Below are 144,179 nucleotides of genomic sequence, written 5' to 3' on the forward strand. Positions count from 1 at the left end.
TCATTTCCCGCCTTTGCCGGGATTCTGAATAAATTGCATCTTGAATACCTCAACTGTATGGTATTAAATCACACATACCTATAGATACGGCACCTATTTTTCTAGCGTGACTCCTTGGCCACCCCATTCTGCCGTCCAGTTGTGAAGCGGTTTAGCGAGTCCTATAAATTGCGCCCGAATTTACATTTTTCATGAATTGCATAAGCGTTCACATGCCCTGTGGAACGGAAGGAATGCACATGGATTTGCAAGAGAAACCGATCCTGTGGTAGACTTTAAACACAGCACCACAGGACTTGTATTGATAAAAAGCATTGGTGCATACAAATCAAAATCTAGTGACGTGCAGTCGTGTTGCTCCTACTTGGGTAGCAGGCACAGCTCCCTGGCATTAGCAGCAGGCTGGCAGACGTGAGCGAGAGGGTCAAGGCTCGGCTGGTGCTTTGGCTTTTTCATTGCCAAGCATCAGCAAGTTGCCATGCCAGCGCCATACACTGCCCCTGCACTCCACCTTTCTCCTTTTTTTTACATTTACAGTACCAATGTTTTAGCAATTAGGTGGCATATTCCACCAAAAGCGTGTGTTTTCCTAACTGGAAGAGTCAGGAGAATGTAGCAGTGGATTGCTTTTCTGAATATTAATAGAAGGCATTATGATATATGTGCAAACATGTCCAGCACATACTTTTTTCCCAGTCATTGTTGCAAATTGTTTGGCATATTTGTGAGAAACCTCAGGGTGTACACCCAGTCAAACCTCGAGAGTCCTTTATTCCTGTGGCCAGGACACGGCCATCGCTGTTGGATCCAGTTCCTGGGGGTAGACCAGTCGGGGAGGATCACCCGAGTAGGGGAACTCAGGTTTGTGCTCGAAGGAATGCCCCAGGTGAAACACAGTTTTATCATGAGGAGGATGGTGAGGGGTGTGAAATCTCTGAAACTTTCATAAGCTATCCCTGCTCATCATTTCTTCCACCCATTAAATCTCCATCATTCAGAGGTGAAACCAACCACCCACTCCCCTCGGCTAAATACCCTGGGAACACGAACCCCGTCAGGATCAAACCCTCCCTCTCTCAGAGTCATTGTCTTCCCGCTTTCTATTCAACTACTCCCAGTCATTCCTCGTCCCTTCACTCTGACTGCTAACGTTTGCAGTCCCCAACTGGTGCAGATAGAATACTACGGCCCCCCCTTGTTTGTTTTGTGATCCCCACTATTCCTGTTTATCCCGCAATCCATATCAACCTTGTCCTTTTGAGTATCAATTTCAGAATGCCCAATCAAAAGTTACCAGTGATTACAATTCCCACACTTTCCAAAACCCACCCTTCTGAAATTACTCTGACACTTCAACCCTGTTTCTTTCCGACACAAACACTGTCTTTCCTCATGACAAATTACTAATGTTAAACCTGTATACCTGACATGCCCCAACCCGAGGGTCAGGAAAAGTCAGGCAATTGACTGGAACCACACACACCTGACGGCCCTTCCCTTTTCCCACAGGGATAAAAGGTGGAGCAGGAGATTACAGTATGAGCAAGGCGAGAATAGCAGACATCACAATATGATGTCTACCAAGCGGCAGTTCAAGCAAAGGAGAAACGCAGCAGGAAGCGAAAGGGTGGCAAGGCCGAAAGTTACCTTGCCCTTTTCGTCCAAGACCCGCAGAATCTTCGTGGAAGAGAGCCTTAAACTGCGAACAATAGCACAAGTGTCCTGCTGCAGATGTGATCGTACATGGGGCACGCTTATGCCGATAAACAGGAGTGCGGGAAGATCCCGTGCCCAGGGTATCAGCCTTAACTCCAGAGAAACTAAAGCAAAGCGGTTCATCAAAGCCGGTGAGTCGAGGGAAGAGCCGATAAGACCCAGGCTGTGTTGAGTAGGAATCGCCAAGTGGCAACTTTTGAAACCAAGCTGATGAACTTTGAATGAACTGTTAAACGTGTGAAGGGGAGACCATGTACAGAGGAAAAACGGCACCACGTGGATACTAATTCAAGAGACTTTGGTCGAGCCCCATATGAGAGAAACTATAAGTACATGAAGGCCGTAGGAGGGCCAGCGAAATAGGTCAAAGTGATCATACTAAGGGTCAATTAAAATCCCAGACCAATCAAAAGATTTTGATCTACAAGCACTCTGAAAGCAAGGGAAGTGAATTCTGCATAGTAAATAAGAAAAGAGACATGATTCCCACACACGTTTGAAACTAGCAGAAACTAAGAAGGGTCTGAGCCCAGACGAGGGAGACCCGGGGTGTCCTCTCCAAAAGTGAGTATAAGGCCAGGAGGTTGGTAGACCACAAGGATGGTCATTGTGTCCATGTGTGAGAGGGACAACTTGGCTACGAGTATGCCACAGTTACCAGCTTTTGGTGTTATGGTGTGTCTGATAGGGATGGTTTATTTGGCGATCAGGGCTACCCCTCCACCTCTCACAGACGGTCTTTCGGTTCTGACGATGACATAGATGGGGGGGTGGTGAGGGATGGAGCTGGTGCCAGATGCGGGCTGAAGCCCAGTTTCAAATATAGCAAGGAAGTCTAGATAGTGAGTGCTGATTAGGTCATTTATGTTAAGGGCATGTGCAGGTGTAGACCTGTTATTGTTCAGGGCACCTAAGAAGGGCGTGGGTGGAGGGTTCAATATGATGAGGCAGGGGGTGTCCTTTGACTTCGGTTGTTAAGAGCTGGTGCTGTGGCAGTGCTAGGTCGAGAGGGGTCATCCCCTGTAATGTTATGAGTCTGTGGCAACCAGGATTTTGGGTAAGAGAAGTTCATATTGGATCTTAGTGACATGTTGGTGTGGGAGCATTCTCCAAGTCGGCTATTCCTAGCCTGGCATGATAGCGGACATGAAAAGGGTTGAGATAGACTGGTTCTGGCTCGGAGCCTGCTGTTCCTTTGGTCAGCGCTAGTAGCTAAGAGGAGATAGCGAGCAACAGGAGCAGACTGCTGGGCTGCATGTGTCGTGGTGCTCCAATGAGCGTTTGATGCACATTCCAGCCAGGGATGAGGGTGTGGGTTAGTGGCGTAAGGAGTACTGCAATTAGGCGGTGCCACTCCGCTAGATTGGATCTGACTGGCTGTGAGAGAATATCACAGAAGGGGATGACCGAGTGGGTAGGTGGTATGTGCCGCTGCTTCTTCATACATGGAGGTAGACTTAGTGAGATGAGATAAGAGACACGTGGCATGGGTCAGTGTGTAAGGGACTCTGGGTTTCCATTCCAGGTGCCCTAGGCGCTGAAGAGGTCAATGGTGCTGGCACTCTGCATCCATTCTTGCGCGGCGCTCTAGGCAGCAAAGTGGTCGGAGGGGAAGACCAGCTGGTGGTCAGGACGCTCGTCACTCTAGGCGTCCCACAGGACGATGGTGCAAGCGCTGTGTGCGTGGCTGGGTGGGTGTTGTAGGTGGCTGGTTGTGACCTAGTTAGACAGTGGGAACGTCCCAAGTCTTGCTGATGGTTGGCACAGTAGGACCTAGCGGGGCAGTGACGAGAGGAGCAGCTTGCGCTGCAGGGTAACAGGTGGGCAGGAGTAAAAGGGAAGGGGATGGGTGGGCTATGTTGATGCTGCTGCACCAGCGAATAGAGCTACGGGTGACAGAAGCACGAGTGCCAACTACATTAGTGAGAAGAATCAGCTTACCTTCATGTCTGCAAGCAATGTCATGGCTATCTCCAGGGTGTGTATCTCGCGGCCCTTGCGGATTGCATCAGAGAGCTGCAGAGAGCTCATGTGGCCTTGTGCCTGGGCCTTTGGAATCAGCTGGCTACACCATCTGGCTTTGGGGGGAACTGGTTATTCGAGCATTTTACGGCCAATCAGCTTGCCGGGTCGTTCCTGAGGCAAGGCAGTGGATGTTGCTGTATCTCGCCGCGGCCATCTTTTCAGGGGCAACTTCTTCCTTTTGGAGATGAGCTTCTCCATACTTGGTGAGACGCTGGGGTCCCATGGTGGACTGATGCTGCAGGGAGCTCATATGGCCTTGTGTGGTTGTGTCTTCCAGGGTGCGGCAGTAATATAATTAACACAGCGCCATTCATGCAATCTGTCTAGATCCTCTACTTCTGCTGCAAAGTAGGGAGTTGGTACATGCACTTGGTCAGCATATTTACAACTGAGTTTTCAAACTTCAATGACCAAATTACTGGAGCCCATTAACATCAATGGGTACCGTTTGTTCCAAGAACTAGCCAAAATAGGCCTGAAATAATTGGGATACAAGCGACTCTTGATTCCGGATTGATAATATTAGACGAACGCAACGGTAACATTGCAGTACGGTATAGAATGCAGAAAGATTCTGTTATTAAATGTCTAAGCACTTTTTACAGTATCTAGTCAATTCATCCAAACCCATTCCATCTAATACAATTCCATGGAAATGTTTCCATCTAAAACATGTCCATCTAATGCATGTTTTTGGGGGGGTGAAGGGGTCATTTTTATTCAGGTACATTTCAAAGGGTAATAAAAAGGGGTTTGGGGGGACAACCCCGCACCAAAAAGAAATAAAAGGCGTTAGATGGACATTTTTTAGATGGAAACATTTCGATGGAATGGCATTAGATGGAATGGTTTTAGATGAAATTACCATAAACCGTTTTTACTAGGTGGCAGGTAACCCAAAACAAGACTTTTTGGGTGAAGATTTAAATGCACCCTGCTAAGATAATGAGATTAGCACCACTCATGACCATGTCTTTGGTACTTGTAACCTATTGCAAAAAGAAATCAAACAATCAGGGCAGACAGTGTATCACTTTCTCCAGAGAGTTCGATTGACAGTTGTAAATGGCCGAACCAGTTGAGACCAACCTGGCCAAGGCACCTGGAGATGTGGTAAAAAATGGGCAACCCTGGAATATGTATCTAGAGAAAATGCTATATTGGAACTAGTCTCTGAGCTAGTGGTTGTACTCAATGTAAATAGTGACCATGACATATTAAAACTTACAATGGCCTTACCCCTCAAGAGATCATTGCTAGCTGGCACAGGAGGTATATTATGCTATAATACTGGAGGCCAGATATATTGGTTTAAAGCTAATATTGATAAAATTACCTGCGAAATATACGATCCATACTACCTATGCAGAGTAACTTTTAGGTCATTTTGTGCTGATGAAATTGGGGATGGTTGCCCAGACTAGCAGCAAGGGCTGCGACATTTGGTGGACACCAGCAATTGGCAATTGGGAAAAAGCTTTAAAAACCTTTCGAAATTGTGATTCCTGAATCCAACCAGAAGATGTGGAGGGAGATTCTGAATTTAAAACCATAAGAAGTCCCTCTGTAGTGAGAGATAAACAAATAAGCCAAATAAAGATTGCATACAAAGCTTGGGTCAGAAACTGGAGATTCTCTCTCTAAAGAATGGAGAACGGCAAAAGGTGATCGGGGCTCTTTGTGGCAAAAATACTCGTACCATCTGGCCAAATGTCCAAAAAGAAAAAAACGCTGATTAACCCATTTGGTACGGAGATATGGACAAAGTTTGTGGAGCCAAAAATGGGACGCAATTATGCCCTCCCCCTTACCCCCAAGGTCTGAGCCTGCTCTGTGTGCATGCTGGCCCTTGGACATCAGCCCAGAACCCTGAAAGAACTAATCGTTCAACTTAAGAACTCGAGCGCACCAGGCAGAAATGGCTCGCAAACATAGTCCTAGAGAGGGATCCAGAAGGCTGAGCCCTTATATCAGGCACACTCTTTCATAGGGTATGTAGAGATCCGCAATCCCGCAAACTTGGCAGCAATCTATATTATAGCTATATATAAAAAACGGAGTAGATCCCTCCCTGAGAATTATACATTGCTGTCGATGTTAGATGTGGCCGGTAAAGTCTTTGCCACAGTGGTGTTGAAGGAGCTACAAGCCTGGGTAGAGAGGAAGAACATTTTGCCCTTCTGTCACATGGGCTTCTGCCCAGACTCATCTACGATACCTAATGTCAGAGTAATCGATCACCTTATTAAGAGAGTAATAACATAGGAAGGGCCTGGTCTTTATATCACGTACGTAGACTGTAGGGCGGACTTGGACCAAGTAAATTGGTCGCTGCTGTGGAGCAAAATGATGAATCTTGGATGCCCTGAGTGGCACCGCTCCATCGTTAAATCACTATATAGTAATACGACTGCTAGGGTACGCCTGTGCAATGAGTTGCATAAATAAACGGGGTCAAGCAAGGTTGTGTGCTGGCCCCCCTGCTATTCAATTTATATCTGCCGACTTGCCAGAGTGGCTATCAAATACTCCAAATTGTTCTCCTAAGATCGGGGCTACCAGAGCCTCTTGCCTATTATATGCTGATGACCTGGTAGTACTCGACTACACCTACATGGGAATGAAATCTGTGCTCCATAAACTATTTGGCTATGCTTCTCAAAAGCTCAAAACAGGCTATTGTGTAACATGGATAAGGCCAAGACCATATTAGTTACAACTAGGAAGACAAACAAAGCTGTGCTTATTACATCTTAGCGACCCATAGAATATGTAACTCGCTGCCCGTACTTGGAGGTCAGCACACTTGCCAACTACAGCTCTATGAAGCTGGCTAAACCTAGAAAAGCTAAACAGTTACCCTCTCTCTTTTACAGGAGGGAATTCTAAAGCTATACCATCAATGCTTTTGTCTCGCGATTCCATATGGACTAGAGGCGCTGAGTGTGAATAATGTAGTCTGGTTAAATCCCCTGTAAGATAGATTTCTGAGAACAATGCTAAATCCTGCCTACCACGATGGAGCATCTTAGGCTGGAACTGGGGCTGGTATTTCTGGGTGGTCAGGGCCAAAGGAAATGTGGTGAATTATATATAGACTCTAAAGCCAAGCCTAAGTGCCCACTTCTGAAAGTAATGGGTGCTGTTGGCGATGGAAAACCGACTTCCCTTCCCTCCACTCACCAGGTACTCGGTGCTCGCTCTCCCCCCTCCACTCCCCTGGTACTCCATGCTCACTATTCCCCTCACTCCACCCCCTGGCCCTCAGTGCTCGCTCTTCCCCTCCCCCATTCCCCAGGTACTCAGTGCTCGCTCTTCCCCTCCCCCATTCCCCAGGTACTCAGTGCTCACTCTTCCCCTCCCTCCACCCCCCTGGTACTCAGTGCTTGCTCTTCCCCTTACTCCACACCCCTGGTACTCAGTGCTTGCTCTTCCCCTCCCTCCACTCTCCTGGTTCTTGGTGCTCACTCTTCCCCTTCTCCCACTCCCATGGAACTCAGTGCTCCCTCATCCATGCCCTCCACTCCCCTGGTACTCAGTTCTCGCTCTTCCCCTCCCTCCACTCCCCTGGTACTCAGTGCTCACTCTTCCCCACCCCCATTCCCCTGGTACTCAGTGCTCACTCTTCCCCTCCCTCCACCCCCCTGGTACTCAGTGCTTGCTCTTCCCCTCCCTCCACTCCCCTGGTACTCAGTACTCTCTCTTCCCCTCCCTCCACTCCCCTGGTACTCAGTACTCACTCTTCCCCTCCCTCCACTCCCCTGGCGGGGTGCACAATCTCACACAGAAGAGCTGCTCGTTTTAGGAATTAAGATAGTGGGAGTTTGTGATAAATGAAATAAAGGTTAATAAGCGTTTATTCCCCCAGTGACACTTAAAACCCCCTTCGCCTCCCACTCCTGCTGAAGAGGTACTCCTACTTTTATGTGAGTTGTCCTGTCCCGGTTTTTTACTTTTAAATCGTGCAGTGTGGGGGATGGGGGAGGCATAGCTCTCAAACATTTGTGCTGCAAAGGCGGGTGAAATCACCGATTTTGTTTTTGGCGGGTGAGAGGCCCATTGGAATGAATGGGCCTGCAGGAGGCTTGGCGGGTGATTCAGCCCTTTACAAGGCGGGTGACACCCGCCAAAAGCGTGTGAGTTGAGAGCTATGGAGGGGTGCAGCTGCTGCCTGTTAAGCCCCCCTCCTCCCCAACCTCCCCACTTGGGACGGGACCTGCACATCCTCTCACACCTTTTCTGCACATTGTAAAAAATGTTAAAAAAAACCTTATGCAGAATCAGAATTCCTAACGCGTCCCTCTTCATGACCGAGTGTGCGCATGCGCACCATTCGGCTGCACCCCTGGACGCCCCCCGCCCCCACTAGGGCCCCCATTAGAACACAGGGGGCATTCAGCAGCAATGCATCGCACCCGCCCTGACCCCAGCACTGCTCGCTATGGGGACCCCGTCCCTCAGGCACAGAAGGTGGGGGACACTCGCCGACTACCAGAGCAGGAACGAAAACCCGGCCTGGATTCCCGCCACGCAATGCATGGTGTGGAGTGCACTGCATTCCCTCGTGTGAGCTTCAACAGCTGCACATGACTGCACTGCTCAGGTTAGCCGCACACTCACTCCGGTCATTATTACTCATTAATGCCTCATAACCGTCATGAGATGCATGAGAGCCCCGCGAAGGAGGGTGCCCGCACTAGAGGCTGGGGCCCACCCTAAATGCCATGTGGCACTGCGAGCTCCGGTGGCCGAGATCCAGGCCGGGTTTTCCTTCTCTCTCTGGCCGCATGTGGGGACGGGAGTTTCGGTCTCATTCCCTCTCCGAGTTGGTGAACTATTTGGGGGTTTCCTGTCTGCACAGACCCTGCTCGGCCGGATCCCACGGTGAGACCCCACGGGTTATCTTTATACATTCACTGCAGTTAAATGCTGTGGGTCTGAAGGGCCACTCCAGCTGTGGGTCTGAAGGGCCACTCCAGCTGTGGGTCTGAAGGGCCGCTCCAGCTGTGGGTCTGAAGGGCCACTCCAGCTGTGGGTCTGAAGGGCCGCTCCAGCTGTGCGTCTGAAGGGCCACTGCAGCTGTGGGTCTGAAGGGCCGCTCCAGCTGTGGGTCTGAAGGGCCACTGCAGCTGTGGATCTGAAGGGCCACTCCAGCTGTGGATCTGAAGGGCCGCTCCAGCTGTGGGTCTGAAGGGCCACTCCAGCTGTGGATCTGAAGGGCCACCGCAGCTGTGGATCTGAAGTGACTCTCCAGCTGTGGGTCTGAAGGGCCACTCCAGCTGTGGGTCCGAAGGGCCACTCCAGCTGTGGGTCCGAAGGGCCACTCCAGCTGTGGATCCGAAGGGCCACTCCAGCTGTGGGTCTGAAGGGCCGCTCCAGCTGTGCGTCTGAAGGGCCACTGCAGCTGTGGGTCTGAAGGGCCGCTCCAGCTGTGGGTCTGAAGGGCCACTGCAGCTGTGGATCTGAAGGGCCGCTCCAGCTGTGCGTCTGAAGGGCCACTGCAGCTGTGGGTCTGAAGGGCCGCTCCAGCTGTGGGTCTGAAGGGCCACTGCAGCTGTGGATCTGAAGGGCCACTCCAGCTGTGGATCTGAAGGGCCGCTCCAGCTGTGGGTCTGAAGGGCCACTCCAGCTGTGGATCTGAAGGGCCACCGCAGCTGTGGATCTGAAGTGACTCTCCAGCTGTGGGTCTGAAGGGCCACTCCAGCTGTGGGTCCGAAGGGCCACTCCAGCTGTGGGTCCGAAGGGCCACTCCAGCTGTGGATCTGAAGGGCCGCTCCAGCTGTGGGTCTGAAGGGCCACTCCAGCTGTGGGTCTGAAGGGCCACTCCAGCTGTGGATCTGAAGGGCCACCGCAGCTGTGGATCTGAAGTGACTCTCCAGCTGTGGGTCTGAAGGGCCACTCCAGCTGTGGGTCTGAAGGGCCACTCCAGCTGTGGGTCTGAAGGGCCCCTCCAGCTGTGGGTCTGAAGGGCCCCTCCAGCTGTGGGTCTGAAGGGCCACCGCAGCTGTGGATCTGAAGTGACTCTCCAGCTGTGGGTCTGAAGGGCCACTCCAGCTGTGGGTCTGAAGGGCCACTCCAGCTGTGGGTCTGAAGGGCCACTCCAGCTGTGGGTCTGAAGGGCCACCGCAGCTGTGGATCTGAAGTGACTCTCCAGCTGTGGGTCTGAAGGGCCACTCCAGCTGTGGGTCTGAAGGGTCACTCCAGCTGTGGGTCTGAAGAGCCCCTCCAGCTGTGGGTCTGAAGGGCCACTCCAGCTGTGGGTCCGAAGGGCCACTCCAGCTGTGGGTCCGAAGGGCCACTCCAGCTGTGGGTCTGAAGGGTCACTCCAGCTGTGGGTCTGAAGAGCCCCTCCAGCTGTGGGTCTGAAGGCCCTCTTTCACTGGCACTGTGTGTGTTGCTCTCTCTGTGCAGAAACACCATCACGGTGGCACTGCTGGGGGTCAAGGCACATCTTCACTCTGAGACAGGTGTGTGAAGGGAAGCCCCACTCAGCCTGCTTTGGAGTGAAGACCAGGCGCGCGCGCGCGTGCGTGCGTGCGTACACACCGTCACTCTAAGGCTGCTGTAGTGACATTTTCATGGTCTCCAGACGCTGTCGTGTCTCTGAGTTAAAGTGGGATGGCGGCATGCTTATTGAGGGAGAGAGGGCTAGGATGGATGCTCTGCACATCTGTCGATAGGTGCAGGAGCAACCAGCTTCTGTGCCTCTGAGTTTTGTGGGTGTGTTTTGTGCACTGGGCTTGTGTCTGTAAGGGTGGTGTCCGGTGCTTGGGTTAATGGGTTTGTTGGTTGCTTTGCTAGCCCTCTGGGCATGTGCTGTACGTTGGGTCCGTGGGTTGTTTAGGAGAGAGAAGAAATGGTTATAATTATTATAATTGGTTATTTATAACGCGCTTAATATCCAGAGGTTTCTAAGCGTGGACCTGGGGATCGAACCTGTGTTGCTTCCAAGGTGAGCGTGTTGCCCCTGAGCTATCATCCAATGATATTGTGGTTATTGGGTGATGTTTATTTGTAGTTCTGTTATGGTTTGTAGCAGCAGCCATTGTATGGGGTCGGCATTCATTCCGCTCGTGAGGATGGTCGTTGTATAGTTCTATATTTATCTTGAAGAGGTGAATAGCCAGGTTTGAAAGTTTGGGGGTCTTCTGTCGGGATCGAGTTCCATAGTTTGGCTTTCAGATGGGAGAAGGAGGTTCCTCAGAATTGTCTTTTCAAGTGGTGTCTGATCTTAGGTGTCTTCTCGGATGGCATTAGGTGATTTTTGTTGAGATGACTTTGGCTCCTCGTCCGAGTAGTGCTTTAGGGCAATGCAGAGGGCTTTGCAGTTGATGTGTTTCTTTACTGGAAGACAGTGTCGTCTTCCCAGAGCCGGTGTGATGTGTTCTCTTCTCCTTAGTCTCAGGTGTGAAGACGCACACAACGCAGGCTTGTTTTACCACAAGTGCTGCTGCGACTTCAGAAAATGATCACAACAATAAAGCAAGAAAATTAACTAAGTTTCCATCAAAAGCCGTTCTCCGGATTAGAAGGCAAGACCCTGAAATAAACCAGAATAAAGAACAAGTGACAAAAAAGTGGCAGATGAACAACTGTGTAAGGGTGCAATGTCATAAAAGTGTGAGGTAGAAGAAAAGTAGCAACGCAAAGAAACCTATGTTCAGTTGACAGCATTCCCAAAGGTCGTGACCCACAGTGTTTGTACCGCTTCTGAAAACGGGGCAATGTTCCTACTCCCAAAACTGCTGAGGCAATCCTGCTCCAGCTGGTATCTTCCTGCGACACCCGAGCATTAGCTTGCGTAGGGTGGCATAAGTCTTGAAGTCAGTGAGAGGTGGGTGATGCTAGGCCTTTGGAACGGTCAGCACAGAGTTTCCAAGCCCAGCGTAGTACTCTGTGTTGGCTGTTAGTACTATCCTGGTCCACTAATGGGTAGGCCACGACCTCCAGCCCCCGCCTTCTCATGAGAAGGTACTAGTTGGCCACAATCTCTAGTGCCACTTTTTACGGGAAGGTACTGGCTGGCCATAAACTCCAGTGCCCCTTCTCGTGGGAAGGTACAGGTAGGCCATGATCTCTAGTGCCTCTTCTCATGGGAAAGTACACGCAGGCCACAATCTCTAACGCCTCTACTCATGTGAAGGTACAGGTAGGCCATGATCCCTACTGCCCTTTCTCATTGGAAGGTACGGGTAGACCATGATCTCTAGCGCCTCTTCTCATAGGAATGTACAGGTAGGCCACCATCTCTAGCGCCTCATCTCATTGGAAGTTACAGGTAGGTCACAGTCTCTAGTATCCTTTCTCGTGGGGCGGTACGGGTAGGCCATGATCTCTAGCGCCTCTTCATATTGGAAGGTATGGGTAGGCCATGATCTCTAGTGCCCCTTCTCAATGGAAGGTACGGGCAGGCCACGATCTCTAGTGCCCCTTCTCATGGGAAGGTACAGGTAGGCCACCATCTCTAGCACCCCCCCCTTCCCCCTGCTCGTGTCCCATAGTTGTGGCAAACTTGTTTTTTTCCCCCTCGCAGGATTCTCAAACTTAGGTAGCATTTGTACCTAATACGCACTCACTGTCTAAATGTGGTAAACTTGGTTTTTCCCCCTCGCAGGATTCTCAAACCTAGGTGGCATTTGTACCTAATACGCACTCACTGTCTAAATGTGGTAAACTTGGTTTTTTCCCCCTCGCAGGATTCTCAAACTTGGGTGGCATTTTGACCTAATACGCACTCACTGTCTAAATGTGGTAAACCTGGGCTTGCCGCTCACTTCCTGCCTTCGTGCTCTTGCTTCGTCTGTCCCCCCTCCCCCTTTCCCCCTACTCCATGGTGCTCTTTATCTCGCCTATCTTCTCTAACTGCTTCTCTATTGACTATCCTGCTCTCCTCACTAAATCTGGTAGGAAAAAGTTTAAAAAGGACATCCTGGTCTCCAACCCAGGCCTCCCTATCGCTGACACCTACACTAGTGCCTGCTCCAAGGAAACTCTTACTGACATCCTCTTTTTCGTGCCCTCGCCTGACCTATGGACCCTTCATATGGTCTCCGTGCTCTCTCCTTTTTCCTCTTCTCCCATTAATGGTGGCACCCGTTGGGATGTCCTCTTGGCCTCCTTCCTCTCCTCTAAGGCCATCATTAATGTCTACGCTAATGGGACTGTCCTGGTCCAAGGCCCTCAGGCCAACCTTCACCTCTTTGATAGACGCTTGCCACGCCTCATCAACTTCCTTTCCTCTCCTGCTGTCCCCCCTCATCTGTCCTCGGCTACCTTGCCTCTACCCTCCCTCCCTGCCCCCTCTCGTGCTCCTTCTTCACCTCCCTCTTCTACACCTCCGCAGGGCGTACCTCTGATCTGTACCCCTCCCCGGAAATCCTTCAAGGATGGCAACCTTCTCCACATTGCCACACTCAACGCTCGCTCTGCCATCAGGCATTCCTCTGATATCTGTCACCTTCTTGAGGAACTGGACCTTGACGTCCTCGGTCTTACTGAGACATGGTTCACGGCCAGCTCTGTCACCAGCTTTGACACACTCCTACCTGATGGCTACAAGATCCTCTCCTTGCCCAGACCCAACCGTGCAGGGGGGGGGGTAGCCCTTATCTTCCCTGAGTGGATTCCTGCCACTGTCACTCCTACGCAGACCTACTCCTCTTTTGAATGTCTTGTCTGCCGACTCTCTCTCTCTCCTAGCCATTCCCTTACCGTGGCTACTATCTATCGGCCACCTGGACAACTTTCCTCCTTCCTCTCTGAGTGGGCTGACCTCTCCTCCTCACTCCTGTCCTCTACCACTCAACTCCTCTTTCTTGGTGACTTCAACATCCACCTAGATGCCTCCTGTCCCCCCACTGGACTCGTTTGTGACCTCTGCGACTCTCTCTCACTCTCTATTCTCCCGTCTGGGCCTACTCATTCTGCAGGGCACACTCTTGATGCTCTGATCTCTTCTGACCTTCCCCTCTCTGTCCCTCTCTCCACTCCTCTCTCCTGGAGTGATCACTTTCTCCTATCCACCCACCTTACCCTCCCTACCCCACAGGCAAAGCCACCCTCATCATTGCCACCCACCTTCTCGGTCATCTGACCCATGAAGCGCGTGTCAGTTGCGGCTTTCGCTGCCACCTTCTCGCCCCCCTTCCCCCTTCGGCTGACTCCCACCCTGACACAGCTCTCTCCACTCTTCACTCTGCTATATCTGATACTCTTGATATCCTTGCCCCCGTCATGAGAATCCGCCTGAAGCCCAAAGCCAAATGTAACTCCTGGTATGATTCGGATCTCGTCACCCTAAAACGCAAGTGCAGGGTGGCAGAGAGGAAATGGCGTGCTTCATGTTCATCCTCTGACAAACTGGCCTGCCGCCTGCTCCAAAGGCAATACCGTCTCTCTGTTCTCACCAAGAAGAGAGCCCTTATCCAAGCCCGCATCTCTGCGGCATCGAACAACTCGGCTGAACTCTTTAAAATCTGCAAGGAGCTTGCCAACCCTGCTGCAGTCTCTACCTCTCCTGTCCCCTCCCAGGCCCTCTGCACTGCACTGGCCTCCCACTTCATCTCTAAAACTCAGGACATCCTGTCCTCACTCTCCTCCTATCACCTCCCCCCCTCTCTTCCCTGCTCTTCCTCTGGCCCTTCTGCAGCCCCCCCTCCTCCCTCCTTCTCTGCCTTTCCCCTTTTTTCTGCTGACGAGGTTTCCAGACAAGTCCGATCTATGAAAGTCTCGTCCAAACAGATTCACCCCTGTTCCTCCAAAACTATCAAGGACCACATCGACTCCCTGGCTCCTGCCCTGGCTGACTTTTGCAACCACTCCTTCGCCTCTGGAGTCTTCCCATCCCTCCTCAAGCACTCCCTTGTGCACCCTCTCCTTAAGAAACCCTCTGCCGACCCCTCCTGTCCGGCTAACTATCGCCCAATCTCCATCACTCCCTTCCTGGGCAAGCTCCTGGAGAAACTGGCCATCTCCCAGCTTAACCTCCATGCTGAAGCTGTTGATAGTCTCCATGACCATCAATCTGGCTTCAGAGCGGCCAGAAGCACGGAAACTGCTCTCCTGAACATCCGTGAGGACCTGCTCTTGAACCTCGACTCCAACACTCCGTGTGTTCTCATTCTGCTCGATCTCTCTTCTGCCTTTGACACTGTCAACCATGCCATCCTGCTCAACCGTCTCCGTGATAACCTGGGTATCACTGGTCAGGCTCTGGCGTGGCTGACCTCTTTCCTTTCCAATCGACCCTCCCAGGTCCAACTTGGGTCCTTCCTCTCTGACATCTTTTTCTCCACCTTTGGCGTTCCCCAGGGATCTAATCTCTCTCCCTGGCTGTTCAACCAGTATCTGGCACTCCTTGCCCACCGCATCGCCGCCCTCTGCCCCAACTTTCAGTGCTATGCGGACGATACCCAGCTCATTTTCAGGCTACCCTCGGCCTCCTCCTCTCCCTCCCTCATCTCTGACTGTCTGTCTGCTATCCAGGAATGGTGTGCTGCCAATGACCTCTGCCTTAATGCTAGTAAGACTGAGATCCTACTCATCGGCACACCCACTCCCTCCTTCCCTGCAGCTCTCTGGCCGGCCTCTCTTGGCCCTCTTCCTGCTCCTACCTGCAAGGCAAAAAACCTCGGGGTCATCTTCGACTCCACACTCTCCTTCTCTCCTCATATATCTGACGTCTCTAAGAAGTCACATTACCAGCTGCACCTCCTCAGAGGTATTCTTCCCTTCCTCTCCTTCCCCCAGAAGCTCACTGTCTCCCGAGCCCTGGTTCTCTCGAAGCTGGACTACTGTAACAGCCTCTATCTTAATCTGCCTGCCTCCACTCTCCGCCCTCTGCAACTCATCCAGAACAGAACTGCGAGACTTGTCCTTGGCCTCAAGCCCAGGGACCGTATCTCTCCAGGACTGAAATCTCTACACTGGCTCCCAGTGGCTGCGAAGATTAAGTTCAAAACCCTCTGCATTGTCCACAAGGCCTTCTGGGGCCTGGGGCCTAAATACCTTCAACTCTCTCTTCCTAAATATCTTCCTTCCCGAGCCCTACGCTCATCGGTCTCCAACTCCCTCAGGGTCAGCCTCTTCTCGAAGCAACGAGCTGGGGGTAGATCTCTCTCCACGGCAGGGGCCTCCCTCTGGAACAGCCTTCCTGCCTCCCTGAAACTTGAGGAGAACCATCTCCGGTTCCGGAAGCACCTCAAAACCTTCCTCTTCACTTCTGCTTTCTCTCTCCCTCTCCCCTGCTAAATTCTTCACCAAAACCGCACTGATTCTGCAACTGGGCCACTCGCACCAACCTCGGTCCTGGGCCCAGTCACTCTTCACTTGCACTGCCTCCCTGGCAACCCCTGCACTGCGGGACTGTCTCTGTATCACTACAGCCCCCCCCCAGCACTTGTCTGCACTTACCTTGCACTTGCCACCAGCTGGCCCTATTTATTTACTATTTTATTCTATTCTACTATTTGTACTGCACTCCCCCCCTCCCCCTTCCCCTTGCACTTTTTCCCTTCCCCCTACCCCTGCACTTGGGCGGTCTGAATGACACCTGGCCTAGTAGGATCGTTGTCTGTCTTCCCCTTGTTCCCCCCCTCCCTGCCTCGTCGCGCCTTGAAACACTTGTGTATAGGCGCGTTACAAATGCCATATCATATCATATCATATCATATCATACCCCTTCGCATTAGAATGCTAGGTTAGACCACAATCTCTAGCGCCCCTTCTCATGGGAAGGTACGGGTAGGCCATGATCTCTAGCGCCTCTTCTCATGGGAAGGTATAGGTAGGCCACAATCTCTAGTGCCTCTTCTCATGGGAAGGCACGGGTAAGCCACAATCTCTAGCGCTCCTTCTCATGGGAAGGTACGGGTAGGCAATGATCTCTAGTGCCTCTTCTCATGGGAAGGTACAGGCAGGCCACGATCTCTAGCGCCTCTTCTTATGGATAGGTACAGGTAGGCCATGATCTCTAGCGCCTCTTCTCATGGGAAGGTACTAGTTGGCCACGATCTCTAGTGCCTCTTCTCATGGGAAGGCACGGGTAAGCCACAATCTCGAGCGCTCCTTCTCATGGGAAGGTACGGGTAGGCAATGATCTCTAGTGCCTCTTCTCATGGGAAGGTACAGGCAGGCCACGATCTCTAGCGCCTCTTCTTATGGATAGGTACGGGTAGGCCATGATCCCTAGCGCCCTTCTCATGGTAAGGTATAGGTAGACCATGATCTCTAGCGCCCCTTCTCATGGGAAGGTATAGGTAGGCCATGATCTCTAGCGCCTCTTCTCATGGGAAGGTACTCTTTCTCACATTTTCTGTCCCACTCAAATTCCACTCCTCTCCTCAAAAGGGCTCTCAATCTAATTATGCCATCAGCATCATTTTCCACAAATCAATGATAAAATTCTATCGTCCCTAGAAACAATCTCAATTCAGCTTTATTTCTCGGAGGTTGCATCCTTTTTATACCATCTACCAAATCTCTTTTTGGTCTCAGGCCATCCTGAGATATCTCATGACCCAAATACTCTACCACTCGGGTAGAAAAAACACACTTTTCCCCTCGCAGTGTTATGCCATGATCCTTAAAGATCCTCAACACCGTCTCCACCCTCTTCTCCAATTCCTCCTCACTCCTCCCACATACAAGCACATCATCCTGAAAACACCAAACATCATTCACTCCCTTCAACAGCTTATCCATGACTTTTTGGAACACCGATGAGGCTGATATCAGTCCAAAGGGCATGCCGCGAAACTGGTAAATCCCTTCATAAGTGATGAAAGCTGTAAGTTTTCGAGATTCAACATCCAAATTAATTTGGTGATATGCACTTGCCATATCTAACTTAGCAAACAATTTCGCATTTCCAATCCGACTCAATAGTTCACCCATATTTGGAAGAGGATGTCGGTCAGCTATCACACACCTATTAAGTTCCCTCAAGTCTACACAAACCCTTAAATCACCATTAGACTTTTTTTACCACTACCACCGGGGAAATCCACTCTACAGCTTTAGCAGGTTCAATAATCCCCGCCTTCTCTAGTTTCCTCAGCTCCTCCCTTACCGCATCGCGCATGGTCACTGGCAAGGGTCTTAGTTTGGCACAAACAGGCCTGCTCCCATCTTTCAATACAATCTTGTGCACCATCCCTTTGAGACATCCCACACCTTTGTTAAAGACTTCCGGGTACTTCTCAATTAGACTGTTTTCACCAGTTCCTAAAGCGTTACCTATATTTAGCACTTGTTCTTTGCTATTTGGATCCAGTCTGATGCCTAATCCCCTTTGCTCCCTCTATCCAAGCAGGGTCTCTCCTTTCTTTGTAACGTAAATCTTATCACAAGTTGTCCTTCCTTTAAAACTGAAATGAGCGGTACAACATCCCAACAATTCTATTCTTCCCCCATTGTAGCCTCCAGGATTCTTGTCAGACGGGCCTAAATCTTCCATTCGACCACATACAATTTTCTCATACGTAGCCCGTGACATCAATGTGATTTTTGAACACGAATCTGCTAACATTTTCACTCGCTGTACATTCAACACAACCCAAGCAGATGGATGTTCACACTCATCCTCCTCAGTACACTCCACCATGTTCACTGTGACAATCATTCTCTGAATCTCCTCCTTCATCTGATGATCCTATATCACATTCCTCAACAAATATAGTCCCCTTTCCCCCACTAATACGGTAATTCTTACAACAATTTTATAAAATGCCCCCACTTTTTACATATATTGCAGTTGGCTCACCTCCCAGGGCATATGGGAGAGGCGGATAAATGGCGTGCACTTCCACACCTGAAGCATAATCGGTCATCCCTCTTTGGACCTTTCTGCCCACCATCTTTCTGGGTCACCTTACTACCCATCTGACTTTCCCCACCTTTACCCTGAATAACATCATTTCACTTCACATATTTATCTTTCTGTTTCCTTTTTTATCTTGGACCATCTTGTCACCCACTCTCAGCACCTCAGTTGCTTGGGAGGGCTTTGTATCTTTATTGGTTAATGTCGCCACACATTGTAGGGTATGTCCTATTCTCTTAGCAATACCTATGACTACCTCCAAACCAGGGTCATCTTTCAACCACACCTCCTCGCGGATCTTATCATTTGAGCAGTGCAACATAAATTGGTCCCTTTATATTAGTAGGGGTGTACCGAATAGTGAAATTACTATTCGGCCGAATACCGAATAGTTAGCAAAACTATTCGGCCGAAGCCGAATAGTGAGCCGAATAGTTGTTTTTTTAAATACATTGTCCAGCACATGAGAAATACTGCTTCGCAAGACAGTAAAGAGCATGTGAATGCGCGCATCATGGATGCACACAATCAGCTGCCCTTTTTCAACCCCATTTGAGCATTTGCACAACCAAAAGAGGCCCTAGAAATAATTTTTAAATTGGCCCCATATTACACATTTTCAGCAAGCCTAACCCTTTCCCTATGGGAAAATTTGGCCAATACTGCGATGCGCCGCAACGGAGGGGACATGGGAGAACATCACGGGACAATGGAGGGGGTGGGGGGACATTGCAGAACACCACGGGACAACAGAGGGGGTGGGGGGACATGGGAGAACATTGCGGGACAACGGAGGGGGTGGGTGGGGGCACCATAAAAATAAAAAATAAAAGCATTGCAAGGATCCTGCTAGGATCGGACTCCAAGTGGCTTGCTCTGTCCCACTATCTCTCTCCTGCTTATCCTTCTATCTTCAACCTCTTTTTCTCTCTCTCTCTTCCATCACTCTGTCTTCCTCTCTGCCTGTCTCTCTCGCCCTCTAGGTGCCTCTCTCTCTCTATCCATACCTCTGTCTCCCTCTCTCTCTCGCAATATTTTAATCTTTCACACTGTTTCCCTGTCTGTTTCTTCTTCTCTCACTCCTCCCTTTGTTTCCCTCTCTCTCCCTTTCTCTCTCTCTCCCGCTTTCTCTCCCTGTAGCTCTCTCTCTGTTTCTCTCTATCTGTACCTCACTTCCCCTCTCTCTCCTCCCTCTGCTTCTCTCTCTGTCTCTCGCTCTCCCGCTGTCTCTCACTCTCTGCCTATCTGTGCTTTACTCCATCCCCCCCTCCCCATCTCTCTCTATCTCTACCCCTCTTCCCCTGCCACTCGCTCTGCCCGGCCCCTCATGTACCCCCTTTGCAAGCGATGCCCTTCACAGCCTGTATTTCTCGTATTGCCTCCTGCCCACTAGGACGGTTTTACTGTGATGGTTTCAAAGGAAGACGTGCCCTGGGTGAGGGTACGCTTAGCCTTTGCTTTTATAATGCCAGCCTTTTGCTTTGTGTGCATGCCAGCTCATCTCTGCCCTTTGCCTAGCACCGTGCCAACCTTTGGAGCTTTAGTTGAAGGCTCCAAGCATCCCTGACACACATCACTTCCCAGAGCTAGACATGCTTCTATGCTGCTATTTGTTTGCTAAATCAAAGAAACAGGATAAGCCTCAAACTTTAAAATAGGACTACAACTTGGCAGTGACATTGGTAGCGTGGCGGGGCAGAGTTCTGCGATGTACTCTTGTGGGCAGTGACTACATATTCTAGAATGCTAATGCAGGTCGAAAGCTGTTTTCCCAAATGCAAGCCATGCCATTGTATTGCAAGTAAACGCAGTTCAAACTGTGCCAGTGCATTCTTCTTTCACCATGTTATTGGGGGGTGTGGGAGGGGGGGGTGCATGTACAGGCCCACTCTGAGAAGTAATCCAGAATTTCCTTTAAGGATCGCGAGATAGCCTAAATACACATATTTTAAAATAAAATGCTTTGAGTGCTATGCAGTAAATGAAGGCATTATTTCCCCATGAGCCGGCTAGTTGGCATGGGGAGGAAACTTTGCAGGCAAGCATGGATCCAGTGTTTGAAGCGCTAGGAGAAGAGCCACTGCACGTGGCAGGGTATTTGGGTCCTGGGATTGGGGGCATGGATCCAGTGTTTGAAGCGCTAGGGTGGTGTGAGAGAACTCTAGGAGAAGAGCCACTGCACGTGGCAGGGTATTTGGGTCCTGGGATTGGGCTGAAAGGGGTAAACAAATACCACTCAACTCGCAGGCATTTGCCGGCTGCAACCCATAAAGCAGGCCTCATACCTCTGCAAAGACTTGAATGGGTCCTCACAGCCACACAAAAAATACACGGTTTCAACCCCCCCTCTCCCCCTGCAGACACAAGGTATGAGTAAAAAGTATGCCGTACCCCTCTCCCCCCATTCCCCCCCTCCCGCAGGGCACCACAGCACATAGAATGGCACACAGACACGGAGAGCACGCTTTATCAGAAGAGCTGGACTCACAACACACGTATACATTTTTATAAATATACGAACAAAAGACTTACCTGATGCCGCCTCGATGTCCATCTTTCTTCTGGTCGTCTTCTTCTAGTCTCGGCCTCGGTGCAGGGTATTTTTCTTGTGCTGCTTGCAGCAGCCAGTAAGCTATCAGCTTAGTGGCTACTGCTGCTTTTCCCACTGTCCTACTTTCTAGGATTGGCTATCGTCTCTCACATTGAGAGACGATTGTCAATCATAGAAAGAGGACTTACAAAAAAAAAAAAAAGATTTTTTTTTTTTAACTTCGGCTTCAAGCAAGTATTCCAAGAACCTTCGGCCGAAGCCGAATAGCTGATTTTCAGCCGAAATTCGGCCGAATATTTACTCGAAGCCGAAGTTCGGTACAGCCCTACTTTATATGCTCATTCAGCCCCCCACCAGATTTGCAATTCAAGGACAGGTGTCTCAGCGCCGTGATGTACTCTTCCACGGTCTCCCCTTCATGTTGGAATCTCATTCCAAAGTGGTATCTCTCAAGCACAGTGCTTATCTTTGACTCAAAGTGTTTGTCTAGTTTGGTTAGCGCTGCGTCAAAATCATTCTCTCCACCTTCCATATCCAATTCTGCACAGTGTCTGGGAGCGTCTCATAGATCCTCTGTCCTTCATAGCCTAGGACATGCATAAACATTGACACCTTCCGTTCAGTGGATATCCCATTGCCACATGTAGCTTTCACATAGTGCAAAAATCCTCTCCTCCAGGGGCTCCACTTAATCCTGGGTGGGCCTGGGGTAGGCATGAACATTTGTGGGCCCGGAACCCCTGACAAAGCCATATCGGATGCAATGTGCACGAGAGAACTCTACATAAATGGGATCACCCCAATGCGGACCAGCACTTGAACATGAGTTCGTTTTCCAATTCACAGGTATCTTCCAGACTCAATGCCACACTTTGCAATACCAGGGGGAGTGTCTCCCTTCCCCTGGTATCTTCCAGACTCAATGCCACACTTTGCAATACCAGGGGGAGTGTCTCCCTTCCCCTGGTATCTTCCAGATTCAATGCCACACTTTGCAATACCAGGGGGAATGTCTCCCTTCCCCTGGTATCTTCCAGACTCAATGTGACAATTTGTAATACCAGGGGGAATGTCTCCCTTCCCCTGGTATCTTCTAAACTCAATGCCGCAATTTGTAATACCAGGTGAATGACCCCCTTTCCCTGGTATCTTCCAAACTCAATGTGACACTTTGTAATACCAGGGGGAATGTCTCTTCCAAACTCAATGCTGCACTTTGTAATACCAGGGGAATGACCCCCTTTCCCTGGTATCTTCTAAACTCAATGCCGCAATTTGTAATACCAGGTGAATGACCCCCTTTCCCTGGTATCTTCCAAACTCAATGTGACACTTTGTAATACCAGGGGGAATGTCTCTTCCACTGGTATCTTCCAAACTCAATGCTGCACTTTGTAATACCAGGGGAATGACCCCCTTTCCCTGGTATCTTCCAAACTCAATGTGACACTTTGTAATACCAGGGGGAATGTCTCTCTTCCACTGGTATCTTCCAAACTCAATGCTGCACTTTGTAATACCAGGGGAATGACCCCCTTTCCCTGGTATCTTCCAAACTCAATGTGACACTTTGTAATACCAGGGGGAATGTCTCTCATCCCCTGGTATCTTCCAAACTCAATGTGACACTTTGTAATACCAGGGGAAAGACCCCCTTTCCCTTGCCTTTTGATCCACTTCGGTAAACACTAGGGGTGTACCGAATAGTACATTTACTATTCGGCCGAAGCCAAATAGTTGTCGGACGTATTCGGCCGAAGCCGAATAGTGACCGAATAGTAGATTACTACTTGAAATGTGTCAAGGTATGCATAACAAGCCAAACAGTTGGCTTTGCCAATGCTTGTTTTAACAGGACTTCAGTGAAGGACATGCATAGTACTTATAAATAGTATGTTAAGCAAAAAGAGTACACATGTTGCGTTTTCACCCTATCTTGAAGCCTACAAATACCAGAATGCAATTCCAGGAAATTATAATAAATGGCTTGTAAGCTGTCTTTCAAGACCTAATCGTAACAAAAGAGAATGTGAAATGGTAACTTTTGCATTTTTTTATAGGAGGCATAGGCGGTCAAGTGGCACATTGGTGCAGAGCCTGCTGACGCAGGTTCGAATCCCGGCGGGGCCAAACTCGGCCTTTCATCCTTCCGAGGTCGATAAATGAGCACCACACCCCGTGGGTAATAATAAGCAGCGCTCAGATACCCAAGGGTTCCTAGCGCTATATAAATGCTAAATTATTATTATTATATGATGCCAATGAAAAATGACCTAAGAAACAAATGCATTTGGCACACCAAATGCGGACATCTGAATGCTATTGAAATAGTGCACATCTCTTTTTGGTCAACATATTTATGGCAACTAGTTTTTCTGTAATTGCTTTCAGTATCAAATGCACATTTTCAAACCCTTGTCCACAACACAGGTTCTTTATTGGATCATTACTTTAAAAAACGAGTGTGAATAAAGAGGTGACCACTGATGCACTGGGATCAGTGTCCTGCTTCCTCCTGCAGAGCCCCGTCAGGGCGAGGCCTCATTCATGATCAGTGTGCTGCTTCCTGCTGCTGCGTCCCATGAGGGCGAGGCCTCATTCATGATCAGTGTGCTGCTGCTTCCTCCCGCTGAGCCCCGTCAGGGCGAGGCCTCATTCATGATCAGTGTGCTGCTGCTTCCTCCATCACTATAAGCTTTCCTATCTTCCCTTCTGTGACCCCCGCTGCTAATGACGTAGCAGTGGTGATTGAAGAGTAGAGAAGAAAGCTCATGGCGCATTCATACATGTGTGTTGGCAATGGACTGCCGCTCCCCACCCCCCGCAACTTCTCTTTGGCATCCCACCAAGTAAAGAATCAAAGCTGCCCTGGACAGAGGCCTATTAACCCCACCTGTTATCTGCATTGATTTGCATTTAAAAGCATTCGCCGGGCTGTAAACTGAAGCATGCTTGAGCGACCCGTCCATTGATTCAGGGAGGCAGAGACTTTGGCGGCGCTCTCTCCAGTGGCCTGCAGTTTATGGGGGGCAGCAGTAGAAGTGATCACTGCCACTCATGATCTGCTCCAGCGAATTAGTCCAAGGCCAAAACTTGAATCCCACTGATTGCACTGCAATGTCCAAGGACACGAGTGGGAAGTTCACTTTCTGAACCAGCCCATGTCCTGCAGACTAATGGCGAGGGACCCCCACTTGGGTGTTGCTGACAGATTAAATGCCTAGAGCCGTGCTGCTGACCTGAACAGGCTACTCACGCCAAAAGAACAATAGTGGTTTTAACCATGTCTGCGATGATAATAGTTATTAACCCCACGCCCTCCCCTCGCCCCTCCCCCCCGTGGAAGGGTTGCACTTTACTACAACTCTGTTCTTTAAACTGACAACAAAAACAGGCCTTCAATGCTATGGCTCGACGTTAATAGCAGCGTCCTCGAAGAAAAACGTGCTGCTTCCTTTTAATCCAGCCATTAAAGACCTGCTAATAATAATGGCACCCGTGGCATATTTGAGGTAACAGAATGCGCATGTCAAGCAAGGGCAACCCACTTTCAGTCCAATGTTCCCAACTCCCGTCAGTTGTGCCCACGCTGCAGCGTAATTCACACCTAATGTGGCACTTTCCTTCGTTATTGGAGGCAGGTTATTCCATGCACAACAGATTTTATCTTCTGAAGTAAACAACCAAACTCTCCGACAGCGGACATCCTAAAACATGAATTCTGCGCACAAACACATCAAAGAAGCTGCACTTAAGTTTGCAGAGAAGAAAGCCCCCCTGCATGGGAGTAATGCTCTGCGCACCAGTGGATACTGTGCACCATCTACTCATCAGGATACGTCTCCCTTCTAATGTAATGGCGTCACCTGCTGTCCAGTAATAATAATGGCTCACACTTTCATGCAAGCATCAATGAGAATAATTCAAGCTTGCAGAGCAGGGTGCAACTTCGGCTTCAAGTAACATTCCAGGAAGTGTTCTGCTGAATGCCGAATAGCTGCTTTCAGCTGGAATTCGGCCAAACATTTACTCGAAGCCGACGTTCGGTACACCTCTAGTAAACACGGGTCCCAGACCTTTCCGTCCTTTCTTCATCTTCTTGCGGATAGACCTGGTTCACTAACTTGCCAGGTACTATGCGGTGACAGGTTATTCACGTGAATATGAGACCTCAACCTTTATTTAGCATGCCACCTGTAGTACCACTGAACTGCCACTTATCGATGGGGGCACTATAACCACATCCTAGTTCAACACCTTACCTATGTACCAAGCCTTCTTCTCATAAATATGTCCTTCGAGCTGTGACTCTAATCGCTAAGAACAAACTAATATAATGCATTCCGTTTCCAGCACCTGTAGGCGGCTCGGCTTTACACCATTAGTTACTGTCTGCGCAACGCTTTTCCCTGTCGCCAACGGCCATGGCTCTCTGAACTCACTCTGGGGGAAGGTGGACTATCGTCTAATTAAAAAACGAAAGCTTCCAAAATGCAGATCACGGCCTAACACTCTAGCCTACCGTGGCCTAATCAAAAATGGCAGAACTCTTGCTAACGTGGCCAACAGCCCCTATATTACAGAAGCCATATTTACCCTCCTTCATGTTTGTACTGCTGGGCACTTGTGTCACCTTCTCACCAGCTACAAAAAGCTTTTCTGAATGCAAAATAAACAATATATCCCTTTAACGTCACATAATTCAATGCTGGCTACACGCTCTTGCAACATCCTGGTTTCACCCCTAAATATACTAAGCAACATTGTTTCTGCTCCTCCTTTCACCATGTGATGCTCTCTGAAGTGTGTTAAAGTTAACTTCAAAAGACACGTGTGCAGAACTGCCAAACCAACATCAAAATGCTAAAACACTGCATGACCAGCTCTCCTCGCGGATAGATTTTATGCAGTCTGAACCTCTTTCCCCGGTTGGGACGTTGTACTTGCATCCAACATCTCCATGGAAAATCGAATCTGTGTGTTGTGGTCAGACCTCTTTGCTACCCCCTTTCACACACATTCTAGCACACAAGATCCCCCACACCTCCCACTTACGCCCCAGCTAGGCAAACCAAACACATTATGACACAGCCTTGGCACTACTCGCACAATCTCCCTTCATCCCACACGCACATCCGTAGTAAACAATTACGTTGTCATCACAACAAAATATCGCCATGGTTGAACAGCTTCCTCTTTTCTGTCAAGCGGGAAACAAGACGCCTGAAAAATGCTTAGTAAAACAACCCATTTCCTGAACCAGAACACCACTCGACCCTGCTGCACCAAATACAAAATAGCCATAGGCGATGCCAAAGCCACTCATTACCTCCAAGAACACCAATCTGCCATCAGTTGTGTACGAAAACTATTCAACTTTGTCAAATACCTCTCCAATGCTCCATCCATACCCTCCACTCTGCCATACACTGCAGTATGCAGCTCCCTCTTGGACTACTTCAACTCCAGAATACACTTCAGGCAAACTCTCCCCTCTGCCTATCAAGGGAGGGACAACCAATTCTCAGAGGTATTAGGCCTAAGTGCTGAGAGAAGCGAGAAGCTCCAAAGGGAACAGGGTCTCCTTTTAGAGCTGCTAGGGGATATTAAACAACTCAATAGTGATACTAATAATGGTCTCAGAGCCTCCATCCTCTCTTGATCGTGCTCTTCTCCTGACCTGCCCCACTCCTTGGAACTGTTACTTATAACTGGCCCGACTATAAGGACCAGTTGTTGCAGGGCTTTGGGGCATGACACAATTTTGAGAACTGCACTCCTGGGTGATGACAGTCTGGCAGAAAACTTGCGAATCTCGGCTGTCCTGCCTGCAGAATCCTGTAAATGTTGAGGCCAATGTGACTAGAAAGTGTTTTGGCCACCCTGCACTTCATCAATGAACTCAAACAGAGCTCATAATTGCTACCCATCTGGCGACGCCTTTACAGACAAAAGTAGCAGCCACTGCTACTAGCCAGGGGCTGGAAGACCCTTAAAGGGCGCTGGTCCAACTATCAAGCCTACGGATCCATCGACCACCATAGGCCACAAGGATCCACGACTGAAAAAAACGACGACAAAAATCACTGATCCCGCCATAAGGAGCTTTGCAATGGAGTCCAGAAACATTATAATAACTAATGTAGAGAAACTGTCTTATTTTGAATCAAGAGGGCCCTAAAGAATACAATCTTAGTCTGACGTAATATTCAAGTGGCCCCTAACTGTATCAGAACTTCAGATTTTAGAGTTATCTGGAGAATTCACATTGGGAACTGGTGTAATAAGGATAACACTGATTGCATTGTGGTGGGATGTGGACTGAGTACTTTACCTACGTTTCTAAATAGAATCACCAAATGTAACCATTTACCTCAGTCTTCAAAGTTGAACATTGCTTTGAACTGATTTATCTGATTAAGTTGTGTGTATTGTTCACTTTTTCAGGCACTTTATCCTGTTTTATTCTTGATATCACTAATGCTGCTTATGTTTAGCTTTTGTTCTATCTTATGTTTTGTGTGTCTTGTTGCGCCATCATGCCTACGGGTCAATTGTGCACAGTCTAAATAAATCAATGTAAATGAAATGTAAATACTCTCCCACTGCCCTGCTCCCAACCATTCAATTCACGGAACACCTTCCACCCACTCGACACAGGCACCCTTGTCACCCTTACTGCAAAAATTAAACCTGCATACTTTCTGGATGATGCATGTCCCCCTTAATCGCATCTAATTGCATCACCTATAAATCCCACCCCTCCTAAAAAATAAATCCCTCGACACTCCATGAAAACCTCTGCCCCAACACTAATCAGCCATAACGCGACTCTGCTACATGTACACGAACCCACAAGCAATCTGCTGAACCCCTTCCAATCTGGTTTTCAACCTGGACACAGCACGGAAACTGCTAGACATACTCGATGAACTCCACAACTTCACAGACCAAGGACACACCTCACTACGTGTACTCTTCTACCTCTCTGCAGTCTTCAGCACCATTGACCGCAACATTCTACTCTGCATCCTGTCCCACGGGAAGAAACTCTCAAGCACCAACCTCAACAGGTTGACCTCCTTCCTTACTGATAGGAAGCACTTCGTCTCCATGCCCCCCTTTTCCATCCGACTCCTCCTCGGTCAGGCACGTGGTCCTGCATTGCTCCTCTCTGCCTTCACTCCTCTTCATCCTACATGTTGAATCCCTTGGATAAAACCTAAACACAACTTTGATTTCCGCCAATATGCACGCGACACACAAATACACTTCCAGAAGTCATTCCACTCACATCTCCATGCCCTAAAAAGCTGTCTCTCCAGCATCACTACCAGAATGGCCACCAACTTCTTCAGGCTCAAACCTTCCAAAACAGAATACCTCCTCATCTCCAGTGCCAGACACAAACATTAAATCATGCCCTCGATCAAAGAACTTGCCATGGACAGTCCAGACATATCCCTCTCCACACCTATCCAGCCCCTTGGCTTTTCCACCGAGCACCACCTTTCCTACACACACTACTCAGCTGCTGTCACCAAAACATGCAACCTACAACTACACCTGCTACGAAAGATCAAGCTGGCCTATGGCAATGCTCTCTTCATTGGTCGCCCCAATAACATCCTTGCCCCCCTGCATGCCATACAAAAGGCAGCAGCCAGAGCTACTGAAATATTCACACATCCCCCCAGCTGTCGCCCATCCACACAGACTCCCTGTACATCAAAGAACTGCTTTCAAAGGACTGTCATTGTTTCACAAAACCCCATCTTACCTTCACAACAAACTCAAACCCATCAACCACACAAACGCCAGACAAGCCAGCCAACATCTTCTACACGTTCCACTCTGCAAACTAACATGCACATCCAAACACACTTACTCAGTGGGCACCCGGAGCATAGAACGCCCTACCTCTTCACATCCACAATGCCCCCTCCATCACCACTTTCAGAAAGAGCCTCCAAACATACCTGTTCCCCCAGTACATAACCCTGCCATTCTACCTCCACTGCTTCTACTTGCCTATCCTCCTCTTCCTATCCTGTCCTGAAAACATTGTGTAACTTCTGTTTTACCCCCCACCTTTTCAAACTCTGGACCCTGTAAGGTGCTCCAAGACCCTCTGCATAGAGCCAGCCCTGAACATGAATCACTACTATTCCGTGCATAATGACCACAGTTTGAAATACCCAATTGGCCAAAAAGACAACAGCACGAGCAACTAATTACCCCAAAATGTACTTGATAGAACGCTGCCGGTGCTTGTGGGCTATTGTCACTGTTGTGCCATGAATGACATTTTATGGGCTGGGTGTATGGACTGTGACAAGGGGGAGCCCCCCACTTGTGAGGCTAGGCAGATGCGCCCGCTCTGTAACATTTCCCTAGGGGTTGAGGCAAGTGAGACCTCACCAGGCGAGACTCCCTCTTTGGGGACAAGGACTCTCGCTCCCGTGAGGAACTCCATGATGGCTTATGTGGGAACTCCAGAAACTGAACACCTCAGGGAAGTTGTGAGGCTAGTTCGGTTTAACACTTTTTAGCCCTGGTGGTCTTTTGGTGCCAGTATGATGTCCAAGATATGGGGCCTCATTAAATGTTTGGCAGTATTCTGGTGGTAAACCCACTGGAATACCATGAAACAGAATTACCGTTAGCACCACTTGATTCAGAGGATTTAAAGCCTGATTACAAGTGGTGGCAGGCAGTGTAAAGCCCCATGTTTTGTAGTCTATAGGACAGGATGTGAATTTCGGCGGGATTACCACCGGCAGTAATATCCCAATATGACTTTTTCATTAAGGTGGCAGATTTTACTCCAAGCTTTTGCACCAAACCTGCAGAATGGTAGTGAGGTAATGTGGTGTTTACTAAATTAACGTCACGTTACCGCTGTTTTCTAATGCACCACTGTACTTGTTATAAGGCCCATTGTGCCAGCCCCCTGGGTAACAAGACTGTCCTTTGTGAATGTGGAAAAAATGCACAAGTGAGACCATTGTCCTGACACTAATCTGCCACAGCTGGATCCAGCAGTCACTGTTAGCTAGATGGCAAGTGGGAGTTCATTGCCTGACACTAATCTGCCACAGCTGGATCCAGCAGTCACTGTTTGCTAAATGGCAAGTGGGGGTCTACTGCCTGACACTAATATGCCACAGCTGGATCCAGCAGCCACTGTTTGCTAGATGGCAAGTGCGAGCCCATTGTCTGACACTAATCTGCCACAGCTGGATCCACCAGCCACTGGTTGCTAGATGGCAAGTGGGGGTCCATTGCCTTGCCACTAATCTGCCACAGCTGGATCCAGCAGCCACTGGTTGCTAGATGACAATTGGGGTTCATTGTCTTGACATGTGGGGTTCATTGTCTTGACACTAATCTGCCACAGCTGGATCCAGCAGCCACTGTTTGCTTGATGGCAAGTGGGCGTTCATTTTCTGACACTAATCTGCCACAGCTGGATCCAGCAGCCACTGATTGCTAGATGGCAAGTGGGGGTCCATTGTCTTGCCACTAATCTGCCACAGCTGGATCCTGCAGCCACTGATTGCTAGATGGCAAGTGGGGGTCCATTGTCTTGCCACTAATCTGTCACAGCTGGATCGGATCCAGCAGCCACTGGTTGCTAGATGGCAAGTGGGGTTCATTGTCTTGACACTAATCTGCCACAGCTGGATCCAGCAGCCACTGGTTGCTAGATGACAATTGGGGTTCATTGTCTTGACACTAATCTGCCACAGCTGGATCCAGCAGCCACTGGTTGCTAGATGGCAAGTGGGCGTTCATTTTCTGACACTAATCTGCCACAGCTGGATCCTGCAGCCACTGGTTGCTAGATGGCAAGTGGGAGTCCATTGTCTGACACTAATCTGACACAGCTGGATCCAGCAGCCACTGGTTGCTAGATGGCAAGTGGGGGTCCATTGTCTTGCCACTAATCTGTCACAGCTGGATCGGATCCAGCAGCCACTGGTTGCTAGATGGCAAGTGGGAGTCCATTGTCTGACACTAATCTGACACAGCTGGATCCAGCAGCCACTGGTTGCTAGATGGCAAGTGGGGGTCCATTGTCTTGCCACTAATCTGTCACAGCTGGATCGGATCCAGCAGCCACTGGTTGCTAGATGGCAAGTGGGAGTCCATTGTCTGACACTAATCTGCCACAGCTGGATCCAGCAGCCACTGGTTGCTAGATGGCAAGTGGGAGTCCATTGTCTGACACTAATCTGCCACAGCTGGATCCAGCAGCCACTGGTTGCTAGATGGCAAGTGGGGTTCATTGTCTTGACACTAATCTGCCTCAGCTGGATCCAGCAGCCATTGTTGGTGTTGCCGTTATTTCGGATCCCTACTGCCATACTGTGTTTGTCGGATTATACCTTGTACTCATGTGTTACCGTCACAATCTATCACAATGGTAGGGCCTAGGATTGCCTGCTGACTTCAGCAGACCTCTTACGCTCAACAGCCATTGTTCTAAATAGCTCACTTGTCTCATCTTGCCTGCGTACCTCCCCATGTCTAAGTACTCAGTTGGCAAATAGCCAACACATTTCGATACCAAATTAGTAGTACTAAGCCACTTTACGGCTCACTGCGTTATCCTAGTACCCTGTGTCTGCCCTCTATACACTGCATAGTACGTCTGATTATACCACTTGATGTACGAACCGTGCCTACAATTTTCATATTTGCCCTCCACTATACCTGCCTTGTGCATGTGAAGTTTTACTCTGTGAACTGTTCCTGACCATTATCTAGCACGGCGAGCATCACTATCTAATCTAACGTTTAGTAAGCATGCTGCATCACTCATGCTGACCTACGTCTGTGTTTTTGCATGCTGCATCACTCATGCTGACCTACGTCTGTGTTTTTGCATGCTGCATCACTCATGCTGACCTACGTCTGTGTTTTTGCTAGCGGCATGCTGCATCACTCATGTTGACCTACGTCTGTGTTTTTGCTAGCGGCATGCTGCATCACTCATGTTGACCTACGTCTGTGTTTTTGCTAGCGGCATGCTGCATCACTCATGCTGACCTACGTCTGTGTTTTTGCTAGCGGCATGCTGCATCACTCATGCTGACCTACGTCTGTGTTTTTGCTAGCGGCATGCTGCATCACTCATGCTGACCTACGTCTGTGTTTTTGCTAGCGGCATGCTGCATCACTCATGCTGACCTACGTCTGTGTTTTTGCTAGCGGCATGCTGCATCACTCATGCTGACCTACGTCTGTGTTTTTGCTAGCGGCATGCTGCATCACTCATGTTGACCTACGTCTGTGTTTTTGCTAGCGGCATGCTGCATCACTCATGTTGACCTACGCCTGTGTTTTTGCTAGCGGCATGCTGCATCACTCATGCTGACCTGCGTCTGTGTTTTTGCTAGCGGCATGCTGCATCACTCATGCTGACCTACGTCTGTGTTTTTGCTAGCGGCATGCTGCATCACTCATGCTGACCTACGTCTGTGTTTTTGCTAGCGGCATGCTGCATCACTCATGTTGACCTACGTCTGTGTTTTTGCATGCTGCATCACTCATGTTGACCTACGTCTGTGTTTTTGCTAGCGGCATGCTGCATCACTCATGTTGACCTACGTCTGTGTTTTTGCTAGCGGCATGCTGCATCACTCATGCTGACCTACGTCTGTGTTTTTGCTAGCGGCATGCTGCATCACTCATGCTGACCTACGTCTGTGTTTTTGCTAGCGGCATGCTGCATCACTCATGTTGACCTACGTCTGTGTTTTTGCTAGCGGCATGCTGCATCACTCATGTTGACCTACGTCTGTGTTTTTGCTAGCGGCATGCTGCATCACTCATGTTGACCTACGCCTGTGTTTTTGCTAGCGGCATGCTGCATCACTCATGCTGACCTGCGTCTGTGTTTTTGCTAGCGGCATGCTGTATCACTCATGCTGACCTACGTCTGTGTTTTTGCTAGCGGCATGCTGCATCACTCATGCTGACCTACGTCTGTGTTTTTGCTAGCGGCATGCTGCATCACTCATGTTGACCTACGTCTGTGTTTTTGCATGCTGCATCACTCATGTTGACCTACGTCTGTGTTTTTGCTAGCGGCATGCTGCATCACTCATGTTGACCTACGTCTGTGTTTTTGCATGCTGCATCACTCATGTTGACCTACGTCTGTGTTTTTGCTAGCGGCATGCTGCATCACTCATGTTGACCTACGTCTGTGTTTTTGCTAGCGGCATGCTGCATCACTCATGTTGATCTACATCTGTGTTTTTGCTAGCGGCATGCTGCATCACTCATGTTGACCTACGTCTGTGTTTTTGCTAGCGGCATGCTGCATCACTCATGTTGACCTACGTCTGTGTTTTTGCTAGCGGCATGCTGCATCACTCATGTTGACCTACGTCTGTGTTTTTGCATGCTGCATCACTCATGTTGACCTACGTCTGTGTTTTTGCTAGCGGCATGCTGCATCACTCATGCTGACCTACGTCTGTTTTTGCTAGCGGCATGCTGCATCACTCATGTTGACCTACGTCTGTGTTTTTGCTAGCGGCATGCTGCATCACTCATGTTGACCTACGTCTGTGTTTTTGCTAGCGGCATGCTGCATCACTCATGCTGACCTATGTCTGTGTTTTTGCTAGCAGCATGCTGCATCACTCATGTTGACCTACGTCTGTGTTTTTGCTAGGGGCATGCTGCATCACTCATGCTGACCTACGTCTGTGTTTTTGCTAGCGGCATGCTGCATCACTCATGCTGACCTACGTCTGTGTTTTTGCTAGCGGCATGCTGCATCACTCATGTTGACCTACGTCTGTGTTTTTGCTAGCGGCATGCTGCATCACTCATGTTGACCTACGTCTGTGTTTTTGCATGCTGCATCACTCATGTTGACCTACATCTGTGTTTTTGCTAGCGGCATGCTGCATCACTCATGTTGACCTACATCTGTGTTTTTGCTAGCGACATGCTGCATCACTCATGTTGACCTACGTCTGTGTTTTTGCTAGCGGCATGCTGCATCACTCATGCTGACCTACGTCTGTGTTTTTGCTAGCGGCATGCTGCATCACTCATGTTGACCTACGTCTGTGTTTTTGCTAGCGGCATGCTGCATCACTCATGTTGTCCTACGTCTGTGTTTTTGCTAGTGGCATGCTGCATCACTCATGTTGACCTACGTCTGTGTTTTTGCTAGCGGCATGCTGCATCACTCATGTTGACCTACGTCTGTGTTTTTGCTAGCGGCATGCTGCATCACTCATGTTGACCTACGTCTGTGTTTTTGCTAGCGGCATGCTGCATCACTCATGTTGACCTACGTCTGTGTTTTTGCTAGCGGCATGCTGCATCACTCATGTTGATCTACGTCTGTGTTTTTGCTAGCGGCATGCTGCATCACTCATGTTGACCTACGTCTGTGTTTTTGCTAGCGGCATGCTGCATCACTCATGCTGACCTACGTCTGTGTTTTTGCTAGCGGCATGCTGCATCACTCATGTTGACCTACGTCTGTGTTTTTGCTAGCGGCATGCTGCATCACTCATGTTGACCTACGTCTGTGTTTTTGCATGCTGCATCACTCATGTTGACCTACATCTGTGTTTTTGCTAGCGGCATGCTGCATCACTCATGCTGACCTACGTCTGTGTTTTTGCTAGCGGCATGCTGCATCACTCATGCTGACCTACGTCTGTGTTTTTGCTAGCGGCATGCTGCATCACTCATGCTGACCTACGTCTGTGTTTTTGCTAGCGGCATGCTGCATCACTCATGCTGACCTACGTCTGTGTTTTTGCTAGCGGCATGCTGCATCACTCATGCTGACCTACGTCTGTGTTTTTGCTAGCGGCATGCTGCATCACTCATGCTGACCTACGTCTGTGTTTTTGCTAGCGGCATGCTGCATCACTCATGCTGACCTACGTCTGTGTTTTTTCTAGCGGCATGCTGCATCACTCATGCTGACCTACGTCTGTGTTTTTGCTAGCGGCATGCTGCATCACTCATGCTGACCTACGTCTGTGTTTTTGCTAGCGGCATGCTGCATCACTCATGCTGACCTACGTCTGTGTTTTTGCTAGCGGCATGCTGCATCACTCATGCTGACCTACGTCTGTGTTTTTGCTAGCGGCATGCTGCATCACTCATGTTGACCTACGTCTGTGTTTTTGCTAGCGGCATGCTGCATCACTCATGTTGTCCTACGTCTGTGTTTTTGCTAGCGGCATGCTGCATCACTCATGTTGACCTACGTCTGTGTTTTTGCTAGCGGCATGCTGCATCACTCATGTTGACCTACGTCTGTGTTTTTGCTAGCGGCATGCTGCATCACTCATGTTGTCCTACGTCTGTGTTTTTGCTAGCGGCATGCTGCATCACTCATGTTGACCTACGTCTGTGTTTTTGCTAGCGGCATGCTGCATCACTCATGTTGACCTACGTCTGTGTTTTTGCATGCTGCATCACTCATGCTGACCTACATCTGTGTTTTTGCTAGCGACATGCTGCATCACTCATGTTGACCTACATCTGTGTTTTTGCTAGCGGCATGCTGCATCACTCATGCTGACCTACGTCTGTGTTTTTGCTAGCGGCATGCTGCATCACTCATGTTGACCTACGTCTGTGTTTTTGCTAGCGGCATGCTGCATCACTCATGTTGTCCTACGTCTGTGTTTTTGCTAGCGGCATGCTGCATCACTCATGTTGACCTACGTCTGTGTTTTTGCTAGCGGCATGCTGCATCACTCATGTTGACCTACGTCTGTGTTTTTGCTAGCGGCATGCTGCATCACTCATGTTGACCTACGTCTGTGTTTTTGCTAGCGGCATGCTGCATCACTCATGTTGATCTACATCTGTGTTTTTGCTAGCGGCATGCTGCATCACTCATGTTGACCTACGTCTGTGTTTTTGCTAGCGGCATGCTGCATCACTCATGCTGACCTACGTCTGTGTTTTTGCTAGCGGCATGCTGCATCACTCATGTTGACCTACGTCTGTGTTTTTGCTAGCGGCATGCTGCATCACTCATGTTGACCTACGTCTGTGTTTTTGCATGCTGCATCACTCATGTTGACCTACGTCTGTGTTTTTGCTAGCGGCATGCTGCATCACTCATGCTGACCTACGTCTGTGTTTTTGCTAGCGGCATGCTGCATCACTCATGCTGACCTACGTCTGTGTTTTTGCTAGCGGCATGCTGCATCACTCATGCTGACCTACGTCTGTGTTTTTGCTAGCGGCATGCTGCATCACTCATGCTGACCTACGTCTGTGTTTTTGCTAGCGGCATGCTGCATCACTCATGCTGACCTACGTCTGTGTTTTTTCTAGCGGCATGCTGCATCACTCATGCTGACCTACGTCTGTGTTTTTGCTAGCGGCATGCTGCATCACTCATGCTGACCTACGTCTGTGTTTTTGCTAGCGGCATGCTGCATCACTCATGCTGACCTACGTCTGTGTTTTTGCTAGCGGCATGCTGCATCACTCATGCTGACCTACGCCTGTGTTTTTGCTAGCGGCATGCTGCATCACTCATGCTGACCTACGTCTGTGTTTTTGCTAGCGGCATGCTGCATCACTCATGCTGACCTACGTCTGTGTTTTTGCTAGCGGCATGCTGCATCACTCATGTTGACCTACGTCTGTGTTTTTGCTAGCGGCATGCTGCATCACTCATGCTGACCTACGTCTGTGTTTTTGCTAGCGGCATGCTGCATCACTCATGTTGACCTACGTCTGTGTTTTTGCTAGCGGCATGCTGCATCACTCATGTTGACCTACGTCTGTGTTTTTGCTAGCGGCATGCTGCATCACTCATGTTGACCTACGTCTGTGTTTTTGCTAGCGGCATGCTGCATCACTCATGTTGACCTACGTCTGTGTTTTTGCTAGCGGCATGCTGCATCACTCATGCTGACCTACGTCTGTGTTTTTGCTAGCGGCATGCTGCATCACTCATGCTGACCTACGTCTGTGTTTTTGCTAGCGGCATGCTGCATCACTCATGCTGACCTACGTCTGTGTTTTTGCTAGCGCCATGCTGCATCACTCATGCTGACCTACGTCTGTGTTTTTGCTAGCGGCATGCTGCATCACTCATGCTGACCTACGTCTGTGTTTTTGCTAGCGGCATGCTGCATCACTCATGCTGACCTACGTCTGTGTTTTTGCTAGCGGCATGCTGCATCACTCATGTTGACCTACGTCTGTGTTTTTGCTAGCGGCATGCTGCATCACTCATGTTGACCTACGTCTGTGTTTTTGCTAGCGGCATGCTGCATCACTCATGTTGACCTACGTCTGTGTTTTTGCTAGCGGCATGCTGCATCACTCATGTTGACCTACGTCTGTGTTTTTGCTAGCGGCATGCTGCATCACTCATGTTGACCTACGTTTGTGTTTTTGCTAGCGGCATGCTGCATCACTCATGTTGACCTACGTCTGTGTTTTTGCTAGCGGCATGCTGCATCACTCATGTTGACCTACGTCTGTGTTTTTGCTAGCGGCATGCTGCATCACTCATGTTGACCTACGTCTGTGTTTTTGCTAGCGGCATGCTGCATCACTCATGTTGACCTACGTCTGTGTTTTTGCTAGCGGCATGCTGCATCACTCATGTTGACCTACGTCTGTGTTTTTGCTAGCGGCATGCTGCATCACTCATGTTGACCTACGTCTGTGTTTTTGCTAGCGGCATGCTGCATCACTCATGCTGACCTACTTCTGTTTTATTACTTGTGGCATGTTGTATCCCTAATATTGACCCATTTCCATGTTTTTGCATGTGGATGCTACTCACTACCTTAGCCAGCCCCAATATCTGTTCAGTATCCTGAGCACATGTACCTCGGAAGGTTAGTATTTTAAAACATTCTGCTTTTGCCTTCAACTCAGGCCCTTCTCTGGCACTATGTATGCCACTGGCCAGTTGATGATACCATTACTGTGTTCCTTAAGAGTTATAGGATTACAAACTATAGTATTAGACGCTAACCTCCTTGACCAGCAGTACCTAACTATAGCAAACAAAACCTGCCCACTTATGAAACCTAAACCTAACCACCTCCTAACCCTCTCTGTTTACAAATGGACTGTGTTCCTACCGACACAGATATACCTTGTCCTACGACAGTCAGAAACAACAGACTCTGTGCTAGACTATCTAGACTTCATGAACACGGTAGCCAAAACTAGTCGTCACATTACCTCGTATATCCTTAATAATAACATCAATGCTCAAAAGAATAACAACGCCATAATAACGAATCCGGACTCTAACATCAAAGTAATTCAGGACAAACCTCTTGCCGGTCTGACTGACACCAATACCCGTGCCGGAAAAAAAAACAATGCTACAATGACCAATCTTAATCCTAACTTTAAAATACGTCAGGACAAACCTCCTACCTATCTGACGAATGCCAATACCCCAAATATTAAAGGTGCATTCATTAATGCTAGATCATTGGCAGCGCATGCTACTCAGATAGCGGATCTGATCACGGTTTATAACCTTGACTTTCTAGCAGTAACAGAGTCATGGCTACATGCAGCTGCAGGCCCAGCCCTCCTTCTTGCAGTTCCCGACAATTACAACATCATAAGAGCTGACAGAACTGACGCTAGAGGCGGAGGCATAGCCATCATTGTAAAGTCCACTCTAGCCATGAGAATAGTCGCCTCAGTCGTCAAGTCTTGTGAACTTCTCACAGTTCAACGACCTACCTCTAACACCAGTACGCTAAATATCCACCTTATTTACAGACCCCCTGGATCGATTGGCTCCTTTGACGAGGACATCTCCATAATTTTATTCGATAACACTAAAGTCTCGCCCTAAATACCTTTACTTGGTGATCTTAACCTGGGCTTCAACGATCCCAGTGATCAACATGCTCTAGCAGTAGCTAATATGCTACTGAACATGGTTTCACCCAAGGAGAGGCTACCCATGACAAAGGTAGAACGCTAGATTGGGTGACAGACCTTCATTGTGCAGCAACTATCACCTCTATTACGCATAAACCTGGACAGACCACTTCCTCCTGTCCTTTACTCTTCCAGCTAACACCCCTACTACCAAGGCCAATCCACTAGCTCCTCCTCTCCTCACTCAAAATAAAAGAAATATCTGGGCAGACAAGATCTTACCATACATATTCCCTTCTCTTAATGCAATGTCAGAGTCTTCTGATCCAGGCACATTAGTAGATATGTACAATGCCTCTATGACTAAAGCCTTAGACGCAATTGCCCCTCTTAAATTGCGAAAAAGGAAACCAAGAGCTCACTTGAACTCCTGGTTCACGTCCCAGTTAAAATCCCTGAGAGCCGAAAAAAGGAAGTTGGAAGTCCTTTGGAGACATTTACCTACCGAGGAAAACAAAACGAACCTGAACAACTGCATTGCCCTTTACAAAAGAGAAATAATTTATTTTGTTTTGATGTGATATAGTTTTATAAACAAAACTTTACACATTAAGCAAAATACAATCGACTAAAATTCGCTGAATTTAACTTTCCATAGATGATGTATAAACATAAAACAATAATTAAAACAAGATAATAAAGCAATAAAACAACAAAGTAATAAGCGAAAAGGATGAATTAAATTAAAATAAAAGAAGAATAAATACTCAATCATATTTACATTTCATTTCTAATCACTTTCCTGTTAACATTTTGTTGTAGTTATTCAAACTTATTATTTTGTTCATAATCCTTCACTTATTTACTTTGTTTACAGTCCTTATATCAGTTCGGCCAAGTGATAATTCCAAATTCATAGTTTTATCTGCATCATTCCACACTCTAAAAAGACCCATTTGTAATCTAGGGTTAAGAGAATTAACACATTGGTGCCGAAATTCCATATCCAAAATACAATCCATACTATGCACATAATCACCATAGTTTCTTATGTAGCTGGTAATCATAATAGAACAGCCCGCAAGTATGTGTCTCGCTGTTTCAGGCTCAGCATGGTTTTTACACAGCCTGCAATACCCGTCTGCCTTGGGTATTAACCTCTCAGGCCCCATGGCCTCTAGGGTAGGTAGATGGTTAATGCATAGTAATCGTATGAATCGCCTGAGGTACTCTGATGAACATAAGTTCAGTGGGACATGTCTGGCTATTATAATGGTGCTCCTCCATACTTCTTCCTTGTCTCGGTTCCAAAGTGGTGTACATCAATGGAAGTGTGCACAACTCCCATTTGCCTTCTCCTCGTCCCAGTCTTAAAGTGAAATAACTGTGGGCCATTTTGTGTGTAAGAAAGTGGCAAAGACTGCCAATAGCCTACTTAGGCAGGGGGAAGGTAGGGTTCATCCTGATAAGGGAACATGGGGTATCATGTCTCACCCAGAGACATCCTCTCCCCACTCCCCAAGTTTCCAACACCCAAGTGATCATCCTCTGCATATCCACCCCCAGGGTCGGGTTCCAAGAGTGATAGCCTTTGCCTAGCCACCTGCAAAGTGGCTTCAAGGGGAGTAGAAGTGAGGATGCTCCCAGGTTCCTCACATACCCTCTCCCTATGCGGTTTGGGCCTCATTGTTTCACAGGGAAACCGGGAGAGAAAGTCAACGTTGCCCTGATCTCGACCCTTGCGGTGTTCAATGTGAAACAATATGGCTGAAGGTCCAGAAACCACTGCATAACTCTTGGATTGGACTCTTTTCTTTGACTAATCCACGCTAAAGGAGAATGGTCAGGGATTAGTCTAGACGTGCGGCCCAGCAGGTAGTACTTAAAATGGAATATAGCCCACTTAAGATGCTAGTGACTCAACCTCAATGTTACGCTCACCTGGTTCCCACGGGGGCGTCGACCGGAACTGGGCTGCTGTTGTTTCCACCAGCGTGACGTGTAGCGCCGAGATGACTGACTGGACTGGCCCGCTCAGCCTAGTTTGTCTGGCTCGCAAGAATATTCTTCTGCAAAGGAGAAGAGGAATTAACCACCCGTGGAATTGAGTGTCAACCCACCTTCCCCACTCCCGTTGTCTTCCCACAGATCACTCTTGATGTCCCCTCCTTAGTCTCACCTGATGGTTTGGAAGGATGAGCTCTCCATCCTGCGTCGACCGCAGGGGCGCGTTGATGACCAGTTACTTCACTGGCATAGAGGAATTGGTGAGTTTCAGTATTGACTCTAAAGTCCAATTGTTCATAAGAGTGCAAATGTCTGATCTTCACTCTGTCCGATTCCTTGCAGGTTGCCGATTAATCCACTCGAAGATTTCCAAATGGCAATTGGTAAGATTCAGGTAAGTCTATTGTGTTTTTCCCCTTAGGGGCCGGGGTACGGCGATGAAGCAGAGTTGACAGTGCCGACCCGAGATGAGGTGAGACCCCCGTGGTAAATCAGGTAAGTTTTGTGGGGGGTAACTGGTATTGTCTTTGCTTTCTCCCCTTAGGGGCCGGGGTACGGCAATGAAGCAGAGTTGACTGTGCCAACCCGAGATGAGGTGAGTACCTCCCGTGGTAAATCAGGTAAGTCCTTGGGGGTAGCTTGTATAGCCTTAGAGAGTCCCCTTGCTCACCTTGCTGTCTTTGTCTCCTTAGGTGTCGGAGGGCGGCCGCGAGATGGAGAGAGCGTGATGGAATGCTGAAGTACCGCCAAGCAGGTGAGTTCAGCGCGGCGCCGTAGGAATGCGAAGCGATGCTTCAAAGACTTCTGTCTTTCAGCTCCGTGGCGAAATGGATCAGGATTCAGGTAAGGATTAAAGTTAAAACTCCTGTTCTAACCTTTATCCTTCTTTTCTTCTTGTTTCAGGAGTCCCAGGACTGAAGCGGGCGTGGCTGAAGACTGGAGCTGCTGAAAACACGGTGAGCGTTACGCTGCAGCAAGCAGAATAACGCGAAGCACGTGTGGCTGTCCGGGCGTGGTTTAAATAGCCTTGGAAGAAGATCCAGGTAAGTATTCTTCCACAGCCCCACCCAAGTAACAAAATAGTCCCTTCAGTAAACTAGTCCCTCCTAAGCCTCATTTGGCTTGAGTCTTCATGCAGCATGGTCTGCCTCAGGTGAGTATGCAGCATGGTCTGCTTCAGGTAAGTTATCAATAATGAGCCTGGCGCCCATGGCGCCAGGACTGACTTTATATTTATGAGCCTGGCGCCATAGGCGCCAGGACTGCACCCAAACAGCCCCTAACTGGGGCTTTTGGGCATGCTCCAAGTGGCATGATGCCTGCTTCCGGGGCTGCTGGGCCTGGTCTGGTCTTCCGGGGGCAGGCATCATGACAGCACTCCCCCTCAAGGCCCCTCCTAAAGTCGTTCTCCCCCTTGGCCGTGGTTTGTCTGGAAATTCCCGATGGAACCTCTTCACTAAACGAGGTGCATGCACGTGGTCACTAGGTTCCCAAGACCTTTCCTGCGGACCATAACCTTTCCAGTCAATTAGGTAAAAGAGTTTTGATCTCACTCTTTTTGAGTCCAAAATATTCTTGACTTCGAACTCGGGCTCCCCGTCTAGGAGGATAGGTTCAGGTGGAGTGGTTAGCCTAGTTCCTGGTTGCACTGGCTTCAAAAGAGACACGTGGAAGACGGGATGGATTCGCATATGAGCAGGTAGGTCCAACTTGACGGCCACTGGATTAATAATTGCTTTGACAGAAAAAGGTCCCAAATACCTGGGGTTAAAGGTCTGAGTCCCCTTGAGTGGTAAGTGCTTAGTGGCTAACCATACTTGGTCCCCTATTTGGTAATGAGGAGCTTCACTTCTGTGCTGCTCTGCAGCCTTTTTGTATTTTTCCTTAGCCTTTTGCAAATGGATGGTTGCTTATTTAAAGGCTTGTGTAATAACAGCGTGGAGATGGTCCACTGCGGGCATCTCTAAATGCTGGGGTGAGTCCAAATCCGAGGTTCGAGGATGGTGCCCATAAATGGTAAAAAAAGGACTTTGTCCAGTTCCTGAGTGTACAGAATTATTGTACGCATACTCTGCGATCCCCAAAATGTCTTTCCAATTCCCCTCAGATTGATGTAGCATACAACGGAGGTACTGTTCAAGAGTCTGGTTGGTCCTCTCCGTTTGACCGTCGGTCTGAGGGTGGTGACTGGTCAAAAGCCTAACATCAATTTGTGCCAGTTGGCAGCATTTCCTCCAAAAATGTGAAATGAATTGACTGCCCCGATCTGAAATTAACACTGAAGGAAAGCCTTGCAGGCGGACAACATTTTCAAGGAATTACTTGGCCAGGATTGAAGCTGAAGGTATCCCTTTTAAAGTGAGCCATTTTAGAAAAAAAGATCTACAATAACTAGAATGGTATTGTAACCTTGGTACGGGGGTGAATCCGTGATAAAGTCTAATGACAAGGTATGCCAAGGGGTAGGTGGTATGTCTAATGGTTGCAATAAACCAGCAGGTTTTTTCTTTTGCCCTTTATTTTGTGCGCAAATGCCACAAGACATGACAAATGACTTGACATCCTTTCGCCAGGTGGGCCACCAAAATTGCTTCCTACTTTTAGCTTTGTTTTTGCAATACCCGGATGCCCTTCTATTAAGGTGTCATGGTAATGGGAAATGACAAGTTCCTGTAGTTCTTTTTGCGGTAAAAATAGCCGGCCTTGGTAATAAGGTAAATCATCGATGACAGAGTACTCTGGACCTTTCTTTGCCCAGTCCTGTAGGGCAACGGAATCAAAGAGTTGGTGGATCTTGTTTTGAATGTCCTCCAGTGTCTGTATGGATGTCAGGCCAAGGATTCTCTGTTCCGGAATTATGGGTACGGGTTCTAAAGTTATTTCTGCTTCTCCCATTCCAATCCAGGACAAGGCGTCTGCTTTACCATTCTTACAACCTGGTCAATAGGTTATTACAAAATCAAACTCGGCGAAGAACAATGCCCAACGGAGTTGACGCGAAGATTGGGCTTTGGCTGTCTTTAGGTATTGTAAGTTGCGGTGATTGGTGATGACCGTGATGGTATGTCTGGCACCCAGTAGATAGTGCCGCCAAGCCTTGAAGGCGGACTTGATGGCCAGCAGCTCCTTGTCGGTTATGGCATAGTTTAATTCGGGGGCTGAAAATTTTCTTGACAAAAACGCCACTGGGTGAAGCTGGTTAGTTTCGGGATCCTTTTGGGAAAGGACTGCTCCCATGGCTGAACTGGATGCATCTGTTTCCACTATGTAGGGAAGCTCGGGGCGCGTGTGTCTTAATATGGGAGCAGATGTGAATTTAGCTTTTAACTCTTGGAAGGCGTTCTCGGCTTCCTCTGTCCACACAAAGCGTTTGTTTTTTCGCAATAGCGTTGTAATGGGATGTACAATGTGCGAGAAGTCCGGGATAAACCTGCGGTACAAATTGGCAAAGCCAAGCATGCTTTGAACTCCTTTGATTGAACTTGGCGAAGGCCAATTAAGAATGGCATCCACTTTTCGTGTATCCATCCGGATTCCTCTCGGGGTCAGAATAAATCCAAGGAATTCCACTTCCCTAGTGTGGAAGATGCACTTTTCCAGTTTAGCATATAATTTATGCTGGCGTAACTTCTCTAGGACTGCTCGGACGTGTTTTACATGCTCAGATTCTGATAAAGAGTATACTAAGATGTCGTCGATGTAAACGACCACACAAACGTCGATAAGCTCTCGGAGGACATCGTTCATAAAGAACTGGAAGGCTGCTGGTGCATCGCATAGTCCGAAGGGCATCACCTGGTGCTCAAATAGTCTGTACTTAGTGCGAAAAGCAGTCTTCCATTCGTCACCCTCTTTGACACGTACCAGATGATATGCCCCCCGAAGGTCTAGTTTTGTGTATATACAAGCGTCCATCACCTGGTCTAGTAGTTCTAGGATCAAAGGCAGTGGGTATCGATTCTTGATGGTTATCTGATTCAGTGCGCGGTAGTCTATACATGTTCTAAGGTCGCCTTCCTTTTTCGGTACGAAGAACAAAGCTGAAGATGCAGGGGACTTGGACGGGCGAATGAAGCCATTAGCAAGGTACTGGTCTAGGTACTGGCGCAAATGTAGATTTTCGGGTTCCGTAAGGGCATAGATTCTGCTGCAAGGTGGTTGTGCTCCAGGTACAAGATCTATTTGACAATCATACGAACTGTGAGGTGGTAAGGTGTTTGCCTGTTCCTTTTGGAAGACATCCTGAAAGTCTTGGTATTCAACAGGTAATTGTATGGCTACTGGAATTACTGGGGCCAGGACTGAGTTTTGAGTTTTCCTTGGGTAGCAAGTGTGAGCACATTCTGGGAAGGTTAGTCTCTTCTCTCGCCAATCAATACAGGGATTATGTTTTTCCAACCAAGGTATCCCCAGTATCAGCTGAAACTGTGGGGCCTTGATTAAGTCAAACATCATAGCCTCTCGATGCCCATCTTGACTCAGCAATGTCATCTCTGCAGTGGAATAAGTTACGGGTCCAGAGGCAATTTCCGTTCCATCTACAGTGGTGACAACATCGGCCGTGGTCTTGTGGGTGAGAGATAGATTCATCCTGGTAGCCAAGTCCCAGTCCAAGTAATTTCCTATGGCTCCACTGTCTACGTACGCCTTTACCGCGTGCATGCGTGATGGCTGCTCTGGATCTACAAGGACCATGGGTATGGTGAAATGCAAGGTCAGAGTGTCCTTCTTTAAGCTCGGCAAGCAGACCTCTACGCTTGCCGGGTGTGGTCATTTCCCGAGTCAGATTTCACATGGTTTTCGTCTGCTGCTCCTATAACTTTCTTGGGTGGTTTTACAGGGCAGTTCTGAAGAAAATGACCAGTAGTTCCACAATATAAACATAATTGCAGTTGCCGTCTTCTATCTCTTTCCTTCTGGGTTAAGGGTCCTTTAACCCCCCCGATTTGCATAGGTTCTGAGACATCTACTCCCTTGGAGCTTACGTGGGTTTTAACCAACACCCTGTTCTCAAACTTGGTTCGGTCAGCCTTCCTGGTTTGAAGTCTGTGATCGAGCTGGACCACTAGATCTATATATTCAGCACAGCCTTGAGGCGGGTTCACGATTTGGGCCATAATGTGATTCGCTTGGCTTCAGGCCATTCGGTTTCCACTACTAATCTATTGAAAGTTGCAATGTAAGATAAAAGATCCTGGTTACCTTGACGTAGGGATAAAAGTTTGTTGTCCAAAGCCTGTCCTCGGGAGTGTCGGGCGAATAGTCTTTCCATGCTTGTTCGAAAACCCTGGAAGTCTCGAAGAATCGGGTCATCCTGGTTAACTAGTGGAATGGACCAATCCGCCGCACTGCCGCGAGATATGGCAGTACAAAGGCTACCTTGGCCTGATCGTTTGGGAAAGCTCCAGGTCTATATAAAAAGTGCAAGCGGCATTGATTCATGAATGTTGCAAACCCTTTTGGGTCTCCGGCAAAGCGTTCAGGCGGAGCCAAAGGAACGGCTCCAGGTAAATTTATCTGCACCGGGTTACTCGATGGTACAGGAGCTGGACTTGCCCCAAGTCCTGGTAGAGGTGTTTGTCCAGCCTGGCTCTGTAATAGTTGTCTGGCCAACTCATCACTTTGTTCTTTTGACACTATCAGTTCCCTCCTGAGGGCATTGGTTTCTTGGCGGGCGGAATGCACTTCGGCCCTTAATTCCCCTAATAATTGGGCCAACTGATCAGTTTCCGAGGTCTCCATGACGCCCAGGTGGGTATTTGTGGGTAGGCTTTGCGTTCTGTTACGCTCACCTGGTTCCCACGGGGGCGTCGACCGCAACTGGGCCGCTGTTGTTTCCACCAGCATGACGTGTAGCGCCGAGATGACTGATTGGACTGGCCCGCTCAGCCTAGTTTGTCTGGCTCGCAAGAATATTCTTCTGCAAAGGAGAAGAGGAATTAACCACCCGTGGAATTGAGTGTCAACCCACCTTCCCCACTCCCGTTGTCTTACCACAGATCACTCTTGATGTCCCCTCCTTAGTCTCACCTGGTGGTTTGGAAGGATGAGCTCTCCATCCTGCGTCGACCGCAGGGGCGCGTTGATGACCAGTTACTTCACTGGCGTAGAGGAATTGGTGAGTTTCAGTATTGACTCTAAAGTCCAATTGTTCATAAGAGTTCAAATGTCTGATCTTCACTCTGTCCGATTCCTTGCAGGTTGCCGATTAATCCACTCGAAGATTTCCAAATGGCAATTGGTAAGATTGAGGTAAGTCTATTGTGGTTTTCCCCTTAGGGGCCGGGGTACGGCGATGAAGCAGAGTTGACTGTGCCGACCCGAGATGAGGTGAGACCCCCGTGGTAAATCAGGTAAGTTTTGTGGGGGGTAACTGGTATTGTCTTTGCTTTCTCCCCTTAGGGGCCGGGGTACGGCGATGAAGCAGAGTTGACTGTGCCGACCCGAGATGAGGTGAGTACCTCCCGTGGTAAATCAGGTAAGTCCTTGGGGGTAGCTTGTATAGCCTTAGAGAGTCCCCTTGCTCACCTTGCTGTCTTTGTCTCCTTAGGTGTCGGAGGGTGGCCGCGAGATGGAGAGAGTGTGATGGAATGCTGAAGTACCGCCAAGCAGGTGAGTTCAGCGCGGCGCCGTAGGAATGCGAAGCAATGCTTCAAAGACTTCTGTCTTTCAGCTCCGTGGCGAAATGGATCAGGATTCAGGTAAGGATTAAAGTTAAAACTCCTGTTCTAAACTTTTATCCTTCTTTTCTTCTTGTTTCAGGAGTCCCAGGACTGAAGCGGGCGTGGCTGAAGACTGGAGCTGCTGAAAACACGGTGAGCGTTACGCTGCAGCAAGCAGAATAACGCGAAGCATGTGTGGCTTTCCGGGCGTGGTTTAAATAGCCTTGGAAGAAGATCCAGGTAAGTATTCTTCCACAGCCCCACCCAAGTAACAAAATAGTCCCTTCAGTAAAATAGTCCCTCCTAAGCCTCATTTGGCTTGAGTCTTCATGCAGCATGGTCTGCCTCAGGTGAGTATGCAGCATGGTCTGCTTCAGGTAAGTTATCAATAATGAGCCTGGCGCCCATGGCGCCAGGACTGACTTTATCTTTATGAGCCTGGCGCCATAGGCGCCAGGACTGCACCCAAACAGCCCCTAACTGGGGCTTTTGGGCATGCTCCAATGCTTTCCGGGGCTGCTGGGCCTGGTCTGGTCTTCCGGGGGCAGGCATCATGACACTCAATAACTGAGTAGTTCTTCTCCCTGGCCTGGGAAACCGCTTCCTACTGATATATAATATCAGGTGTTCTAGTCCTTCATGATTTTGGGAAAGGACGGCTCTCAATCCCAGTAAAGAAGCATCTGTCTGTAAAATACATTCCTTGGGGAAATTGGCTACCTTCCAAATGGGGCTCTGGTACAGGGTTTGTTTTAGTGAGGTGTAACAAAGCTCATCCTCTTCATCCCATCTGATCTTTTGGGGCTCTGCGTTCTTGAGGTTGTTTGTGAGGCGTGCAGTTTTACTGGAAATGTTTGGAATAAAGCGGTGGTAATAGCCAACTAACTCCAAAAAGGCTATAAGATCTTTTTTGGTTTTTGGTGTGGAGTTATCAAGAACAGCCATAACCTTTTCCTACTGAAGTTGTACAGTGCCGTTACCTATAGAAAACCCTAGGTATTTGACTGTGGATTGAGCCAACTTGCAGTTTCTGGGGTTAGCTGTTAGGACTGCTTTTATTAATACTGGAATGACTGAGTAAAGATGATACAGGTGGTCTTCCCCAGTTTTACTGTGAATCACAATATTGTCTATATAGGCTCTGCAAAAGTCTGCATAGGGTTGTAGAATTGTATCCATACATCTCTGGAATGTTGAGGGAGCCCCATGTAGACCGAATGGTAATAATTTCAATTGAAACAGACCTATGGGAGTTTCAAAGGCAGTTTTCTCTTTGTCAGGCCCGTATACTGGATCTTGCCAATAGTCTTTCGTGAGGTCTATAGTGGAGTGATCTTGCAGAGTGTTTGCAGCGTGTGGCAAGGAAGTCACTGGTGATCCCCGTTTTGCAGAAGGATCTGAAAGTCTGTTTGCCCTTTGTACAGCAGCTGCAGTATTCTTAAACTCCCGCACCGATGCAGAGCGTCACCAAGTGTTTGCAGAGTGTTCGCAGAGGAGTGAGCACTCAAGAGTAACTGTGAGTCGGAGTTCCATGGAACCAGAATCGGACCAAAGATGCATTCAACGGATCGGAAGACAGGTACGTTTAAACCCCAAGACCTGTGTCTTAGAACAATATCCTGCGTTATCCGGCAGCTCAAGGGCAGTTTTAATGAATCCCATCACACGCATAAATAATACCCCCGCCCCCCAGTATCCCTATAGAACACACAGACTTGCCATTGGATGTTGGTAACAAAGAGGATCTGCTATGTGCTGGCGGAGAAACCACCTGGGCTCGCTCTGGGAGAAGCCTGACTCCCGGAGGCTGCTGCAAGTTGAAGCAACCTCGTCGCAATTGAGGCCCGGACTAACTGAGGAAGAGAGGGCAAATGAGCACAGGGACCAGTTTCGTAATAATGACACAGGAACTCGACCCCCATTGGAATTAATAGGGAAGAATCTGACACGCAAGACTCGCTACGAAACACAGAAACAAAATTGCAGATGGAGAACGCAAATCCTGAAAATGTAATGAAGCCCCCGAGATTCAAACTAAGGGGGTGCAAAGAGCAGAAAAAAGTCCAGACACCAAATGAAACCTTTCTCCAGGCCAGTCTGAGCCGGCCCTGACAATGTAGCTACTAATTGCCTCCACGCTGTCAGTGTCTCAGCTTCTTCCTCTCCCCTTTATGAACTGCCTCCCCCTGTTTCCTCATCAGCCCATTTCAGGAGGTCGTGCCACCAGATTTCCACCCTGGGTCCACTACTTGCTTTCCGACTCATAGCAATTCTGCGCTTCGCCAATATATAAGCCAAGTCCTTGAGTTTGCTCACATGTTTCAGCTTATGCGGCCTGGGGAACCCCTCCACCATACATGCCCACAAAAACACCACATCCAACCTAATTTCCTTCTGGGTAAATCGGAGTGCCACCTCCCTCCAGAACCTCTTTATTTTCAGGCACACCCAGAACATGTGTACCAGTCCCGCATTCTCCTCCCCACACTTGGGACATGTTTGTGTTCGAGCATTCTTAACCTTGCTACCTTCTACGGGGTCATTTACGCTCTGTGGGTGATATATAGCTGTATTTGTTGCAACCACGCATTCCTGGACACTTTTTTGTGGTATCCTTTCACCCTCACCCACAGCCCATCACTCATGGATTCCCCTGCTTCCTCTTCCCAATCTTGTCTTAGTTGGACCACCTCCTTTCCTACCCTTGACATCAGCAGTTCATAGATCCGGGAGACCTCATGGCCCCCCTGCGACACGTCATAAAATGTTTCCACAACCATGTTGGGCTGGTTTCCCAGCTCTATTTCCGACCAGTTGTCTTTTATCAACCACAACAATCTAATGTAGGTGATGTACTGTCCCCGGTGTAATCCAGTGTCTTCCACCAGTGTGTCAAACTTGACCGCCTTCCCATCCTGCCATGCATCTCACAGTGTTGCTATACCACTAGGTTTCCAGTGCTTCTGGACTCCATTCAGTGCCGCTAGCGGCGTCTGTGGGGAACACGGGTGCGGGTTTTCCATAGCCCGTCACGCCCGTTGCCATCTTTTCCATCCCATTTAGGCAACCATATCCATTTTTTCAGGAAAAACGGGACACATTCAGCTCTCAACAACCTGGACTCCGACGTGGAGCCTTCCGATAACCACCTTGCCACATATTGTAGTTGGCTGGCCAGGTAATACATCTCGAAGTTGGGCAATTTAATGCCCCTTGGGCATACGTATTTTGAAATTTCCACAACACTATTCTATTCCTAGTATTGTGCCATATGAACCACCTGCATATACCCTGAATTTTAGTAAAGAATCGCCTGGGAATCATATATGGTATATTCGCAAAGTAGTTTAGTAGCCTAGGCAGTACCACCATCTTTAGCAGTGCAGATCTCCCCATCATGGTCAAGGGGAGCTTAGCCCAAAACCTCATGCTGTTTTCAATGTTTATGTTCCCCCTCTACACTATGTTATACATCGATCCCCAGATATCTAAAGGTCTTAGTCTCCCATTGTATTTGTAATACTGGCAATTCCTCCCACGGTAACCCTTTATATATTCCCTGGGGAAATATGCATGAAATCTTGGAGTTCACTTTTCGGTTTGTTCTACTATGTGGTGGAGCCTTCTAAGATTATTGGTTATGTTCCTCCCCGGCACATGCCCCGTTTGGCCAGGGTGTATGAGTTGTTTGATTACCGGTCTCAGCCTATTTGCCAGCACTGCCGTGTGTATGTTGCTATCTTGGTTCAGCATGGATAGCGGTTTATATGATCTGCAGTCCGTGCTTGGTTTGTTAGGCTTCAGAAGTGGGATGATAATTGCCTCCCTCAGAGACTCTGGCAGTGCCCCCCTTTCCAGTGCCTCGTTAAGCATTGCTAGTAGCGGGGGGAGCAACTCAGCTTTGTACGTTTTGTAAAACTAGCTTGGGAGTCCATCCGCCCCTGGAGCCTTACTAGTGGGTAGAAGCTTGATCACTGCTTTCAGTTCCTCTAATGTGATGGGGACCTCCAAGTTCTGCCTCTCTTCTACGTCTAGTTTGGGAAGGCTGATGTCTTGTAATATTTCTACCACATCAATCTCCTCTCCATCTTTGACATCTGCATGCAATCGCTGGCAGAACTCTAAGAAGCAATTATTCACCCCTTCTTGGGTATCTAACAATTGTCCGTCCTCCCCCCTTACAGCTCTGATTACTTGTCTGGGTGACTCGTTCTTATACAACCAGACCAGCAACCTGCCCGGTTTGTCCCCCTCTGCGTGCTGTCTTTCAATTTACCTTTTGTAATTCAGGTTGCATAATCTCTCCCAATGCTCCCCGCACTCCTGCTGCAGTTGTCGTATGGTTACAGCATCTTCTGGGGCATGCCCTTCCTTGCGCATCACTATCTCTAGTTTCTCTTCCGCCTTGTGTAACTTCTGCGTTATTCCGGCTTGTAGGCATTTAGATTTGGATATTGCAGCCCCCCTCACCACTACCTTAAATGCCTCCCATAATGTGCCCGCCAAATCTACGCTCCCGGTGTTATTTTCAAAATATTCCACTGTTTCTTTTTTCAAATCCTCTCTAAACCCTGTATCTTTCAAGGCTTTGGCTCTAAGTGTCCACTAGTTCCCCGACCAGCTCAGGTGTTGCAAATATGTAGTCTAACCGAGTGTGCAGGTTTTGTGGGGCCGAATAGTGAGAATATTGTCTGTCCCTTGGGTGGTGCATTCTCCATACAGCTATCAGACGAAAGTCACTCAGAAGAGTCTTCAGGACTCTAGCTGCTGGGGTGGGTTGCGTCAACTTCTTATCGGATCTGTCAACCCCGGGATCCAGCGTGAAATTAAAATCCCCTCCGCATATGACTGCCTCCCATATATATGGGCTTATCTAGCAGTACAGGTTTCTGAAGTAAGTGGTAGTGTCTTGGTTCCGGGCATACGTGTTAATAATGTTCAGTTCTCTGTTTTCCACTAGCAATTTTATTAGCACCTTCCTCTCATCAGGCTCTATGGTGGTCTGTAACAGCTTAAAGGGAACATGCAGTGCTATCCACTTGATTACCTCCGGTGAGTCGAAAAAGAGGGTCTTATTTTTATAAAACACTTTCATCTTCGCGGGATACAGTAGCATGTATTTAAGGCCCGCCTCACGTAGTCTCCTCTTGATCACCACATAATTCAGGCGCTGTTTTTGCACCAGGAAGGTATAGTCCGGGTATGCTGTGATGGATGCCGACGACCTGCTTATCGTTCCTCCTTTACGGAAATGCTCCAGGACCTTCTCCCTGTCCTTATAGTTCAGAATCTTGGCGATGATTGGCCTTCGGGGGTGGGTCCTGGGGGTGGTTTCCTGATCTGAGCTCTATGCGCTCTCTCCACTGCAAACAAAGCTGATTTTCGACGTAGTTCGTCAGGTCCGATCCTTCCTCCCCTTCAGGAAGCCCCACCATGCGCATGTTGTTTCTTCGTGCACGCCCTCAGCCTCCTCAGCTCTGTTCTCTAAATTGCGCACTCGTTGCAGCAGTGTATGGATCTCATTTGTATTAGTAGCGCAAGAGCTTGTGTTGGCTCCCACCTCTTTCTCTAGGCTTCCTGGGCGCTCAGCTAGAGCCCGGACATCTTGTCTCAATAGATTAACATCCACGCTTACCATGTCAATTTTGAATTCGAGCAAGGTCCTCAATTCCTAGATGGCCGTGTCAATTTTGTGTCCTCAGGATACTTTTAGTTCAGTGATGGCATCCAGTATCTGCTGGTCATTGCAACCTGTTACACTTGCATCCTGTATGCTCTGACCTTTCGTTCTGGCCCCTCCTTTCAATGTTGGTGGCGATTTGGTGAGGTCCTCCATGGATGACTGTTTGCCCCTACCTTTGGGCAGCTTGGATACTATTTTCGTGTACGTCTGTTATTCCAGCCCCAATGCGCAGTCCGTCGGGCTCCTTGACCTCGCTCTGTGAGTCACAGTGTTCTCCTCACTCCCGTAGGCAGCCTCCGTGTGTGCCTTGCCTTACTTGTAGGTGCACCGCGCTTCAGAGGCGCAGTCTTCCGTACTTCACCCCATTATGTGCGGCCAATTTACGCCGGGCTCCTTCGGTCCTGCAAGTGCTCCCCTGTGGGAATGTGTCTCGTTCCGGGATCGTATGAGTACTCGAATGGGGCCGCGTAGTCCGTACCTTTGCAATATCCAGTCCGCCTTTTGTCCGCTGTGTGGATACTGTGGTCCGCTTCCCCTGTCTGCTTCCTAACGCCTTCTCCGCAGTGCTTCCAGCTCCGGGGCTTGTCTGTCCATTACCACGATACATATTCGCCACAATGTATCATCCAGTTCCTTCGCTCCTCTTCTCAGCTGCTCTCTCTCAGCAGACCGCCTCTCCACGTATAATTGTTCCCAGTGTAATATCACTAAGTCCCGGCCCTTTTGCTCTGTATTCCACAAGAGGTGGCGCACTGCTCCGGACCGTCACTGCCACAACGTTGCGTCCTCTTCTTTGTTCTAACTGGGTGCCATCTTGTATTTGATGTCCAGTGAATCTCGACAACTTCTATGCCCCAGAATGTGTTTGCCTTTGATGTTTCCGTGTCAGAGTATTCACCTCCGCATTCTGCCAGCATTCATGCAGCAGTGGCATCAGAGACACTTCTTCACAGCTGGCCTAGAGCACGCATTTCATTCAGAATCGTTATCGGACCGGCAGGAGCACCTCGAGATCACGTCTCAGTCCATGGCTGTGTAGCCACCCCCCCCCCCCCCCCCTTAATTCACATTCTTCTTGGCAGTCTTTATGGCTTTGCCACAACTTGAATCTCATACATTTCACGTCATGAGGTTTCCTCTATCTCATCCCTTTGCTTTAACTTCCTAAATGCTCACACCGCTTCACCACTTGCTTTGCTTTGTTGCCGTATTCAAAACATACTCAATGTATCCTGTAATTAATTTGTTATTCAAAATTGCTCTTTTCACCTTTCAAAAGTACTTCCTCTACTTTGTAAACATGTTAATCATATCTCTCAGTTTGGTATTCAATAAGGATTGTTGCACTCTTCAAAAGTATGTATTATACTTGGTAGCTTGTTCGCTATTCACTGTCATCTCATCTGACCTTCTGTAGCATGTGCAAAAAGACTCTGTTCGTTCAGCATTCAGATATGTCGGCCTCCCAGCCCCGGAGCACCCTCGCTGCACTCACCGGTAAGTGCCCGCTCATCCGGGCTTCTCGGTTCACTCCTCTTTGCTCCGCCTTTCCATGGGATCCCCATCGGGCAGCACTCGCTATTTCAGTTAGTTCACAGCCCCGCTCTTACACAGCCAAAACTGCCAAGAGCCTTTCTGGTTCTCCCAGTGGCTGGCAGTACCTTGTTGGCTTCAACGCCCCACAGCTCCCGCTTTGGGCAACGGGGAAGAGGAGTGGCAGGAGTCTTCACCCTCTCACGGCCAATCTTGGACCCAGCGTCTCCCTCGCACTCCTGCTTACCCCGGCTTTCCTCCAGCCTGCTCCGCTTCCTTGCACCTGTTAACAGGTTGCAAGTGTAAGTCCTTCACATCAATTGCCTGACCGTAGTTAAGCCTATTAGTGGGACATGGAAATAACAATTCCAGTAACACTGCGCCAGGGTTTCAATAATAGTATGCCAGATTGCATACATGTTGTTCCGAGATGGTTCAGCCTGACACGTGTTTCGAGCAAACCGTGCTCTTCTTCTGAGGCTGTTTCAACGTACATTAGCATTAGATGGGTTCATAATCCGTACATATTTTGAAAGAATGCACCAGAAAACAATCAGGGTACATCATATCGGCGGTTGAACAGAATATAAAATAAATGCAAAACAAACCATGTATAATTATTGGGTCCACAAGAGATTTGACAACATTATCAGAACAGAACAGCGTTATACAAACAATGAAATAGAAAGGACCAAAGGATCCGGATAATAAAGAAAGACAAAACAAGGAGGGAGAAATAAATAAAACAATCGTCCGTTCACACTTTGTAGGTTACTAATTGTGGAGTATATAGGAAATCTAGCCACACTCTCCTGGACCCTGCAGCCTTTTCTTTCACCTGGAGTCACATTGGTGCAAGCGCTGCGGACCCTATTGACTTTTTTGCCGTCAGTTCTTTTGCTTATTAGTGGGACATGCCTGGCTATTATAATGGTGCTCCTCTGTAGCCCTCTTGTCTCAGTACAAGAGTGGTGTACATCAATGGAAGTGTGCACAACTCCCAGTTGCCTTCTCCTCATCCAAGTCTTAAAGTGAGATAGCTGTGGGGCATTTGTGTGTAAGAAAGAGGCAAAGACTGACAATAGCCTACGAAGGCAGGGGGGAGGTAGGGTTCATCTTGATAAGGGACAGGGGGAATCCATGTCTCACTCAGAGACAGCCACTCCCCCAAGTTCCCGCCACCCAGATGATTCTCCCTCGCATATCCACCATTGGGGTCGGGATCCAAGAGCGAATGCCTTTCCCTGGCCACCAGGGAGGGACATTCAGAGGGATTCGAAGTGATGAGGCCCCCAGGTTCCTCATACTTACCCGTTAACCTCTTTGTCTACCAACTTTTAATGCCCCTAATTTCACTGTGCATCTTGCGCTTGGAGTTTCGAATGTTCTCCTGCTTCGCTTATTGATGACCAAATCGGGGGGGCCCATTCTGTGCGTGATCTGCCCAAGCCAGTCTTCGATCACGTTTGCGGAGCTTGCTCTAATCTTGATCCAGTCATCTTGGCCCTGCCTAAGAATAGTCGAGCAGGCCTTTTCTATATTAGTCTTGGACCAGCAAGAGACTGTTTCCCGACTGGTTGGGAATGAGATTTCTACATTTAGTGGCTCTAGACTAAGGTACTGTGTTACCAGCATATTAGTCTAAGGTGGCACTACTGGACCCACTGGAGCAAGTATATTTCCCTGCACAATTACTCAAGGTGCAGCCATTGAGTAAGACTAAGTCCCACTCCCTTAGGAACAGTAACCATTGCTTCCCCCGAGAGTTAGAGGTCTTAGGTGCCATTTCACTTCTCTCTGCAATGTTTCTGTATAATACGCACAGGGCTCTATCAGGACATTTTGTGTTTAAATCTCCACACACTACCACTGCATCGTTTACAAGCGAAGTTACCCAATGAGTAAGAATTAAATCAATGTATTCAAAGACCTCGTCTGATACCAGTTTGCCAGGACGATCCTGATATTGATAATGATAATGAACATTCGAATACCTGTAACCCCAGCTTTTGTGACAACCTCAATGGCCAATACTTTGCCCGTTAATTGCTTGGGTAGTATGAGAGTAGAATTCAGTTAATTGTTATCCCCTCACCCTTTCGTGGCTTTACTTTGGTACACATGGAAACCACTCATAAGACCTCCCGATGGGTGACCCGTCACTCCTTTCGTGGCTTTACTCTGGTACACATGGAAACCACTCATAAGACCTCCCGATGGGTGACTCGTCACTCCTTTCGTGGCTTTACTCTGGTACACATGGAAACCACTCATAAGACCTCCCGATGGGTGGCCCGTCACTCCTTTCGTGGCTTTACTCTGGTACACATGGCAACCACTCATAAGACCTCCCGATGGGTGACCCATCACTCCTTTCGTGGCTTTACTCTGGTACACATGGAAACCACTCATAAGACCACCCGATGGGTGACCCATCACTCCTTTCATGGCTTTACTCTGGTACACATGGAAACCATAAGATCTCCCGATGGGTGACCCGTCACTCCTTTCGTGGCTTTACTCTGGTACACATGGAAACCACTCATAAGACCTTCCGATGGGTGACCCATCACTCCTTTCATGGCTTTACTCTGGTACACATGGAAACCATAAGATCTCCCGATGGGTGACCCATCACTCCTTTCATGGCTTTAAGACCTCCTAATGGGTGACCCGTCACTTCATTCATTGCTTTTCTCTGGTACACACGGAAACCACTCATAAAACCTACAGATGGGTGACCCGTCACTCTTTTCGTGGCTTTCAGACTTCCCGATGGGTGACCTGTCACTCCTTTCGTGGCTTTAAGACCTCGGAATGGGTGACCCATCACTCCTTTCATGACTTTAAGACCTCCCAATAGGTGACCCGTCACTTCTTTCGTTGCTTTTCTCTGGTACACATGGAAACCACTCATAAGACCCCCCCCCTCAATGGGTGAGCCGTCACACCTTTTGTGACTTTACTCTGGTACACATGGAAACCACTCAGACCTCCCGATGGGTGACCCGTCACTCCTTTCGTGGCTTTAAGACTTCCCGATGGGTGACCTGTCACTCCTTTTGTGATTTTAAGACCTCCCAATAGGTGACCCGTCACTCCTTTCGTGGCTTTCCTCTGGTACACATGGAAACCACTCATAAGACCCCCCCCCCCTCAATGGGTGACCCGTCACACCTTTTGTGGCTTTACTTTGGTACACATGGAAACCACTCATAAGACCTCCCGATGGGTGACCGTCACTCCTTTTGTGGCTTTACTGTGGTGCACATGGAAACCACTCATAAGACCTCCCGATGGGTGACCCGTCACTCCTTTCGTGGCTTTACTCTGGTACACATGGAAACCACTCATAAAACCTCCCGATGGGTGACCCATCACTCCTTTTGTGGCTTTACTCTAGTACACATGGAAACCACTCATAAAACCTCCCGATGGGTGAACGTCACTCCTTTCGTGGCTTTACTCTGGTACACATGGAAACCACTCATAAAACCTCCCGATGGGTGACCCGTCACTCCTTTTGTGGCTTTACTCTGGTACACATGGAAACCACTCATAAGACCTCCCGATGGGTGACCCGTCACTCCTTTCGTGGCTTTACTCTGGTACACATGGAAACCACTCATAAGATCTCCCGATGGGTGACCCGTCACTCCTTTCGTGGCTTTACTCTAGTACACATGGAAACCACTCATAAAACCTCCCGATGGGTGAACGTCACTCCTTTCGTGGCTTTACTCTAGTACACATGGAAACCACTCATAAAACCTCCCGATGGGTGACCCGTCACTCCTTTCGTGGCTTTACTCTGGTACACATGGAAACCACTCATAAGACCTCCCGATGGGTGACCCGTCACTCCTTTCGTGGCTTTACTCTGGTACACATGGAAACCACTCATAAGACCTCCCGATGGGTGACCGGTCACTCCTTTCGTGGCTTTACTCTGGTACACATGGAAACCACTCATAAGACCTCCCGATGGGTGACCGGTCACTCCTTTCGTGGCTTTACTCTGGTACACATGGAAACCACTCATAAGACCTCCCGATGGGTGACCCGTCACTCCTTTTGTGGCTTTACTCTGGTACACATGGAAACCACTCATAAGACCTCCCGATGGGTGACCCGTCACTCCTTTCGTGGCTTTACTCTGGTACACATGGAAACCACTCATAAGACCTCCCGATGGGTGACCCGTCACTCCTTTCGTGGCTTTACTCTGGTACACATGGAAACCACTCATAAGACCTCCCGATGGGTGACCGGTCACTCCTTTCGTGGCTTTACTCTGGTACACATGGAAACCACTCATAAGACCTCCCGATGGATGACCGGTCACTCCTTTCGTGGCTTTACTCTGGTACACATGGAAACCACTCATAAGACCTCCCGATGGGTGACCGGTCACTCCTTTCGTGGCTTTACTCTGGTACACATGGAAACCACTCATAAGACCTCCCGATGGGTGACCCGTCACTCCTTTTGTGGCTTTACTGTGGTGCACATGGAAACCATCAAAGTTAATGGAGTGCAACAACCATGTCTCTTGCAGTGCAAATGTGTCATAACTCCACAATATTTCAAGAGACCCACCTTTGGAAAGATGGTGAGTAAACCCCCAGCTGTTCCAACAAACAATCTTACAATTTCAGTGGGCAGTGAACCCGCTACTGGCAATACACTCTTGAGGCATTGCCACCCTCGCACATCATCATACTTGCGGTGGGGGAGGGGAGAGTGGGTGCTCATACTTGGTTTTGATACTTCTTGATATTTTACGCTCTGTTGTCCTTTGCACTGAGGGCAACATAGAGAGGGATTGTCTTGTCTTGGATGTAGCCCAGAAACCTTAGTGATGCCGGATGTAAACGTATTGAGGATACAGTTTTAGGAAACTAGGAATACGAGAAATGTTCCCAAATTCTTCACTGTGTTTCTGCAAAGTAAAAAAAAAAAAAAATGACTTGAATTCAATGTTCTTAATGATGGAATTTTGTGAGGTAAATTCAGCCATTTTGAGCGATTAATACCTTTTTTTTTACTATTGGGTGTTAGTACCCCAATAGTGAATACTTTAGAATCGAGTTCCTCCAGGGGACTCTCGTTATCGGAAGCCTCTCCTCTGGCTCTTAAGGTACTGGATTTAAACCGCTTATGTTTTCGCCCTTGTCTCGAGGTGTCGTAACCTCAGGATCCTGTGTTATTTCGCAGAAGCGCTGCTGGTTACTGAGGTCCTCTAATACTGTTGCTGGCCCCCCTTCATTATCTTTCACCAGCCAACTGGTTAAAGTTCCCAAGTTGTGCGCCTCTCTTTCCTTACGTTTATTGCGTTTACACATGGAGCAGACCTAATCGTCGAGTTGGGGGGGGGGGGGGGCTTGAGGGGGGTTTGCTGTTTTTTCGGGCCTTGCTGGTTGTGATTGCTTGTTTTGCATCACCTTCACCTGTAGATGTTTAGCCTGCCACCTTTGCTTACGTGTTGGGTAATGTTGGCGAGCAGTAAAGTTTCCCTGCCTCCTGTGTGCCCACTAGATTCCATTCAGTGGGTGTCACATGACTTTAGGATTTGAACCCGCTCATTCTGAGTAAAGTGAAGGACCCCTCGGCTTGAGCTAGCCCTGGCTCTAGACTGGAGGAGCATTGGGCTCAGCTGTTCTGTCCTCTCGACTGGAGGGGCATTGGGCTCAGCTGTTCTGTCCTCTAGATTGGAGGGGCATTGGGCTCAGCTGTTCTGTCCTCTAGACTGGAGGGGCATTGGGCTCAGCTGTTCTGTCCTCTAGACTGGAGGGGCATTGGGCTCAGCTGTTCTGTCCTCTAGATTGGGCTCAGCTGTTATGTCCTCTAGACTGGAGGGGCATTGGGCTCAGCTGTTATGTCCTCTAGACTGGAGGGGCATTGGGCTCAGCTGTTCTGTCCTCTAGATTGGAGGGGCATTGGGCTCAGCTGTTATGTCCTCCAGACTGGAGGGGCATTGGGCTCAGCTGTTCTGTCCTCTAGCTTGGAGGGGCATTGGGCTCAGCTGTTATGTCCTCTAGACTGGATGGGCATTGGGTTCAGCTGTTCTGTCCTCTAGATTGGGCTCAGCTGTTCTGTCCTCTAGACTGGAGGGGCATTGGGCTCAGCTGTTATGTCCTCTAGACTGGAGGGGCGTTGGGCTCAGCTGTTATGTCCTCTAGACTGGAGGGGCATTGAGCTCAGCTGGTATGTCCTCTAGACTGGAGGGGCATTGGGCTCAGATGTTCTGTCCTCTAGCTTGGAGGGGCATTGGGCTCAGCTGTTATGTCCTCTAGACTGGAGGGGCATTGGGTTCAGCTGTTCTGTCCTCTAGATTGGGCTCAGCTGTTCTGTCCTCTAGACTGGAGGGGCATTGGGCTCAGCTGTTCTGTCCTCTAGACTGGAGGGGCATTGGGCTCAGCTGTTCTGTCCTCTAGACTGGAGGGGTATTGGGCTCAGCTGTTCTGTCCTCTAGACTGGAGGGGCATTGGGCTCAGCTGTTCCGTCCTCTAGACTGGAGGGGCATTGGGCTCAGCTGTTCTGTCCTCTAGACTGGAGGGGCATTGGGCTCAGCTGTTCTGTCCTCTAGACTGGAGGGGCATTGGGCTCAGCTGTTCTGTCCTCTAGATTGGGCTCAGCTGTTCTGTCCTCTAGACTGGAGGGGCATTGGGCTCAGATGTTCTGTCCTCTAGACTAGAGGGGCATTGGGCTCAGCTGTTATGTCCTCTAGACTGGAGGGGCATTGGGCTCAGCTGTTATGTCCTCTAGACTGGAGGGGCATTGGGCTCAGCTGTTCTGTCCTCTAGACTGGAGGGGCATTGGGATCAGATGTTCTGTCCTCTAGACTGGAGGGGCATTGGGCTCAGCTGTTCTGTCCTCTAGCTTTGAGGGGCATTGGGCCCAGCTGTTCTGTCCTCTAGACTTGTGGGGCATTGGGCTCAGCTGTTCTGTCCTGTAGACTGAAGGGGCATTGGGATCAGCTGTTCTGTCCTCTAGACTGGAGGGGCACTGGGCTCAGCTGTTCTGTCCTCTAGACTGGAGGGGCATTGGGCTCAGATGTTCTGTCCTCTAGACTAGAGGGGCATTGGGCTCAGCTGTTATGTCCTCTAGACTGGAGGGGCATTGGGCTCAGCTGTTCTGTCCTCTAGACTGGAGGGGCATTGGGCTCAGCTGTTCTGTCCTCTAGATTGGGCTCAGCTGTTCTGTCCTCTAGCTTGGAGGGGCATTGGTCTCAGCTGTTCTGTCCTCTAGACTGGTGGGGCATTGGGCTCAGCTGTTCTGTCCTGTAGACTGAAGGGGCATTGGGATCAGCTGTTCTGTCCTCTCGACTGGAGGGGCATTGGGCTCAGCTGTTCTGTCCTCTAGATTGGAGGGGCATTGGGCTCAGCTGTTCTGTCCTCTAGACTGGAGGGGCATTGGGCTCAGCTGTTCTGTCCTCTAGACTGGAGGGGCATTGGGCTCAGCTGTTCTGTCCTCTAGATTGGGCTCAGCTGTTATGTCCTCTAGACTGGAGGGGCATTGGGCTCAGCTGTTATGTCCTCTAGACTGGAGGGGCATTGGGCTCAGCTGTTCTGTCCTCTAGATTGGGCTCAGCTGTTATGTCCTCTAGACTGGAGGGGCATTGGGCTCAGCTGTTATGTCCTCCAGACTGGAGGGGCATTGGGCTCAGCTGTTCTGTCCTCTAGACTGGAGGGGCATTGGGCTCAGCTGTTCTGTCCTCTAGACTGGAGGGGCATTGGGCTCAGCTGTTCTGTCCTCTAGCTTGGAGGGGCATTGGGCTCAGCTGTTATGTCCTCTAGACTGGATGGGCATTGGGTTCAGCTGTTCTGTCCTCTAGATTGGGCTCAGCTGTTCTGTCCTCTAGACTGGAGGGGCATTGGGCTCAGCTGTTATGTCCTCTAGACTGGAGGGGCGTTGGGCTCAGCTGTTATGTCCTCTAGACTGGAGGGGCATTGGGCTCAGATGTTATGTCCTCTAGACTGGAGGGGCATTGGGCTCAGATGTTCTGTCCTCTAGCTTGGAGGGGCATTGGGCTCAGCTGTTATGTCCTCTAGACTGGAGGGGCATTGGGTTCAGCTGTTCTGTCCTCTAGATTGGGCCCAGCTGTTCTGTCCTCTAGACTGGAGGGGCATTGGGCTCAGCTGTTCTGTCCTCTAGACTGGAGGGGCATTGGGCTCAGCTGTTCTGTCCTCTAGACTGGAGGGGTATTGGGCTCAGCTGTTCCGTCCTCTAGACTGGAGGGGCATTGGGCTCAGCTGTTCTGTCCTCTAGACTGGAGGGGCATTGGGCTCAGCTGTTATGTCCTCTAGACTGGAGGGGCATTGGCCTCAGCTGTTCTGTCCTCTAGATTGGGCTCAGCTGTTCTGTCCTCTAGACTGGAGGGGCATTGGGCTCAGCTGTTATGTCCTCTAGACTGGAGGGGCATTGGGCTCAGATGTTCTGTCCTCTAGACTAGAGGGGCATTGGGCTCAGCTGTTATGTCCTCTAGACTGGAGGGGCATTGGGCTCAGCTGTTATGTCCTCTAGACTGGAGGGGCATTGGGCTCAGCTGTTCTGTCCTCTAGACTGGAGGGGCATTGGGATCAGCTGTTCTGTCCTCTAGACTGGTGGGGCATTGGGCTCAGCTGTTCTGTCCTGTAGACTGAAGGGGCATTGGGATCAGCTGTTCTGTCCTCTAGACTGGAGGGGCATTGGGCTCAGCTGTTCTGTCCTCTAGACTGGAGGGGCATTGGGCTCAGATGTTCTGTCCTCTAGACTGGAGGGCCATTGGGCTCAGCTGTTATGTCCTCTGGACTGGAGGGGCATTGGGCTCAGCTGTTCTGTCCTCTAGACTGGAGGGGCATTGGGCTCAGCTGTTCTGTCCTCTAGATTGGGCTCAGCTGTTCTGTCCTCTAGACTGGAGGGGCATTGGGTTCAGCTGTTATGTCCTCTAGACTGGAGGGGCATTGGGCTCAGCTGTTATGTCCTCTAGTCTGCAGGGGCATTGGGCTCAGCTGTTCTGTCCTCTAGATTGGGCTCAGCTGTTATGTCCTCTAGACTGGAGGGGCATTGGGCTCAGCTGTTATGTCCTCTAGACTGGAGGGCCATTGGGCTCAGCTGTTCTGTCCTCTAGACTGGAGGGGCATTGGGCTCAGCTGTTATGTCCTCTAGACTGGAGGGGCATTGGGCTCAGCTGTTAAGTCCTCTAGACTGGAGGGGCATTGGGCTCAGATGTTCTGTCCTCTAGCTGGGAGGGGCATTGGGCTCAGCTGTTATGTCCTCTAGACTGGAGGGGCATTGGGTTCAGCTGTTCTGTACTGTAGACTGGAGGGGCATTGGGCTCAGCTGTTCTGTCCTCTAGACTGGAGGGGTATTGGGCTCAGCTGTTCCGTCCTCTAGACTGGAGGGGCATTGGGCTCAGCTCTTATGTCCTCTAGACTGGAGGGCCATTGGGCTCAGCTGTTCTGTCCTCTAGACTGGAGGGGCATTGGGCTCAGCTGTTATGTCCTCTAGACTGGAGGGGCATTGGGCTCAGCTGTTAAGTCCTCTAGACTGGAGGGGCATTGGGCTCAGCTGTTATGTCCTCTAGACTGGAGGGGCATTGGGCTCAGCTGTTATGTCCTCTAGACTGGAGGGGCATTGGGCTCAGATGTTCTGTCCTCTAGCTGGGAGGGGCATTGGGCTCAGCTGTTATGTCCTCTAGACTGGAGGGGCATTGGGTTCAGCTGTTCTGTACTGTAGACTGGAGGGGCATTGGCCTCAGCTGTTCTGTCCTCTAGATTGGGCACAGCTGTTCTGTCCTCTAGACTGGAGGGGCATTGGGCTCAGCTGTTATGTCCTCTAGACTGGAGGGGCATTGGGCTCAGATGTTCTGTCCTCTAGATTGGGCACAGCTGTTCTGTCCTCTAGACTGGAGGGGCATTGTGCTCAGCTGTTATGTCCTCTAGACTGGAGGGGCATTGGGCTCAGATGTTCTGTCCTCTAGACTGGAGGGGCATTGGGCTCAGATGCTATGTCCTCCTGATTAGATTTATGGAACAGGTTGGGGCTGGTGGAAGTCTTTGTGGACTGGCCATTGGTCATTGGTTCATTAGTTCCCTGTGCTTGGAATTGTGGGTAAAGACTCATTGGCCTCTGTGGGTTTAGAACTTATTTGAGTGCAATTTTTTAAAGCCTAACACATCTCAAGCAGAGAGTTAATAGCAATATCATTTAGTGAGTTGCTAATGCACACATTTCGGTTGATCTCACCCGAGACCCGCTCTGCCCCACACCCTGGCACGCTTTCCGCTGTTTCTGCATGGAAGAAGCGGGTGATTTTCCCGTGGGATTTCGGTTTAAGGGGGAGGAGCCTAACTCGGAATCCTCGGTTGTAAACGAGTGCCTGGTTGTCGCCATCTCGGAACCATTTCTTCTTTTATTACCGGACCTGAAGCCATAAGGCTTTACCTTTGGTAGGTTATGTGTTTTTTGTCTGTTAGTGACTTTCCCTGGCATTATGGTGAAAGTCCTTGTTTTAGCATCTACCCTCGGGTCTGCTGCAGAATGTTCTGCCACACTCTAAACATGTTGAAATGTGTTTTGCATCTGGCATCATTAGGGCATCTTGGCTGCAGTTTACACATAACAGCAAAAAAGGACATGGCTTGTTTTATATTGGTCATATTCATTGTTGTACGTTTGAAGACTCAGAAGGATTTATATCAAAGATGACATTTATCTGTTAAACTTTTAAACTGCTCCGGTTCTTTCCTACATGTTACATCATTATAGATATAGAGGGGAAATACAGCTTATCGTTACAGATATAGAGGGGAAATACAGCCTATTACAGATAAAGAGGAGATATACAGTTTATCACAGATATAGAGGAGATATACAGCTCAACATTAGATATATAGAGGAGAAGGAGATATACAGCTTATCATTACAGATATAGAGGGGAAATACAGCTTATTACAGATATAGAGGAGATCTACAGCTTGTTGCAGATAAAGAGGGGAAATACAGCTTATGACAGATATAGAGGGGAAATACAGCCTATCACAGATATAGAGGAGATATACAGCTTATCGTTACAGATATAGAGGGGAAATACAGCTTATTAAGGATATAGAGGAGATCTACAGTTTATTGCAGATAAAAGGGGAAATACAGCTTATCACAGATATAGAGGGGAAATACAGCCTATTACAGATATTAGAGGAGATATACAGCTTATCGTTACAGATATAGAGGGGAAATACAGCTTATTAAGGATATAGAGGAGATCTACAGTTTATTGCAGATAAAAGGGGAAATACAGCTTATCACAGATATAGAGGGGAAATACAGCCTATTACAGATATTAGAGGAGATATACAGCTTATCGTTACAGATATAGAGGGCAAATACAGCTTATCATAGATATAGAGGGGAGATACAGCCCATTACAGATATAGAGGAGATATACAGCTTATTACATATATTGAGGGGAAATATAGCTTATTACATATTTAAAGGGGAAACACAGTTTATCACAGATTTAGAGGAGACATACAGCTTATCATTACAGATGTAGAAGGGAAATAAGCTTATTACATTTCTCATTAGACAAAGCTAAGACAAACACAAATGAAGACATCCCAAAGTATCTCATGCTTCCAGTTTAAACCTGCATTTCCCATAATGTGGAGGAACTATAGGAAAGGGAAGAGGAATTAAGAGACAAGAACGACTAAAGGAATACATTTTTATTTTATTGTTTAAAGCACGGACATAGCTGGATAGCAGTGGAGCGCTATACAGTGTGGGTAGAAAGCATTGGGCTGGCATCTTTTAACAGTAGTGTGAGTTGAGGTCTGTATGAGGGTATGCGCGTACCTTGGAATTAGTCCTTGTTCAGGTGCTGTTGTGTTGTGAAATCCATGGTTTGAGAGATTTGTGAAATTGGCGAATATGGGGGAATTCCGAGCCGACACCGGGATCGAGTTCCAGAAGATGGGTGCATGGCAAGAGAAGGATTGTTTGCAGGTCATCTGTCTGTGGACGCATTGCGATTTGCTGCATGCCGAGCGTGTGCCACATGAGACATGGATAAGATTGTACACAGTGGGAATGAAATACAAACATTAAGACATGAATAAAGGCTACACTATAACCAACTGCTGTACGCTCATAAAATATTTCTCCATATAGTCATATACAGGTCTACTTTGGCAAGTTATTTCCATATTCTATAAAGGACAGAGCAGCAAACTAATTCACTGAAAATAGCCCAGTGTGTTTGTGGCGAATGGGGACGCAGTTCACAGATCTACACTAGGCCTGTGACCACCACATCCTGCCTCCTAGAGCCGGGCTATACAGATGAAGCATCTGCTCTTCCGATAGGAGGCTAAACGCTCCAAAGTCTTCATTTTAATCTAATCTCTCTTTCATTTGGAGTATAAGGCCCCCTAACTCCCATGGAATGTTCATTCCAGTCCTTCGAACGGCATCCAAGGGTCCTCCCTGGCAGTTGACCGTCTAATCTTGTTCATGCTGCCATTGCTTCCTCTCTTTCATTGTCTCTATTGCTCTCTGGAATGCACGTTCTTATGTAATCTCACTGTACTCTTGATCTCTTTCTGCTTCAACCTTCATTTCCTCCTTCTCACTGAGACCTGGATCACTCCCTCTAACCATCTCCTCCTGCCTCCATCTGTTCTGCTCTTTCTAAACTCTCCCCTAGCCCTCGCCTCTGTGGAATCCTTTATCACTGCTCCTGGACTCTTTCATCTCCTCCTCCGTGTCATTCGTTTCGAATACAACTTCTGCTCTTTCTCTGAACTAATCCTGCTTTCCTTTCATGCCCTCTACAGACCACCTGGCCCACTTCTTATCCTTTACAATGATTACAATTCTCTCCCCCTTTTACTTCTCCCCATCTCGTCCTCTTTCTCCTTCTGAGCGACTTTACTCTTTATCACCCCTCTAGTCACTCTTCCTCACCTCTCTTCCCCTTTCTCTCTTCCAATCGCTTTAGTCAGATTCCCTCTCCCTTCACATACCTCCTCATCTTCACTTGATCTTGTGTTATCCTCTGTCTCCACTTCCCTCTGCGCTACCTTTCCTTTCATTCCAAGCTACTAAATCTCTGATTCCATTGCTTATCTTTTCCCGTCTAGATTATTGCTTCGCCCTCTGATTGGACTTCTTGTCTCTCAACGTACTCCCCTTTGCTCAGTTTGTAACTCTGCTATTCGTCTTCTGTTCTCCTTATACTCAGGCTCCTCTAGCGCCTCCTCTCATCTATCAATCGCTCTCCTGCATTTTGACTCCCATCTTCTCTTTCACTTTCTTTCTTTTGTATATAAATGTACTCATGGCTTTGCTCCATATTGTCTTTCCTCGTTAGTCACTCTTTATTCTCCTTCACTTGCTCCCCATTCCTAATGTTTGTACCTCCTATCTGGGCTCAGCCACCGTGAGCCCCTTCTTGCTTTCGCTCTTGGGCACATCTCGCCCTCAAGTACTGGACCTCTCTTCCACTATCCATTCATTCCTCTCCTTCCCTTCATCTCCTCCGGACCTTGCTAAAATCCCATTGCCTCTCACGTATTTCTAAAGACTCATTACTGAATGTATCTCTTCTTCTTCTGAATGTATCTCTTAGCATCTTACTAGTTCATCTTTTGCATCATTTCTGTGTTCCGTATTATGTTTAGTGCTTTGGGAAAGTGCTTCATAAATATCAACAAATTCTAAATACAATTATTTCATAGTGGACCCGACTTCTGGGTTTTGGTGGTTAGGGGTAACACCTGCATCGGATTTACCATCCCTTTTACCCGCCGGGCAGGAAAATGGGATGAGGTGCAAATTAAGCATCCAATGGTGCGCTCCTCAATGAGTAGGGGCCGCAAGGCGTAGGAAGACCAATGCACTCTGTCTGCCAATAAAACAAAAGCAACATGAGAGGGGCAATGCATCTTACTATCTGGAGATGAATGAACAGGTACGCCATGCTGCGCCATTCATGGGTTCATGTCCGCCTAACGTCAGTGTGCCTAGAAGCGCCCACTCCCCAGGCCTCTGAAAAGAAGAACACTTGCCTAAGATGTGCTCTGGGTTATAGCAGATTGATACTAATTGCCAGTTATCTAGTGACAGTCCTCACCACATCAGCTCTTGGTAAATGTTCCACACAGAGACGCAACACAGGGGGCTCCACGTCCACTAATGTCTTCATGCCAGTCATTTCAATGAAGGAGGCTAAAGGAAACCACCATTTCCCCTCTCAATGTAAGCACAGTACCACAAGGTCAGAGCAGATCATGGCAGAGAAGAGCAGATACCCTTCTTAACCTGGGGTAGGCAGCCTACTAGGGCATGGCTAGAGCCTGAGCTAGCCCAGAGGTGGAGAGTGGGTATTGAGGGTGACCACAGTCCCTGTCTCTCCGCAGCGTCGGGTGTGGTGTGAAAGCATTGGTATCACTGCCCCTTCCACGATGCTTACACTGAGCGGCGGGGGTCTTCTCTCTGCTCTGTGCCCAACTGCCGTCACCTGGTCACTACTGCAGAATAAGGCAGAGCAGGAAATGTCAGGATTCCACCCGCTTTCTCACATCCAGGTCCCATTCAAAGTGGCTTTTAGTTGCGGCAAAACCCAGTGATTTTCTGTGAGATACGAAGTGTCTGCCTCTTGTCCTGGAATGTCTGAGGGTGCAACCATTTGGCTTTAACACTTCATTGTCAAGAACAGGGGTGAAGATGATGGCTGTGGTGGTAATGATCTGATTACTTGCCATAATCTTCACTACTTCACTACTTCTAGACCCAATCTTCCTCTTCACAGTATTTACACCCACCTCTCCTACCTGGAAGAACAGATTGCCCCATACTTGCCTTCATACAGGGACTTTCCTGGGCGTTAGAGAGTCTTAAATGCCGGGTAACAGGGGCTGGGTGATCGGGGCAGGGGAATACAATGGAAAAAAATCCAATCATTTTTTGAGAATAGACTCCTAGAGGAAGGTGGTCACCTTGTATGTAAAGTCATGTGATATTGATTAGGAGAAGTGAAGAGTACTGGTAAGAAATCAGTGAACTGTTCTCTTGAGTTTACAATGACATGAAATCTTTGTTTCTTTTAACAGAGAGTCGAGCCATCACCGAAACCGCAGGTCTGGAAGTGAACATGAGATGATGAGATATGCAGCGGAATGAGAGACACGCGACAGAAGATGGGCAGTACCATTCTACAGAACCTTTAATGAAAGTGCCATCCTCTCGGGAGAGCCCAATGCCCAGCACATCTATGAGGAGCCATACCTAGTGGAAGGCATTTTCCTGCAGAGCTTCTGGAATGTTCTTCACTCACGTGTCCAGTCTATTCAAACACATAAGAGGAAAGCCTCTGGCCAAGCTTTGAAGCCTGCGTTTAGAGACTGGTCTCTGGTATTAAGCGCCGAATAAAATATTAATTAATCAGACATGGCTGAGAAACACTACACGTGCACAGAGTGCAAGAAAAGCTTCGGTAAATACACAGCTCTGATACGCCATCAGAGAATCCATACTGGAGAGAAGCCCTACAAGTGCACAGAGTGCAACAAAAGGTTCAGTCGGTCCTCAAGCCTGAGAAACCATCTCATGATCCACACTGGAGAGAGGCCCTACGAGTGCACAGAATGCAAGAGAAGCTTCCGTCTTTCCTCGGATCTGAGAATCCACCAGAGGACCCACACTGGGGAGAAGCCCTACAAGTGCACAGAGTGCAATAAAAGCTTCCGTCGTACCACAGCGCTGAGCAGCCATCAAAGGATTCATACTGGTGAGAAGCCCTATGAATGCACAGAGTGCAAGAAACGCTTCCGTCATTCCACAAACCTGAGCAGCCATCAAAGGACCCACACTGGGGGGAAATCCTATGACTGCACAGAGTGCACAAAAAGCTTCAGTAATTCCACAGCGCTGAGCCACCATCAAAGTATCCATACTGGGGTGAAGCCCTACAAGTGCACAGAGTGCAAGAAAAGCTTCAGTATATCCTCAAACCTGAGAAACCATCTCATGATTCACACTGGAGAGAAGCCCTACGAGTGCACAGAATGCAAAAAAAGCTTCAGTAATTCCTCAGCTCTGGTTCGCCATCAAAGGGTGCATACTGGGGAAAAGCCCTACAAGTGCACAGAGTGCAACAAAAGGTTCAGTCGGTCCTCACGCCTGATAATCCATCATAGAGTCCATACCGGAGAAAAGCCCTACGAGTGCACAGAGTGCACGAAAAGGTTCAGTGATTCCTCAGCTCTAAGAAGCCATCAGAGGATCCATACTGAGGATAAACCCTCCAAATGCACAGAGTGCAAGAAAAGCTTCAGTGACCCCTTAGAGCTGATAAGCCATCAGTGGATCCATACTGAGGAGAAACCCTACAAATGCACAGAGTGCAAGAAACGCTTCTGTAAATCCTCAAACTTGAGAAGCCATCTGATGATCCACACCGGTGAGAAGCCCTTCAAGTGCACCGAGTGCAAGAACAGCTTCAGTTGTTCCTCAAATCTGAGAATGCACCAGATGACACATACTGGGGTGAAGCCCTACAAGTGCACAGAGTGCAAGAAAAGCTTCAGTACTTCCTCAAACCTGAGAAACCATCTCATGATCCATACTGGAGAGAGGCCCTACGAGTGCACAGAATGCAAGAGAAGCTTCCGTCAGTCCTCGGATCTGAGAAGCCATCAGAGGACCCATACTGGGGAGAAGCCCTACAAGTGCACAGAGTGCAATAAAAGCTTCCGTCGTACTACAGCGTTGAGCAGCCATCAAAGGATCCATACTGGTGAGAAGCCCTATGAGTGCACAGAGTGCAAGAAACGCTTCCGTCATTCCACAAACCTGAGCAGCCATCAAAGGACCCACACTGAGGGGAAGTCCTATGACTGCACAGAGTGCACGAAAAGCTTCAGTAATTCCACAGCGCTGAGCCACCATCAAAGTATCCATACTGGGGTGAAGCCCTACAAGTGCACAGAGTGCAATAAAAGCTTCAGTACATCCTCAAACCTGAGAAACCATCTCCTCATGATCCATACTGGAGAGAAGCCCTACGAGTGCACAGAGTGCAAGAAAAGCTTCAGTAATTCCTCAGCTCTGGTTCGCCATCAGAGGGTGCATACTGGGGAAAAAACCCTACAAGTGCACAGAGTGCAACAAAAGGTTCAGTCGTTCCTCAGCTCTGAGAATCCACCAGAGGACCCACACTGGTGAGAATCCCTAAGAGTGCTCAGAGTGCAGGAAAAGCTACAGCGGCTCCTCAGCCCTGATCATGCATCAGAAGATCCATTTGTTTAAAAAGACTGGAGGCCAATTAGTGTTTGGGAGATCTTTGAAGACCCTACTGTTCCCATAGTTGCCACATGGAGAGATGTTGTGAATGCAATCCTGTCAGTGATTAGCGCTGAGAATCCCTTAGCCATCACTAATTGTACTACTAAATATAACACTCTGAAAAGAAAAGCACTGTACAGTTATGGAGAGACACACAAAATGGACTAAAAGAGATACAATCACAGCAACATTCACGTATCGGCAGCAGAAGATTTTATATATTTATTGTGTATTTATATTGCGCCTATAAACAATGTGTTTCTATCGCAAAACAATCGGGCAATTACATTTATTAGTTGAACTTTTAAAAGCACACCTCTCGACCTGCAATGTGTACACTGCACCCTGAGGTAGACGTGGACAGGATACCTATCCACATAGAATGCACACCTCTCGACCTGCAATGTGTACACTGCACCCTGGGGTAGACGTGGACAGGATACCTATCCACATAGAATGCACACCCGTCTACCTGCAATGTGTACACTGCACCCTGGGGTAGACGTGGAAAAGCTACATATCCATATAGAATGCACACCGGTCTACCTGCAATGTGTACACGGTGCCCTGGGGTAGACGTGAACAGGCTACATATCCATATAGAATGCACACCTGTCTACTTGCAATATGTACAATGCACCCTTGGGTAGACGTGGGCAGGACACATATCCATATAGAATGCACACCTGTCTACCTGCAATGTGTACACTGCACCCTGGGGTAGACGTGGACAGGATACCTATCCACATAGAATGCACACCCATCTACCTGCAATGTGTACACTGCACCCTGGGGTAGATGTGGACAAGCTACATATCCATATAGAATGCACACCCATCTACCTGCAATGTGTACACTGCACCCTGAGGTAGACGTGGACAGGCTACATATCCATATAGAATGCACACCGGTCTACCTGCAATGTGTACACGGTGCCCTGGGGTAGACGTGAACAGGCTACATATCCATATAGAATGCACACCCGTCTACCTGCAATATGTACAATGCACCGTGGGATAGATGTGGACAGGATACATATCCATATAGAATACACACCTGTCTATCTGTAATGTGTGCATTGCACCCTGGAGTAGACGTGGACCGAGGCTACATATTCATATAGCACACACACCGATCTAACTGCAGTGTGTACACTGCACCCTGGGATAGACGTGGACAGGCTACATATCCATATAGAATGCACACCTGTCTACCTGCAATGTGTACAATGCACCCTGGGATAGACGTGGACAGGCTACATATCTATATAGAATGCACACCTGTCTACCTGCAATGTGCACACTGCACCCTGGTGTAGATGTGGACAGGGTACTGTAAAGACTGGAGGGGGGTATTTTTACTTCTGCCCTCTATATGGTAGGGAAAAGGCACAAGGCACCCCAGCCAAGGCTAATGGACGAGCAAACAAGGCTTAAGCTTTCCGACTGTGTCCCACTGTCCCACTTGGATCGTGCAGCTTACTTGCAGATTCAAGACTACCTCGAATCCAACAATCTTCTGGGGTTAAGACAATTAGGCTTCCGTCCCAAACACGGCACTGAATCTGCCCTGATTGACCTGAAAACTCAGATGGAGACACTAAAGGACAATGGGAAGTTAGCGCTACTCCTTCTCCTTGACCTCTCCGCGGCATTCGATTTGGCCAACCACCAAATACTCTGCCAACATCTCAAATCGGCGGCCCATTTCTCTGATTCTGCCAATGCCTGGATCCATTCATTCCTGAGCAACAGATCCATGAGGGTATTTTCACCCACAGCATCAGCAGACCCCTCCCCTATTCACTGTGGCGTCCCTCAGGGCTCTTGTGTGTCCCCTACGCTGTACAACGTATTCACCAAGCCCCTCTTCGATGTGCTCGACTATCTGGGTGTCTCCTACACCAACTATGCAGACGACACCCAGATACTCATTCCCATCACTGGTGATTACTCAGCCGACACTAAAGCCTTAAATGATGTCTACCTGGTCATTCAGGCCTGGATGGCACATCACAAGCTTTGCCTTAATGACGAAAAGACCGAGCTCCTTCTACTAGAAACAAGCCATCGTATTAACAAACTAGACCAAACCTACAAGTCCTTCATCATTGACGGCAATGATATCATGGTCTCTAAAGACACTAAAACTTTAGGCATCTATCTGGACTCCACGCTCTCTCTGAACAAACAAACAAACGCAGTAAGGTCGGCATCAGCCTATACCTGCAAACCTATCACTGCCTGCAGACCCTTTCTAAACTCTCCTAATTGCATCACCCTCGCCAGAACACTCATTATGGCCAAAATTGACTACTGCAGTGCTCCCATATATGGGGACTAGTCAGTCCAGCCTCAATAAATTGCAAACTGTTCAAAATAATGCCATAAGGGCAGCCTTAAACATCCCGAGACGATCCCATATCTCCTCCGTCAGATCTGACCTACAATGGCTCCCGGTGAAACAAAGAATTGCACTGAAAACCCTGGCCTTGACTCACAAATGCCTGAACAACAATGCTCCACCCTACCTTTCCTCTCGCCTTACACTTCACACCTCCGCTCGACCTACTAGAGCAGCCCAAACTCACAGCCTAACCCTGCCTAGATTCAAACTCCAAAAAGCGGGTGGTGTGAGCTTCCCTGTTCTAGCCTCCAAACTTTGGAACACGCTGCCCACTTCCATCAGAACTGAACCATTGTTCCAAACTTTCAAGAACAATGCCAAATCTTGGCTGTTCTCTCACGACTTATGAAGCCCTTCACCCTGTGTTGCCTTCACGTGAAAATAGGTTATTTATATATACACTCTATAATGTACCTGTATCATAATTTGTAATGGTAGTCTTATGTTCTTTATGTATATTCGTGTAATTTTATTATGTATGACATGTTTATTTTAACCTGTCTTCAAGAGTATGCGCCCGGTTGCCCCTGGGCCTGGTTTGCGCTTTACAAATAAACTAAACTTCAAACTTCAAACTGTCACTCCACCATCACACAGAAGGCCGGTTCCATCGGTGTCAGTGGACACCAGCCCACTACGGGGCCTTTCTTTTCATATTTCCCTTGCTTTTTGATCAAGCTTGCTACAGAGCATATATTCACATGATGAATAAACGCACCTTGAATAATCAAGTGCCTACCTTTCCCACTTTTAGAGGCACCCAATCCAGTCCAGAAGAAGGCAGTAGAAGTGTTTTTTTCCTGCCGAAACATCTCCAGAATGTACCATCATTAATTGTATTCATCTTTTATTTGTTTAAAATTCAGAACTTCAACAAACCTTTTTTTATGAACAATGAAACAGTAAAAAATGCACATATCTCTTTCACAACATTAACATACAGTAAATACACGATTGATTAGCAATACATACACAATAAATACTCACAAAATTTGAACTGTACAACCCCACTATGACCCTAGCTCTAGACACTCTAGCACCACTTAAAATCCGAAAAAGCAAACCAAAGGCCTACCCTTGGTTTACCCATCAGTTAAAAGCTATGCACGCAGAAAAAAGAAAACGAGAAGTTTTATGGAGAAACATCCCTTCCAAAGATAATAAACTCAACCTGAGTGAAATGTCCAGCAAATACAAAGCTGAAATCATACGGAATAAAAGAGAAACGTACAACGACAGAATAAATAAAGCCAGTTCCAGGCTAAGGAACTCTTTGTCATCCTAAGGCAATTTGAATCTCCTATAACCCCTGAAGATCCTTGCATCAAGGATAAAGCCTAGTGTACAGACCTACAAAATGCTCTATCCAACAAAATTGTTATTCTCCAAAATAAAATTGCAGCCAAAAGACTCACTATTATCAAACCAGACTCACACCTTGAATCTGAACAACTCCACACAAATCACCCCCCTAAATTCAAATTTTCACAAGACTTGACTACTGAGGTGGAAAACATCATCGCATCACTCAAGCCTTCAAGATGCCAAGGCGATATCTGCCTGGCCCAAATAAATAAAGAAGAGACCTGGCTCCATTTATTACTAAACTAATAAATGCTTCATTTTGCATTTGCAAAGTCCCAACGAATTTAAAGGACGCCTGGGTCCTACCCCCGCTAAAAAAAGGCGTCATTAGACCCAACCATTCCAACCAAATACAGGCCTATTACAACTGTCCCATTCCTCCTCAAAATATTAGATAAGGCAGCATATCTGCAAATCCAGCACTATCTTGAGACCAATAATCTCCTAGGACTAAGACAATCGGGCTACAGACCACTCCATGTCACTGAGACGGCACCAATTGACTTGAAAATGCAAATTGACTCACTCAAGGACAAAAGGCAATACGCCTTACTCTTTCTACTAGACCTCTTGGCCAACCTCTGATCTGGTGGACCAGACCATCCTTTGCAAGCACCTGTCTTCTGCATCTAACTTCGCTCAAGAAGCCTCTAACTGGATTCAATCCTTTCTCAACAACAAGTCAATGAGGGTCTTCTCTCAGTCAGCAGCCGCTGACCCCTCCCCGATTACATGTGGAGTCCCTCAGGGCTCGTGCGTGTCGCCAACTATGTACAAATATATTCCCTAAACCACTATTTTACAAACTGGACCATCTGGGTATCATCTATACTAACTATGCAGATGATACCCAGATACTCTTACCCCTTTCTGAAGACTACGACTTACGACGAATAAAATATACCTAGTCATTCAGGTATGGATGGCGGCCCATGGCTTATGCCTGAATGACGACAAGACAGAAATCGTAATGCACATCATTCAGTATTGATGGTACTGTGTTAGGCAGAAACCTGTGCAGTTCCCTCTGGGACCACTGCAAAAGATTTAAGACTACAGGTGTTTGGCAGTACCACTTGGTAGCAGTCTGTACCACACAGATTCACTTGGTAGCTGTGGCTGAGCAGTCAGACTTCCCTCAAGAAGAGTTAGGCAGTATACAGAGTATTCACAATAGGTCAAAAGAACACAGTAGAACAAGCAAACACTGACCCAAGCTTGGTGTAAAAGAGATATAATTATTTATTTAAAACCACATCTAGTAAAACACACAGGCACTAATATTAAGCAGTTCAAAAACACGGTCACTAAAAGATATACACTCCCTTAAAAGAATATTAGACAAGTCTTAAGTAAAGCCCCACTTATTTTCAGACAGCGGTGAGTGCTTAACGCAGATGGCACTCTAATAATTTGTTTTAAAAGGGAGAGAAAGGCAGAGTATAAATTGAAACAGAACACTTTCATAAGAACACAGCAAGAGAGGAAGGCAGAGTCAAACCGTGAAGTTGTTCAGAAAGCCAGATCCACTTTAAGAGGATCAGAACGAAATGTGTCCAAGGTCACACGGTTAAAAAGTGCACGAAAGTCTCGAAAAGGTTCAGAAAGAGTTGGACCAAAAGAAAGGGACCAGTTAGATGGTCAAGGCGGCCAGCCCAGTCCAGAAGGTTAAGGGATTATTATTACCTTGTAGCAATCTTTAGAAAGGGAGGCCTGGCGGACACGGTACCTTAAAGTGGTGAGAATACTCCAGCGGGGGCAGTTGTTCCTGGCAGCGGATGCAAGTCGGTGCTTCGTCCGGGGGAAGAGAGGATCTCGTCGGGGAGGAAGACAGGAGTCCGTTGCACTGGCTGGGAAGAAACCAGCCGCGGAGTTCTCAGTTAAAAGGAGCGGTCCTTTTATTCGCGGTCCAGTGGTAAGTGGCTATCCGGTTGCCGGGGTGCTTGGCACGGGCAATTCGACCACAAGACGTCCTGGGATGCGAGGAAAAGAAGGTAAACTGGTTGTGCCCACCAGTCAGGGGAAGAAGACCCTCCAGCAGGGAGATCTTCTCTGTCGTCGGGAAGTGGTGAGTCGGTTGCGCAGGGCTCCACCGGTGGTGTCGTCATAGCAGGTCGGCTCAGCTTCTCCCTCGTCGGATTCTCAGGTCCTGTGGCGACTTCTGAAGTTCCAGTCCCCAAAGCCCTGCTTTTATGCAGCAGACCCCTATTCACTCAGCCTAGCTGTCAATCAAACATGCTAAGTGGTGAGCCGGCCGGCTCACCACATGGGCCAATCACACAAGAGTGCGACTTGAGTTACCAAGGTAACTCAGTCGAGGGTGCCTAAACCCCATCCCACACCCCATGTGGTACCCAGACAGAGTGGCACCACTTTTGGAGGCTTCTGTGGAGAAGCCCGCCAAAAGTGGAACAAAGGGCTCGACTTGGGTTGGAGTCACAGAAGAGAACACAAACGCCATTTTAGAATCGAGTCCTGGGAAAAAATACCAACCGGCGAATTCATATTAAATAAATAAACCGGCGGTATGTTCGAGGCTATGAGAATTAAATAATTAAAGTTGGTAGCCTCGAACAATGGGAAAATCCCATAGGGATATATTTGCGGTTCAATATAAAAAGTAGTATCCACTGCCACCAGCCAAAACTTGATCAGGGGGGACGGAGACGTGCCCCCTCGACTAACAGACCCCAGGGCAATCGAATTGCCCCAACCAGTACGTCCACAATATGATGGTTTGTACTGGTTTCTGTTCATAATTTGGGACTAGTAAAGCCAATGGTGACTTTACATGCCCTGGGAGACAGTAGTCAGTCCCAGGGTATGGAGTCTATGGTGGGGTGTCACTAGGACACTCCTGTGTCACTGCACAGAGGGTGCTGTGTAACACACATAGTAAAAACACATGAAACCCTATAGAGTAAAGGACCCCATAACCCATAAAACACATTAACAGTCAAAGGAACACCATACATCATGTCCAAGAGTGGGAGAAAAAGAGTCTCACTCTTGGCAGGAGAAAAAACGAACTCCAGAAATCCAGCAAAGCTGCTGGGGGACTCACTAGGTTAGGACATTCAGCCTAAACAGAGAATTCTCCCTAACATACTGCCATCAAAGTGGCCAAAGAAATCAAAACATTAGGTTTTTACTTAGACGCTACTCTGATCATGAGCTAGCAATTCAATGCCACGTCTTCTGCAACAGCGTACACATGTAAACTGATACAGGCTTGTAAACCCTACTTATCTACTTAGAGCTGCACTACTGCAACGCCCTCTATGCAGGTGACAGCAAACAGACCAACAACAATCTTCAAATGTTACAAAACAATGCTTTGAGAGCCGCTCTTAGCATTCAAAGAGAGAAATGAACACATCTCTGAGGCCAGAAGAGATACTAAATGGCTATCCATCAAGGATAGGATTCAAATTAAAACTAGTTTCCATCAGCCACAAATATTTAAACAACGCTGCCCCAAAGTACCTCCAAGAAAACATCATCAGAAAATCATCATCTCGCCCCACCAGGACGGCCCAATTCTGTTGTGTTGCATTGTAGTTCCCAGATTCAACCTGAAAAGAGCAGGTGGGAATAGCTTCCCCGTCCAAGCCGCCCAATATTGGAAAGCCCTCCCTTTTCACCTCCGAACAGACCAGACCTTCCTGAGCTTTAGGAAAAACACGAAAATGTGGCTACTCTCAAACGACATCTGAATGTAACCTCATCGTTCTGCTATCTCACTTTGTACTCTTGCAGTGCACCTTGTAATTTTCCTGCATTGTAAATAGTAATATTTGACTTGTAATTACCCTGTACTGTACTTTAACACAGCATACCCTAAACGCGCCCAGATACCTCCGGGTGCAGCACGTGTTATAAATAAATAAACAAGCAAACAAAGCAAATCCATACCAAAAGAAACTACACTCAAAAACCCATATACAAACTCTGGAATCATCGTCCTTCAAGTGCTAGTGCCTAAGGCTTAAGAATGTGCACTGTAAGGAAGGCATGGCATCAACAGCAAAAAAGACGCAAGTGACCATAGTTCAAGGGTGTTTATTGAACATCAACAATGGTATGATAAACGCCTATCTAACAGTAAATCTACAGATGGGAGCAAGCTTTGACCATCAAATAATAATAATGCAGTCCTAGTGGAGTCTAGGAAAGCAAAATGGCCTATACTAAAAAAAAAAACAATTGGCAAACCTTACCGCTAAATGCAAATGGTGTGGTGTAGTGTTCATGAAAAAGAACTGTTCACTAAATGATATGTCAGGATGTTCAGGCCGTTAGCCTCCCTTCCCCACGTTTTCAGCACAGGACAAGGTGGTTCACCCGATCAAAGCACACACTCTGACTTCTTCGGCACAAGGATACAGTTCCATTACCAGTATCGGGGCCTTCTGTGCCCAAGTCTCTTTACTTCAAAGTCTCTTTAGTTAGGGGGCCTGATGTACCAAAAATAAAGCAAAGTTCCTTTCCTCTTATACATACTCAATTCTTGTAATTCACTCAGGATCCCTCTCAGCTGGGCTCAGATCCCCCTTTTTACAATGTTCAGAGAATATTCTTTATTGGGTGCTCATGGTTCACCCAGGATCCCCCTCAGCTGGGCTCAGATCCTTCCTCTTACACAATTAGTCTCCCTCAGTCGGGCTTGGACCAATTTCAGTTCGCATTAAACCATCAAAGACTTTCGAATGTGCACAGGGTTTAGCTTGACCCGTTGCAGGGCCTCTTCAATTTCCCTTCTTACAGTTGCCAACCCGTTGGATACCTAACAGAGACCTTTGAATGAGCTCCCACGTGGCACTGGTCCACTCTGTCTGCAGTATCTTTCATGACTTCCAAAATTTCAGTCACTCCTCTGGTCTTCAATTATATTTGTGTCACTCGTTACATACTTTCTTCTGCCCCTTCATCATCAGATAGGGAACTACACACACTTGATGTTTCTAGGGTTTTATGTGCATTTTACAAAATCTGTGCCCACTATTTACAGTTGTACACTGTGTGCCTGGAACGTTCCTTTTATTCTGCATAGCGCAAGATGAACCAGGGATTGTGCCTCTATAATTGGGACTGCTTGACGTACTAACACCTTTGGAGCCCCTGACACGTACAGAATGAATGAACACACATAACTGCTTCCATTCACAGCGTTTCTCCCCACACCACTCATATCAGAGTACCATGAATTAGTGAACTCGGGGTGATGAATTTCCTCGATCACACCCAAACCCAGCCCTTGATACTTGCCATACTTTTGTCGTACCTCTCTTTTCATTCTTCTATACACATTCTCAAGGATTGCTGCTTTAGTAGTCCTGTCAAAAATACCATTATACCTTTCCATAGTGGCAAACAATCCCCTACTTATTGTAAACATCATGTTCTCTGCTTCGTTCACATATGTAACCTGCATATTGGAGTCATTAAATCAATTTCCATTATTGTTATTAGTGTTCACACTTGTACTGATATATGTAAATCCACTCGTATTAACATTTATATATATCGTTCCATTTGGATAATATACAATCTATTTCCTCCATTCCCCCTTTATAGGACCTCCCCCTATAATACCCTCCTCTAATACACCCCCAGTAGTACTAGCAATATCACACATAGTCCTCCAGCAATAACTGACCCACAATAGTAAACATAGGTCCATATTCTCTCATTCATGTTTCTACGTCTCGGGTCCTTACTTAACAAATTATTTACGTTAGTCGTGTCCATCTTCTTTCCTGAAATAGAGGCACAGACGCACACGAAAACTAAAAAGGGAAAGATGTACACTGTACAAAAAGGTAAAAGGGGCGAGAAAGGGCAAAGGAGAGAGAGAGAAACAAAAAGCGCTGCCAGAAAAACTGTGAAGCTAGCAGCTGAACTTTGGCCTGCCTCTCGGACGTGCCAACACACCTGTGTCTCCTCTAGACATGCCGATGAGATAATCTGGGTACGAGTACTGTTGCCCTATATTTTAAGACAACTGATGCACCACGGTGCTCTCTGGAGGTGCCCTACGAACATCAGAGAGGTCGTTCTAGTAGCATAATTCTTTAACTACAATACAGTACAAAACACCACCTTGTATGGTCCTGGGAACCGAGGATTGTTCCACCGGCACACAAAATTGCAAACGTAGATATAATCCCCCGACATCAGTGGTCCAGTTGTTATATGCTCAGTATCTGTTGTTTGTGCAGCATCGGGCGTATCTGTAGTCCCAATCCTGGGAGGTGCAATCTGTCGGGAGACGCATTTAATGGCCTGAGTTAGTGTTGTCAAATATTCCCTGAATTCCTCTCCTAACACTGCTGCAGTCCTGTCTGTATCAGAAACCCTTCTCACAGGGTTTATGGGGGTATGCATACTCAGGCCAGTAACTACCTTGTGAGGTGACGGATAATGATCTTTACTTGGCTGCGTGCGTAAACTAAAAAGGGCCAAGGGCGAACAGGGCACCCAGTTTTTCTTCAACGTGGCACACAATTTGGATAACTTGCTCTTAAGGTGGCCATTTATCCTCTCCACAATGCCATTGGCCTGTGAGTGATAAATAGAACACATCCAATGCTTAATGCCAAGTAGTGCTGGAACGTGTTGGAATAACACATTGAAGAAATGTGTGCCATTATCTGACCTCAAAACCTCACACACACCCAAGCACAGGAAAAATCCCTGCACTAGAAACCTTGCAGCATACTTGGCATCCGGATGTGCGGATGGCCCTGCTTCCACCTGCCTTGACAAGGGACAGACCACCACAATGAGGTACCGGGATCTATTACAATGCTCACCCATATCAGCATAGTCGTGTAATTCATGAAACAGCCCAGTAGGGCGGGGCAAGTTGCCCCATAATGTTTGTAGTGTCATCCCTGTACTAAAACATTGACATGCGCTCAATGTATGACCATTTCTGTAATGCTTTCCTGGATGTTTGGGGTGAATTAGTCCTCCTTTATGTCTGCTGCTATATGTTACTTCAAACTGTTCACGCTACTGCTAGCAATTCCTAGGGCATTACTATTTTCCCTGTGCTCTCCTGCCTACATAACAAATCTGTCCGAGATTGCTTACACCCTCTCCGTAACCACAACTCCTCCCTCTCAGGTGCCCTTCCTTGTAGTTCGATAATCTGGGAGATAGGCAATGCTGTGTAAGGCAAGGCACTGAATGCTCGTCTGTCGGTGGGGCAGTAACAATGTACTCAGTGGGCATTTCATTTGGCAGATACGCCACCATTTTGGCTGCAGTGTCAGTGGCTGCATTTCCCTTCGATATTTTGTCCGTCCCGTTAGTATGGGCAGCACATTTGATGACCACCACAACAGATGGCTGTGATAACGCTCCTATCAGCATGTCTTAACAGCACCGCATGCTGTACAGGCGATGCATCCACCCTTCAAAACCCCCTCCTCTTCTAGCGGGAGAGGCCAGCATGCACCGTTGTTGTAACGTATGCTGAGTCCGAATATGTTGTGACATGGCACCCTTGTGATGCTCTGTGCTTCGATGAGCACCACAAGTTCTTCCGATTGTGCAGAATAATGTGTAGGCAACCTTTTCATGACCACCATCTTGTACTCCCCTTCCTCAAGTCGTACCACTGCTGCCCCTGTCCGTCTCTGGCTATCCTCTTGATCAAATGTGGACAACCCGTCAACAAAAAGTACCTCACCTTCTGTCAATGCACAGTCCCTTGCTTTGGGAGTATCATCCTCCTCCCCCTCATATTTAGCACAATCGTGCGCTGTCAGGTTCCTCTGCAGTAGGCATATCTGTTAAAAAAGGTGGCAGGATTCACTGTCTTACACCCAACCACATGAATATGTGGTTTAGAGATTATAATCTCATAGGCCAACAACCTTTGCGTAGTCAAGGTAGATTTTGATCTTTCTAAAATAGCAAAGACATACAGTGTTACTGAACACCCCATTACGATCGTGAAACTTTTCTCTATGGCAAAGGCAGCAGCTGCTAATGCCTGTTCGCACGCAACCTGCCCTTGCATCACTGCATCCAGAGTGGCACTATAATATGCCAATGGCTTGTGGCCCATAGTGCTTTTTTGCATCAGCACTGCTGTCATAAGGTGACCATCAGAATGTGAAAACAAATAGAATCCCTGCGTATAATCTGGAGTGGCCAGTACAGGTGCCGAACTAGTTACCTCCTTTAAGTCATCAAACTGTCTTATCATTTCAGCCATCCACTGTAATTTGTGGTCCTTTGTCTTTTTCCGCTTCCAAACGGGCCTGTAGGAGTGGTCTTGTGTATGCCGCATGATCTAGAATCCAGGCCTTACAGCAGTTACACAGGCCCAGCAACTTCTGCATCTCTTTAACTGAGGTTGGTCTGGGAGTGGTGCATACATACGCTGCCCTGTCGGGTTGTATCTTCTTTCCATTCACCGATATATACTGCCCCAAATAGATCACTTCCTGCTGGCAATATTTTAATTCATCCTTATCAACCTTGTACCCCTTCCAGGCCTACAATTGTAGCAGTGCAATGGAGTTCCTCCGGCACTGTTGTTCACTGTCACTACACAATAGCAGATCGTCCACATACTGGATAATCATGCTAGTGTCGCATCTCATTTGCAGTGCTGGTCTTGGTGGAGGCATAGGGGGAGATTGTGTACTGTCGCCCTTGCCTCTCCCAAGATGGCGCCTGAAGCAACATGCATCTTTGCAGGGTTTCCCTGCTCTCAGAATGACTTCCTGACTCCGCCGACGCTGAATCCAGACCATGGTTATCATTATTTGTGGACAACAGAGCAGCGTGTCGCTACTCTCTCTGGAGACGCTTCGTTACTTCTTTCTTTACCTTTAGGAATCCAGTTCCTTTATTTCCGCTGGCTGCCCTCCCAGTTCACATCCCATCCTCTACCTTTACACAGAAAGACACAGTATATGCAGACGCATAATTGCGTTCACTCAGCATTTCTCTCTGTTCGCTTCAGTTCGTTTCACTTTCCTTTTCCTTCCAGCAGCATGGAAGGTCCCTCTCACGGTGCTCTGAGACCAATCTGAATGCTTGTCCCTGATGGCTTCCCAGAGCTTCAACTTATTCCTGATCAGGTGAAGCATACCTCCCTTCTCTCCTCCTCTCTTTCTCCATCACAACCCGTGGCTCACCTCACCCCATTCTCTTCCACAGTCGGGGAACAGAGATTTCAGAACACGGCTGTTCCACTTCCCGAACGCCTGCTGAAAGATACAAAGGTTACAGTTAGTTACCTTCAGCCCTTTCCACAAGAGTTAGTATACTACATACCTTCTTTCTTTTACTCCTTGCAGAAACATTCCACTCTGTTCACCTACGTGCAACCTCAGAATCTCCCAGATTCACCTAGAGAAGAAAAGCAACAACACAGACCGAAGCCTCCAGCCATCAGGGTTTTCTTTCCCTGAGCATCCTGTCCTTCAATCTACCGTCCTAGAGGACAGGGGGAACAGGGTGGTCAAGGGGATTTCTCACAGACACCAGTTGTGGTCTCTGGTTCAGGTCAGTGCCAGCCTCTTATTTCCATTTAATCATCTATCAATGTAAACCGATGATAGATAGCGACACCAGCACAGATGAGGCATATGGCACAGACATGGACAAGATGCAGCAGCTTGTGGCAGCCGTACAGTCCCTAACCTTAGAGGTGCAAGGTTTAAAACAAGAAAATGCTCCGGCAACAGGATTGGCCAAACCCCACAAGGATCCAAGCTTCCCCTGGGTCCTTTGCCAGGGGGCAAATTTGACGGAAACTGTCACAAGCTCAAGGAGTTTCTTGAAGTTTGCACAGTCCACTTCGCCTTTAAGGCTTCCTTCTTTCCAACAGGCAGAGATAAAGTAGGCCACATGATCTCTCATCTGACTGGAGCGGCTTTTGCCTGGGCCACTCCTTTGGTGACCACGAATAACCCCATTCTCGATTCCCATCCCGCATTTGTCAATAGCCTGAAAGCCATGTTTAGCCGGCAAGAGATCACTGTCTCTTCGCAGGAGCGTTTACTAGACTTTAAACAGGGTTCCCAAGATCTTTTGCCCTATATTACCCCGTTCAAACAAATGTTGGCTGAGACTGCGTGGCCTGATGACGCACTTATCACACTCTTCCGGAGAGGACTCGCAGAGGATTTGAAGGATGAGGTCTCATAAGTCCCTCGTCCAGGGATTCTGGCTGACATGGTCACTTTCACAATGCAGTTAAACTATCAGCTCCAGAAATGGATCAATGAGAGAAGGAAGGGAAGGTCGGCCAGGTATCGCCCTGACCCCTCTACCATCTCCCCTCGACCTTTGAGAAGTGCCCATGCAGCTAGGGGTAGACGAGGACCCCTCTCCACTGAGGAACATAATAGACGACAGACCCAGGGTTTGTGCATGTACTGCGGTTCCAAAGACCACCTAGTTAGGTAATGACCAGTGGCACCCCCAGGAGGCAGGGAAATGCAGAGGCCTGTTGTAGGGGGAACCGCGATGCGGGACAAAATCCAGGGTTCCCCAGGATCGATCCAATAATGCTGACACTATTGATACCCGATGCCCGATGATGGTCCTGTAGGTGACATTTCTTTTGAGTGATCGGCAATTACATAATGTCCATGCACTAGTAGACTGTGGTGCTGCTGGCAACTACATCGACTTCGTCACGCTCTGAACCACTTGTTATACAAAGTTGGACCTACGAGGGGCATATCATCTTATCTGAATCAGAGCTGGGGACGAATGGAAGATGCCGTTTCGCACCCCGTTCGGGCATTATGAGTATCGCGTAATGCCGTTTGGTTTGCCAAATGCCCCAGCTATCTTTCCGAGATTCATGGTCCACCTCTTTTCCGATGTGTTACACTTCGCAGTAATTTCTCTGGACGATATCCTGGTATTTTCCACTACAGAATCAGAACACATCTGACATGTTCAATTGGTGTTGTCCCATCTCCAGGAGAACCATCTTTACTGTAAGATAGAGAAGTGCGAATTCAATCAACTCCAAGTCACCTACTTGGGGTACATGTTGTCTGCCAAGGGCATCTCAATGGATCCAGCCAAGGTCAGTGCAGTCAGGGATTGACCTTCCCCGACCACAGTCAAAGAGATCCAGCGCTGTCTGGGTTTAGAAAACTTTTACAGGAAATTCATTCCGCACTTCTCTGCCTTAATTTTATTTTTTTATTGTTTACGGTTTAATAAAAAACCTTTACAAAAATGTTTCCCAGAGCTTCAACTTATTCCTGATCAGGTGAAGCATACCTCCCTTCTCTCCTCCTCTCTTTCTCCATCACAACCCGTGGCTCACCTCACCCCATTTTCTTCCACAGTCGGGGAACAGAGATTTCAGAACACGGCTGTTCCACTTCCCGAACGCCTGCTGAAAGATACAAAGGTTACAGTTAGTTACCTTCAGCCCTTTCCGCAAGCGTTAGTACACTACATAACTTCTTTCTTTTCTCCTTGCAGAAACATTCTCCTCTGTTCACCTACGTGCAACTTCAGAATCTCCCAGATTCACCTAGAGAAGAAAAGCAACAACACAGACCGAAGCCTCCAGCCATCAGGGTTTTCTTTCCCTGAGCATCCTGTCCTTCAAGCTACCGTCCTAGGGGACAGGAGGAACAGGGTGGTCAAGGGGATTTCTCACAGACACCAGTTGTGGTCTCTGGTTCAGGTCAGTGCCAGCCTCTTATTTCCATTTAATCATCTATCAATGTAAACCGATGATAGATAGCGACACCAGCACAGATGAGGCATATGGCACAGACATGGACAAGATGCAGCAGCTTGTGGCAGCCGTACAGTCCCTAACCTTAGAGGTGCAAGGTTTAAAACAAGACAATGCTCCGGCAACGGGATTGGCCAAACCCCACAAGGATCCAAGCTTCCCCTGGGTCCTTTGCCAGGGGGCAAATTTGACGGAAACTGTCACAAGCTCAATGAGTTTCTTGAAGCTTGCACGGTTCACTTCGCCTTTAAGGCTTCCTTCTTTCCAACAGGCAGAGATAAAGTAGGCAATAACCCCATTCTCGATTCCCATCCCGCATTTGTCAATAGCCTGAAAGCCAAGTTTAGCCGGCAAGAGATCACTGTCTCTTCGCAGGAGCGTTTACTAGACTTTAAACAGGGTTCCCAAGATCTTTTGGCATATATTACCCAGTTCAAACAAATGTCGGCTGAGACTGCGTGGCCTGATGACGGACTTATCACACTCTTCCGGAGAGGACTCGCAGAGGATTTGAAGGATGAGGTCTCATAAGTCCCTCGTCCAGGGATTCTGGCTGACATGATCACTTTCACAATGCAGTTAAACTATCAGCTCCAGAAAAGGATCAATGAGAGAAAGAAGGGAAGGTCGGCCAGGCATCGCCCTGACCCCTCTACCATCTCCCCTCGACCTTTGAGAAGTGCCCATGCAGCTAGGGTTAGCACGAGGACCCCTCTCCACTGAGGAACATAATAGACGACAGACCCTGGGTTTGTGCATGTACTGCGGTTCCAAAGACCACCTAGTTAGGGAATGACCAGTGGCAACCCCAGGAGGCAGGGAAATGCAGAAGCCTGCTGCAGGGGGAACCGCGATGTGGGACAAAATCCAGGGTTCCCCAGGATCGATCCAATAATGCTGACACTATTGATACCCCGATGCCCGATGGTGGTCTTGTAGGTTACATTTCTTTTGAGCGATCGGCAATTACATAATGTCCATGCACTAGTAGACTGTGGTGCTGCCGGCAACTACATCGACTTCGTCGCGCTCTGAAACACTTGTTATACCAAGTTGGACCTATGAGGGCATATCATCTTATCTGAATCAGAGCTGGGGACGAATGGAAGATGCCGTTTCGCACCCCGTTCGGGCATTATGAGTATCGCGTAATGCCGTTTGGTTTGCCCAATGCCCCGGCTATCTTTCCGAGATTCATGGTCCACCTCTTTTCCGATGTGTTGTTACACTTCGCAGTAATTTCTCTGGACGATATCCTGGTATTTTCCACTACAGAATCAGAACACATCTGACATGTTCAATTGGTGTTGTCCCATCTCCAGGAGAACCATCTTTACTGTAAGATAGAGAAGTGTGAATTCAATCAACCCCAAGTCACCTACTTGGGGTACATGTTGTCTGCCAAGGGCATCTCAATGGATCCAGCCAAGGTCCGTGCAGTCAGGGATTGACCTTCCCCGACCACAGTCAAAGAGATCCAGCGCTGTCTGGGTTTAGCAAACTTTTACAGGAAATTCATTCCGCACTTCTCTGCCTTGATTTTATTTTTTTATTGTTTACGGTTTAACAAAAAACCTTTAGAAAAATGTTTCCCAGAGCTTCAACTTATTCCTGATCAGGTGAAGCATACCTCCCTTCTCTCCTCCTCTCTTTCTCCATCACAACCCGTGGCTCACCTCACCCCATTTTCTTCCACAGTCAAGGAACAGAGATTTCAGAACACGGCTGTTCCACTTCCCGAACGCCTGCTGAAAGATACAAAGGTTACACTTAGTTACCTTCAGCCCTTTCCACAAGAGTTAGTACACTACATACCTTCTTTCTTTTCTCCTTGCAGAAAAATTCTCCTCTGTTCACCTACGTGCAACCTCAGAATCTCCCAGATTCACGGTTTAACAAAAAACCTTTTAAAAAATGTTTCCTTTATATAAAACGAAAACATTAAAAAAATGTCATAATTCAATTTATTTCAATTCATATAATTCTAAGATCACCTTATAAGATATTACAACAATTTAAAAAGAAGAAGAAAGGACATTAATATTCTTTCCCAAGTATCATCTCAACTTTGTCTCAGACCCAGGCTGATATTCTTACACTAGGCACACGTGATTACCGATACATATAACACAACCATGTTCTATACTTCAATACTTAAACTTCTGTATTGTAATCAAATTACTCCTTAGCAGGCTTTAAAATTCAAATTCATTTAACAATGTTAGAATAAAAATATCAAATAATCAAAAGGTAATTCATCATCAAGTTTCACTTTTGAGTTTTAGAAACCATAATTCCTATAGTTCCTGCCCTGAGATAGCAGTTCTCCTCCCCCATATTAGGGCAATAGTATTTCATCCATGTCCCCTTTTGTTTTACTGGTCAGGGCTTCATCAATGATGACCAGGAGTACAATTAACCTTAGCAGAAGCCGTTGGCTAGTCCCCCACATGCATCGCTCCCTTAAGGACTGTTTCCATGTGGTGGAATCTATATACAAAAATGAGCCAAATATGACCACCCGCTGAGATGCAAAAAATGGGCAAGTCATAGTCAGATGTTTAAGAGTTTCCAGCTCACTAGGGCGCCGATTCATGGAAGAAATGTTCGCCGGAAATCTCAGCGCAAGCTGGCGCAAGCGTGAAAAAGCAAGCGCACGAGCACGCATGTGATTCAAGGAAGGGCCTGCGTGTGTTTTCCCCAGGATGTGCACCAAACCCGTACGTGGCGCACACGGCATTGCAACATCCCGAACGCTGTGCGCGATGCGCACAGGGAAAGCGCACAACGTCGGCGCACACACCAAAAAGGGTGCAGGACACGGGGCGTAACACGCGGAATGGGGAACAACGCGTCAAAAAGAAGGCGTAACTGGGGAAGTACTGCAGGGAAATACATGGAACGCCCACACGCACGCGAACAACACGTATTCATGGAATCGAATACGGGAAACCCGCGCACGCCAAAAGAAGCGCATAGCCGTCAACACGTCCGCCATACGAAGGCAGGCGGAAGCGTCCCCGCACACAGTATAAAAGTGCGCACAAACTACAAACATGTATATCCAGCTACGATGAATGCCCCATTTGTCGCAGCACTGATCGTGGAACACCGCAGGAGGAGGAGAATAGCCAGGGTCCGCATTTATTTTCCCCGGACTAGCCTTTTTGGTATGCCTGACGACTAGGTCTATGGCAGGTATAGGTTTCCACCCTGTATCATCCTAGTCCTGGTCACTGAGTGGGAGGATGAACACACATCACCCACCTTGTGCTCCGAGGCACTGAGCCCCTTGGAAAAGGTGCTCAATGTCCTGCATATTTTGGCCACTGGGTCATTTCAGAGGACAACTGCCATAGTTGGGGGCGTCTCACAGGCCACGCAGTCACGCTGCCTACACCAGGTGTTGGCAATCATGACTGCGTGCCCCTCAGTCCGCAGGCACATATACATGCCCAGAACACCCGCAGAAAGGCAGGCCGTTGTCCTGGACTTTTACGGGGTGGCACACTTCCCCAAAGTGCTTGGTGCCATTGATTGCACCCATGTGGCTCTACGTCCACCTAGGGCCACTGAGCACATCTATCGCAATCGCAAGCACTGGCATTCCATCAACGTGCAGGTTGTATACGATGGCAACGGAATCATTACCTCTGTATATGCCAACTATCCAGGGTCCACCCATGATAGTTTCATATTCAGAATGTCACCCCTACACCGGGACCTGGAAGCTGGGCGGCATGGTAACACATGGTTCATTGGTGAGTACAAATGCCTGTGCACATGCATGCATGTCACACACAGACAAATAGACAAAGCCAACTAATGACAACCATCATCACCTCCCCAGGGGACAGTGCCTATCCTCTGAGCACCTACATGATGACGCCAATACGGAACCCCACCACACCACCCCAGGTAAGATACAACGCTGCCCATATTGCAACCAGGGGCATAGTGGAGCGCACATTCGGAGTGCTCAAGTCACGTTTCCGCTCCCTTGACCGCTCTGGCGGCCAGCTACTATATGCACCCCCAGTAGTGTGCAGGATCATTGTGGCAGCATGTGTCCTGCACAATGTTGCAACACTGCAGGATGTACCGGTGGACATGGTGGTGCCCCCACATCCCCAACCACAGGCACAGGCGCTGCCCATGGAGGTGAAAGGACACGTGGCGAGGCAGCCCAGACCCAGCTTGTGGCCACATTTTTCACCTAAACTCCCACCCCTGCGGAGTGCATACAGGCCTGGCACATACCAGGTGACACTCGATGATGACAAAGAGACAGTCAACTGTCACAACCTTACCACCCTGAGAATGTTGCCACGAAAGTGCTACATTGTGTGCATCGCTAGCTACTGAAACATAACCAATCCTGTGTGACCAAAAGGAACAGATGCAAGGTGTGTATCACCACCCCCCGCAAAACAGGCCATCACAATCCCTGGTATGTCACCCAAACCCTCCCAACCCACATCACCCTTTTCTGCCACACCATGACATGGCATGCAATAGCAAAAGGCCAACACATGACCAATAAGATACGAAGTGACATGTCATAAATGAAAACTGGCACAAGACAATGATGCCTGACATGGAATCAGATGGAATGACTGACCAAAAACCTTCCACACATACAAAGTCATACACAAATGGTTTCCACCAGTCGTAGCATGAACATAACACTGAATGCCTGTTCACATGCACATTGGGCAAGTCAAAATCCCTACTCCTGAACCCATGTGCTGTGTGTGTCTCCTGCTACACACTGCTCAGCACACAGCACAGTGAGCAGCCATTGTGTCGCAGATACACCTCGAGCATCACATGAAAAGGACTAATTAAATAAATAAACAATTGACGCATGTACAGGATCCTCAAATGGTCATAGATCATGCGCTGCACGGACACAGCGGGCCCAAGAATGAAATCTGTGTGCACATGTGGCCATGGAAGGGTGGTTGTACGTGTGGTGGATCATTGTGCAACTGTGTGTGTCATTAGGGACATGCACTCAATATATGTCTGTGACATTAAGTGACCCGCAGTGCCTGTACACATCACATGTGAACATTGGCCATGTGAACACCCCAGCATGGCAAACCACACCAATCCCCTGACACCTGAAAAGTAAAGACAACACAGGAACAGACATTGACCAGCACAACACATCATGTACATAGAACACCACAATTACAATGTCAGAGTGCCCAAAACACTCTAGCCCAAGCCAACTGTCCAACAACAAAAGGCCCTCCCTCATTTACACATCACCGTGACCTTCTGAACAACTGTCTCTGGGGCATGTAGCCTTCTTCCTTCAAGTTTACCTGGCTACAGGATCACCCTACCCCTTGGTCTCCATGTTCCAGCTTGCGTGTAAATAGGGTCCAGCTCCCTCAGAGGCCACCTTGACTGGTAAAAATACCAAATTGCAGAGAACTCCAAGGAGCCAAACCCACAAACCAGGGAAAAAGCCTGTAGGCAACCAAAAACCCTGGAAGAGTCTCCAGTAGATGACTAGAAGTAGCAGGAAATGTCAAAGCACATGTACAAGCACAATGATAGAACAACCAAGGTAGCACAGTTGAACATTGGTCCAACAGGATGGGTACCATTCACGGTACATAACATACAATGAGGATGCAACAACTGATGGGTAGTGTCACAGCTCCGGTGTCCAGGCGCAGGAGTGGCACGAACCAACCACCCCCTCCGTGGTCTGGGCGCCTGCAAGGTCAAACTTACACAGGCCTCTGAGACCCCGGCGGGGAAGGAGGGTCAGGGATATGTTGTTTGGACAGGCATTGGTAGGCAGGATAACCGGAAGGAGGGGCAGGAGAGGGGAGTCGGATTGGCAAGGGAAAGTAGTCAAAGTACTAAAAACTACAATTCACAATAACACATACTCAATCTGAGAAAACATGTTCATCATGCACATTGTACCAAATTAGTCAAATGCAAGCCAAAGAGAGACGTATCTCTGGGGTGAGTGCTGGCCTCCTGCCTGCGCACTCTCAGGTCTGGTAACAGGAGCAGTTCAATGCTGCAAAGAGAGCGTGAGTTACTAATCTGAATGTGTGTTAACAACACACACACACAACCCCATCCATGCCCCAAAGTAAGTGACTTCTCCACAAACAAACACCGCTGTCTGCTGCTTTTTACCCATACGTTAGCTTGGGCCCCTCATGGTTCATACACTGTCAATGCAGTAAGGCAGCCGCATGTGGGCACGCGGGAAATGGAATACCAATGAGTCAAGAATCACACATGATGCAATGGTCCCTGGGTGAGCTGCTACATGCGTATACGAGGTGCAACTTCAGTACAAGTTCGGTTCTGGCAGCCGCCGATTTCAATAGGTAGTGCAGGTGGCAATTTGCACATGCAAATGATATGCACTGCACACAAGTCTGTGCCTCGCTGGGTGTCCCTGTGCGCTTTATCAGTTTCTGTCTAGGAACGCTACTGCCCTAATAACTCTGCTTCAATGGAGCAGTGGGTACTCGAGGATATGTTCGATGGCCCCTGCGTGTGCCCCTGACAACTTGTAAAGCCACTTTGCATTTGGCCCTCAACGCATGTCAGCTGTACTGTGCACTTCTCCAACAATGCCTGGCAAAGCTCCCCAGAACTGGTGCTACTTAGCATGCATGTGCAAGTGGCCTGGTGGAAGGTTGGCTGCGGTGTGGGCCCTTGTGCTGCTCACCTTGCCTGGAGCTCCTGGAAACACATCTGCTTCTGTCGGACGTCTAAGCACAAGCCCAGTGCTTCTGCTTGCACACACATGCACACGTCTGCACCACCGAACGTGGCCAGTCATCAGGATTACTCGTCCCTGTGTCTGTTGGCAAAGGTAGTGTGGAGGCTCATTTCCCTGCAGAAAGTGCATAAAAGATATTAATAAGGCTTGAAAGTTCCCTGTGTGTGTGTCTTCATGCTGGTTGTCACTGGGCCCGGTTACAGCCCTACATCCAAACTCCTCCCACCATCAGTGTGACTTTGACAGGCCAAGGGTGCAGGCTACTGTCTTCAGCATGAAGGGCATCAAGCACATATACAGGCAAGAAAATAACATACATCACAATCCACATCAATTAATGGAGACATCAATCACATACTCACCCAAATTGATTACAGACATGGGGTGGATAAGACGCTACAGATCCCCACTAGGGGTGTTAACACAAGTAGTACAGCATCAGACAGGCCACAGTTATGACGAAAGTCCAAAGCCCTTGTGTAAATGGTTGTTACACCGAACCATCCTAGCAAGCCCATGGATAAGGGAAGCAGGAGTGGCCTATGTGAGTCAGGACCTCAAGCTGCAAACACATACACGAGACCAGCTTGAAGGGCCCAGCTGGAACAGACAGTGGATGCTTTCAAAAGCCACAAAGCACCACACGTCACATGAATGCACAATAGACAAACAATATTAAACTACATTAACTAATTAAACTAACAATGAACAACCTACATAACCTAATTAATATAACTATCAAATAGTCAATATTAACTAACTAAACTAAAATCAAAAATGGTACATACGACCCGGGGGGCACCCAGGAGGGGGGAGGCACAGGGTGCACCTCAACACCCACATGCGATGATGATGAGACAAAAAAAAACCTCCATGGGCTCAACGCCTGCACAGCCTGACCTATGTGGGAGATATCTCGTCGTCCGAGTCTGGCTCATCCTGAAAAGGAGGATGTGGCACAGGAGCCTGATCACACCTAACCGCAGCTTGCCCCTTGTCGGCAGCAAGTCTGCCGGACGGGTGAGCCTGGTTCTGTGTGGCGATGACCCGCAGGTCTGCATGCAGAACCTCCCGTGATACACGTGCTTCCTCTTGCAAGGTAACACGTGTAACACGGAGTTCTTCCTGTAAGGCCTGGCTGGACAACTGATGCACCTCCCGGCAAGCACGTAGCTCAGCCGAGATGGTACGCTCAAGCTACGCAAACCTCTCCTCTGCCCACTCCCTCTGGGTCATCATGAGCACACCCAGAGTGGATCTGAGGGAAGCATACTCAACCTCCATGGCCTCCATCACTCACTCCTGACGTATGGACCTGATGCACATCCAACTCGACATGGAGGTCAGAGTGGTCATCTGGGCTGGACTCATTGCCAGCCAAAGACAAGATGGACTGTAGCACATGTGGGTTCTCGTGGTCTACCACCCCACAACCCCCACTTGTGCCGGGTTGCTGTTGTGATAACAACCCTGTGCCTGGCATGACAACACCATCCTCTGGCTCCATTGCGTCATCATCTGAAAAGTGGAGAGAAAGAAAACATTAGTACACATGTTAGAAGCACATAGCACACACACACACATACACATCACACAGACAGCCAACACATGAAGCAGACATCTCGCGCACAAAAGAGAACCTGCCATGCATGCCAGGTCAATTTGACATTGCATCAGTGAGTAGTCATGTAGAAGGGTGTCTTACGGCCCAGAAGTAGGTCGATGCAGTGCAGAACATGTGTACGTTACTCACTATCTACATGTACAAGTACTTTGTGATGTGTATCAAAAAACGTGAAGGCAGTGCAAGGACAAGTTCAGGCATCACGTGCCATGTGCATGCAATGGGTTGCATGGTTACAAGCAAACCTCCCCCCACCCCCCCTTAGTGAAAATGCAGGGATGCCTTGCATGGTAGCAAAAGCGTGACCAGAGACCTGTGTATTGGCAGACAGTGTTGACTAGCATCAATTGCATCATCTGAGTCAAGTGACAATACAGCAGATGATGATGGGACAGTAAGCAGGACACATGATGAACCCTCAGTAGTACACCCATGTGTGCAGAAGCCACTACACCCGTTGGACAGAGTCAGTGGGCCTGAAACGGGGATGACTGTGCCCCACACAGACTGTGACACCCTAAACATATGTGTGATGCTGGATGGAGCCAAAGTGGGCATGGGATGGCTGAAGAAATGCCATGAAATGTAGCTCATCCTGGACAGGTACTACAATGATCATCCAGGCGAGGACACATAGGGGCATGCATGGAATGCACATGGAGCATGAATGGGCACTCATGTCCCAGAGGAGCATCTGCCATCTGCACAGTCCAAGTGAGACACCCTGCATGAAGGTCAGAGGATGTACCCCACTGCATGTGTCTGGCAGGTTGCCTGGTGGAAGTTAGCATGTACACATGAGGCTTGAACAGGCCATTGCAGTATGCCAAAATGATGCACACCAGTGCAATGTTGAAATTGGGGCGCAGGGGGGGTGGAGGGGCAAGGGGGCTTGCCTACGTGGAGTACCGCATACAGGCAGAGGACACATGCACGTCAGTCATGCAATGCCATAGTCCCAGTGCGGAGAGGAAAGACACCCCTGGCTACATGCAGAAGGGCCAGTGAGCTGGAACATGGACCGGAGGGGCACCTGGGTGACTAGCATGTGAGTAGGGTGCAAGCGTGGTGATGAGGACAGTCCCCGTCTGCTCTACATGTCCACCATCCTACACAGCATGCACGCATCAGTGAAGCATTGCATGACTAGCACATGAGAACCATATACACATAGCATGTATTGGCAGTCAAGCACAACACATCACACAGGCAAACCACACATGGGCAGGACATACACGCAACAACACTCACTGGATGGGGCATCAAAGTCCTGCATCTCTCCCACTTCTTCGACTGATTCTGCCAGTATGAACTCCGCAACGAGTGACTCGTGTGGAGTGAGGTCATCCTCCTCAGGTGGTGGCCCACTGCCAGTCACCAGAATCATGCTGTAATTAGAGGCACGCTTGGCCTTTGCGCTGCGTTTGAGGTCATCCCAACGCTTCTTGCACTCGGCAGCTGTGCGCACCTCATGGCCGAATGCACTCACATTATCAGCAACATGCCTTCCAGTGGGTATTCCGATGGGCAGCCGTAGTTTGACAATTCGGCCCCACTAGCATGTCACGTCTGTGTTCCCGCACGTAGTCCACAAGGGAGTCCAGTTCCTGCGCACTGAAAGGCTTCTTCCTTGACGTGCAGGAGGTCGTGGCTGTGTCTGGGGTCCCAGCCTGTGTGTCACGTCCCCGGTCCTGCCCTCCTCCCGTCACTCACCAGGCACCATTCATTTCCATACCCACCACCCACACCAACAGGGAAGACACGGCAGGCGGGATGTCCGAGGGGGCAGAACCACCTCTTTCCGCCCATTTCCGTGCTGGCGCTTGCCATGGCATCTCACACAAGCCCGACGGCTCCGGCATCGTCGACTCCAGCTCCCGCGCACGGGGGACTCTGATCGCGTCTCGCTCAGACAATCACATGACTGGTCACGGGATCGCCTGTAACCGACGCTGGCGTCCACATCGGACGAACACCAATCACTGATGGCGTACGTCCATCACGTGACGCTCCTGTGCAGTCACGTGCCCTGTCACGTGACCTACCTTTCCTACAAAAAGAGCTGAGAGGAAACACTCAGTGCTTCACAGCTGTTTCCACCAGAGACCTGTTCGGCATTACCCTCGTTCTTCTTGATAAACTTTGGAACTCGACCACGGACCGTTACTTGGACTTGTCTTGGATTGCCCTTTTGTTTCGACGCATCTACTGGACCCTTGGAACTCTTGACCCCTCTTTTCTGGCCCTGGAATTGCTCTGGATTACCCTTCTGTTTTGGCGAACTTCTACCCACGCAATTCCTGGCGATCACGTTTTGTCTCCTGAGTCATTTGGGGTTCACCACCTGGACCTTGGATGGACTTACTATCTGGTCACGCTCTGGCTACCGGTGTGAGTTGGAGGAAGTGCTGTACATCCCAGCCTGCTGTCGGTCTTCCCTTGTTGTCTATTCAGGTTTACTACCTGTCCTATCATCCCCAGGGTAAGCTTTGTCATTATTCCTTGTTTGCTTGCACTGCCATTTTTGTTCATATCATACCTGATCCTAACCTTTGCCTTACAGCACTCAGGGGTCCTTCCGGTGTTCCGGGTATCTGATTGACGACGCCACTCATCACCTGTGGCCTCAAAGATTGCTAGGGCAGTATTCTTTACCTGCTCGAGCGATACTTGGGGACGGAGGTAGTTTATAGCTGCACGACCATCAAGGCGAATCACCAAGGTCAGAACACTGTGTTGCAAGTGCAACCTTCCTCCTCTTGGGTGGTGGTGCGGACCCTGGCTGGCGAATGCCGCCCTGATCAGTATGGCCTGTGGCACCGGTGGATTGAACCAAGGGAGTGGCAGGTGGAAGGATGACCGAAGGCCTGACTTGCGTCGGTGGCTGCTGGGTGCCCTGGAATGGACCCTGCGCAGCAACATCCGCTGTGCCAGGGTCATTGACTGCGACTGTCCTGGTTGGTAGACTCACAACCGGGGTGTTGTTGGCTGCATCTGCCCCTGCACTTGCCAACACCCGGCTGGTCAGGCCAGCAGATGCCATTACTGCCCCAGGGACACCTGCCTCGGTCAGGGCAGCCCTGCGTGCATCTACGGTGTTCCTCCTGACCTGCTGGAAATCTTCCATGTACTCTTCAAGTGCCAACGCAGCCTGCGCTGGCAGACCCTGAGCCTGGTGGTGGTGTCCACAGCTGCACCTGCAGCTACCACTACCCTTGGGTCCATGGCAGTCGAAACGGACTGCCGGGTCACATGGGCGCCAGTGCCAGATGCATGAACTGCATCTCCCGGAGCCGCAGGGGGTGGTGGCATGACTGCACCAACACGTGGCACAACATCATCCTGAGCTGGCGCACCCCTGCCTCTTGCCCCTCTGCAGCTACCCTGGAGTCCCCCTACTCCCTGGTCACCCCGGCCACGTCCCTGACCACGCCTGCCACGAGGAGTATGCCCAGCTGAGGCGGCCCTCACTTTTCGTGGCCTCCCAACCATGGCACAGATGGAGTAGTGCCGGCACAGATGGAGTAGTGCCAAACGGAGGTGTACACGACAATTGTCCTGGGCAATTGGGGTGAAGGTGGTGGGATACAAGATGTTAAAAGCACCCCTGCACCTGCAAGGCTGTATGTGACCCCGGTGATGAAGTGACGGGTCACGCAACGCTCAGGCACCCCAAAACTGCAGTAAAACCGTGCACACAACCCCCGGTTGCCCATGTGTGTGGAATTAACCTCCTGCAGTACGCGGTGGCACCCAGGGACACGAAAAACACGTACGCGTGGGACATGCAGGCTACTATGACCTTGACAACGGGTACGTGATACACTGGGGCACCCGCAGTGGGAAAAATAGCATGCGCGACTCACCGTCAGACTAGCGTGATAATGAAAAACACGCATAGCCAATACCCCCGCCAAAAGAAGAGATACGTTCTTGATCTCCTGTGAAGTTGTGATGGTGCGCGAAACAACACGAAGTAGCAACACACACGTCGGTCTCCAAGAAAGGCACGTACAGCGAACTGCTGGCCCCGCTCACCTTTAACCCATGCTGAAGTAAATGCCTGTGCGCGTCACGTCACTTACGCGCTTAGGCCCTTTCCTCGGATTACACGCATTAACACGCGGACGTGCTGTTTTTTCACGTGCTGAATCACTATGCACCCGTCACGAGGGAAACGCCCCTGCACGTAACATCACAGACGCGCTTATGCGCTAAGGGCCTTTCCTCGAATTACACGCTGACGTGCAGTTTTTTTCACATGCCAAATCACTCCGTATCAAGCTGGCCACGCAACAACACACGGAAGACCATGCTCCTGCCCAGAAGGCCATTTTCATGCCTCCCACCTGCTGCTGCCTGCCTGTCTGCTGCCCACGTGCCCTGCTATTTGGTGCCTGCACGTCAGCCATCTGCAGGGGTCCAGTTGCTGTGTCCACCCCTGCTGGAACAGAAGACACCCGACTGGTATACTATCGCTCCACAGCCCAGCCCTAGGACCCAGTTGCCCATCCACACCTGCCTCGGGGGTCGCCATGTCTGGGCCAACACCATCTGAGACCACTGGCAACCCCCAGCCAGAGAGGCAGAGGGCTACCAGCTTCAGCGATAAGGAAGTTTGTATCCTGGTGGAGCTGGTTGGTACCGCGCTCGCACTAGGCCGATCGCATGTAAAACTCCCCGTGCACCCCTCAGAATACACGTACCCCGCTCGCACAAGGCCTATCACGTGTAAAATGTACCGCGCACCCCCAGAATACACGTGCCCCTCCCGCAGCAGCGGAAACGTGTGTAATACTACCCACGCAATCCTCAGAATACATGTACCCCGCTCGCACTAGGCCTATCACGTGTAATACGTCCCGCGCACCCCCAGAATACACGTACCCCTCCCGCGGCAGCAAAAACGCGTGTGAAACTCCCTGTGCAACCCTCAGAATACACGTACTCCGCTCGCACAAGGCCTATCACGTGTAATACGTACCGCGTACCCCCAGAATACACGTACCCCGCCAGCGGTAGCGGTAACGCGTGTAATACTACCCGCGCACCCCTCAGAATACACGTACCCCACTCCCACTGGGCCTATTGCGTGTAATACGTCCCGCGCACCCCCAGAATACATGTACCCCTCCCGCGGCAGCGAAAACACGTGTAAAACTCCTCTGCGCACCCCTCAGAATACACGTACCCCGCTCGCACAAGGCCTATCACGTGCGATAATTCACGCTCACCCCCCAAATACAGGCAAGCACCCCATCCACCCTGGGCATGCCCCACAGGCAGCCCACGCCACACGGGGTGATTTTTCTACGCTATTTACCTGGCGCGAAAGGGGTACGTGTATTCGGAGGAGTTTTACACGCCTTTTCGTGGTTGGGGGCTGTTTGCTGGTCCACTGGCCTTTGCGCCATGTACTGGATTTGTGCGCTGGTCATGGCGCACGAGGCGGGGTTGGGGGCGTAACTGGCGCTGCTGCAGGGTCGCTGCGCCACTCTGCGCCACGGCTGCTTATGGATGTTGAAATCCATGAATACGCTGTGTGTGCGCCACTTGTGCGCCGAATTCTATGAATTACCCCTAGATTGGGTACAGAAACGACATCTGCCAGATACGATGTCAGCCTCATTGTCACCCCAATATTGGAGTCTTTCATTGGTCATTAACTGATTCAGTTTGAAGCGTAAGTAGACCTTTCTAGCTACACAGCACGGAAAAATCTCGGAATAATGCGCTCGTTCACCCAATTTCCTTCTGAACTTGGCATACTCGTAAAATGCCTTGCTCTTACCAATTTTATCCAGCATGAGACTCCAGTAGAAGGTTTGGAATTTCCTTTTACAAGCTGGTATACCAAGGACTAGTTTGTCTTTTGCAATCATGGTATCATACACATTTTTTTCCATTTTGTATTTAAATCTCATGATTGATGACAATCGCCCCTCTTTTAGCAGCTCAGCCAAATCTACATATAGGGACTGTTTGGGTGGCATCAACATTTTAATATATCCATTCATCAAACGCCAGTGCCATTTAACCGACAACGGCAGGATACCCAGTTCATGACAGATCACAATGTTGGGGATAGACATCGCTACCCCGGGGACCTTCTTCCACAATATGCCCTGTACAAAGTCTAGGAACTCCTCCATATTAAATGTGCAGATGTCTAGAGTATACAAGATGAAGGGTTCTACCTTTAATAGGTAGAACTGTATTTATTCTATTTTTATTTTTGGATTTGTAGAGCGCACTGCAGCCCACAGGCATCGAGGTGCTATAAAGGCTACTTAAGAAGGCAAGCTTGTGGGTTACAATAAGCGGCCCAGGAAAAAAGTCTACAGACAGTTGCTTACAATGTTAGTTACAGAGTAGAGTATTCTACATCGCATGGTATGTGCCGTACAGTTCAGTGAAGTAGCATATGTAAAATAATGTGCATGGGGGACAGGCCCTATCAGACAAAGGCCCTCATTACGACCCTGGCGGAGATCGTGGTGCAAAATGCACCATGGAGCACGGCGGAAAGCTGCCGATACCGCCATGGGGGTTGGCGGATTTACCGCCCCATGCCGACCCTGGCGGGGCGGTAAATCCCCATTCCCCATTTTACCCTTCCCCATTCCCATTTTTGCCCCATAGGGTATAATGGGAGTGGGGAAGGCGTTAATTACGCCACCGTAAAATACGGTGGCGTAATTAACAACAAGGTCCCGTAGCGCCATGGATTTCTCCGCCTGGAAAAACCAGGCGGAAAACGGCTCCATGGCGCTACGGGAACTCGTAGTAGGGCGGACGGGTCCGCCGCGAATAGCGCTGGCATAAACCCACTCCGCCAGGGTCCTAATGAGGGCCAAAGAGTTTAGTTATTAAGGCCTTGCGGAAGGCAGCATGAGACTTGATTGATCTGATCTGGTCTGGGAGTTTGTTCCAGAGAGTGGCAGCCATTGTTGGGAAACTCGAGCCCCCAGCACGCACTCTATGTGTGTGAGGAACCATGATGCAATTGGCATAAGTGGACCTGGAAGGTCTGGATGCTGTTCGTCTGGCGATTCTTTGCACTAGATACCTAGGAGCGAGATCGTGAAGACATTTGTGGGTTAGGGCTAGTGTTTTGAAGACAACCCTTTCCTTGATAGGTAGCCAATGTACCTGCCTCCTGAGCGCTGAGATGTGTTCCCTCCGTGATATTTCTGTTGCGGCTCTTAAGGCGTTATTCTGGGCTATCTGGAGTTTAGCCAGGTTTCTATGGGAGGTACCAATGAAGAGGGCATTGCAGTAATCCAGTCTGGACCCGATGATGGCTCTGGCTATAGAAATGCAGTTCTGTTGGGTCAAGAATGGTCTGACAGCATTGATCAGCTTGGAGTGATACGCTGCAGAGGAAGCGATGGCTTTGACCTGCCTGACCATGGTCAGGCTTGGTTTGAGGTACACGCCCAATGTCTTAATCACTTGAGATACTGTGATGGGGATGTTGTCAATAATGAAGGTGTGATACTCCTTGTCGAGTTTGCTCAGTGTGAACGGAGATCCAATCAACAGGAGTTTGGTTTTTTCACTGTTTAGACAGAACAAATTGTCTGCCATCCAGGATTGAATGGTGGAGTAGATGAAGTTGAGGGGGTTGGTGTCAGCTAGATAATCCCCAGAGAGAGGTATGAGCACCTGGGTGTCATCAGCATAATTGGTATATGAGATGCCCATGGAATCCAGGATTCTGAACAGGGGTCTGGTGAAGAGGTTATAAAGGGTGGGGTCTATGCACGAGCCCTGTGGGACTCCACATTTAATAGGACTTGGGGTGGCATTAGAAGATTCCGAGAAGACCTTCATTACTCTCTCCTCAAGGAACGAGTTGATCCATTCACATGCCTTTGGAGAGAAGTTTGCCATGGAAGAGAGATGGTGGCACAAGGTTTTGTGCTCTACCAAGTCAAAGGCGGCAGAGAGGTCTAGGAGCAGAAGTGCAAGGCAACAATGAGAATTTACTGTAACGATGATAAATTATCTTCATTTGTGATGTCAATTGTTTCACTTTTATAGTATTAACCTCTTTCCACATGGCCACAGAATAATTGGATGCAAGCTGGTATCCCAAGTATCTTACTGATTGAACCTTAGGTATAACAACCTCATTAAGTGACCATGTGAATTTGGCTGTTGATCGTTTACCATCTGTAAATACGATAATGAAGGACTTTGCTGGATTGACCTGAAGATTGTTCCTAAAGGCATACCGCTGAAATGATAAAAGTTTGGCCTGCAGGACAAAGGGTGTGCGATCCATGAACAGTAATTCATCTGCGAAACCCAACCAGTTTATTGCTAACCGGCCCATCTTAACCGGAAATATGACTGCATCGCACCAGGCTGACTCTAGGTCCGCTAAATATAAATTGAAAAGAATAGTGGCCAGGTTGCATCCCGGCTTGAGGCCTATTTCAGTTGGTATCAAATCGGTCATGGCCCCCATCCTTTGTCAACCTGATCCTATAATTTGAGTTTTCGTGAAGAAGAGCAATCATAGCCACTAGATAACTCACCCAAAGCTCTCATTTTCTCCCATAGGACTGAACGTATGACCGTGCGAAATGCGGATGTAAGATCCAGTGCAGCCATATAGGTTGGACCGGTACGTGAAGTTTTGGTTTGTGCATACAGATGGCCCACAATGGTAGCATTTAGCGGACATCCCATATATTTGCGAAAGCCTATTTGGGATTATGGTAACATATCGAGTAGAACAATATAGTACTGGAGTGTCTCGAGTAACAGATGGGTAAAGATTTTGGCAGATGCATCCATCAGGGCTATGGGTCTGAAATTGTTAGGGTCATCCCAGCTCCTTTTTTTTATAAATAGGGATGATGATGGCGGCACACCAAGATGGGGGGATGACTCCTGAAAGATAAATGCTGTCATACTTGGTTTGTAGTATCTTGCCCCACAGTACTGGGTCAGCCTTTATCAAACACAGTGGAATCCCATCCGGTCCAGGTGCGCGGGAGCTCTTAATCGTCCGTATCGCCCCTATGATGTCATCTACCGACCACAGGGATTTTCTCAGGATCAGAGTTTGGAAATCACGAACAGGGGAACTAGAAAATCTGATTGGAAGAGAGTATTTGTTCTGTATGAATGTAACCCAGGAAGCAGCCGCAACCGCCGCTTCCGTCATAGGCGCACCTGGTTCAGCCATAGCTCTCAACATGGACCACACCTGTCTAGTATCATTATTTAATAGGTGGTGGAACATCCTCTGATTATCGCCCAACATCAGTTCATATTTCAACATCTTTGTCCTATTACGATACCCTTGATTAATTCTTTGTTTCAGCAGTTTATAGGTATTCCAATCAAGTTTCTCTGAACCCAAAGCTCGTAATTCTTTCCTTTTTGCTTTACGTTGGTTCACCACTGAGATGTTATAACAGTGGCGATGACTAGGCACTTCCTTTCTTTCTGTAAAAAGGCCAACTGCTTTATGTGTCCCAAGATTCTCATGTTATTTTGGCGTTCAGCCAGTAAATAACCTACTCCTGCTCGATCATCGGGGAAAAGGATCAAAGGGTCATCCCTTAGATCGGACACCAACCGCTGACATAGCTTGAAATCCCACCTTACTGACGTTGAGGGGCGTTCAGGTACCACTAGACTTAATGCAGGGTTACATGTAAAGCTCCTTATACATTCATTCAGGATTAGGTTCAAAGCTAAATGGTCATCCAGGGTGAGAGCACATGTGAGCATCCTGTCGATGTTACACAGGAGTGTGGTAGACACAAAAAAGTAATCAATCTGTGAGCAATATGACCCACGTGACCAAGTAGGAGCAAACAACCCCGTGTTCGAAGGAACTAATTGGATATCCCATGCAAGGAAGTAATCTACGCATCTCTTCCCATTGAGTCTTGAGGTCTCACTTACATGATAATATGGTGGACAAAGTACATCAACCACCTCCGTACAGGATGCATTAAAGTCTCCACCCACATTGACCTTAATGCCAGGATCATAGGAAAAGGCATCCTCAAGGATTTTGTCTAGTTGGTTGGATACTTCCAGATATGATGCAACCACTTTATTCCAATAAAGACATATAACTAGGATCTCCCTCAAGGAGTTGCCAAGGAAACTTATACGAACTGCTAAAATGGAGTACTCTGCTAAAACTAATACTGAAGATATTCTGCTGGCTTTGTCTATCAATACGGCTAGACCACCCGATGGGCGCCCCAATTCTCCCTTTATTGCAGGCTGAACATTGGTGTAAGGCGCTCTATAAATAAACAAATCAATCAATCAATCAACCAACATATGTGTGATAGCCTTCAACCTCAAATTGCCCCGGATGCATGGTTTCTTGAATTAAAATAATCTCTGCGCGAGACTCCTCGTTGAGGTGTGTGGTCCATGATCTGAAGTTATTCAGACCACATACGGTCCACGACATAAGAGTCACCCCCAGTCCCTCACTCTAATATTCTTCAGCTGGATTACGTACCTGAGTCTGGGAACCCCTTGGGCCAGCAAAAGTGGTGGCAAAGGTCATGAATTGCCTAAATAACTCTTCACTGAGTGGGGCAGAATCATTACCCAGTGCCCGCCCTGTGTAGTCTGGCCTAGGTGGAAAATGCTCCACAAAAGTGTTTGCTTGTACCTCTGTGGAGAATATGAATGGGGTTAGACCAAGCAACTCAAAGTCCCATCTTTGGGACCAAATCAGTTTCATGATGATATGTAAATGATACCCACATATCATCCGGGTGTGGTTATTGGAGGATAGGCGGACCCGATCGATGTCATTGGATCTAATAGTTCTCAGGGATGGTGTGGCCTGAAAGGCTTTTAGTATAGCTGATCGATTTAGGCTTCTATTCCCATTAAAAGGTGTCTTGCATTCCAGCCCATGATCGAAGGCATCTCTGAGGTCAAGATTGTACCTTCCTCCGTTTTACCAATTGTACTGCGAATCTCCGGCCTAACATTTCGGCCGGCAACACTCGGCACATTCGCCAGATCCTTTGGGGGAAGCATTGGTGGAACACATACGGACTCTCCACCCAGTGTCCTTGAAGGAATAGTGCAGGATTCTACATTCACTGCACTGTGGGAAGGTACTAGCTGCACTTTATCCTTCATCAACGGGTTAGCAGAGCTGGCACCACTCCCTCCTTTGATTGTATTAGAGGCTTTTTTTTATATGCAGGGCGGGATAGAAGTTCAAAAGATTCAATTGTTTGTGTTTGCCTAGATCTGGGGACACATTCTTTACGGGCCCCCCAGCAGCAGTGTCACAGCTCCCTGATAGATGTCGACTATTCCTAGGATTTTTCTTTTTAACATTCCCCTTGGGATCTGTCATGGAAGCTTTGAGCGGACCATCTAGATTCAATAACACCTTGGATTCTGGATCTAGTTGTTGTAGATCAATTGCCTCATCATAAATTGGTGAATTTACGGAGGTTTTGATAGAGGGGGTGGGTTTGTTATTTTGTTTTAAAAAATCATTCCCACCCTTTTTTGCAGCCGCACTAAGATTCTTCGCTTGATGGTACTTTCTTTTTTGGGCCCTTGCAGCCAATTTTCTTTGTTTTTTACTAAGAACAACATTGTGGCTTATCTCAGGTTCAATAATAGGCATCTCCGCAACAGGGTTCCCATTATGGACCTGTAGGTCAACATCCAGGTCTATTAGGTTTGTGAGGTCAGATGGACTATCAGTGGGATCATAACATGGCAATAGGCCCTCCTGACCCAGGTGACAGCTAGTACCCGGTGGTACATACACATCCTTTTTGTCAACCGGAACAGGTCTACATTCTTTTATTATCTGCTTTCACCGCTTGCATGACTTCAGAGGGAGTACAGTCACACTTGCTTTCCCCCTTCAAGTTATTCACTGCGGCCAGAGCAGCAAAAGACCTAATTTCCTCACCTACCATCCTTGGGTTGCCAGGTCCGATTGGTCTACTTTTTGTTTCTTTTTATCCGCTGTCATAGTAGCCACGGCATCGCATGCGAATAGAAAACCTTCAATCTTACTGATTTTAGATAACACCTCAACAAGTACACCCTTCAGTACGGCAAGTTCGCAATGGGTCTTGTCATGGCCCCTGTCCAGCAGATTCAGGAGTCTAGTCATCACCGGGAACTCTTTATCCAGGGAGTCTAGGTCCGAAATCTGGTGTTCAGTCGGCTTACCCAATTCGAAAAGCCGTGCCTCAGGATTTTGGGAGGATGCAAACATTGCTAATTCATGATCAGACAGCGATAGTGCTCCCATCTGAACCGGATTGGCTATCACATCAGATGTTGAGCTTGATTTTATATTGCCATAATCATTACTAGAATAGTCAACCTTGTAGTTTCCCATTACACCACACCTCTCCTCTCTTGAGTTTTTCTCCTCCATTTTACTAAAAATGTGGACATTCTCCTTTCCATATCTGCTTTGTGTCACCGGGGTAGAGGGACCCAGAGAAAACCTCATACGTTTCCCCAGCTCTGCCTCTATCACCGGGGCAATTATGGATACATCAGTAAACTTAGGTCTCAAAGGCACAATTTCCATATGGCTTAGTAGTTTCCCTGGGTCAGCTGGTACATCAATTACAGGCGGGAGACAGCTTCCTATCATATTATTACTCTTATTCATTTCAGTCAGCTTGTAAGTTTTAATTAGTACAGGAACTTCAATCGCCCCCTCCATGAGTTGCTCTTTCAGTGAACTAGCTGTAGACACACTTTCAGGGGCTTCAAAAACAGGCGGGACCTCCACGCACATCAAATGGGGCCCATCCTCACACACAGGAGACCCCGCTCTGAGGAGTGCCACCTGCGAACTTGAGCATAATGATATACAACCAGAGGCTTCAGAGTGAAGCGATGCTAGTTCTCCATGGCACTCCATCGGTGACTCATGGATTTTCCGGCCACTACGGCGGCCGTTCACCATTGTGCGGTTGGTCTCTCAGGGTCAGAACCTGAGCCAGTAAATTCAAACTTACCCACTAACGGCAAGAGCTCTTTTATGCTTCTCTAAAGTGGTTGTGCAATTAATGTTAGATTAGAATCTCAAGTAGAGACTTTACTGTGGGCATGTTATTAGGGTCGTTCAATCACAGAGCCTGATAGGAGAGAGAAAACGCCCCGTTCAAATGTACATCTTGGTTCGATAACAACCTCAGCCCACCCAGCCCCCAATAGCAATGCAACTAAACACTAGCAAAGCACAGACCCCTGTATTTATATTAAGTAGGGTCCATGCAAAGCATTGGTTTCGGGCGACCGGGTTTCGCCAACCTCGTGCTTCCTCTTTGCCAACGGGCTTGCGAGGTGCGAACGAGGTCCAACAAGATTTCTCTGATTTGAAGCCAGTACAACTTTACACTGTTTCTACAAAATACTTTCCTCATTCAGCAGCCCCCAGACTCTGCCTGCCAAGAAGCCTCCTATGCTGGACAACAAGACTAACAAATCCACCCCAACCTCCACCCTACCAGCCTAACAGCACAACAGTACTTTCAGAGTACTTCCGGGGTGCGTGTGTGGGTGCACACGCACCAAGTGCTAAGTAGGCTGGGAGGAGGGCGGTGCAGGAGACAAAAAGGGCAGAGTCCTAAGTCCGCACACAGATGAATCTAAAAAGAAGGAGACGAAGATAGTACGTGAGTTTAGACGTCAGCATAGTAACAACACCCTCCCACACACAAGCACCAGTCCAAGGCCCAAACCAAAGTCCCAGTTCAAGAGAAGCAAGACTATAGAGACTCTAAACACCAAATAGAAACGGTTTGGTATTACGTCTGTCTCTGATAATTACACTGGGTTTTGTGGTCCGGTGTTTCGCAGCAGACTGATTTCCTCTTGCGCATGGAGTGCAGTCACGATGGTAGTCGGCAACAGTCCTCAATGCTTGAAGCAGCAGCCAAATCCTTCGACGAACAGAGCCCACAGCACAACACTACTTTCAGAGTACTTCAGGGGTGCGCCTTTATTTTACCTCTCACCAAGCTTCTCAAGAAAGGAGTTCCTTTCCTATGGGATTCCCAAGTCCAACAATACTTCGATCCCCTCAAGCAATTGTTTTCCTCTGCCCCTATTTTGATCATTCTGGATCAAGGGAAGAAGTTTATCTTGGAAAGTAATGCCTCCCATCATGCCCTCGGAGCCATCCTTCTGCAATAAACGGACCGAGGAATGGAATGCTCCGTCGCCTACATGTCAAAAACCCTGTCATCATCAAAACTGAATTATTCCGTCCTGGAAAAAGAGCTTTTGGCATTTGAAAAGGCCTTCGAGGAATGGAGACTCTTGCTGTTAGGCTCCCAATTCCCAATTGAAGTGAGTACCAATCACCAGAATCTGAAAGCTTTACAATATGCCCAGACTAGAAATAGTCGACAGGCTAGATGGGCTCACTTTTTCTCTCCATATAACATCATATTCACATTTCTACCAGTAAGATGTAATCTCCGGGCCAATGCCTTGTCGAGGAAGGACACACTACCAACAGCTAGATTTCACTCGGAAAAGGTCTTCCCCAAGGCAGTATTTCTACATGTGGTAATGTATTTTGTGCAGAAAATCAGGCTGGTTTCTAAGGAACATGAAGACGAATGTCTACATATCGCCCAGAAACATGAATTACTTTCAGAAAGAGGATACTACTTTCGGGGTAACCAAGTGTTTCTCCCAACCGTTGCCATTCAAGAGGAAGTCCTTCAGAAGTGCTACGATTCTCAAGTGGCCGTACACCGAGGCATAGCCAATACCACTGAATTGGTTCAGAGGCATTTCTGGTGGCCTACGCGGACTACTGATATCCAAGATTACGGGTCATCCTGCTCCATCTGTCTCCAATCTAAGATATCCAGATAATTTCCTCTAGGATCCCTGGTCAAGGTGCCTTTGGCAGTCAAGCCCTGGCAGATAATCTCTACCAATTTCATTGTCGACTTACCCCCATCGCGGGGTTCTACAGTTATTACAAAACTTGCTTATTTTGTACCCCTACCGGGAGTTCCTACAACGTGGCGCATGGTTCGGATCTTCATTGAAACCATCTTCTCATGACATGGATTACCAGACACTATTCTATCAGACAGGATTACTCAGTATACTTCACGCTATTGGCAACACATCTGCTCATGTCTGAACATCAAACGTGCTTTAAACTCTGGCTTTCACCCTCAGACTAACAGGCAAACTGAGCGGTTGAATCAGACATTAGAGGGATACTTGCAGTGTTTCCTTTCGGCTGCCCAAGACAACTGGGTGGACCTTCTTCCTTTGGCAGATTTTGCATACAATAATGCTGCGCATTCCGCTTAGCAGGTCAGTCCCTTTTTCTGCACCTATGGGTACCATCCGACCTACTTTCCCACTACAGTGCCATCTTCCTCCCGATTTCCGGATATCAGTGTTTTACTTATGGACATTCAACTGGGACATAAGCGTCTGAAACCGCACTTCAGGTAGCTCAAGAGCTTGTCAAAGGTTTTGCTCACCGACGCAGGTCCCCTACTCCGGATCTTTCTGTAGGAGATTCAGTCTGGCTGTCATCTCGTTTTCTACCTCGTCATCTGGTACCTTCTAAATGGTCTCTGCTGTATTTTGGCCCCTTCAGGATCACTAAGAAGGTGGGATTTGTTGCCTTTTGTCTTCAGCTTCCTCCTACTTGGTCCCGGATTCATCCAGTGTTCCATGTTTCACAGCTCAAACCTGATGTTCCAGATCGTTTCCATCGAGGTTCCAGTGTCAAACGCTACGGGCCGGAATTTGAAGTTTCCGGTATTTGTGATTCCAGATATTTTACGGGTTGCCTACAATAATTAGTGGACTGGAAGGGATATACTCTAGCCGATTGGGCCGGGGAACCGGCTTGCACGGTTCACGCTCCTCGTCTGGTGCACCTTTTTTCATCGTCTGCATCCAGGGAAACTGGGATGCACTTACCTTGGAAGGGGGCATACTGTTTCATCTCATTTGCAGCGCTGGTCTTGGTGGAGGCATAGGAGGAAATTGTGTACTGTCGCCCTTGCCTCTCCCAATTTGGTGCCTGAAGTGACACGCATCGTTTCAGGGTTTCCCTGCACTCAGAATGACATCCGGGATCCTCACAGTGGTTATCAGCAGTTGTGGACAACAGACCAGCGCGTCACTACTCTCTCTAGAGACGCTTCGTGAGTTTGATTCCTTTCAACACTAGCATTTTCCCGTCTACATTCTGTGCAAGTTAACTTCTTTCTTTACCTTTAGGAATCCTGTTCCCATATTTCTACTGGCTGTCCTTCCGGATTGCATCCCATCCTCTACCTTTACACAGAAAGACACAGTACATGCAGACGCATAATCACGTTCACTCAGCATTTCTCTCTGTTCGCTTCAGTTCGTTTCACTTTCCTTTTCTCTCCGGCAGCACAGAAAGTCCCTCTCACGGCCCTCCGAGACCAATCTGAATGCTTGTTTCGGACGGCTTCCCAGAGCTTCAACGTATTCCCCATCAGGTGAGGCTTACCTCCCTTCTCTCCTCCTCTCTTTCCCCATCACGACCCGTGGCTCACCTCACCCCATTTTCTTCAACAGTCGGGGAACAGAGATTTCAGAACACGGCAGTTCCACTTCCCGACCGCCTGCTGAAAGATACAAAGGGTACAGGTAGTTACCTTCAGCCCTTTCCACAGGAGTTAGTACACTTCTTACCTTCTTTCTGTTCTCCTTGCAGAAACATTCTCCTCTGTTCACCTACGTGCAACCTCAGAATCTCCCAGCTTCGCCTAGAGAAGAAAAGCAGACCGAAGCCTCCAGCCATCAGGGTTGTCTTCCCCAGAGGGTTTCCTCGAGCATCCTGTCCTCCTAGCTACCGCCCGAGAGGACAAGGGGAACAGGGTGGACAGGGGATTTCTCACAGACACCAGTTGCGGTCTCAGGTTCAGGTCAGTTCCAGCCTCTTATTTTCATTTAATCATCTGTCAATCTAAACCGATGATAGCTAGGCTCTTGAATATTCCCAAGATCGGCATGCAGTATTCGGTTGAATATGCTCGGGCTATCACAGTACCCCTGGGGTAATCTAGTGTGTTGAAACTGGAATTGGCCCTGCGTAAATGCCATCAGGTACCCCGACTCCGGATGGAGTGGAATCGAGAAAAATGCCTTTTTAAAATATACTGCAGTAAAATATGTGGCTTCTTTGGGGATGCTACATAAAATTGTTACAGGATTCAGGACTACTTCTGCACCATCCTTTAGGGGGTGCAATTGCTGGATCATTCTCCAATTGACCCCTGTTGATTTTTTGACAGGGTATATTGCTGTGTTGCACAGGGACGTAAATGGCACGATAATCCCCTAGTCCAGTAGGGCCTGCATGGTTTTTCTGATACCCTCCTCTGCCTCCCTCGATGGTGGATATTGTCTTACCCTGGGCAGCACTGCACCTGGCTTCAGTATTATACGCACAGGAGTTACGTCCTTCAGTAACCCTTCATCATGTGGATTTGTAGTCCACAACTGCAAAGGCACATGTTGTAAGTCTTCGTCAAAGAATGGAGGTGGAGTTAATACTGCCATTAAGGGACACTGCGCTCTTCGATACTGTACCATTATGTCACATGGAATGCAAATCTCCAGTATTATTTCTCCCTCTTTGTCATTACTCAGTATTATTTCCCCCTTTGTCGTTGATCTCAAACAGTTTTTCACCTGTCACCTCTTTTAGCGGCACGGTTGGGTCTACACAGAGTACTGTGTGCCACACACACCCATCCCTATCCAATCCCAGTAGGACCACTCTTTTGTCCGAAACCAGCAGCCCCTGTATGTCCAGTGATAATATCGTTCCTGCCACCACCTCAGGTGACGCAGCTGGGTGAAAAATAAAATCAGTGGGCACTCGCAAGCATTGCTTGGCAATCTAGGGCACCGCCTTCACAAGCAACATAATACCATAGATAAACATGTCCGATCTACGGGAATCCCGCAAACTACCACATCCCTTGTCATTGTGTGTATTATCAACATCGCCCTCACAGCAAACATCCCAGGCATGGAACAGACTACTCCTCGATCTATAAAGGATATAGGGCCTCATTACGACTTTGGAGGTAGCCATGCCCTTAATAAGGCATGGCTGCCTCCAAAATCGTGTCCGGTTTCCCTGAATGGGGAAATACCGGGCCATTCCGACTTTGGAGGGCCCGGTATTTCCTCCCTCAGGGAACCCGGACCCGGTTCTTCTCCATTCCCATTCGAACCCCCATAGGGCTCAATGGGAATGTGGAGGGAGCTAACAACGGGCCTGTTAATAACGGGCCCTTGTTAGCTCCCTGGTCTCCTTGCGGGACCCGCTATGGACGTCTGGTAAAACCAGACGTCCATAGCGGGTCCCGCGAAGAACCTCGTAATAGGGCGTAATGGGATTAACGGCACCGGCACCATTACCGGCGCCGTTAAACCCATTCCGCCCATCTTGTAATGAGGCCCATAGTCATGTTCAACTTACTCAGCAGGTCCTCACCCAGTAAACTGACTGGGGAACTCTCGGAATATAGTAAGGGCACCCGTACTACCTTTACGTCCAACTCCTCAGTGTATCGAACCTTGGAAATAGCCCCAGAGAAGCCCTGCGTGTCAAGATATTTTCCTGATAGTGAAATGTTTCCTTCCATGATGCATTATTTAGTTGCACCTGATTCCACCATGAATTGCTTATTTCCTACCTCTGCCCCCACCAACGGTTCCTCTTCATGGTGGATAGTCGTAGACCAGACCAGACACGCGAGTGCTCTCTGTGGGCTGTCCTAATCAGGATATGTGCTTGTTCCAGGGAATGATAACATGCTCCCTCCTACTACTGCTGCTCCCCCAAAGGGAGCGGCAGCCCTACCTGGCACCCTGTTTACCGGGTCAGCACAGCCCTGCTGTTGCTGCGGAAGGTGCCACACTTGTGTGTCCTGTGCTTGGGCCTGCTGATTATATGTTTGGTACTGCCCCCGTGGATTCTCATGGTTCTGGTACCCTTGACCCTGTAGCTGGTACCCTAGTCCTTGGGGTCCTTGGGGCCCCTGGCCCTGTTGCTGTGGCCCATAATTATACCTCACTGCAGACCTGCTCCTGCATTCCCTTGAAAAATGCCCCCACCTTAAGCAATTCCAACATTGAGACTGTCCGAACCCACCACCCTTGGGTCCAAACCCTCTTATTGCTCCTAGAAATCCCGCTCTTCCTTGCTGCGTCCCCCCCTTGCTGCCACTTTGGGCCGGGGTACTGTTGCCCTCCGCCCCACTGTCCTTGTCCTCCTTCGGCCCAGAGCGCCGCAATAGTGGCACTCATCACTTTCTGGGTACTCTCTGTTCCTTCTACCTGTACTGGCGTCAGCACAGGCACCTGAACTGCTACCTTTGCCAATTTTTCTCCACCAATTTTGCTTCATCCCCCTGACGGTTTAGCGCCATTTCCCTCTCCCGCTCCTTAATCCTATTACAATGATGCACTATTATACTCTGTATTTCCGGCCATCCATTCACCTCGATACCCACAATCTTCTCCAGCGCCTTCTGCACTTCCGGTATTACCCAAATTGTTTGTTTACAATTGTTCGAATGAACAATTGACCGAATTTAAAGGGTCACAATTGACCTTTTCACAATTGACTGAATATATATATATATATATATATATATATATATATATATATATATATATATTTCTGAGGCTTGTGGAATCTGCTTAGATCACATGCTGTGCATAGGCCGACATCTAGTGGAAGCTGCGGAGTATTACAGTTTGTTTTTCGAAACTCGAAAATGGGCGTCGACACAGGCGTGCCAGTAATACTATCCCTAGTGTGACGTCCACTGTACCCAAGATCCCTCACGCGTCTAGGATCCTCAGATTGTTTTTTTCCGCCATACTGGTCGGAAGCATTTGCGGAGTCCCCTGGCCTTAGCCATACTTTTGCTAATAATCAAATTTATAATTCTTATTGACATCCTTCCCCACCCCAACGTCGACCCTCGACACTCGACGACGGCTGGAGAAGACATCGACCGTCGGCTGCTGCACGACGGATCGGGGCCTCGGAAGGCCGCTGGCCTCGGCCCGGGCCTAGTAGGCCGCTGGCCTCGGCCCTGCAGGTAGGGAGAGTGGGGGGTGGTACATACTCGTCACTCTTGATATATAGGTACACCTTATATATTTCCTACACTTACCAGCCCGCTGCCTCAAGGTGCGTATGCAGGGTACCCCTTTCCAATTCTGCCCCAAGTGCAACCGCAAATACCCTTGGGTCGACAGGCACGCCACGTGCAATCTCTGCTTGCCGAGGGACCACCCCGAAGCGAACTGCAGAGCGTGTAGTAGGTTTAAACCTAAGACACTTAAGGACCGTTCGACAAAGCGTTGGGCCCACCACGCCAGGCAGGCGGCCATGGCAGCGGAGGGCGCCTTCAGCGATGGCAGCGACGCCGTACTTTCGGACGGCGAGGGCATTAGGCCTCGAAAGACAGCCGAGCGCAGGTCCCCGACCGCGGAAGGTCGTCCGGCAGGGCGGCTATGGGGAAGACCCCCGGCGACGCAAGCGCTACACACCCTACACACACTAAACACACTAAGTCCAACCGAACCTCGACGACGTCGACTTCTCGGAAAGAGGCACAGATAGAACGGTCCGACTCGGTGTCCTCTGGGCGCTCTCGATCGAGATCACCTCATGACGCAAGGCAATCATCCACTCTTGCCAAGAGTGCCTCGCTCCCTAGACTAACGGAAGTTCGATCGTCGGAGGACGAAGACGACTTCCACCCCCAGGCCGCGCTCCAAGAGACGGAGCCCGCAGTTAACACCAGAGAGGCCCCACGCTCGAAAGACACAGATACCTCTTCCGATCCTCAACGCCAGGCGTCGAAAGTCTCCGGGGCCTCCAAGGGACAGGGAAAACATTTTTCCATGCACGGGGAGGGGGGGAAACAGCGGAAAGCACATTCTTCCACTCCTGTAAGACCATCCTTTCCCCCAAAGCACACAGACAAATACAAGGCTACTGCAACATCCAGCAAGGGTACCCTTGATAAGTCCCCTAAATTGCCTACTAAAGTCATCCCCTGTTCCAAAGAATGGTCCAGTGAAGACATAGACAGGGTCATGTCAAGGATGTCTTCCTTGGCAGATTTTTACGACAAGAATCCAGAGCATTTCCTCTCGTATGACCCTCAGGGGGCCACACCCTCAGGTTCCACTGATCCTATCCCCCTATGTAAAAAGGCCCGGTTCGAAAGACCTGAACCCTTTGAGGTGCAGCCTTACTCTACTCCATACTCTACTCCACACCCCAGGTACCAAGGAGAGCTTTTCCCTGAGGGGGACCAGGAGTTTGAAATTATGGAGGAACAAACCGGGCCGGAATACTATGCGGATGATGAGGACCAGGAGGAAGGAGAAGATGAGCAGGAAATTTACAGAGTAGATTCCCCGGTAGAGAACGAAGCCCCAATTACCGACTCGCCAGTCGATAACCAGCCCCTCCTTAATGAGGTTCTCGCTCGCGCGGCAGAACATTTTCACATCGACACCCACGGTGTACAGGAGGAAAGGGACTTCGCAGAAGAGTTGGTGGGAGAGAGGAGGCCGGTCGCTCAGACCATCCCTATCCTTAAATCCATCCAACGAAGAATAGATCCGTCCCTGGTGAACCCAAACCTCACCAGAGCAGTCAACCCCAGGGTCGAAAAACTTTTCAGGGCAGCCCAGTCTGACCCTCTCTATATAAGAGGACATCTTAAACCAGACTCCCTAGTTGTTACCAACACTCGGAAAAGGGCTGGAACACCCTTATCTTCGTCAGAAGCTCCTCCCGACAAGGAGAGCAAAAAACTTTACGGGTTTGGCAGGAAGGTAGCCTCAACGTCCGCCTACCAAGCAAGGATTGCTAACTCCACCACCCTGTTGGCCAGCTACAACTGCCATCAATGGGAAGAGGTCGCGGCACTCATAGCCTCTGCTCCTGAACCGTTAAAGGGCCAATTGGCTCGGATCTCGGCAGAAGGGAGAGCCGTGTCTGGTTGCATATTAAAAGCAACTTTCGACGCCGCGGACAACGCAGGGAGATTGATAGCAGAAGGTACTGTTATCAAAAGACATGCGTGGTTACGGCAGTCGGGGTTCAAAACAGAAACTCAGGCTTCATTAATAGACAAGCCGGTGGAACCTGATCTATTGTTTGGGAAAGCGGTCGAAGACGCACTAAAAAACGCCAAGGAAGAATACGAAACACTGAAATCCCTTGGCCAACTAACCAACAAACCCCCTAACCAGAGGGGGAACAGTAATTTTCGTCGCCCACGCGGCCAAAATTCACAAAGAGGCAACTATGCCCAGGGACAGGGTACACAGTGGAACAACAGCCAGCAGTCTACCCAAAGTTACGGCAGGGGTAACAAAAGAGGTCGTGGGAGAGGCAGAGGCAGCCCCAACAAGGGAAGTGGCACGCCTCCACCAAAGCAGTGACGCTCAGTTCAGGGTCCCTTCTCACGCAACCCCAGTAGGGGGACGCATTTCCAACTTCACCCAGGCTTGGGAAGGGATCACCTCAGACAGATGGGTGCTGTCAACAGTGTCCACAGGATATTGTATAGAATTACTGCAGCGTCCCCGGAACCATCCTCCACGACAAAGAGTACACTCCTTAGAACATCAGAAGATCCTTCTCGAGGAGATCGCCATTCTGCTAGAAAAGGACGCGATAGAACTCGTCCCAGGACACCAGGTAAACAAGGGTATCTATTCAACTTACTTCCTTGTGCCAAAGAAAGATTTGACAATGCGCCCAGTATTGGACTTACGGCCTGCCAACAAGTATGTCAAGCCCCAAAAATTCCGTATGACCACGCTACAAGAGGTAATCCCCCTCCTAAAAAAGGGGTATTACATGGCAACCTTGGATATGAAAGATGCTTATTTTCATATTTCCATGCTCCCGGCGCACAGAAAGTACTTGCGCTTCAAGGTGGACAGTCGCCACTACCAATTCAAGGTACTGCCCTTCAAGATAGCTTCAGCACCAAGGGTATTCACCAGGGTACTGGCGGTGGCAGCTGCACACCTACGCAGGGAGGCAATCCCAGTGTACCCTTATCTGGACGACTGGCTCATAACGGGGGAAACCCCAGGGATTTGCAGGACAAACATTCAAAGGACTATCGACCTCCTCCACGAATTAGGCTTCTCAATCAACGAGAAGAAGTCAAGCCTGGTGCCAAGCACCTCAAAACAGTTCCTAGGAGCAATCCTAGATACTCAGAAAGGGTTGACCTTCCCTTCGGAAGAGAGAATTCGGAATATACTACTGCAAATTCCACATTATCAGTCCGGTCAACAAATAACGGTACGCAAAGCAATGCGGTTACTGGGCATGATGGCATCATGCATTTACCTGGTCCCCCACGCGCGACTGCGCATGCGTCCCATGCAGGAATGGTTGGCGAAACAGTGGTCTCAGGCAAGTGGTCAGTGGGACGATCTAGTGGTCGTTTCGCCAACACTTGTACAGAGCCTACACTGGTGGACAAGAGAGAATCTCGCAAGGGGAAAAACCTTTTACGATCCTGAAGTACAAGCAGTGGTGACTACAGATGCATGCCTGACTGGGTGGGGAGCTCACCATCTCCACCACACAGCTCAGGGTCTCTGGTCTCACTCAGTAGCCAAGAACCACATAAACCTGCTAGAGCTTCTGGCAGTATTCAGAGCGCTTCAGGCGTTCGAGCCCCATCTACTAAACTTGTCGGTGCAGATCCTGACGGACAGCACGACAGCCATGTTCTATCTGAACAAGCAAGGAGGGACTCGTTCGCCAAATCTGTCCAAGCTTGCCCAGAAAATCTGGATATGGGCACTCAAACGGAACATCTTCCTGTCATCGCAACATGTTCCAGGGGAGCTCAATTCCCTAGCGGATGCTCTAAGCAGAGACTCCCTCCCAGAAGAACACGAATGGGTCCGTCACAGAAAGATCGTAGAAGATCTCTTCTTTCAGTGGGGTTTCCCCACTATAGACTTATTCGCCACAAGCGAAAACAAACAATGCCCAGGATTTGCATCCAGGTTCCCCCAGCCAGACTCCCAAGGGAACGCCCTGTGGATGAACTGGTCAGGGATGTTTGCGTACGCTTTTCCACCAACTCCTCTCATCAGGAAAGTGGTGTACAAGATGAACAAGGAATCGATGACGCTCATCCTAGTTGCTCCCATGTGGGCGAGACAACCATGGTTTCCACACCTACGCAGGATGGGGGTGTGCGAGCCCATCAAACTTCCAGCCTGGTACAACCTACTGTCACAGCAACAAGGTCAGACAGTGCACCAGCAACCCAACTCAATGAACCTGGCAGCATGGCTCCTGAGGTCATAGAGTTTGGACATCTCAATTTACCACAGAGGTGTATGGACATCCTAAAAGAATCCAGGAAACCAAACACAAGGCACTGTTACTTTGACAAGTGGAAGAGATTCGTTATTTGGTGCCAGAATAAACAAATCAACCCTGTTAATTGCACTCCTTCCAACATTGTGACATACATGCTCCACCTGCTGGATGCAGGATTGGTTTTTAACTCTCTGAAAGTACACCTGGCAGCCCTCTCGGCTTACACCACATCCCATAACAGGGTGTCGTGGTGGAAAGTACCAGTAGTTAAAGCCTTCATGGAAGGAGTAAAGAGACTTCACCCTCCTATTTCGAACCCACCGCCAGGATGGGACCTTAATGTGGTGCTAGCTAAGCTCATGGGCCCCCCTTTCGAACCCATGCATAAAAGTAGTCTCAAACACCTGACTTATAAAACGGCCTTCTTAGTAGCCATTACCTCTATAAGAAGGGTCAGTGAAATTCAGGCTCTGTCAGTGCAGGATCCTTTCTTTACTATCCATAAAGACAAACTGGTTTTACGCACACACCCTAGGTTCTCACCTAAATTTATATCAAAGTACCATGTAAACCAGTCCATCGAGCTTCCGGCTTTCTTCCAGAACCCGCAAAGCTCGGCTGAGGTGAAACTACACACCCTAGATGTGCGTAGGGCGGTCCTCTACTATGTAAATAAAACCAGACCGCTAAGAAAAACAGATCAACTGTTTGTCTCCGTAGCTACAGGCAGAGAGGGAGATCGCGTCTCTAAAGGCGCCATCTCTAAGTGGATTATTAACTGTATCCAGCTGTGTTACTCACTCTCTGAAAAAACTCTGCCTTTTACGCCAAGAGCCCACTCTACTAGAGGCATTGGGGCCACTCTGGCTTTCATTGCAAATGTTCCCCTCGACACCATTTGCAAAGCAGCTACTTGGAGCTCCATTCACACTTTTACTCAGCATTACTGCATTGACACTCATTCCAAGACAGATACACAAGTGGGACAAGCGGTTCTAAGACACCTGTTTGCTCATGACCCTTCTCACATCCCACCTCCTTCTTCTGGTACTGCTCGCTAATCTATGCACAGCATGTGATCTAAGCAGATTCCACAAGCCTCAGAAGGGATACATTACTCACCGTAATCGTATTTCTGATGCTTGTATCTGCTTAGATTCACATGCGACCCACCCTTCCTCCCCTCCGAGAGAAGGCGCATGATTGCTTGTAGTCTTACCTTTCTGTCTATCTGCTTGGATTATCTGTACTCACGCTACTCCTCATGCTTCCTCATGTCAGAAAAAATACAATCTGAGGATCCTAGACGCGTGAGGGATCTTGGGTACAGTGGACGTCACACTAGGGATAGTATTACTGGCACGCCTGTGTCGACGCCCATTTTCGAGTTTCGAAAAACAAACTGTAATACTCCGCAGCTTCCACTAGATGTCGGCCTATGCACAGCATGTGAATCTAAGCAGATACAAGCATCAGAAATACGATTACGGTGAGTAATGTATCCCATATATCGGTTTGGTTATATATATATATATGGGTGTTGGGCGGTTTGGCGTTGGGTGGGGGGTTGTGGGGGGTTTCCCCCCGCATATATGGTACAATTGACCTTCACAATTCGGTCAATTGTGAAAAGGTCAATTGTCATTCGAACAGTTGTAAAACAAACAATTCATATACAACCGCACTTTCATTGGCAAACCACTCTTTACGATAAAATAGAAGAATGGTATTGATTGATCCCATGTCCCTCCAGTCTCAGCTCTCCATTTCGCTTGCATTTTAAGAATAAATCTAGATGTGTCCTCATCATCACCCATGGTATACTGCATCAAAGACTGTAAATTGGGAGTATCCGGGAATGCCCTACATAGTGCGTTCCTTAACAATGCTCTAACTCCATTAAATGATGCTCCATCATGTGCGTCATCCCCCCAGAGTTACTCCGGCGTATCCGGCCTTAACGCACACATCCCCAGCCTGATCCCCAATTACGGCAACCAACAAGATCTTAAGATCCCCTATTGCCAGGGGCACCCCTCCTGTTTGTTTTTCGAATTCGTAGATCCACTTCCTCGCCCCTGCTATGAGCTGTGGAAGGGCCTTGATTATATTATTCTTATCCATTTGGGGCCAAAGCACATACTGTGTCCTCCCTTCCCCCTTATGTATGAGGGGAATCTGTATTTTTGCTCTACTTCCTACACCGTTCTTCACAACTCCTCGTCTTTTTACTGATACCATCCGGCTGGCCCTGTTCCTCAACCTGCCCCCTGCTTATAGATTTAGGGGGTATTTTCAGCTGCCTCTTCACCCCTCCCTTCACCTCCACTCTGATCCTCGGTAAACGAATCAGCATCTCCTTCCTTCACATTCTCTCCCAACACAGTACTCTCCTCTCCCAGGATAATCCACCCAACCGGGCTCCTTTCTTTCTCGACATCCACATGTCTTATACCTTCTGTATCCATCTTAAGCAGCACTTCCCCTGACTTCCACTCTCCCGACCCATCTCTCGATGCACTTATATCCGTTCCTGGGGATGTCTAGCCTTTTCAATTCCGTTAGTAATCCTGTCAACCTATCCTCGAACTCCCTAGGTCTGTAAACCACAATGCCGGCACTTTGGGCGGATGGGTATACGGAGGTGGGGTAGCGGTAGCCTGTGATGTTGCTGATGCTGCGGGAGACCCTACCGCAGCAGAAGGGGTCCCTATTGGAGTGGGTACATAGCTCGGATTAGTGTTTCCTTCTGTGGGATATGTTGTCAAGGGATATAATTCCCTACCCCCCCCAATGGCCCTGCCTTCTCCTTCTCCATTTCTGCACTTCCCATCTTTCTGTCTCTGCGCCTCCGCTCCATTCCCTTGATCGTCTGCGTCTTCAAACATACGCCAGAGATCTAGAATCTCTTTTATCTTCTGTAGTTGCTTCCCCTTATATTTTTCTACTAGAAATGTGGACATGTGTTCGAAAATACTCTGGTTGTCTGAGCCCTGCCCGGGCCATGGGCAGGGCATCCCCCCCTCCACCTGTCTCTGAGATTCACTGCTTATGATATGTCTCCACCCTGTCATGATACATTGGCAGGGCCTTGTACAAGTGCTCTATTGTTGTTCCTCTCCCCATGCTAGTGACGTCTATTTCTTAATGACCCCGTAAAGCCCCTCTAACATACAGTGCACGCTACCGCTTATTTGTAACAACAAAAACAAATGAATCAACCCCCACCGTTCTCTCTCACCCTTCTATACGCACATGCACATGTTAGGCAGAATCACATGCAGTACCTTTGGGAACACTACATACAGTTAAGACTACAAGTGTCAGTACAATTTCACCTTTGGTGCAAGCCTGTACTACACAGTAATGTGGTAGCAATGGCTGAGCAGCCAGACTTATCTCAAGAGTAAAGTGAGCAGTACAATAGGTTACACAAAGGACTAGCAATCACAGTGATTCAAACAAACACTTACTCAAGGTTTCTTGGTAAAAGAATATACATTTATTTACACAGTCAGTTGGAAAACATTCCACTAGCAAGAACAGCTCAATATGACAATATACTATACTACAGTACACAACCAATCAGTTTCTAAACAAGTTCAGCTCCCCTGAAGTGGGAGCAAAATGGCACTTCAGTTACTTTAGAAAGGGGTAAAAAGACAAGGTTAAAAGAATCAAAAGCACAAATACTTTCAGAGGTAGGGCAAATAGTTTCAGTTCACTACAACCAGCAATTCAATTCAATAGGCCTGGACCAAAGTCAATGTTTCAGAGTCTTGGATAGGATAGCACAGTTCTGGTAGTCAACGGTTAAGTCTTTGCCACGGTTTTTAGAAGTAGTTGGTCAGATGAAAAGTTAGGTGTTGGTTTAGGGAAGGACAAGTCTTCACAGTCGGGAAAGTTTCACAAACTTTCACCGCGGCCGAACAGAGTTCTGGCCCGCGGCGTTGCACAGTACCTTTTAAATAAAGAAGAGCTGTAGCTGAGGTAGTTGTTCCTGGCAGGTCTTGCAGATCTCGCTGTTCCTGAGCTTCAGTTGTGGGGACAAGAAGGCGAACATCCCTGAGGTTCCTGCACTGCCCAGGGAAGAGGCCACAAGCTTGGCAAAACGTCAGTTTAAGGTGTGAGTGCCTTAAAGACCACAAACTGGTATCCTTCCCAATGGCTATCCGGTTTTCAAGAGCACTCTGAAGAAAATTCGACCAGTATAGGGACGGTGTCCAGGTAACTTGCGAGTTGGTTGCTCCCACCAAACTCAAGGGAAGAAGTTAACCTGAAGGGCTTCTCTGTTGATGGAGTTTCAGGCAATTCGGAACTGCAGCAGGGCTTCACCTGTGGACCAGGAGTTGCAGCAGTCATCTTCCTTCAGCTCGTCTTCGGTTCTTTCGTTCCAGTGGTCGACTCGCCTTTCCAAGTCCAAGAGGCCCGCTTTTAAACAGTTTTCCCCCATTTATTCCTGCCTGGCTGTCACTCGCACAGCAGGGTGGCTGTCCTTGCCGGACAGCCAGCTGGCCAATCACAACATAATGCATTCAGGTTTCCTAGGGGACTAAGCACAGGGAGTTTCGGGAACCTCCCTCACATCCTGTCCACCCCAGACACTCAAGGCCAACGAACAAACGGACCAAACCTGGTTTCGCGCACAGAGTTAAACACAAGAAGGACCTTTGCTAAAAAAAATGGTGAAAAAAGTCGACCAGAGTCTGTTTGAACAGATAGGTCTTGGGCGCCAATTTGAAAAACATGGCTGCCCCGATTTTTAGCTACCGGTGTTTGTGGTCAGGAAAAATTGTGGTAGTTTGTTCTAAACCACTGCCACCAGCCATTTCAAGAGGGAAAGGGTAACATTTGACTGTTACATGAGTGTTTAGACTCACGGGATGCTAGGCAACCCCTCCAGCACTCTATAGGAAGATAGGGTGTGCTGGGTCAGTAAATTTAAAAAGACTAGTAAAGTCAATTTAACTTTACATGCTCTGGGAGATGGTAGTCAGTCCCAGAGAAGATATTTAAACCTTGGGGAGTCTAAAAGCCACCCCTGTGACACTGCACTGAAGGTGCGGTGTGACACACAAGAAAAAGATGATGCCTATGGAGTTGTTTTAAAACTCCATATCCAATGTACAATATACTTGTAAACTTTGTGATTATGGTTCTGCCTGTTTTTCTTATGTTGTAACTAAGTGATGCGCCCGGTTGCCCCTGGGCCTGGTGTGCTATATAAATAAAATAAATACAAATAAATACAAATACAAAGAACACAAAAGTAAAACACATTGAAAATGAAAAGTTCAAAGTCCCAAAATATAGCAAAAGAGCTGGAGGGCTCTAAGGTAGAGGGAATTTAGCACTTGGGTGAGAATCCTCCCTAACAGCACCTCTCCCAAAAATCGTAACACCCCGCAACGCACACACTAAGCGCCCCTTCTAGGGCCTGTTTTTCACCCAAGAAACACAGCCACCATAAATTAAACCAACACGCTAAACTAACAACCACTACTGGTTATAGGCCTAATTAATCCTTATGTGAGACCACTACTCTTATTTTTATGTTCCTCCTTTAAATAATATTATATCCTGTGGTACCACCTTCCCTCCCCTTCCGAGGAGAGGCTCACTGCATTACCTTTTCCTTACCTTATAATATTTTACCTGAACACTCCATTCATAATACAAATTTTAACAACAAATAACCCTAACCTCCTCCACGTCACGTTGATGACATTGCTCTCCACACCTTTCACATTTCCCCATGCATCTGTCCTCTACTTGCTATCACGTACGTACAAGAGTCTACTCACATGTGTGTGTTCAGAGGAACTCCTCCGTCGTGGGGTTCCAAGACCAGCCTGCACTCTCCAGGGAACCACACCCGCTTTATAGAGCAGAGAGGACTTTTCTTAAAATGGCTCCTGCTCAACCACTCGAAACATGTTATTTTTGGGGCCGGTCACTGTAGGTAGGTGTGGCTCCTTCTGGAGAAGCGGCCTGGAAGCCTACGCAGGTATGGGGGGCACTGGGATCACGTCGGAGTTACCAATTGAAGGCAAGTCCCTGAACGCTCACACCAGAGAGAATACAACCCGCTAAGGAAGTAAGGCCCAAGTCGATCTTGTAAGGATAACAAATTTAACCTCACATGCAGATGAAAGCAACAGCAAAGAACTCTGCTGCTAAGAACGTTCTGCCTAAAAGTAGTACAAGCAGAATCTTATAAAGCAAAACATCATCATAAGTGTTGCAATACATACAGTAAACACCTGTGTGGCTTATTGGATGGACCCTATACAGGTACCGCTTTTATCCATAAGGGATGGCAGTTTATTATTCCGAACCCAGTCTGTCTGTCTTCAATCACGTGGGTGCTGCGGGGCTCTTCTTCTTACGTTGAAGGTCAGAAAACACATTAATTATACTCCTTCTATACAGCTTGTTTTATCATTCACCATCCGGCCTCAAGATCTCCACCCTCATTTTGAACTATAATGTATTCCTGCCAGCACCTCGCAATACAAATCAGACAATTATCGCTCAACGATGTACCCGTCCATCTTCTTTGAACATTTCAGGACTTGTTACTTTGGGGCTGGTGGTCAAAGGGCACCTGGTGTCATGGAATTTGCGGAACTTAGGACTTGGTCCGTTATATGGGCTAAAACTCGTGGTCACTCGGGAATGGGCCGGGTCATGCTTTGGCCAATGTGAGATAGCATGAAGTATTAGCAGTTACATTTTCGATCACTCATGCGCCCAGGGTAATCCGAAAAAAGCCAGAGGCTATATCAATACATATTAACTAAACACTGAGAAAGAGGTCATTTGTCTTCTTTTTTTGGATTACCCTGGGCGCATGAGTGATCGAGAGTGTAACTGCTAATACTAGTTTCCACGTAAACGGAGTAGAGGAACCAACGACTCCGTTGTTACCATTCTCATGCAAAGGTGAGCAAGAGAAGTTTCCAAATTAAAAGAGGGCGCTGAGATCCACTACGGCGTACCCCCAAAAGGTTCCTCAACAGTATTAAGTTTGAGATAGCATGTACCCCAGGCGCTGGTCTCTGATCACGGCCTTGTAGGGCACATTCCCCTTGGGTGAAAGACATATCTTTGCAACACTTTCAAGAACAATGAATAAACAATGTGGCGGGTGGGGGTGTGAACTGTCCTCCTTTCTGGAGATTTCTGTGACCTCGTGGATTTGAGTCTGGCGCATGGAATGCCGCAATTGCCGCACAAGCCTTCTCATCTACTTAGGATTTTAGTATCTACGCAATATAGTGATGCTGCTCGCATTTGGGCCAAGCCATGTAGTTAAACTGTAATTGATTATATTAAGTCATTAGTTATATTAATTTGGGGTCCTGCTGAACAGGAAGGAGTCCCTCTTGCCTTACTTTAAAGTGCCTGGTTGGCCTGCTCCCTTCCCAACACCAGTCCCATAAGTCCCCCTTGTGAAAAAGAGGCCTTTACCACCTCAACATTGAAGCATGAGTCTTGTCGTGGGGACCAGTTTATATCCTGGATAAAGTCTGGATAAAGTCCAAGATGCTAAATTTAAAGCTGTACGCCAGAAACGGCGCTCCAAATGGTCCAGCCAACCAAGATCCTTAATGGCAAACGCCTGCAGACCGTACAATAGCATCGGGCTGAAACACTGTTTATAAAATATTAAGGCTCATTGGATTGAATACCCTGCTGTTGTATTGTTAAACTTAGGCAAGACCAGAATCAGTTGTCTCGCTGTTCTTAACTTGGTCTCAATTATGTCGGTGTAGCCGTTCTTGTTACTCATCTCAAGACCAAGATAAACATAGCTCTCCACGTTATCAATCGTGCCCATTTCTGTTTTCATGGATACCTTATTCACAGTTTTCCCTGTCACAAGCATACACTTGGTCTTAGTGACATTAATCACTAGGCCATTTTCATTGGCATACTCACTCAATTCATTCAACATATGTCTTCTGAGCCAACATTTAGGGTAGGTAGATCAGTCGGATAAAGACTATGGGGCTGATTCATGGAATTATTTGGCAGAAAAACGGGGATTTGTGTGCCATTCTGCCCGCAAATCCCTGTTTAACAAATGGGGATTTGCGGGCAGAATGGCGCACAAAACCCTGTTTTTCGGTGCAAATAATTCCATGAATCAGCCCCTAAATATCAGGGCAGCCAGCACACACCCTTGCTTGACTCCCCTGCCAGTGCCAATCAATCCTGACATTCCCCCGTAGTTGTCCAAACGCACTCTGACTTGAGTATTTGTGTGAAGTAGCTGGATTGCATAGACCAACCAACCCATTTTTTTGTAGCTTGTGCCAAAGCTCAGACAGATCAACACAGTCAAAGGCAGCTTTAAAGTCCACATGGACTATATATAATGGGGTCTGGTTTTTCCCCCTGGCTTTCCTGACCAACTTGTCCAGCAACCTACTCGGGGTCCCCTCACCGCAGAAGAAAAGAGGCGCCGTCGAGAGAACGGACTGTGTGCCTACTGTGGTTCGGAAAAACCACACGTTGCAGACCTGTTCGAAGATACCATGCCAGAGACTGGGAAACGATCGCCTTCGAACCTAAAAGGGACGAACGTCTGAGGGCTCACGTCTTTTTCTAGTCCCTATGTTTCTTTTTCGTTTTCGTCCTCAAACCACACTGAAGACTCACATCTCATGGTGGTTACTGTGCAAGTAAGATCTGGTCTTGACTGGATAGAAGCCTTGGCCCTACATGATTGCAGGGCCGCCAGAAACTTTGTTGATACCATTTGGGCTGCCCAGATGGGAATCCATAGGCTCGAAAGAACCGAAGACCAGAAGGAGGAAGGTGTAAATGGTTCCCCACTGTCATCAGGACCCATCATGCATACCACTGAGGAGCTCCAAGTCAGGATCTTTCAACATACTGAGTCAATGAAGTTCGACATAATCTGAGCTGCCCATTTCCCCGTCATTTTGGGCATTACTTGGCTCAGGAAACATAACCTACAAATCGACTGGACCCGGAACCAGTTGAGTTTTGAGTCTGTATACTGCAAGCAACATTGTCTCTTCCAACCAACTTACAGCAAGGTTCAAGTGCTGGCCACGGGCCGAGCAGAATCCATTGGAGTACATGCTTTGCCACCAGAATACGTCCAGTACCAGCAGGTTTTCTGTGAGACCTAACTGACACCCAATGCGTTAGTCCCTTTCGGGCGCATGTTTTCACTGTCTCACTTAGAGAAAAAGGCTCTTAGGGACTATCTTGACAACAACCTGCACAACGGTCTCATTCAGCCCTAAAAGTCCCCCGCAGGGGCCTCACTCTTCATCATCCCAAAGCCAGACTCCTCAGAACTAAGACCATGCATTGACTTTAGGGGTTTAAATCGAGTCACCATAAGAGACCGGTACCCAATGCCCTTAATCACCGACATCTTGGAGGCAGTACAGGGGGCAAAGATTTTTACCAAATTGGATCTTCGCAGCGCATACCATTTACTCAGAGTTAGAGGGGGTGATGAATGGAAGATTGCGTTCCGTACACCATTTGGTTTATACGAGTACAAGGTGATGCCTTTTGGCCTTGTTAATGCTCCCGCAGTCTTCCAACGTTTTATGAACAGAATTTTTTCAGATCTCATGTTCTTTTCTGTAATTGTCTATTTAGACGACATCCTCGTGTTCTCTTCTGATCCCACAGAACACCGTCAACATGTCCTGGAAGTCCGCAGATGTCTCCACAAAAATCATCTTTTGGCAAAATTGGAGAAATGTGTGTTTGGTGTTACCTCAATACCATACTGGAGTTCCTTCCGATCTGAAAAAGGTATCGCCATAGATAAAAAGAAGGTCTCAGACATACTGGATTGGCCGGCTCCCATGTCCGTCAAGGATATCCAAAGGTTTTTGGGTTTAGGGCACTTTTATCGCCGGTTCAGACCCAATTTCTCTGACAAAGTGTTGCCCATCACTACGCTTCTTAAGAAGAGTGCCGTTCCTTTTCAGTGGACAGAAGCCGCAAGAAGAGCATTCAACATCTGAAAGAGCTCTTCTGTTCGGCCCCAATCCTCAAGCAACCTAATCAGACCAAACCCTTTGTGGTAGAGACTGACGCGTCGGCTGTCGCTCTAGGAGCAGTCCTCCTCCAGGAAGAAGACGGTATAGAACATCCCATTGCCTACCTCTAACAGACTCTTACTCCCAGCCAACACAATTATTCTGTCCTCGAGAAAGAGCTGTTAGCTATGAAACAAGCTTGTGAAGAGTGGAGACATCTTTTGCAGGGCAGTGTTCAACCCTTTACCATTCGAACAAACCACCGAAACCTGAAAGTCCTAGATTCCATGGAGTGTATAAATTCTTGCCAAGCCTGATGGGCACATTTTTTGCCCAAAACGATTTCTGCATAACATACCTTCCAGGCAGTCTACACATGCTAGCAGATGCGCTTTCACGCAAGAAACCCACAGAGAACCAACCCGTTCTACCGCCAGAAAGAATGTTCCCCAGAAACCGAATCAAAGCTTCAACACCTTCCTGCTGCAGGTAAAAAGGGCCATGATTCTAGAAGACGGGGCTAGACCAACCTGGCCAAAGGATCCGCGAGAATAAAATGGTCTGTGGTTCAAAGAGAACGGCTTGCACATACCCATAGAAGCTCTCCGAAGAAAGGTCCTTAACTGGTGCCATGAGAATCGAACAGCAGGAAACCCGGGGCAGTCAGGAACGCTTGATCTGATAAGGCGTTCTTTCTACTGGCCAACCCTCAAACAGGAGGTTGCAGAGTACATCAGGGGATGTCCAGTCTGCACTAAGAATAAATATCCATCAGGCAAACCCATAAGACTCCTAGAACAAACCCCCCTTCCTACACATCCATGGGGTCTGATATCCACAGACTTCATTGTGGAGCTTCCGGAGTCAAATTCATGTACCTGTACTATGGTCACAATCGACTCATATACCAAGCTGGCACATTTTTCCCCTTTACCCAGGGTTCCGTCTGCAGAAGAGATGGCAACGGTGTTCGTCAGAGACATTTTTCGCCTTCATGGATTACCGCACAAGATCATTTCAGATCGAGGGGCACAATACACATCACGCTTGTGGGAGGCCATGTGTCAACAGTTGGGAATGGAAAGAGCACTCTCTTTGGGATATCACCCACAATCCAATGGAAAGAATCAATGCCACTTTAGAGCAGTATCTCTGCTGTTATTGTAATCGGCAACAGGACGACTGAATGGCACTGTTGTCCACTGCAGAATTCCCTTACAACAATGCCAAACACACTGCGATGGACATGTCACCTTTTTATTGCGACTACGGTTTCCATCTGCGGAGCATTATCCCCACAGAAAGAAGACAGATGAATCTGCCAGCGGTTTAGGCGTCTCTTGATAGGAGAACCGAAGCACAAGCATCCGCAAAGACCAGTCACGAAGCCACTTCGCATTCACACAAATGTCAGGCAGATCTCCATCGTCTGCACGGTCCAAATTGGAACGTGGGTTTCAAAGTATGGCTCTCTTCCAAATGTTTGCCCCGCTGGACTCATCCATCCAAATTGCCTCCTCGTATCTTGGGGCCTTTTCCCATTCAAGCCAAGATGAACCCAGTTGCCTTGAGATTAAACTCAAGTTGCCACCTAACCTCAAACGCATTCATCCTGTCTTTCATTCTTCACTTCTCAAGTCTTTCATTCCGAATTCCTCAATCCAGTCTCTCTCTAACTATAAACACCTACAGGGTGACCCGGACACAGAGTATGAGGTGTCCCACATATTTGACTCTAGATATCACAGAGGCCGCTTGGAATACCTAGTGGGCTGGAAGCGTTACCCACGATCAGAAGACTCCTGGGGACCTGCTTCCAATGTTCACGCACCCTCATTGCTGGCCAAATTCCATCGGGCACATCTGGGAAAGCCCAGTTGGCCCAGACATAAAAGGGGGCATACTGTTAGGCGTCTGGGTGCCTGGAGGCTGTGGAAGCGGTATAGGTGGGGCAGCTATTAACGGTTCCATCACGTTCTTTCTCTGCAGTGTGGTGTTGGTCTAGTCTTCCCTTTAGCAATGCTGGCTGGAGGTTCTTATTCCACTTCCGCCCAGCACTCCTTGCGTTGCAACCTCAGAGTTTTCGCTCTTTACTTTTTCTGGTTTGTAAACGCTGAGCGTTCCTCTACTCTTTGCTACTTTTTCTTGTTTTGCTCGGGGCTAAACCCCCGTCTCCCCCGTATTCCCTTTTCCTCTCCTCGGAAAGGCGCTCTCCTACGCCGCCTTCGACTTGCCGGCTTCCAGCAGGGCAGGTCTCTTTTGCAGCCGTACCTCGCTTCCTCTGCTCTGCGAGCGGCTGCCACAGCAGGCTTTGTTCATGCTACTGAGACTCTTTCTCCTGTTTTGCTTACCCGGAATACGTTACATTCGGCTCTTTCCAGACTCCATTTCTTTTTGCACCATTTCACCAGCTTGTCACCGGAACTGCAACATCTCTACGAAAAAGACATCATTCTACTAACAACAAATCGCATTGTTTTTTTTTAGTGTTCAGCTTTTTCCCCATTTCTGCCTGCTTCGGTGGAGGAGCCAGAGGGCTACTGCACACCGGTGGTCACTGTGGCTTCCTACTGAGACAGGCCACAACGTAAAGACGAAAAGGAGCACAGTTACCGACAGAACAAGGATTCCTACAGGTCTGATTCTAGCGATTCAGGTGAGGAGACAGAGGGCATTGGGCCGGAAGAAATTGAACAGGTGTGTGACATAGATTATAAGATCATCTCCAAGGTTCAACCTAACCGTGCTGGCGGTGGGGTCGCCCTGATCTTCTCTGAGAGGGTCCCTTCTTCTCTCATACCCACCCAGCCTTACTCTTCCTTCGAGAACCTGGTTTGCAAGCTGGTCATCTCTCCCACTTCCCCCTGACCAATGCCCTATATACAGGCCTCCTGGCTCTACCACCCTATTCCTCCCTGAATGGGCTGATTTCTCCTCCTCTCTCCTCACATCCACCTCTGAACTACTTCTCCTGGGTGACTTCAACATCCACCTTGAATCCTCAATCATGGCACCTACCCTCTTCCGTGACCTCTGCACCTCGCTCTCCCTCTCCTCCCCTCTTGTCCTACACACTCTGCTGGACACACTCTCAATGCCATCATCCGCACTGATCATTTACTCACTGGTCAGACCATTCTCTTTTCTCACCTGGGTCCTCTCTGCCGTCTGACCGCACCTCCCACAGCCCTGCCAATCTCGTTCATGAACATCCGTTCAATAAAACGAGTGTCAGCTGCTGCCTTTGCATCAACCTTCATCGCGCCTTAAGCCTGAGCGCCTTAAAATCTGCAAGGAACTGGCCACCCCTTCAGCACTTCACCTCTTACCTCCCTGGCCCTCTGCAATGCACTGGCCACACAACTCATTGCCAAAACTCAGGACATCCTGAGCAACCTTGCTTCCCTTTCCCACTCCCCTTGCCACCTATGCTGCCGCATCCACCCTCTTTTGCTCTCTCCTATCACATCTGATGAGGTCATTAGAGTGGTCCGCTCTATGAAGGTCTCCTCCAAATAGGTCTCCCCCTGTTCTTCCAGATCTATTAAGGACAATATTGGCCCCCTTACCCCTGCACTTGACGATTTCTGCAATCACTCTTTTGCTACTGGGTCTTTGCTCTCTTCCCTCAAGCACTCTCTTGTGTGCCCCATCCTGAAAAAAACCTTCTGCTTACCCATCTTGCCGGCTAACTACTGACCCATCTCCATCACCCCCTTCTTTGGGAAACTCTTGGAGAAGCTGGTCTTCCCTCAACTGGCCCAGCATACAGAGCTTGTTGGTTGCCTACCCAACCATCAATCTGGATTCCGAGCATCCAAAGGCACGGAAACTGCTCTTTTGAACATCAGTGAAGAACTGCTCACATCTCTTGATTCTAACTCTCCAGCTGTTCTCATTCTACTTGATCTCTCCTCTGCATTCGACACGGCCAACCACTCCATCCTCGTAAATCAGCTCCCCAATACCTTAGGTATCTCGGAGCGGGCCCCGTACTGGCTGTCCTTCTTCCTCAATAACTGACCCTCCCAGGTTATCCTGGGCTCTTTCTCCTCTCCCACCTCTATCTCCACCTGTGGTACCCCCCAGGGCTCCAACCTTTCTCCCTGGATCTTTAACACGTATCTTGCCCCGCTTGCACACCTAATTTCCACTTTCTCCCCTTACTTCCAGTGTTATGCAGAGGACACTCAACTCTTCTTCAAACTCCCCTCTAATCCTCTCCTTACTTCTTTCTCCATCAATGCTGACTGCCTATCTCCCATCCAGTCCTTATGTGTCTCTAATGATCTTTGTCTCAACGCCAACATGACTGAGATACTTCCCATTGGGACTCCTGCTCCCTCTTTCTTCCCCTTGTTCTGGCCACCTGCTATGGGTTCTCCCCCTTCTCCTTTATCTGAAGCCAAAAACCTTGGAGTCATCTTCGACTCATCACTTTCTTTCGCCACTCACACCCAGGACCTTTATTTTATATCTTTATTTACTCATGTATTGGTCACTTAAACCTAACCTTGCCAAGAAGGCCCACTTTCAACTCCACCTCCTCAAAGGATTTCTTTCTTTCCTCACTTTCCCCCAGAAGGTCAATGGGCCTCATTCCGAGTATGGCGGTAAGGGATAGCGGCCACCGGTAACGAGACCGGTGGCGGTATTCCCTTACCGCCATACTCCGAGTTCCCTCTGCGCCCTCGCCCTTAACGCCTGCTTTGAGCAGGTGTTAAAGTCGAGGGCGCAAAGGGGCCTCCAAGCCAATAACGGTGACCGTAATGAACGGTCACCGTTAATTGCATCTTCCCCATTCCCTTTGAGCCCTATGGGGGCTCATTTGGGAATGGGGAAGAGCCTTGGTGAATGGGGAATTACCGCCCCGCCAACCTTGGAATGGGGCGGTGATTCCGCCATCCACCAAGGTGCTGCCGGTCCGGGTACGGCGTCAACCAAGGCGTTAATAGCGCCATTGGTTAGCGCCGTACTCAGAATGAGGCCCAATGTCTCTAGAGCGATGGCTGCTTTCTAGGATAGATTACAGCAATAGCCTTCTCTTGAATCCACCTTCTTCTTCTATACGTCCCCATCAGCTAATCCATAATAGGGCTGAAAGACTTATCCTTGGCTACAAGTTCAGGGACAGCATCTCTCCAGCCCTAAAATCTCTCCACTGGCTCCCGGTTGCTGCAAGGATTAAATTCACATCCCTCTGCATCATCCATAAGGCTGTCTGTGGCCCGGGACCATGCTATCTACAATTGGCTCTTACTAAATACTCTCCTCCAGATCTTTAATTTCCTCCGGGATGAACTCTCTGCATGTCCAGTGCTTCGCTAAACAGCAAGTTGGGGGCTAATCTCTTTGCTCGGCTGGCTCCCTCCTATGGCACTGCCTCCCCTTTCCCCTTCCTTTTCGTCTTGAGCCGGAGCTCCTCTAGACTTTCCTTTTCACCGCCTTCTCCCCCTCTCCCTCCCTTACTAATCCCCAGTCACTGAGGTTGTTGAACAGGGCTCTTATGTGTCCACCTGGGTCCGGGCCTCTCACACGCAATCGCCTTCAGGCCACTGGCCTATGCTATTGTAGGCATGCACTTATTTATTGGCAGTCACCACTCTTGCCAAGTGATCTCTTCCAGTCACTTAACAGTCACTTAACAGCTACTTGCAACTTACTCCCTAGCATTTCCCTCCATGGTACTCCCAGGACACTATTCCCCACACACACAGAGCACAATCCCCATACCTGGCATCCTGCCACTCCACCACCCAGATCACATACCCTATATCTGGCAGTGTGCCCCCTACCACCATGACTGCAAGCCCCATACCTGGATACAACACCCCCCGCCCCCCACAGCCAGAGCACTAAGTCACATACCTGGCATCCTGCCACTCCACCACCAAAGCACATGCCCTATTTCTGGCAGTGTGTCCCCCTACCACCAGGACTGCAAGTCCAATACCTGGATACTACCCTCCCCCCAACAGCCAGAGCACAATCCCCATACCTGGCATCCTGCCACTCCACCACCCAGAGCACGTGCCCTATATCTGGCAGTGTGTCCCCCTACCACCAGGACTGCAAGCCACACACATGGATACTAACCCCTACAGCCCCAGCACAATCCCCATACCTGGCATCCTGCCCCTCCACCACCCAGAGCACAAGTCACATGCCTGGCATCCTGTCCCTCCACCACCCAGAGCACAAGTCACATACCTGCCATCATGCCACTCACTACCCAGAGCACAGGTCACGTACCTGGCATCCTGCCACTCGCCACCCAGAGCACAATCCCCATACCTGGCATCCTGCCCCTCCACCACCCAGATCACATACCCTATATCTGGCAGCGTGCCCCCCTACCACCAGGACTGCAAGCCCCATAGCTGGATATTACCCCCGCCCCCCACGCAGCCCCAACAGAATCCCCATACCTGGCATCCTGCCACTCCACAACCCAGGGCACAATCCCCATGCCTGGCACCAAGCCACTACACCACCAGAGCACATACCCTATATCTGGCAGTGTGCCCCTTACCAGCAGGACTGCAAGCTCCATATCTAGATACTACCCCCCACAGCCAGAGGTGATGGAGTGGCATCCTGCCACTCCACCACCCAGAGCACAAGTCACATACCTGGCATCCTGCCCTTCCACCACCCAGAGCACAAGTCACATACCTGGCATCCTGCCACTCACCACCCAGAGCACAAGTCACATACCTGGCATCCTGCCACTCACTACCCAGAGCACAGGTCACATACCTGGCATCCTGCCACTCACCACCCAGAGCACAAGTCACATACCTGACATCCTGCCACTCACTACCCAGAGCACAGGTCACATACCTGGCATCCTGCCACTCACCACCCAGAGCACAAGTCACATACCTGGCATCCTGCCCCTCCACCACCCAGAGCACAAGCCCTATATCTGGCAGACTGCCCCCCCTACCACCAGGACTGCAAGACCCAGACCTGGATACTACCCCCTCCCCACACACCCAGAGCACAATCCCCATACCTGGCATCCCGCCACTCCACCACCCAGAGCACATACCCTATATCTGACAGTGAGCCCCCCTACCACCAGGACTGCGAGTCCAATACCTGGATACTACCCCCCCCCCACACACACCCAGAGCACAATCCCCATACCTGGCATCCTGCCACTCCACCACCCAGAGCACATACCCTATATCTGGCAGTGAGCCCCCCTACCACCAGAATGACAAGCCCAATACCCGGCATACTATCCCCTCCCCTTCACCAGCCAGAGCAGGAGCACCATACCTGGCTCCTGTTGCCCCCGAAATGTCAGCCCACCAGAGCATTCCTTTTCTGTTCTATGTGGTTTTCTGAGTCCACACCTGCAGACGTGCCAACATTCAGGAGATTTCAACACAGCAATCCCATAGGATTGCATTGGGGTTATCATTATTTTAGGTGGGAGACAGTAGAAAATAGACTGATTTTTCAATGAAAAATCAGGAGTCTCTGTAGAGATTTCGCGAGACCTCCTGATCTCGTGAGATCTCGGCCTAGGCTGAAACGCTGCCCCCGCGCTTCCCGCGCGGAGAAGCCTGGAGCAAGGGCACGGAGCAGCATCAGCTCCTGCCTGCTCTTCCACAGGACTGGCCAGCTGGCCTTCTTGAGCAACAAGAAACTTTTATTCACGGCACCTGAGTTAAGGGCATGTTGCCCTTTTGGCATTACCTCAGTTAAATTGCAGTTCATAAGTTGCAGTTTGTAACAAATAAATCAATGCTTTCCCAAGCCTCTGAGTCTCCTGCGCAATCATTCCAGTGATTATTCTACATAATGCGACAAGGATCACCACCGGATCAGCGCGGTGCCATGCAAGGGGCAACACCACCACCACCTTTCCTCTAGACTCCAGGTAGGCCAGCCATTCCATGGCCACAATGGCAACCTTTATTCACCACGTATGTTGGGGCCTTGGGTGGTGCAGGCTACTCAGCTGCGAGACGCAGGCCGATGCTATTAAATGCCCTGGGTGTCGAGGGACAGAGGGTGTTCGAGAGTCTCACCCCGGAGCCGGTAGCAGGTGACAATGACGACATATTTAAGAAAGCCGCGAGAAGAATCGTCAAGCGGTTCGCCAGTAAGGAGAATACAGTCCTACACAGGATAAGATTTTACAGCCGCAAACAAGAGGTGTCAGAACCAGTAGACGACTACGTGACCAAGCTGCGTGAGTTGGCGGCGCTATGCAACTTCGGAAACAACGCTGAAAGTTTGATATGCGACATGCTGGTGGTTCATACCAACAGCAGGAAGGTGCAGGATAAGTTCATACTGGAGAAAGAACTGCAACTAGAGAAAGCGGTTGAAATAGCGAGAGCAGTGGAGGAGACAGCAGGCAGGAGGAAAGAATACGCAAGCGGACACAGCCAAGCTGAAGTACAAGCAGTAACCTTCCGCCCAAAGAAAGAGTGGCCGGTCCCCGACTCGAGAGAAGAGAAATGGGTGAGAAAAGAACCGTTGAAATGCCACAGGTGCACCAGCACGAAACACTTAGCGTAGGACAAAGAGTGCCCGGCAAGGGACAAGGAATGCTCGGTGTGCAAGAAGATAGGACATTTCTCCACAGTGTGCCGATGACGCAACAAAAAAATCACCAGTGTCAATGCTGAACACAATACAGAGAGAGATTTGTCCTCGGATGAAGAAGGGAGACCTACCGTCATAATGGTGAACAGCATGCGAGCCAGAAGAGAGAAGCCTCACTGTGCCATCAAAATCAATGGATTGGAAACAAGAGTCATGGCTGACTCCGGCTCTGGCCTAACCATAATACCGCTGCGTACGTACAAAGTGATGATGGGCACAGAGACAGTCCAAGTGCTCAGCACCCGGCACAGGCCTACAGTGTTCGGTGGTGCATCAGTAGACCTGCTTGGCTACATCAGAGGCAAGGTGGAGTTCAAAGGGAGAGAGACCACCACCAAAGTCTACTTCATCCAAGAAGGCCCGGCAGTGCTAGGTTGGGATGACCAAGCAAAACTGAAAATCAAGCTGGACCCCAGCACAGAGGATCAAGTACTGTCGGTCAGTTACAGAAGAGCGCTGGTAGCGAAGGAAGATTACCCAAAGCTATTTTCGGAAGAGCCTGGACACATCAAGGGCTTCGTCCACAAAAATACTACTTAAGGCCAACGCAGTCCCGGTCAAACACAGGGTAAGGCCGGTACCGGCAACCCCAAGAGACACCCTCAGAAATCAACTTAACAACATGAAGAAAGACGGCACGATCAAAGAAATTGAAGCATCCGAGTGGTTGAGTCCAGTCGTGCTCATTAAGAAACAGAACTCACAAAAGCTGAGGGTATGCATCGATCTCCGCAGTCTAAATCTGGAAGTAATCGCAGACAGTTACCTTTTGCCATGTATCAATGAATTAATCCTCATTATGAAGGAGGCCAAAGTGTTCTCGAAATTAGACATGAGGAATGCAAATCAAATACAGCTATATAAAGAATCCAAACCACTAACTGTCTTCATCACTCCGTTTGGTACCTTTCAATTCACAAAGATGCCATTTGGTCTATCATCTGCAGCCTCGGCGTTTCAGCGCATGATGGATGTCTTACTACGGAATGTCAAGAACGTGTCCTACTTCCAGGATGACATCCTAGTATACGCTGCAAACGAACAGACACATGACGCCACATTGAAAACAGTGCTCACGAAACTTCAAGAAGCAGGAGTAAGATTAAGGTATGAAAAATGCGTGTTCAAGGCACAAGAAGTTGAGTACTTGGGGTACAAGATATCAGAGCAAGGAATAAGCCCCAAGCAAAACTTACTACAAGCAATAATCAATGCTCCCGAACCCACCAACAAAGATGAGGTGAGGTAATTTCTCGGGTTGGCAGAGTACTACGCCAAATTTATTCCCAAATTCTCTGAAACCTCCGCGCCACTCCGCGAACTTCTCAAAAAAGGGTCAGAATACACATGACAAGAAGCCCAGAAGAAAGCTGTAGAAAGCATCGAACAACACATAGTGGATGTGCCGTGCCTGAAACCGTTTAACCCAGACTGGAGTACAGTCATCACCACGGACGCCAGTGCCTACGGTTTAGGAGCCGTTCTTACCCAGAAAAAGGGTGACATGGAACACGTGGTAGCGTTTGCTTCTAAAGCCTTATCATCAGCCGAACAAAATTACTCCACCATCGAGACGGAGATGCTGGCGTGGGCATGGGCCGTGGAACATTTCAGGACATATGTGTGGGGCACGAAGTTCAAGTTAGTTACTGATCATAAACCCCTCATCTATATGCTCAGCCCATGCGGCACCAAAGTGTCGACGCCCAGATTAGCACGCATAGCTGCCAAGCTGCAAGAATACACTTTCGAGGTACAACACATTTCAGGGTGGAAGAACTCGCAGGCAGACTCCATGTCAAGATTACCAGAAGGAAAAGACAATGCCACCACCTTCTTGCAAGAAGAGTGTATCGTGGCATCCATCACTGATCTCAAGGCCCCAGACTACTTAGAGCTGAGTGAGAGACATTGGATGGAAGAGAATGGAAAAGACCCCACCATGGTGAGGATCAGAGAATGGGTCAAGAAAGGATGGCCCGATGAAAGAGCAGTACCAGAAGGATTGAGACCATATTGGAAAGTGGCAGATGAAATCTCTGAGATTGACGGCATAGTCATGAAGACCGACCAAGTAATTCCACCCACAGGCATGAGGAAAACCGTCCTGTGCAGGGCCCATGCAGGCCATTTGGGGAATACCATAACACGGCGCAGAGTGAGGGAAGCTTACTGGTGGCCGTCTATGGATCAAGAGATCTGCACCATGATTGAGAGGTGCCATGAGTGTCTCAACAGTGACAAGCGCCTAAAAATCAGACAAGCGCCCATGATTCCCACAGAAACCCCCGAAGCAGTGTGGTCAAAAGTAGGCCTGGACTTTATAGGACCACTTGAGGCAATGGCACCTGAACATCGCTATGGCATAGTGCTGGTAGATTACTTATCAAAGTGGGTCGAAGCTGAGTTTGTCCCCAACATCACAACGACCACCGTAATAGAAGTTCTTACCGCCATCTTCCAGAGGGAAGGGCTCCCCAGTGAGTTAGTGACAGACAATGGGGTACAGCTCATATCCAGAGACATGCAACTATTCCTGAAGAAGCACAACATCCATCAGAAGAAAGCGGCCTTGTATCATCCCCAAACCAATGGGCTCGTGGAGATGGCCAACAGGTTTATCAAAGGAGCCATCCAATTAGCAACTGCATCGGGAATGGATCCCCTCAAGACGACCAAAGAGGCCATTGCGGCTCATAGACTGACTCCCACCCACATTTCCCCTTTTCGCATGTTGAGAGGGAGAAGGGCAGCCTCCACACTAGTGCCACCATGGTTAGCCAGAGTAAGAGAAGACGAGGAAGTAGACATGTCAGAGGTGGTGTGGAGAATAGAAAACAGCAAGGCACGCATGAAAAGGTGGAGTGACAGAAGAAGAACAAGCAAAGGTCAGATGTAACTGAAGGAGATTGGATCAAAATACGGTTGCCGGCCAAGAATCAAGTTACGGGTTCAAGGTTCAGCAGACCTGTAAGGGTGGTTCACAGAGGAGCCAATTATGTCCGCACCGAAGACGGGCGCACATGGAACATGGAGAGGGTAGCCATGTTTGAAAAGAAGCAAGGGAGAGAAAAGACCCATGAAAGATCTGAAATCGAGGAGGTAATGGACGATGAGAGAGAGAGAGAACAAGAGCCAGGAACAGACAGAAGAGAAGTCGAAGAAGAAGAAGTTGAAGCGAATGCACCCGTAGAAGAGCAAGCAGATGACCACGAGCAAGACACCCGCAGCGAGAGAGACGACTGGCCGAAAAGGGAACATAGAAGACCAGTGAGATACAATGAGTATGTTTTGCAATAATTTGTGTTGCATTATCAGAGGGAGGTGTGGAGAGATATCGCGAGACCGGTACACCGCTTCCGCGCGGATAAGCCTGGAGCAAGGGCACGGAGCAGCATCAGCTCCTGCCTGCTCTTCCACAGGACTGGCCAGCTGGCCTTCTTAAGCAACAAGAGACTTTTATTCACGGCACCTGAGTTAAGGGCATGTTGCCCTTTTGGCATTACTTCAATTAAGTTGCAGTTCATAAATTGCAGTTTGTAACAAATAAATCAACGCTTTCCCAAGTCTCTGAGTCTCCTGCGCAATCATTCCAGTGATTATACTACACTCCTGCCTAAATCGGGAGGGTTGGCATGTATTAATCTGCTTTGTGGTGGCGGGCATGGGGGGCACAATACTATATAAGTTAAACAGGTGCCCCACCTGATCCAACCATAGACACACCACTAAAACCCACGGGTTGTTCCACCACATGCATGGCTGCCTCATTGGCTTTTGCTCAACCTGTCTCCATGGAGGAGTTTTTCCACATGGAAAGACCCAAATATATTCATAAAACACGACAGGCTGAATGTTAACTCGAGGGATGGCTCGTTTGGGATCGGGGTACTTATGGCTAGAATGCAGTGATTGCTGTCTGTTGATTAATAAAGTTGGTGGAGGGATGCAGCAATGCCCGTTGTCAATGTGTGCTTTGTCTCTTTGGTCCCTTCGACAGTATGGTACTTGGGTGCACCCATAGCTCTCAACTCACCCGCTTTTGGCGGGTGTCACCCGCCTTGAAAGCAGTGGAATCACCCACCAAGTCCCTCATACGCCCATTCACTTCTATGGGCCTCTCACCCGCCAAAAAGAAAATCGGGTGTTTTCACCCGCCTTGCTGACAAAAAAGGTTGAGAGCTATGGGTGCACCTCACACCATAAGTACTGGGACGAAGAAGAGGGACATGGAGGTAATGCTCCGATTCTTACCGGTAATCTTCATTAGACCCAACTCTTCTTCGTCACAGTACTGACTTTCCTCCTCACCCGCCCTCGGTGGGGAAGCTTCCATGAGCCAGTTTCGTAAAACTAAAAAGGATTGTAGGTATAAGGAGAGGTATCATACCTCAGGTAAAAAATACGTAAGTGCTGTGACAAGCAAGAGAAGGAATAAAAGTATTGGAGATTACTGATAAGTAATGGGCAGTGACTCTCACTGTCCATCTGTGCGTGGTCTGGAAAGTCAGAAATCTCCAGAATGTTATTCGCTTTAATCCACTGGGCATGCGCAATATAGTTTATTCTTAAAGATTTTTCCGAACATTTGAGCATGCGCAAGATAGGCGATGAGTGTGTAACTTCTGCACATGCTCTGAAGAATGACACTTTACTCTTGAGCATGCGCACTTCTGCCTTTCTGCTCTGCACACACTGTGGTGATCGTGAATGCAAGCTACGCATGCGCTCTGGGTATCCATGCGGGCTAACACTCCAAGAAGGAAATGATGTGCTCGGAAGCCTTTTGCGCATGCGCTCAGGACCCATTGTGCTCACGAGCCTTTTGCGCATGCGCTCAGGACCCTTTGTGCTCACATTTGCAGCACAAATATGACATTTACAGAAGATAAACAGCATATAGTGGAAGAAGCCATTGCAGCAGGGTGTCATGCAGGTGAGTGACTGCAGCTGCATTCCTGGCAC

At 48.6% G+C, this 144,179-nt stretch overlaps 1 pseudogene; it reads left to right on the forward strand.

Moving 5' to 3' along the window:
• The first annotated feature begins 8,301 nt into the window (after positions 1-8,301).
• Positions 8,302-72,487, forward strand: LOC138552295 (zinc finger protein 160-like; annotated as a pseudogene).
• The last annotated feature ends 71,692 nt before the right edge of the window (positions 72,488-144,179 follow it).

This window comes from Ambystoma mexicanum, chromosome 1q (assembly GCF_040938575.1).
Source record: "Ambystoma mexicanum isolate Mex_15411 chromosome 1q, UKY_AmexF1_1, whole genome shotgun sequence".
Lineage (NCBI taxonomy): Eukaryota > Metazoa > Chordata > Amphibia > Caudata > Ambystomatidae > Ambystoma > Ambystoma mexicanum.